The sequence below is a fragment of the Simochromis diagramma genome, unplaced genomic scaffold (assembly GCF_900408965.1).
Source record: "Simochromis diagramma unplaced genomic scaffold, fSimDia1.1 OVJJ01000079.1, whole genome shotgun sequence".
Classification (NCBI taxonomy): domain Eukaryota; kingdom Metazoa; phylum Chordata; class Actinopteri; order Cichliformes; family Cichlidae; genus Simochromis; species Simochromis diagramma.
In genome coordinates, this window is record NW_024387075.1 from 5,629,548 (window position 1) to 5,733,576 (window position 104,029).

Sequence of the window (104,029 nt, forward strand, 5' to 3'; positions counted from 1 at the left end):
CAGAGGTCAAACGTTTACTATAGGTCTTTACCAGGTTTGCACACACAGTAGCTGGTATTTTGGCCCATTCCTCCATGCAGATCTTCTCGAGAGCAGTGATGTTTTGGGGCTGTCGCCGAGCAACACGGACTTTCAACTCCCGCCACAGATTTTCTATGGGGTTGAGGTCTGGAGACTGGCTAGGCCACTCCAGGACTTTCAAATGCTTCTTACGGAGCCACTCCTTTGTTGCCCGGGCGGTGTGTTTTGGATCATTGTCATGTTGGAAGACCCAGCCTCGTTTCATCTTCAAAGTTCTCACTGATGGAAGGAGGTTTTGGCTCAAAATCTCACGATACATGGCCCCATTCATTCTGTCCTTAACACGGATCAGTCGTCCTGTCCCCTTGGCAGAAAAACAGCCCCATAGCATGATGTTTCCACCCCCATGCTTCACAGTAGGTATGGTGTTCTTGGGATGCAACTCAGTATTCTTCTTCCTCCAAACACGACGAGTTGAGTTTATACCAAAAAGTTCTACTTTGGTTTCATCTGACCACATGACATTCTCCCAATCCTCTGCTGTATCATCCATGTGCTCTCTGGCAAACTTCAGATGGGCCTGGACATGCACTGGCTTCAGCAGCGGAACACGTCTGGCACTGCGGGATTTGATTCCCTGCCGTTGTAGTGTGTTACTGATGGTGACCTTTGTTACTTTGGTCCCAGCTCTCTGCAGGTCATTCACCAGGTCCCCCCGTGTGGTTCTGGGATCTTTGCTCACCGTTCTCATGATCATTTTGACCCCACGGGATGAGATCTTGCGTGGAGCCCCAGATCGAGGGAGATTATCAGTGGTCTTGTATGTCTTCCATTTTCTGATGATTGCTCCCACAGTTGATTTTTTCACACCAAGCTGCTTGCCTATTGTAGATTCACTCTTCCCAGTCTGGTGCAGGTCTACAATACTTTTCCTGGTGTCCTTCGAAAGCTCTTTGGTCTTGGCCATGGCGGAGTTTGGAGTCTGACTGTTTGAGGCTGTGGACAGGTGTCTTTTATACAGATGATGAGTTCAAACAGGTGCCATTCATACAGGTAACGAGTGGGGGACAGAAAAGCTTCTTACAGAAGACGTTACAGGTCTGTGAGAGCCAGAGATTTTCCTTGTTTGAGGTGACCAAATACTTATTTTCCACCCTAATTTACGAATAAATTCTTTACAAATCCTACCATGTGAGTTCATGGATTTTTTTTTTCACATTCTGTCTCTCACAGTTGAAGTGTACCTCTGGTGCAAATTACTGACCTCTGTCATCATTTTAAGTGGGGGAACTTGCACAATCGGTGGCTGACTAAATACTTTTTTGCCCCACTGTAGTAGCCAAGGAAGACCGGAAATTAACCGCTGTAGCCTTGTTTCCACAGCGCGATTAAACTCCCTCCCCTTATGTTCAAGCCACAGTTGAAGGAGTAGATAATGTCCTGGCGAAGATCTTCTGACGGGTTGAGTGCCACTGGGTCCATGTCTGGTCATGTCGTTCTGTCAAGAATCGCTGTGTGGCAGGCAGGAGTTGGACCCAAAATGCAAGCTCTCAGATACGAGGTATGAACTCAAAATACAGCTTTATTTGCTGACTCAAGGAAAATATACAAAACGAAACTGGGAAAATATAAACTAAACTTCACAGTGAGGCACACAAGGGAACACACAGCATGAGGGACAACACGACACTGACACAAAGAAACACAGGGCTTAAATACACTGGGGAATAACGAGGAAATGAGACACAGAAGGAGAGCACAGCTGGGGGAAATCAGAACTGAAGACAAGGAAGCAAAGCAGAATACACTCACATGAGACACAGACCTTCAAAGTAAAACAGGAAGTATAACACTGAGACGCAGACTAGACACGGTGGAGACAGAGCAACTAAGAACACAGAGACATAAACCATAAGGCATAGAGCTCTAAGAACCAAAAGGCTAAAGATGACAAATAATACACAGAGGGAAATACTAGGCACTAGAAACTAGACTCAAGGAGGTAACTAAAGACCAACAATGGGAACATAATTCACAATACAAAGTGACAAAAAACACAGGAAACTCAAAACACTGAGTCAAAAACCCAGGACCCTGACATCTCGCCCTATGATAGCTGGGATAGGCCCCAGCATCCCCACAGTTGTTTGAATGCGATGGAGTATTGTTGCCTCACAGCAAGAAGGCATATTGAATTTCTTGAATTTCAAAATGTGAAACAACCACTTTGCGCGCAATACTTGAGTGAAGGTAGGCCTACTTTTACTCACCACAGATGGCAGATGGCTGCAGCAGAAGCCTGGTGATGGCTAATGCCAAGAGTTTTTTTGGTGTTGAAGCCAGTGAGCTGCCTCTGACTCCCTTTAACTCACCCACAAACCACTTGGAATCAAATACTTAGAATTCAAAATCTAGTACTCAGAATTTCACCCTCATCTCAGCTTCTATCCAGGTCACACTTCTCTTGCAGAGGGTAATCACAGTTAGGTTCAGCAAGAGAGTTAAGGGTCCAAGATAACCAGGGAGAGGCAGTTTTACTATAAACCACTCCAGCCCCGTTTGCCAGTAACCAGTCTGTTATCTTGGTGCAATATGAAGTTCAGCTTTAGATGTCGTTCACTTTTACCAAGCATACTCAACAGTACTTCCAGTATTATTCCTATTATAATGGAGCACATAAATGTGGGTCCAAATAATATTTAAGTGCAAAGATAATGTTTGAGAACAGAAAAGCTCACATGGATTTTTTTTTTCAGAGAACTCAGGGAAAACAGCAGAGAGGAGAAATGTTGAGTGAAAAGTTGGGGGAATGGTATGGGTGATCCAGTTATTTATGTTTGAATACCATTAAAATAAGCCTGCCTAAAACTTCAATACGTTCTGTTACTACCTTTGTAAGAAGTGGCTCATGACGGCATGACTACATGATAGAAGAGACTGATTTAAAGCTTAAAAGATGATTGCCCACAAATATGTGTAATGACTGAAGGGAAAAACTTTTTGCTTCAGTAATACATTGTTAAATGTACAGTTTCAAACGTTTTTATAAAAGTTGGACATAGCCAACAAAACATCATCCATTAGTTCTTTTTTATTTGCTAAGGTGTCAACTCACACCAGCAACCTGCAGACTGTATGAATGCATAAACACAGATACCTGCTAATTAGTGCTAAATACCACACAAATAAAATGCTATAAACACTGACAAGGAGCAGGGTGCAAATCAGCAACCGAAATGAGTGAAGTTGAAGTCTGGCAGATAGCTAACAGCCACAGACACCTCAATGAACTTTTATCCAATTATATACAGTTTTATAAAATTACAACATGTGTGTGTGGAGGATTTAGCTACTTTTGGAGCCAGCCTCAAGTGGCCACTCAAGGAACTGTAATTTTTGGCACCTCATAGTTTGTTTTTGGTTTGGTTTTCACATAAATCCCTAATTAACTTTGTATATCATTTGTATATTTTATCTACCCATACTTTCTCCACAGTAAAACATAGAAACATATGTTCAAACTGAGAAAATGTAAATGTTAAAGGTAGAGATGGACCGATCCGATATTACATATCGGTATCGGTCCGATATTGACCTAAATTACTGGATCGGATATCGGAGAGAAATAAAAAATGTAATCCGATCCATTAAATATCACGAAAGCACCTCACAAAACTTGTGACACGCTGTAACTCGCCTCATAACCTTAGCAGTAGGAGCAGTGTGCATCATGTGATAGAGCGGCTGTGCCAGACCTGTCCACGGTCTGGTTGAGCATTTGGAGCTTCGCTACCAACCAGGCATTTCATCTCCGACAAAGTGATCCCAGACAGAAGTAAAGCAAGTGTGTAAGTCCATCTCTGAATGTTTGTAAAGCGACTGGCTCTCTCTCTCTCTCCCTCTCCTGCTGCTACTTCAATCATGAAACTGCTTAATGATCAGCTGATCAGCTTTTCTGTCGCCAGTCCGTCTCTCTTGTTTGTTTTTGGCCCACTTTGCACCAGAAAGAGGAAACCAGTGCCTGAGCAACAGCAGCACGTTTAAGCTTGATAAGCTGTTGTTAGAATTTATTTAATATTAGTTTTTACACCAGGATCCTTTTCTACGTAGCTGACGGCTGGTAACTGTGCAGGGGCGGATCTAGCAAAGTTTAGCCAGGGGGGCCAATAGGGCATTAACAGGGAAAAGGGGGCACAAAGACATACTTTTCTTTCTTATTCTCATTTAAAATGTCTAGCTTTTATTAAATAATTATCTGACACCCAAAATTTTAATTTGATGTTAAAATGAATAGAAGTCCATTACTGTATATAGTAACTGTTAAGTCTAATATACCCTAGTAAGCTATAGTACTTTTTCCTTTGGGAAGGCACCATCTGTGCAGTCTGCTGTTCTGTTAAAGAAAGATGTTGAATCTATTTAATTATTCTTGAAAAATAATTTATTTCTGTGCATTTTTTTCCACACTGCATCAAATTAAGGTTGATTACGTTGATTAAGCATCATGAGGTGGAGCGTGAGGGGTGGTTCCCTATTTTTTATTTTTGTTGTTGCTGGGAGTTGGAACCCTATTAGTTAGGTTGCTTAATATTTACGCTAAGTACTCTTTCAAATACCAGAATAGGGAGGATGGTGCAGGTTTAAGTTTATTAGATTGATCAGTATTTGTACTGTTGCACCCAATGTGACCCAGTGTCCTATATTGAGATTCACAGCCAGCTAAACTCTCTCTTGCATCACTTCCTCCAAGGAACAGGCACATGTTGTATTTGGACAGGATTTAATGCAAAAAAGTGTGAAACTGAAATGATACAGAATACAGAAATGTCACATAAACATTAGCTTGGGTTGAACTTAAGTGGACATATAAAACACATCAAATGTTTCCAAATCGCTTCAATAATGTCATATACCCTGTCTGAAAGGTAAACACAACTAAGAAACTTACTCATATTGCTACTCAAAGAGATTTAACGGAGTGGATGGCTTTGGATCGGAAGAAACACACCATGTCTTGCTTCACTCATGACCAAACACTTCCTATCACACTTCTTTTAGTGACTAATTGGCTCAACATAGCAAACTGTGCAAACCTGCGCCCCCTATAGGCCTGGAGAAATAACATACAAACAGTTCCAGTACACTCCCCGCCTGGCATTATTTTAAGATTGCCACTAGACCCTATTTACACATGAGACCAATCTCTCAGAAGGATACAGTCCGAAATGGGTCTACAGAATGTCTTCGCAATCTTGTCACGTGTCACCTTCACTTCCATCTTTCTGACAGCTCCATCTCTGCTTGGAAGTGTCTTCACGATGACACCCATAGGCCACTCATTTCTTTTTAGTTGCTTGTCCTTCAGAAGAACAACGTCTCCTTCCTTCAAGTTTGGTTTGCTGCGCTGCCATTTCTGACGACCTTGGAGCATGTGGAGGTACTCCCTCTGCCACCTGGCCCAGAATGTGTCAGCAAGGGCTTGAACTCTCTTCCACTGCCGTGTATATATGTCGGCCTTGGTGAAATCCCCAGGTGGAGTTGGGATCGGATCGAACTTCTGGGTGAGCAGAGCTGAGGGGGTCAGGATTAAGGGAGCGTCTGGATCCGAGGAAACGGGTACCAGGGGCCTTGCATTGATGATAGCCGTGACTTCCGCCATTAACGTTGTCAGGACCTCGTGAGTTAGAGTAGGGTTTCCTGCTTGTAGGAGCACTGAGTCTAGGATGCGTCATGAGATGCCTATCATACGCTCCCAGGCGCCACCCATGTGAGATGAGTGAGGAGCATTAAACACTCAGGAACACCTCTGCTTGCGTAGGTAGTCATCCACACTTGTTTCACCAGGTTTTGGGGAATGCAACTTTAGGTCCTTGGAGGCACCAATGAAATTGGTTCCGCAATCTGACCTCAACTGTTTGGCAGGGCCTCTGATCGCAAAGAACCTGCGAAGAGCATTGATGAAACTTGAAGAGCTGAGAGTTTCAATCACTTCAATATGAACAGCCCGTGTAGACATGCAAGTGAACAAGACAGCCCATCTCTTACTGTTTGCATGACCACCTTTGGTGCGGCGTGTTGAAACCTCCCACGGTCCAAATACATCGAGGCCAACATAAGAGAATGGGGGGTCCGTCTGAAGGCGTTCGGCAGGTAAGTCAGACATGATTTGCTGCTCTGTTCTACCTCGAAGCTTTCTGCAGGTGACACATTTGTGGATTACACTGCTGATAGACCTCTTAGAACCAACTACCCATAAGCCACTTGCTCTCACAGCCCCCTCAGTGAAGTGTCTTCCTTGGTGCTGGGTGGCTTCATGGCGATGTCGAATGAGCAGTGTTGCAATGTGATGCTTCCCTGGTATCAGAAGAGGGTTAGCTTGATGACTCGGCAAGCCAGACTCTGCAAGTCGACCTCCTACTCGCAATAAGTTTTTGCCATCGACGATGGGATGAAGTTTGTGAAGAGCACTGTTGCGAGGTAAGTCTCGTTTTGCCATGATGCATTTTATTTCTTCTGCGTAGACTTCACGCTGGACACACCTGATGATCGTGTGCTCTGCTTCAGATAACGCTTCATCTGTGAGACTAGCCTTACAAAGATGTCAGCCGCTACAGGCACCACCATCTTTAGATTTGAAACTGTGGGAGATGTGGCGAAGGTAGGCCACCGCTTGGACAAGGGAAGTCCATTTTGAGAATCTTTCAAAGCGTGATGAACCCAAGGCACCTGGAGCAGTTGTGGTCACAAGCACATTGACATTATGTCGAATTTCAATGTCCGACTCTGGATCGACAAGTTCAAATGGACCCTTTTCTGGGGAGAGAGTCTCCTGATTGAGAAGAAATGCTGGGCCGTACAACCATGAAGTACCAGAGAGTTTGTCTGCTGGTACAGACTGAGAGCCATGATCGGCAGGATTGTGCTCTGATGGGACGTATCTCCACTGATCTGGTAGGGAAGACTGCTTGATTCTCTGTACACGATTGTTCACATATACATGGAATCTTCTGCTTTGATTGTTAATGCATCCTAACACCACTTTACTGTCAGTGTAGAATGTTGTCTTGTCAATCTTTACGTTTAGTTCTACTGTGAGAAGCTCTGACATCTCCACAGCAAGCACTGCAGCGCACAGCTCTAATCGAGGAATGGTCGGTTCTGATACAGGAGCTAGTTTGGCCTTACCCATAACGAATCCGACCTCACTGTGCCTATCTTCATGTGTGACCTTCAGGTAAGCTACCGCAGCGATGGCTTTCACTGAAGCGTCTGAGAAAACACAAAGTTCGATGAATGTGGCTTGTGAGATGGAGAACGTGACGTAGGGGCGAGGAATGTGCAGGTTTGTGAGACTTCGTAGCGAGTCATGCCACCTTCTCCAGCCATCGTACATGTCTTGGGGTAAGGAACTGTCCCACTCAAGGTTGCCGCTGGAGAGCTCTCTGAGAAGAAGTCTGCCTTTGATGGTTACAGGTGCAAGCAAACCAAGAGGGTCGAACAAGCTGTTCACTGTTGAGAGTACGCCCCGGCGAGTGAAGGGTTTTTGCTCTTGTGGAACGTGGAATGTGAACGTGTCTGTTGTGGGGTTCCAACTTACCCCCAAGCTGCGCTGGACTGGAAGCTCATCTGTTGTTAAATCGAGATCTTTGATATCTTTGGCCCTATCCTCAGGGGGGAATGCACTCACCACTTCCACTTTATTGGAAGCAATCTTGTGGAGACGTAGATTTGAGAGGGCAAGCATTTTCTGAGTTCTCTGTAGGACATCAACAGCCTCCACTGCAGTTGGGAAAGACTTCAATGCGTCATCGACACAGAAGTTGTGCTCTACGAAGTCTCGGGCATCAGTTCCATACTCACTTTCTGCTTCCCTTGCTGCCAGTCTCAGCCCATAAATTGCCACTGCCGGGGAAGGACTGTTACCAAAGACATGCACCCTCATTCTGTAGTCTACTATGTCTTTGCTAAGGTCGTTGTCTTTGTACCAAAGAAAGCGAAGGTAGTCTCTGTGGTCTTCTTGGACCACAAAGCAGTAGAACATTTGTTCAATGTCAGCTGTGACTGCGACTGGTTCTTTCCTGAAGCGAAGCAGCACACCCAAAAGTGTGTTGTTCTGGTCTGGGCCAGAAAGCAGCACCTCATTGAGGCACACTCCATCAAACTGTGCACTCGAATCAAACACAACGCGTATCTTCCCCGGCTTTTGGGGATGGTACACACCAAAAATCGGGAGATACCAGTTCTCTTTGTCTCTATTGGGAGGTGGTGCAAGCTCTGCGTGTTGGTTATCAAGCATTTTCTGCATGAATTCCATAAAATGTGTTTTCATTTCTGGTTTCTTGTCGAGCGTACGTCGTAACGACATCAGCCGTTGGTAGGTGTAGGACCGGTTATCCGGGAGTTTGCGTCTGGGGGTTCGGAATGGGAGTGGTGCAACCCAGCTGTTTGTATTGTCCTTGAAGAAGCCTGCCATCTTTTTCAAAAAGATTACATCTTCAGCTGAATAAGCAAGGTGGTTGTCGTTACTGGTGTGACAAAACACAGAGTCTCCCAAATTCTCAGCTGTGGGCCTTTGGTGTGAGTGAGCAGATGGCAGTTGACTGGAGATGGCTTTGGTTTGGCTCAGACTGAAGTCCTCCTTTACACTAAGGTGACTGTCGCAGGGAGTGAGATAGCTTGGGCGTCCATTGTCCAATACATAGGTTTTCAGAACATTCACTTTACTTGGCTTGTGGGCATTACCAAGACACACATCGCCAATGATAACCCAGCCCAGGTCAAGCTTCTGTGCAAATGGGTCATTATCTCTGCCGTTGATTTGCTCCCTCACTTTGTGAACTCTCAGAAGGTTGCGTCCTATCAGCAACAGAATGTCTGCACTTGGGTCGAGAGGTGGTATTTGAGCAGCTATTGCTTTCAGGTGCGGGTGGTGTAAAGCAGCTTCTGCAGTTGGCACCTCTTCCCTGTTGTTGGGGATGGCATTGCACTCAATGAGCATGGGGAGAGGGAAACTCATTTTTCCATCTAATGACTCAACCATGTAGCCACATGCTCTTCTACCAGTCGTATGTGTTACACCACTACAAGTTTTCAGCATGTATGGTTCAGGTGTGGTTTGTATGTTAAATATGTCAAAAAACTCTGTCTTTGCAAGTGACTGGTTACTTTGATCGTCAATTATTGCATACATCCTTCTGGCGTTGTCTCGCTGACCCTTGGGATAGACTTGCACTAAGCAAACCTTAGAACAGGATCTCCCTGTGATTTTGTTTCCACATACCTCTGTGCATGTGGCAGTAACATCCGGGTCTTGTGGATTTGCTTGCTCCCCGCCGTGCACTTCAGGAGATGAAGGAGGCCTGGGCATTTGCAGTGTTGGGGCAGGATGAAGAGCTGCCAGGTGTTTCTCACTATTGCACTCTTCACACTTAATCATGACTGTACAGTCTTTGGCTTGGTGGCCGGTGGAAGCAAGGCAGCGGTAGCAAATGCTATTGTCTCTGAGGAACCTCTTCCTCTGTTCAAGCAGCATAGCTCTAAAGGCCCTGCATCTTTTGGGTGGGTGGGGTTTGTGATGTATGGGGCACTGTCTTTCAATGTCTTCGTCTGCTTTTTTTTACCTTTGATCCCTCTGATGATATGTCCATCTTGTGCACTGTAACCGATGACCTTTGGTTGTGGTTACTTAACGGTTTTTCTTTTCTGTAGCTGGACATGTGGTTGGCATAGGAAAGAGTCGTGTTGAAAGGTGTGGTAAAGCTTGGATCATTCCTTGCTTTTGCTTGACGTTTCACAAATTCGACAAAGAATGAGAACGGTGGGAAGCTAACATTGTGGTCTTCTTTAAACTTTGACCCTACCATTGTCCACTTCTCTTGAAGATGGAAGGGCAGCTTCTCCACAATTGGATGTACTCCCCTAGCTGTGTCGAGGTAACTTAAACCAGGCAAATAACCATCTAGCTTTGCAGCTTGGAGTTCACACAGCAGATCTGATAGGTCGCGAAGCTTGTGTGGTTCTTTACTGGAGAGCTTTGGAAAGTCTCGTATTCGGGCAAACAGGGAGTTTTCTATTGCTTCTGGTGAGCCGTAACATTCCTCTAGTCTCAACCATATCATGTTCAGACCGGCAGGTGAATGCTTTATGTTGACTGCTTTTAATCTCTTGGCGTGTTCAGAAGACTCTGGGCCTAACCACTTAATGAGTAGGTTGATTTCTTCAGTGGCTGTTAGACCAAGGTCCCTAACAGTGCTCTGGAATGTGGCTTTCCAACTAAGGTAATTTTCTGGCTTGTCATCAAATTTAGACAGCCCTCCAGTTATTAGCTGACTCTTAGCTAAAAATCTGGCGAGGTCACTTGCTATGGTGTCTGCATTATTATTTGAGCTTAATCCATGCTGCAGTTGTAATGCATCGTGGAGAGTCTGTGGACTTACATCTCTTTGTAGTCGTCTCTCTGCCCCATCTTGTGGCATGAATGAGTACTGCACTGGCTCTTGTTTGGGACAAAGAGGTGTGTACATTACTGGTTGTTTGGATTGTTCATTCTGATATTTACTGTCGTCATGGTGAGATGTAATGTCTGGAGCCAGGTCAGTGTGGCTGTGTTTATTTATGTATTCACTCACTTTTTGCTCTGGGGTTACTTGTAGGGGTGACAATGGCCACTCTTCCCCTGATTCAGCTTTGTCAAATTGAGCTGCTGCTGACTCCATTACCTCTGCTTTAGCCAAGGCTGCATCTGCTTCCTTTTGGAGGTTGATTACATCCAGAGTTGCTTCTAGGCGGGCCTTTTCTACTTTAATGTTCATCTCCTTCTCAGCGTAAGCTAATCTGGCTTTTGCTGCTTGAGCTTCTGCTTGTGCCCGCGCTGCTGCCATACTGGCTCGGGTTGATGCTGATGACCTGCTTGAACATGCTGCAGATGATCTAACAGTCAGTTTTCCTGAAGACTTTGAGGACCTTCTTGAGCGAGTGGACCTTGTTTCCTCGTCGTTTTGACCTTCAGCCTGTGATTTCTCCATGTTAGAGTAGAACTGTCAGTCGACATCCCTCGCAGAGTGCTATGATTTCACTGTACTGTTGCACCCAATGTGACCCAGTGTCCTATATTGAGATTCACAGCCAGCTAAACTCTCTCTTGCATCACTTCCTCCAAGGAACAGGCACATGTTGTATTTGGACAGGATTTAATGCAAAAAAGTGTGAAACTGAAATGATACAGAATACAGAAATGTCACATAAACATTAGCTTGGGTTGAACTTAATTGGACATATAAAACACATCAAATGTTTCCAAATCGCTTCAATAATGTCATATACCCTGTCTGAAAGGTAAACACAACTAAGAAACTTACTCATATTGCCACTCAAAGAGATTTAACGGAGTGGATGGCTTTGGATCGGAAGAAACACACCATGTCTTGCTTCACTCATGAGCAAACACTTCCTATCACACTTCTTTTAGTGACTAATTGGCTCAACATAGCAAACTGTGCAAACCTGCGCCCCCTATAGGCCCGGAGAAATAACATACAAACAGTTCCAGTACAGTATTGCTGAACTATGAAATATTTTTTTTTGCATACAGGTATAACAGAATAGCTTTAGTGTTGTTGTTTTTTAAACTTGAGTATGAACTTATACAAAATGCAGTAAGATATTAAAAAAACAGTTTTGTTGATTAAAATCACTTTATCGGATTCATATCGGTATCGGCAGATATCCAAATTTATGATATCGGTATCGGTATCGCACATAAAAAAGTGGTATCGTGCCATCTCTAATTAAAGGTACAGTCAGCTGTTTTTTGAGTTTATTTAAAAGAAAAGAAATGCTGTACTCATAAATATACCTCGGTCAGTGTGTAATTATGTTTTCTCGGTTTGTGGAAGTCCCCATGTTGGTCGCCACCTTGAAAACAGTGGCTTAGATGAACTGTTCTGCCTATTCCCTTTTTATGTGTTTGTCTAGAGACTGACCACATATGGAGTACACCAAAGGTGAAGGAAAAGAGAAGCCGTAGGCATTTGCATGCTGTGGAGACAAATGTTACTGAAAAAATAAAAAGAATTTATTTATTTTTGTTCTTGTCCTATGCGCACAGAGATTTCTCCAAATCCTCTGAATCTTTTCATGATATTATGTACTATGACAAAAAAAAGTGTTTTTTATACCCAGTTATGTTACTGACTTACTGCCAGTTAACTGTTTCTTTTGGTACCACTTAGTTTCCCTGCCTTTTGTTGCCCCAGTCCTACGATCAAATTCATGAAATATTAAACATATGTTTGTTTTAAGCTTTTGTAAAGGAAGGAGTCTTATATCAATAATTAACAATTTGCATTTGGGTATTATTAACATATTATTAACATAATCCTGTGTCAAGAATATAAAAAAAAAAGTTAAAAATCTGCAATCAAAGCCAAAGGAATCAAATTTGGGCTATGAATTTGTGAAGCACATTTTTCAAAACCTGTATACAAAAGAGAGCACTGGCTGGTGGAAAATGTGAGTTTCCATATGAATTAAAATAGTGAAAATTACACTTAAGATAGATCCGCCTGCAATATTTTGGTGATCTGCTTTGAGGTTCACAGTTTTTATAGAGCGAGCTGCAATAGCCCAAAACGGACAGTGAAAGCAGATGCCTTTTAAGATGCTTTTCAAAGACACTGATTAGAAAAAGTTGGACTGGATGAAGCTATTCAAGACCAAACCTGCTCTCGGGGAGCTGCCTCACAGTTGGTCGTCTTGAGGCAGACGAAGATTCTTGGCAGTCCGCTCAGGAGCAAACGTGGTCTTGTACGCAGTGATGAAGAGGCCTTGCAGAGGGCAGGACTTTCCAGAGTAAAGAAAAAGCAGCACAGCATTGTTGAGACTAAGTTTGAGTTGGTGGGCAGACATCCAACTGGAGGTGTCAGCAGGCCTAATGGAGATGCGTGCCTCAACCTGAGTGTCAAAGAAAAGAATAGCTGTGGAAGCTGATATAAACTGTAATGCAGATCAACTCCACATAAGGTGGGACACCTGTTGGAGCAGCTGAAGCAAGTTGTCATCAACGTCTTTACAGAGGGAGGTGAAAAATGGACAAAGGGTTACATAAAACATGGAGAATTTAGTGTGTTGTCTCAACCTGGCAACGGCAACTTTCTGTGGTGATTTCATGAGGCTTCGTTCAAGCTATAAAATCTAAAATGCAAAACTAATGTGTAAGACTGGGCTGTGCTCAGACTCGTGTGAAAGGAGAATGCGCATAATAGAAGGAAAAAAAGACAGTGATGAAAGCCAATGCAATGGAACACATAGCCTATACAGTGTCAAAAACCTTTTTTGTTCTTCTTGGTTTTAGAGGGATAGCAGACTGGAGCGAGGAGCAAGTTTGACTCTATATTTGCTGGGTGTGGCTGCAGACATGAAGCAATGCGTGTGAAAACTATCACTGGACTGGACAAAATTCCTCAAATATGGACAGTGTAAATATCCACCGGACATATATCAAGAGGAATAACAGTGACTTAATTTTTTATTTTTTGAGGGGATGAGCGAAAGAAATTACATTTCTTTAATATTTATAACTACTGGAGAGAATGGTTCGTCTGATTATCGTTTGGAACTGTTCTGTGTCACCACGTTTAAACAAAGGAGGAGCAGGTGTACTGGTTTCAAAGATGAAAAAAAAGATATGTTATTTATATTATTCAGACTTTAAACAAACATATAAACGTCTTCATCCTCCCGGTTTTTTCTGGGCTGACTCTGTCGTTATAGTGTCGCTGCATGCTGAAGGTCCGCGGCTTAAAGTGCATTTTTAAACTCAAGATTTTTATTGTATCGCGAGAGCAGGGCACGGAAGGGGGGAGTTTGGGGAAAGTTGAGCTGAGCAGGGATGAGGAAAGACCTCAGCTGGAAAGGAGAGACGCAGTGAGTTTTACCATTCTCATCCTCTGGAATGCATCAGCTAACTTATCTGTGCACAATTCACGCACAATTGGATGCGCTCGGGCAGACTTCAAAAGTTGCATCTATTTATAGCCTAGGAGCCTAAGCGACGGTTTTCAGTGGCTTTTTTTCTTTTCCACAGTTTGCTCCTACACGTTTTTTTGTTTTTTTGATTGTTTTTGTTTTGTTTTGTTTTTACCTGCAAGTCAAAGTGCAGACAGTCCTCTGTCGAGTCCCAAGCGAATCTCCTATTCGGGAGACAAGGTAAGGAATTGGTGATGATTTTTTATTTTTTTTTGCATGCTTTTGCAAACCTATCACCACCAACCCAGTGACAACAGCAGAGTGTTTTTTATTTGGTTTTTTGCCCACGATTTCTTGCAGTCTCCACTGTCTCCTTTCAAAATGTTTTTTCCCCTCCTGCATTTATTGTTGTGCAGCTTTGACTCCAGACAGGAGAGGTCGACGGGGCTGGGAAACTACATAAGGTGATTTTTCTTCACTGAAGTCGTACACTTGAGAGTGGAAATGACAGAAATTAAGCGTGGAGGACGGCTGCTGCAGTTGGCCGTGACTGTGGCTTTACTGTCGCTCTGTGCCGAGGCTAAAGACGCAGCAGAGGTGGCAGATACCGAAATCACTGAGTTGGCGACGAAGCAGACCGACACCAGAGCCAGTAGGGCCAAGAGGAGGGGAGGGACGGACGTCCTCAGAGGGTAATGTGGTTCTAATAATCCGGCAAAGTCAGTTTTGGAAATCTTTTCTTTTCTTTTCTTTTCTTTTAAACTTGGAGCAGGTGTCTGTCCTCACATGTTAATTGGTGTGTGTGTGTGTGTGTGTGTGTGTGTGTGTGTGTGTGTGTGTGTGTGTGATTTTGTGTATTTTTAAAAAGGCAGACTGGGACCCATGAGTGACATTGTCTGTGATGGGAAGTTTGGAGAAAAGGTTTAGTAATTAAATACTGGCAAGAATATCACATTCCTGCTGACTGCAATAATAAATTACATCCAAACAAAGGAGGCCATTGGTCGTGTGGCTGTGGCAGAGAGAGAGAGAGAGAGAGGGGGAGAGAGAAAGAAAGAGAGTAACAGCCTAATCCTCTTTCTAGCCAAAAACACCACACCCCAGTTGTGGATAAATCACATCTGCAGCTGTACACAGTGGGTCACTGCTGGAGAGGTTTTGTGTGTGTGTGTGTGAGAAAGAGAGAGCGACAGAAAGGAAAGACAGACAGGAGGAAACCAATACAGAAAAGAAAGAACGTTTGTGTTCAGTGATGACAGCAAACAGCTGATGAAGGTCACACAACTCAATGAGCATTCTCCACAGGCATTTTTATTTGACATGCTTTAAGTTAATCTATCTGAACATCTGGGTTCAGTGCAGGAAGTGCATACAGGCTGCATACTGTGTCATGCAGACTTACCACTGTTTCCAACATCCAAATGGCTTCATTTGTCTGGTTTGAGTTACAGTGTACATTATGTATATACTGACCCCTTGGTCAATGTATGCAAAGTGATTATAAGTTCACATATGTCGACCTGCTCAACATCTGTAGGTGGGAGGACGGACTAGGTGTTCACTTTCATGTCAGATAAAACATTTTTGTGTACAGGTGCAGTAAATTTCTTATAGTGGCTGTGCTCACATCATAGCATATTCCAGTGGTTCCCTACATTGTTTTACACACGAACACCAGACAGCTTTATTCGATACTTAAAAAGTTAAGAAATGAAAGAATTAGTTCTGTCATTTGTGCAAGGGAACATCAGATCCATGTGAAAAAAGCTTGGGAACCACAGGCACACACAAGAACTTTCTAAGTAAAAGCAATGGACAGCTTGTGTTTTTTTTTTTTTTGAGGACTGTTAGGATATGATTCAGGCAGTTCCTTTGTACATACAAAAGATTGTGATTAAGATTGTCATTTACTTCTACAGTAATACATGGCTTATTACTGGCACATGGTGACAAAAAATTTGGTATTAAGTGAGAAATGGGGTGACAATGAGAAGTCGAGATGAAGGTGGGTTGCAAAGCAGCTTGCAGCTTGCAGATGTGCAGCTACTGTTTCTGGGCTAAAGAAGCATAAATAGTTCACTCTGTGTGGTTTTTACCAAGTGAAGTTCTACAAAGTATGTTGAGCCTTGTGTACAGGTGCAGTGGACTTGGTTTCAGATCAGCTCATCAGGTGATCAGCAGGGATTACAGGTTATCTTTACTTTGTGGCTCACCTGATCTATCACTATGCCTGATTGTTAGTATTTTTGGGAGGGTCTCAGTGTTTGTGTATTTAACAAAATATGGATGCTGTGCTTGGACAACACAGACAGATCCCAACTACCATTTTATTAAAGTGTCCATGAGCAGTGTGCCATTATTCCTGCCACCTGTTTTAAAAGCTTCAAGAAACAGACCATCAGTTTCAATAATATGTAGACAATAGAGCAGGGCGATATGGCCAAAAATATTTATCACGATATATATTTGAAAATTTGCGATAACGATATAACCGACGATATAATTGATGCGAGACAAAATACAACTCCACAACATGACTAGCGCAAAAAGACAACCTTCCATTTATTTTCACTTAAACAAGAAGCTGGTTTTTATGTAATTAAAAGCTTTATAAAAATGTAACAGTGCAAATGCAAATTCCTTGCTGAAAATTTAACCAAAAGGCATTTCCAGTAGAAATGGGCTGATATATCCTGAGCATAACCATGTATAATATCCACTGAAGTTAAAAAGAGGTGCTTTGCAACATTAAACTGCAGTGTGCAGTACGTATTTTTCGGACCATGAGGTGCACGGGATTCTAAGGCACATTAAGCGAAACAAAGCAGTCAGATAAATCAAACTTTATTCAACTCATTCTTCTTGCTTCCTCCACTTCTGTACCATTGATTCATTAATGTTGAATTCTCTGGCAGCTGCTCTATTCCCATGTTGTTGCAGTATATGAATGACTAACCTCGTATTGTGGATGGATTATCTCAGTTGTTCTCCTGACTGAAGTTTGGTCCGTTTACAGCATCCTGCCATGCGATTGCATTTGTCTCTAACTATCAGGAACTTTAACGTTAACTTTTATAAGTGGAAAAGTGTTAGTGTTCGTCCTCCAGCTTCACTGTTTATGTTATGCTAACATAGCTGTGTCGCTAGCGATCAGGTAGCACATCATTATATACCAGCTAGCCCAACTTCAGTAACCCTACAAACGTCACTGCTTTTTAGTTTCCTGTCTTCATTTATGTTGGACGTGATAGCAGAGCTGTACGTTTGAATTTTTCCAGAAATCTCTGTCAGAACATGCAATATCATGCTTAGGTAACTACCGAAACTAGCGAGCTAACTTCCGCTAGCTTCCTGCTAACTTCTAACTCCGTTAAATGTAATAAATTTTGTTTTCATGGATGCCTGGAAGTTAAACTTCATAGTTTCACCTGGTTAAGCAGCAATGGTGATCGTTTTATTAAAGATGAAAGAATTGAGACAGTTTTTAACTCTCAGTGATGCTGCAGTGTTCGTTTGACCTGAAGCATACGGAGTTTAGGACCCAGATTACTCCCAGATTTAAGAGCATCTTAGTCCGACAAATACGACAATAACAACGGCCGCTTGCATGTTCTGCAAAAAAATGTGCTTTGTCGTGTATCTGACGGACAAACACCAAACCAGTTCCACATCACTGAAGTTGCACCATTTTTACAAACCAATTCTGGTTCATCTGTTTCACTCAACAATCGGCCATGTGCGTATGAAAACAAAGGCACTGCGCATGCGCGTTTTACTCATTCTATCGCGATATTTCATTTTCCTATCGTTGCCTAACATTATACCGGTATTACCGTGAACGGTATAATATGGCCCAGCCCTAGTAGACAAGTAAGTAATATAGAGTAATTAGTGTTTGGTGTGCCAAATTTCAAGCCCACTTGGACAGATCTTCGATATATATCTTAATTAAAGGACTTGTCTTGAAAATACTTGAGTTTTTTTGACATGGATCATCACTTTTTGATCGTCTGCAGCCCAAATGTGTGCGGCTCAAGAAACAACGCCTACTGCTGCCCAGGTTGGAAGACTCTGACTGGAGGAAATCAGTGCATTGTTCGTGAGTATCACCTCTATTAGTCTACTTGCACTTTTCATTGTCAATTTTAAATCAATTTTTGCCATAAATTTCAGTTATTATTTATTTTATCCAAAATTTATTTGGTCTATTTCTCTGGCTGTGGTTACTTTTTCAGGTATATTTTGTCATTAATTGTATTGACTCCACATTTTGCTCTGTCAAACTTCACCTGCCTTCACTCACTTAGTAGACAAGAGAGTCTGAGAAGCTGTGTGATTGCAGCGCTGGCTGGATGCCGGTCGCAGCTCTAATGACATTGTTTAGCAGTGGGGTTCATGGAGTAGGATTCAGTGGCTGGACTCTACCTGATGGGAGCTGGGGGGGAAGTGGACCATGCCAACAAAAGTCTGTGGGAAAGAGAACAACAGAGCAACACAGACGACACCAACTGAAAACACATAACATTTATGGTAACAAAACTCACAGAAGAAAATAGCGCAGCAACGTTGCCAAGTCAGCTTCTACAAGTAAAGCACGATCAGGGCAAAAAGAAAGATTTGGCCTTCTTTGGACTGTGGTCTGTGTTTGAAATATTACAGAAGAGAGTTTAGCATGAGGTTAAGATGAGCGCTTTAGCTGCAACAACTGAAATTCTAACCTGAAATTCAAAACCGGCAGCGGACAGGCTGACAAGCAGCAGACCCACAACATCAGAATTTCTCGAACGCAAAATAAAGTCAAGTCCTGGCGCCGTGACGTGAGCGTTGCTTTGTTATTTGGCCTTGTTTTTTCTTTGACCGAGTATCATTTTCTCATTTGCAGCCATCTGCCGGAGTTCATGTGGAGATGGTTTCTGCTCCAGACCCAATATGTGCACCTGCCCCAATGGTCAGATCGCACCATCCTGTGGATCCAAGTCAGGTCATTCATTCACCTCCATTTTCATATACTTTCTTCTGAATCAGCTCCATTGAAGTGTTATTAGTTTTGTAATATATAATGTGGGTGGCTGGAATGGGGGGGGGGCAATAGACAAAGATAATTATGATTTATGCAAATAGGAGTAATGGATGACAGAAAATATGCCATCTTATATAAATTTTCTTTTATTACAGAAATTGCAATCGAATTGATTTTTTGGCACTTAAAAAAAATCACAGTTGTTTTTCTCTCCTTATCATGAGTAATTGGCACCAGCTTACGTGTACTAGCATATGAGATAGCAGGGCAAAGAACCTGAACGCATCCCTTTTAACTGCCTAAGACTGAAGCAACTGATATATGTTGCAATCACATCCTTGATACTAGCGGCCGGTCCTGTGGGTTTTGTGAACGGGTGTGTGTAAGTGTCGACTGGGAGTGTGTATGCTTTGGAAGATGTCCACCATCAACATCTTCTCTATGTCGCTCCCTTGCAGCTCACCGCACTTCAACCTGGTGTGCTCATCTGTTTACACACCATAAATTTTTTTAGGAAATATCTAGAAGCATAACGTTTAAGAAACATGGTTCAGTGTCAGTTTTGTTGATGTCGTAAATATAATCTGCAGCATGTGTTTGGATACACTGAACTGAACCCTAACGCTGGTCTGTGTTCATGTGTGTGTATCTTTGTCTTGTTCTTCCCACAGTCCAGCACTGTAACATTCGGTGTATGAATGGGGGATCATGTGCAGAGGACCAGTGCTTGTGTCAGAAGGGCTATGTGGGAAACCACTGTGGACAACGTAAGGCTCATAATAAAACACATTACTCTGAATAACTTCATCATTATCTGCCTCCTTTTTAATTCTATTTCTTAGAGTTTCTTTTTTACCCTCAAGCTTGTAATAGTGCTATTTAGTAAAACTTAGCATCAATAACATTGAGGCCCTCTAGAAGCAAGTCTGGCAACTCTTATTTGGGTGGAAAAAAGAGCTAATGAATGCAAGAACAGAATTTATTGTCTAATTAAAACACTGTGTATAGTCATGTGAAAAAGCCTTACTGCTTTCAAGGGAAATCAGAGAATAAGTAGCACTCAGGTGCTGCTAATCAAATGAACCTGATTAACTGATCATCAGCAAGTGTGAGCACTGTGGAAGCAGAGGTTTTGGCAGATTTCTGTTCTGAGCATTGAGATGTGTGTTAACACAGCGCCACAATCGTCCCAAGACTGGACAGACAAGCTAATCACAAGGTCAGAGAACAGCACAGATTAAGGTTGAAAATTTGCATCTTAACAAATCAAAGGAATTCTGGAATAATGTTTTTTGTGCAAGTGCGACCAGAATGGAGAGGTTTGGCCGTAATTTACAGCACCACATTTGGTGAAAACCAAACACTTAACACCAACTGCGAAGCATGGTAGAGGAGAGGTGATGATTTGGGCTTGTGTTGTGACCTGGGTGCCTTGCAGCCATTAAGCTGACCATGAACTCTGAATATCAAAGTATTCTAGAGTCAAATGAGAGGCCATCTCTCTGACAGCTAAAGCATCATTATTCTGACAGTATACAGCATTGAATCTGCAATAAAATGGCTTAAAAAGAAAACACTTGAGGTGCTGCAGTGACCCAGTTAGAGTCTGGACCAGCGGTCCCCAACCTTTTTTGCGCCACGGACCGGTTTATGTCCGGCAATATTTTCACGGACTGGCCTTGAAGGTTTCGCAGATAAATACAACAAAATAAACCAGTAGCGGTACCAAAAAAAAGAAGATTTATTCATAACACATGGGAAAAGACCCAGGGAAACCGAGTTAACGATAAAAACGATTAAAAAGTAATGATTTTAAAACGATAAAAACCATGAATTTCACAGCCGAGCCTCAACTCTCGTGGCTCGGTACCAAACGACTCATGGACTGGTACCGGTCAGTGGCCCGGGGGTTGGGGACCGCTGGTCTAGATATCAGCCTCCTTAAAATATTGCTGCAGGACCTTAAGAGAGCAAAGTATAATCAGATGCCTGGAAACCTCAATGAACTGAAGCAAACACTGTAAAGAAGAGTGGGTCAGAAATTCTACACAACAATGTGAGAAACTAATAATATCATACAGCTTATTTGGTATTAAATCATGAGTTATGAGTCCCGTGAAAATATTCTTTTTCACATGACTGTGCTTACTAAATTTCACTATAGAAAAGGATCACTGTGTGTAGGTTGGGTGTCTTTTTCCCATGGTTTTAAAGCTAAGAGTATGTGCCTAAACTTTTGATGCTCATTTCTTGCTCCACCTAACCACAACTAGTGACATCATTGTGTTACTGAATTCCTTCACTTTGCATCAGTTATATTTGGTGACACTCTACAAAAACAAAATCCTGGCCCCGTCTACACAGCGGTGTCCTCCTGTTGTGACATTGTCGATTTCTCTCTCTTCTCCAGCGGTATGTGAAAATGGCTGTCTCAATGGAGGAAGGTGCGTGGCTCCCAACAGATGTGTATGCACGTACGGCTTCACCGGAGCTCAGTGCGAGCGAGGTAATGAGCGCCACACCGCATTACTCTGGATTTTCCTCCTTCACTTTACATGAAACTGTTCCTGTGCTCTACATTCACTTCTCACTGCTGCTGAAGTAGTTTTTAAAGGCGCACGTGCTGCTTCTTTAAAAACGTGACTTGATGTTGAGTGGTGGTTGTGTTTTTTTGTTTTTTTTGACTGAAGGCAATTCCTGCTTAGTCATGCCATCGGCTCCAGGAATGTGGTTTGTTGTGGAACATTTGCATTTTAAGCTCAAGCTCAGAAATTACCATTATTTTCCACATCTGCTCTGAAACAACGCTTTGGGGAATGTAATGTCTTTCTAAATGTGAGCTGTTTGTTAACTGAAGACCTCCCAACCTCCTGTGGTTGCTCTCTGGCACATGTGAGCAAAGTCTCCAAAGTATACAAGCACACGCAAACCAAGGGCAGCCTGCAATGTGTTTGAACAAAAATGTGAGCATTTTTTCAGTGTACGTGTTTTGTGCTTGTGCTGACGACCTTTAGAGGTCAAAATGGTGACCTACTAAAACTAATATTTGGATTAGAAGCCGAGATCCTAATTATGCTTGGGAGGCCTGTCAATTAAGTCCAACTGAAGATGTGCCTATTGGTTTACTTTAGTATGTTCATTAGCCTGTATCTAATAACAACTTATCTGGCTGCTCAACACTTGTCTGCTGGGTTTCTACTCTTTGCTGCGGAGTCTTTGGAGTGTTTGTGAGATTTTGCAGGAATGTAAATTAAGCCTTTTTTTCAACAAATTAACTTGTCAATAGTCATATTTTTCAAGAAACACAAAAAAGCACAAGGAAAAAACATGTTTTGTCTTATATAATTATTTCTGACAAAATAATTATGCACTGGGAGGGAAGGGGGCCATAACTTTTTTAACTGTTTGATTCGCCATGTAAGGTGATGAGAATTCAAGGAGATGATGCATTTTTAAATGAGTGAAACAGGTATACTTGCGTATTTCAGGCAGCTACTTAGAGACCACCTTCCAATTTCAGTCAGGTTCTTAACATAGTGTAATATACTGTATGGAGTTATCCATTTATGCCATTGCCAGTTCATGTTTAGCCAAAATCTAAGATGATGAAAGCCAGAACAAATCAATAAAAGTGATGATTTTGTAGTGATGAGTATAAATAGTGGAAAAATAAAAAATAATTCATCTCTACATCTTTTCTTTGATAATATGCATCTTTTTCTGTGTGTTATTGTTAGCTTCAACTGTTGTCAGCACTTTGAAGATGTCCGTTTAGGATATGAATGAAACAGCTCAGAATTACAAGCTAGCTAACTGTATTTCACTGAATTAAAATGTATTTTCAACTTTTAAGGGTAATGTGGGATGATATTTTTCCTCTATTTGATTGACTTTTTAGTGAGAAATAGTGGATAGAAAATAAATAGAAATCCATAAATTTTCTTTTTGGCTATTCTTCTGGTATTTTGTTGGGCCCAGTCTGGGAACTGATAGGCTATCATCTGATGATAGAGCCTTAAATAGTATTTCTGGGCTTGTGGTCTAGCCAGGCAGATATCTGACCCGAAACCTTCTTCAGGTAACTTTTTTTACACTCACTAGCTACTTTGTTTGGTACACCTATTCAGCTGCACAATTATGCTATCTAGTATGCCAATCACATGGCAGGAACTTAATGTATTTAAGCATGTAGACATGGTCAAGATGACCTGCTGAAGTTCAAACTGAGCATCAGAATGGGGAAGAAATGTGATTTAAGTGGCTTTGTCATGTGGCATGCATCAGAAACTACTGATCTACTGCGATTTTCCTGCAAAACCATCTCTAGTGTTTACAGAGAATGGTCCAAAAAAAAAAAAAGGTCCAGTGACTGGCAGTTCTCTGGGTAAAATGTCTTGTTGATATCAGAGGTCAAAGGAGAATGGCCAGACTGCTTTGAGCTGACAGGAAGGCAACAGTTTGGGTATGCAGAAGAGCATTTTTGAATGCACAACATGTTGAACCTTGAAGCAAATGGACTACAGTAGCAGACGGCCACACCAGGTATCATTCATGTCAGCTAAGAACAAGAAACTGAGGTTTCACACTCAAGCTCACCAAAATTGGCCCACAAGAAGCTTGGAAAAGTGTTTCCTAGCTTAATGCCAATTGAGCATTGTTTAAAACTTTGCACTAAAAATCCAGGTAGTTATGAAGGCAAACGAGGCTCCGGTCCAATACTAGCAAGGTGTACCTAATGAAGTGGCCAGTGAATGTATATTTATAGAGATTAGGTCATAATTAAGTGAAGCAGAGAAAGTTGGCTGATGCATTCAGTGGCATTTTTGGTTAAGCTACTTTCCCTGGAATTTCCTTGGCTATAATCCATTACCTCCCAAGAGAAAGACATTGTGCTCTCACATAAATACAAACAGATGCATAAAGTACATGTATACATACACCCCACAGGGTTTTCTTAATGTAGTTTACAGAACGGTGTCCCGTTATGGCTCTGTCTTATCGCATTAGCAAGAACACAAGCTTTCCACACACGTCATGTGACCAGAAGTCACTAAATTCAGGAGGTCGAGGTTTTCACGGCTGTAGCGTTATCATGACGTTGTCATGGCTCAGCATGAACATACTGAGCTGTGTGTGCTAAACTGGCTGGCGATCTGCTGACCAGTCGTCCCACCACCAGGCACAGCTGACTGCAGTGGAAATGCAGTCTGGTACATGAACGTGTTCTTTGTTCGTTGCAAATATGATTAAGGTTGGAATGTGGAATTGGTGATTGCATGCAGGGCTCCGTGCTCCGGCTGTAGAGTCATTTAACTGTGGAGCAATAAAGTCGAGCTTTCAGTATGACACCATTGAGACGGTGGGGAAAGACTGGCCTGAAATGGTGCTACACGTGAGTTACACAGTCAACAAGTCAGCAGCCAGAGCACAACAGGGAAGTGGGTCAATCAGCTGAGGGGCTCTCTTAGCATCTCACTGACACCCCCAAGTGTGTATGTCTGTGTGTGTTTGAGTTCAATTTGTTAGTCCGGGGAGGATGAAGAAATCTGCTGACATGCCATTAGGGAAGGCCCCACCCAAATATTAAGACCCATAACACGTGCAATGAAACACACACATGCACAAATCTCACAAACATATGCAAATTACACACACATAAAAGCATGTAAGGTGGTGTTCATAATGAACACCATCTGCAAGGGAAAAACTTAGGAAGGGTGGATATGGAGAAGGTGTGCAGATATCTTTGTGTATGTGTTCCTGGAGTTAATCCAGGAAACTCTTTTACCCACTTCCCGTCGTGCTTTCCCTCGTTTCTTTTCTCGATGATGCTGTTATTGTGCATAAACTCGCCGGGCACTGAGGGAGCATTTCTATTGTGTTCTAAAAGTAACCAAACCTCAAAACAAACACCAAAGAGCTAACGAATCAGAGTCAACGCAAAGTCTTGAATCTAAGATACTTTTTTACTGAAGGAGCTAAAGCAGCTACTCCAAAATGTTCCCACCACATTTTTCCAAACTAGGGCAAAAACAAGAGTAACATTTTGCAAGTTTTGCTGTGTTTTTGAGATCATCGCTGGCTGGAGTGGGGATGAGGAGTTGGGACATGGGCAGAATTTTTAAGTGTGTGCATGTGTGCGTGAGCGTGTTTGTGTGTGAGCACGTGCGATTACTCCCAGATGTACAGGACATGGGTGGATCCCCCAGCTGTATGCAGTTCACAGAGAGACAGTAAGATGACGGATGAAATGACACCATTTTCACCCTACAGCTGTCTGCCTCTCCCTGTTTACCTCAGCTGACTGTTTAAGTGCAGTGCTTGGATCTATTTTATCTTGTGCTCAGATCTTTCGCCTTAACACTCACTCACTCTCCTCAGCTAAGAGCTGTAATAAGCAGATATCAAGTTAGATTGTGTACTTAGAGCATTGTGAATAAGACATAACAACCTTTTTTTTTTTTATGAAAAGAGAAACCTGAGTTCTCTTTATACAGCCTGTTGCACTCACTCAGCCTGGGCTCCATGTGAAAACTTTCCATAGCTCCTCAAACTGCTTTGCCTACATAGAGATTTTCGCTTTGTTATTTTAGATGAGGCACACAGTGTTAGATAGAAAATAAGGCTCACAGTTAGTTAAAACAGAACATTCTTGATTAGTAGATCTCTTAAGTAACGTAGGCAAAATTTCTGTGTTAAGAAAATAGAGTGAAAGCAGGAAATACTGGAGAAAATTCCCCCCTGAATATATCTTTTTTAAAGCAATCTTTGGCTTTCTAGTCTAGATTTTCACAAAAAAAAAAATCATTCCACTCCTGTCAGCACTGGCTCTTTGATCACTTGCAAAATTATAACCATTTCCTTCTGTTGGAGATTTCATAGTTCATGCTTTTTCCCCTCTCACCTCGATTATTGCAGTTCTTTTTGTGTAGTCAAGCCTTATCTCTCCTGCAGTTTGGAGACCATATCACCCCTGTGCTGGGCTCTCGTCACTGGCTACCAGTGAAGTATAAAAATTGGTTTTATGATTTCTTCTTTTGTTTTTAAAGCAGTGGCACCTATTGATACACCGGGATTTAATTGATATCAATAGTGATCCTGTTTATCAATACTGATACTTATGAATACTTGTATTGATAACATGCAACATAGGCAACATAGCTGTGATTTTAATAACATCATATGGCTGGTTTTGCAACTCTTGATACAAACCGAGTTAAGCACAACTTTGCCAACTTTCAAGGTGACTAGAGAAGATGATAACATTTGAAGACATTGAAGCGTCAGCAATTTTTGAAGTGTGATAAACAACTTTATTGCTTGACGAGCACACTTCGGCTAGTGGTCTTCATCGAGGTCATCATGTTCTCACTCTTGATGAGTTAGCAAGCTAATGTCAAGCAGGTATTGAGGTTTCTTGCATGGCGCAATGCACACATTGCTTGAGAGTTGTGTGTTTGAGTATTTGTGTTTGTAGACATATCCGTCAATTCTGATCAAGCTACAACAGCAGCAGTATACTAGCAACCAAAGTAACGAAAAATAGCTTTTTGCCAACTGGTGCAGAAATACTGATTTTCCCCTCACGACCATTGATTGCCAGATGGTTGCAGACTGGTCTCTAGATCAGTGTGACCAGGGCCTTATTCAACTGATTCTACATTGTTACCATGATTGTCCATTTTATAGCAATTCACAGTTGTTGTTAGCTTTTGGCTCGTGACCATACAATACTTTCACAATGCAAAAGAATCTAACTTGACTAGTTGTGTTTTTTCCTGCTTGGTATTGTTTACCAGTTGTGGACAGGTTGGTCTTGATTAAGCTAAAGCTTTAGAAGTGAAGCCTGATTAATTATTACTGCCTTTGTTACTTATTGAAGTTCAAGCTCTGGCTGCCGGGCTGAAGTCTGCATACCTTTAGCTCTACCATCACTCTGGGTTCTTTGCTAGCTTTGTGTTAGCATGCTGTCTTTGCAGATGCTTGCAAAGAGCTGATGTTGAGTTAGCAGCAGTGGAGTTGTTTTTGTCCTGGACTTTTCTACTTTACCATCACATTCTTGTCCTTCTGTGCAATAAAAAAAATAAAGGTTATGTACACATCTCCACTCCTCAGAAGTTACAGTCTGCTCAACCATTTTCCTCCTCCCAACATATTTTAACAATGACTGCAAATGCTGAAATTTTTTAGTTTCACAAATCCGATCCACATTAGAACTGGCGAGCTCTGCTAGAGCAAGCAAGCTGCACAGCTTCGCATTTACAGAATCTCATATTTGCAAGTGTCTTGTTAGGTCTTGTTAGGTTGCTGGTGTTTTCCACTGCTATCTATCTGCAGTCTAGCTGCTTTTTTCAATAAAAATGTTATGAAGAGACATTTATTCAAATCAGATGTGATCGCTCGACTGGCAGCTTCATTATTAGAGGATAACTTGTAAAACATGAATTATGTTAGAAGGGTAGAATATTATAGATGAATTGATTGGCTTTAATACTGACAAGCTTTTCTGCTACCTACTTATTTCGATATTTCGTTATTTCTGCTGTGCCTAGCCAATCAACTGCTGGAAGTGCTTTAATTTACTACTCACATGGGTGAGTTTAGACCCGTTTTTTATCAGAGCACCCCTAAAAAAAATATTAATAGTATTAATAACTTTTTCCCCCTAACTTTTCCATTGATGACAGTACAGGATAGGATGAAAACAGGTTTTATGTCCAGTATTGTTGATGTCATGATGTTACAGTGCACTCACACAGAGGTGTTGCTGCTTCAACAGCCTGGCTTGTCATTAATTGCTTAATAAGACTTTCATTGCTGCGGCAGAAAGAAGACGAAGAGGTAATCTAATGACACAAATCAATGATGCAGATTTAAAACACACTTTAACTGGAATATAGCAAAAAGTTCAAACTCTTCTCATAATTGCATTGTTATGCATATAAAGTGCCTATTTTGTTTAAATTGTTCTCTAAATAGTGTTAATATTAGCTAACGTAGAGTAAAACATATTTGGAGTTGCCAGCCAAGGAGCTGATATACTTTATTACTTTTGTTTGCTAAAAAATGTTCATTCCTGTTCTGATCAAATTGGGCTTCAGTTTTTGTTTACAGTACAACTCCAGATCCAGGTGACAGCAAGTTAAAATGATCTTACCTGTTTATGTCCAGCAAAAGCCTGTATTCAGTTTTAATATTGCTATAAACTGATACTGATCCGTTTATGTCTTTTATTCACTGTCATGTTTAGTTTTTGGGTGATAGTACAAAGAGTGACAGAGGAGTATAGAGAGGGAAAAAAGGGAGAGAGCAAAATGAAAACAGCAAAGAGAGAGAGCAAAAAGAAACAAGAGTAAACGTAGACAAACTCACCCAAAATTATAAAGCTGTAGCTTCTGTTTGCCTAGCTAGTTGAGTGAAGAGGATGGACAGGAAGAACGAGGGAGCAAATCGTGAAGTTAGCTGGGAAAAAAAAAGTTATTTTTCACAAAGTAGTTTTTCATGTACTTCATGGATGCTTTGCATGTTTTGCAGTAGGACACTTAAAAAACGCCACTGGACATTGTAAACAGAGCGTATTGATATGAATGGTAGCATTTTACAGGATTCATACCACTGTAAACATGGCATGAACAGGATGATTGCCACTACACTGATGAGACGGACTATAACACTATTCTCCTGTGCTGATTTGGCATAATAAAGGAAGGGTTTTTGTGAATTGGTAAAAGAACTTTGTTACCAATTTGCTTCATGTGCAGGTCTGGGGTGATTTCCAGTGTCTGTACTGAATATTGCTACTTTATGTGACTGATGATTTGGTGGGCTGCTTCTATGTGATTAAAACACTGCATGTTTTGTGCATGTTTCTCATCTTGTCTCCTTTGGCACAAATGGTTCCTTATCTTCTTTAACTAAAGGCTCCACCCTAAAATAGTTTGCATTTGAAGGTAACACTGTAATGTGTATCTAAGTAAATTTAGGTTTGTAAATGTGAAAAGGGTTGATTACATTTGTAAACAGCATGTTCCATTAATAATAATTACTAGGAACTGCTGACATTATGATTGGGAGCTGAGCCCCCCTAAACTTTTGAACCTAGAATCACCCCTGCTGTACAACATATGTAAGTTATTTCTTTTTCATTATATAGTATTTTTTGCAAAAAGGTGAAGTCGTGTTACAATGTGTGCTTGGATTTGTTTTGCTAAAGGTCCCATGAATGTACTACAGCATGAAAAATTAAACCAATGAAGAGGTAGAGCCCTCGTTTGCCTTTCAGATTGCATCTAAGGTGTGGGCTGCCTCTCATATCCTATGAGCAATCAGGGAGCAACATTCAGCACAAATTTAAATTAATTAAACTGGGAATTAACACAAAAATGGCAAAACATGGGAGTGTCGCACTGAGTTGTGTTTAGCCTGCAGTCTGATTGTTGACTTTTTGGTAACTTTCAGGTTATTATTGTTCAAGAAAGAGACATTATCCTGGAGTGTCTCATGGAGGTTTTCCAAAATAGAAATACTCAAGTAAAGTACAAGTATCTTCAAACTGGGCTTGAGTAAATGCACTGCGCTACTTTCAGCTGCTTGTTGGAGGGAGAAGTAGACAAAGAATCAAAAGCATTTGGTCTCCAATTGAGCCTGAGCAGGAGGGGAGTGAGAAAGAGAGATGACCCAGTTCTGTTTCACACAGTACTGGTGCCAGAGGCAGAGAGACGGTGGAGGCTGGGGTGCACGTGACGGGACTGGGCTGGGCCCCGGTCCACATGGGAAACTCACAATGTCTCGTTTGTTTTAAACGACTGCGCTGTTGGAACTGCTCTCCCTTTTTCCTTACTGTCTGTTGTCTGCTGTGAAATGTGGAAATGATTTTTGTCTTTGGCTCATGTCCAGATTCTTTTGGGAAAGATGTATCCCCCTCCTACCCTTTTTTTTCTGTGCCCCTATCTCTGTTCCATCTTCATCTTCCAGGCCTTCACCTGATAAGAGTAAATGATTGTGTAAACTCCTTGGGACTTGTAAGGAGAGAGTGGAAAAAAGAGGGGTTAGATAAAGCAAGGAGTCGGCTCTAGGGAATCTGATTTGAAGGGAAGGAGAGATGAATAGTCTTGATGGAGGGACTTTCTTTACACTCTGTTATTTATTATTAGCCTTTTAGTTTTAATTCTAGGCTGTAGTAGCTAGTGTGGAAATCACCTACTGTGTTCCACAGACACACCCTTGCCAGCCAGCCAGCCTCCGGTGGCTTTAGGGATGATGATCTATACCCTAGATTGTGGATTATTAAGAAAATCGCAAAAGGTAGCAAACTGCTGATGGTAAATGTGACATTTTACAGAATAGCAGTAGCATCGGTAACTAATGAGCCGGTGATCATATAATAGAAGCAACAGACTGATTTTTCTTGTCCTTACTTGTGTCCGTTGCTCTCCATAGCCGCCCACACAACTTTAAAAGGTTTTCCAGACCTCTTCCCTATCTCTTGTTTTTTTCTTTCACTCACTCACATACACACACACACTCACACAGACACGCGCACACATACACACACTCACAGAGACACGCGCACACATACACACACTCACGAACAGTGCACCTGAGAGCCAGACCAATTAAAATGCCAGGAAAATACAATGCATGCTTTATGCAGTGCGTTACCGTCTGCTCTGCAGGCCCTTTATCACTTATAATCTAAGTGTGTTGTAGATGTCATGTGAGATTACATTGAGTTTGAGCGTTTGTGTATGCCAGACAGCCATTCGCTCACTCACTCAGGATAATGTTCATATGCTGTGATTTTAAGCTCCAGCTTCAACCGTTTTTTTTTGGCCTAATCTTACAACCTGTCTTTTTGCTTTGGGTTTAACAAAATCACCCTTTTACCTCTGCAGACTATCGCACCGGGCCGTGCTTTGCCTCAGTAAATAACCAGATGTGTCAAGGACAGCTCACGGGCATTGTGTGCACAAAGACTCTGTGCTGCGCCACAGTGGGACGGGCGTGGGGTCACCCCTGTGAGATGTGCCCAGCCCAGCCTCACCCCTGTCGAAGAGGGTTCATACCAAACCACCGCACCGGGGCATGCCAAGGTAAAGTCTATTCCTCTGTGTCTCTGCCTCCCAGTCTGTTTTCCTATCTTTCTTTTTCTCTGTTACACTCCCTCTACCCTCTGCGTTCTTTGAGTAGTGTGCTGCTGCTGCTGCCATCTTTTCCTTTAACTCCTTCTCCCTCCTTGTCTGCCTTCACCCCCCTCCCTCTGTCACCCCCTGAGCTCTGCCCACCATCCCTTTTCCAGAGGATTAGCTCTAATTGGGTTAAATTGGGGTGGGTGGCAGTGCCTCCCACATGTGTATGGAATGCCCGCAGACGCCCGCTGCGGCGGGACTGTCAGAGTCAGTAACACGGGTCAGTGGCGGTGCCACGTGGGAGAGCTCATTTCTGGTAAGACGGCCCTGTGTCTGCCTGCTCCAGACCCAACAACATCAGAACCTCCGCAGGGGAGGCGGACCTGAGCCAGGACCCAGAGGAACATGGAGTACTCTGAGACAGCATCAGGTCACAGCCTCCTGTAGGTTTCCAGCCTGAGACCTTCGTTTTAGTCTGTCACATTCATTAAATGAATTTCATTTAATCATCAGCATCACTGACAAAGTAACAGATTAGAAAGCTGCACAAACCTGATGGTTCAGGTCACCTCACAAATGGCGTCATCACGGCCCTCCTTTCAAGCAATATCTTTATGTACATTAGTCTTCATGTGCGTGTGATCATAAATGTATCGAACCTGATGCTTTACTGTCAGCCTTTTTTTTCTATATTCACTCCATTCCTGTGTTTTTTTACCAGTTTGGTTGCAGTTTTTGTTCATTCTGCTGGAGAAATTCCTCTCCCCCTGTTTCTTTTCGTTTTTCATACTGTTGATCTCAGGAAAGTCAGAGAGAGACTGTAAAAACAGACCCATGTACATCCAAGGCTGTTCACATTTGTGCGTTAAACTCAGTCAGCATGTGTATTGACTTCCTGCTCCTCTTCTAAGTTTATTTTACCACAATAATGTCTGTGTCCTTTTGCTGTTTCACCGTTAGAGTATTAATTCTGTGATATGCATGTACAGATGTGGATGAGTGCCAGGCCATCCCTGGCATCTGTCAAGGCGGAAATTGTATCAACACTGTTGGATCGTTTGAATGTAAATGCCCCGCTGGGCACAAGTTCAACGAGATCTCGCAGAAATGTGAAGGTAAGCAACAGTGAAGCCATGAACTGTCTGGTTTTCGGTGTCAGCTTGAATGACAGAGTAGACTTTCGGATATTTTTCAAATCCGTAAAAGTTGAGACAGTTAAAAGCCACATCCGCCAAGATGTGGTTAACTTCACCTCAGTCGTGGTAGTCTGATTATTACTTTGTAAGGAAAGACCACACGTAAGCCGCATTTTTGCCCTTCCCTTGAAAAAAACCTAATTAACGCAAAGCAGCGCTCTGGTTTCTCTCAGTAACCCCATGTAACACTCAATTTTGATGTTTGAAAGAAATGCTGATGAATTTTGAAAAGAATTTTCCCCCTTCTATACAAATGTTAAAGCTAGACTATGTAAGTTGCTGCTCCAGACTAACTCAGTCTGGTATGAACATTAGATTTGGGAGGCTAATATTGTGTTTGTTTTATTGAAATACTCATCTTTAACTTACGTCTCTTCTTTACAATACTTCTGTTTTATTGCTTTGAATGTTTCACCTTATTAAAATTCATTATTAGCATTAATTATTGCTGTCAGTTGTAATCAACATGGTTGATCTGCACCATGAATCCTAATTAGACTCAGTTTCAGGATTACTTGATAAAAACACGTTTTTCTCCCTCTGCTGTGGGACTCACATGGATTTTAATGCTTTTGCTGGAAAATTTTTACTACTCGTCCACAAATATAGGCCTAAATCGATCCTGTGAAATGTATTGTCCGTTAGACGTGTATATAACAATTTCAAGGCCTAAGCTCAGAGAAAGGTAATCGGGCACTTCTTTACTTTATGTGTGCTATTTTAATGCCCAGAAATAATTACTGGAAAACTTCTGCACTTTGTAAGAAATATTTCAAATGTGTCGAAGTCACAGCGCTATTCCTGCAGACTTTTGTGCTCCATGGTGTGCGCTTGGTGTTTAATGGTGCTAACAGAAGAGGTGCGGAGGTCCCTGGATTTGATATCCTGTGACAATGCCTCATTTCCATTGTTCCTGCCAACGCACGCTCTAGTTTTGGAGAAATTCACGTTTCAAGATAGTTTTCACTTTCCTCTCCTCTCCTCTTTCGCAGATCTGGACGAGTGCTCAAACATTCCAGGTATTTGTGGTGTGGGTGAATGCTCTAATACTGTCGGCAGCTACTTCTGCAAATGTCCCCAGGGCTTTTATACCTCAGTGGATGGATCCAGGTGTATAGGTGAGTCCCCCTGTCCCCTTTCCCACTCCAAAGAGCTGCAAGTTTCATTGTGTGTGATTTGCTTTGGTTCATAGTTGCAGTCATTATTAGGCATGACAAAAAAGGAGACAAAGCAAAAGATGCTGCTTCATTCTCTTTCCTTTTTCCACTCTATTTTGATTCTTCTTGGCACTGAAAGCAGAGAAAGGAAACTCTCCAAAGTTCCAGCTGGTAGAATTTAGGTCAATAGTCACTTGTTGAGTTAAACTCTCTTCAAGCTGTGGCGAGCACGTGATGAGAGAAGTAAAATGAAGTCTTAATTCCAGGTGACTTTCTACACAGCTGGAAAACGCTAAATCTATGTGCGTCTTCGTAAAGAAAACTCCTGTATGCTTCCTAGTTAAGCTCACTTTCGCCCTAAAACCAGAGCAGGAAAAAAATTAGGTCAGAGCAGCCACTTACACATACACGTGCATACAGCACACACGCACAAACATATGCAACCATGCAGTCACATTACTCCCCCCCAGGAGAGCGTGTTCCTGAGGAAGGAATGTCTGTGTGTTTCGTTTCCAGAAAACTTTTGCCCAAAACATTTTCGTCTGTTTCGCATGCAGTCACACTTCTCGCCCGACCCTCTTAAGACCTCGTGGTTGCTTGCGAGCAGTTCTGTGCCTGACACCTTGTCGAACTGGAGCAAGCGATCTGTAGTTTAGGCTGTCATTTTCTCCACATGAAATCTGCCCCGGATGGTCTGGGTGTGAAACAAAACATGATATATTATTTATGTTAATGCGCAACTTGAGTGTGAGTCATGCTGGCACACAGTGCCAAAAACTGCAGGATGAAGGAAGGGTTCATATAAATAGGAAATGAGGACTATTGGAAGTGGCTTCCACCTTCCAAATGATGGAAAATCTGAAGCAAAAACAACAATTTTTTTCTGATTGTACTCTTGCCAATTTGCTCAACACGCAGACAGCACATGCCATATTCCATGCGGCGCGGTTAGTTTAACCGACTTCCTGCTGTGTCGTTTCCCACAGATGCTCGTGGTGGGTATTGCTACGCCAGCCTGCTGAACGGGCGCTGCGCCAACCAAAATTCACAGCTGTTGACCAAAATGCAGTGTTGCTGTGATAGTGGACGCTGCTGGTCTGATGGGTCCACCCCTGAAATGTGCCCCATTCGTGGAACAGGTGCAGTCATTCACATGGCTTAAGTATTGTGATCTTTGTGGCATTGTTATTTAATTATACTCAAAATCAGTGCTCTTAATAAAAATGTAATAAATCTGTAAGAATCTATGGAGATTTACAATGAAAACAACAAAAACAAACTTTACAAAGAATAAAATGCAAGTTAACATACAAACTCACTTGTACACACATATTCGCACACACACTAGACAATTCAGAGCTAACCTCTATCTGTTTTTCAAATATGCTTGTTATAGAAGAGCACCAGAAACTGTGCATTCAGATACCCAGTGCACCGATACCTGATCGTGTCCCAGTGAGCCCTGACATACCCAGCATCTACCCGGTTCCATATCCTGGACCTGACATTCCTCAAATTCCAATCAAGGTCCCTGTCCAACCTGTGCAGCCTGATTATCCTAGACCACCCGTAGAACCTATACCTATACCTAGGCCAGGTATGTCCCAGCTTTTTGCCCGTGATTGCTTCATGTTTGCATGTTCAACCTGCAATTGATCTTGGATTGCCATCAACGTCCAACTTTTGATATACAAACAACCGGTACCGTTGAACTAAAAAATGAATGGCAATGAGTGTCCTTTCTCAAAGAAACCATCCTTACACAACTGCATAGTAGTATTTAGAGTTATATTAAACATGTCCAAAATCTTTGGCTTTAAAAATTCCGACATACTGTTTTGCACAACCATTATACTAATGCAGTGTTCAGATTTATCTGGCAATGTAAAACTACATATGTGCAATATGCCAGAAGCAGGTGTGTTGGCTACACTTCCTGTAAATTAAGATGTTGAACTAAACAAAAATACGATTTTTCGTTATGTTACCTCATGTTTTATTGACGAAACGCTCGCGTGATTTTGTTCTATCAGGTCCCGTAATTATCCAAACCCAGAATATCACCAACATGTGCCAGGCCTTTCGTAACCTCTGCCTGAACGGCAGATGTATCCCCACGCCAGGCGTTGGATATCGCTGTGAGTGCAACATGGGCTTCAGGCTGGACAGAAGGGGAGAGTGCATCGGTGAGTTCTGACGAGTTTTCTTAACACAAAACTCAAGGTGCATGCGTTTGGCTGTTAAATTTCATGCTTGCTTTCCAGATGATAACGAATGCGAGAAGAACCCATGCGCGCACGGAGAATGTGTGAACACAGACGGCTCTTACATCTGTCAGTGTCCTGCTGGATTCCAGTCGACCTCAACCAGAACCGAGTGCCGAGGTTACACATTTACATACATGCAACATATGCGCACTTTAAGAGTGTGTATGTTTATTCTGCTATCTGTTTCTTTTTTCCCTGCCAGATCTGGACGAGTGTGTGGCCAATGGTCGTATTTGCAACAATGGCCGCTGTGTGAACACTGAAGGCAGCTTCCACTGTGTCTGCAATGCTGGATTTGAAATTTCTCAAGATGGCAAAAACTGTCAAGGTCTGTTAACTTCTCATGTTGGTCACTTACTACTCTATGGGGTAAAGATTCCTTTAGTATTTATGACAAATGGACCATGGATATGTTAGAGGTGGTGGAAGCATGAACCATAATGGGTGAAATCATGCACAATCACTGAAAATAATTATTACTAGAGTAAACCTCTAGTGTTACTAGAGTAAACTAGGGTAAATCATTTAGTTTCCCTTTGTCCACAGACCTGGATGAGTGTCTGATCAGGAACATGTGCCTCAATGGACTGTGCATCAATGAAGATGGGAGCTTCAGATGCATCTGTAAACCTGGGTTCTATCTCGACACCAGCGGACGCATGTGTGTAGGTACGTTTGTCCAAAAGCCCACAAAGTGAAGCATCAGCAGAATGTATTTTGAGTAAGATATTCTCTTGACTGCATTTTCGCCTAGCTTGGAGGATGACTACCTCTCTGGCATGTTAATAGCTCTGTTATATGACTCTTAACACACAGGGCAAAAAATCCCCCTAAAAAGCCTTGGAAAAATCCCTTTGCTTCCTTGCACGCCAGTTGGACATAGTTGGATAGTTGGGACCCGCCTGTTTTGAGATTTCAGCAGACAGACCGCCCTAAACTTGTTGAGTGCAAAGAAGAAAAAACGATTTGGCTTTTTCTTGTTACGTGCTTTAATATGCTGTAATAGCCAACAACTATTGTATATGCCAACATCAGAAGCTATATCAAACGTTAGATGGCAACTAGAGTTTCATGGTCTCAGACACAGACGTTTGATTTCAGAGACACTGACCTGGTTAAGTCATTACAGAATAAATAAACAGGAGAGTAGAGTGTGGCTGAAATGTGCTGATGTATGCAGCCATTAATGAAATGTGTAGTCTGAAGGGGCCCTGGGGCCTCATTGTCTCTCTCCGCAGTCTGTCTGTCCTCCAAGACACCCAAACAGAACAAACACATACACATCATACACATACGTACATAAACACAGACTTCAGCATGCATGCTTTATCGTGGTGTATGCTCGTTATCGTAATTATTGTAACACAGTGAGAAAACAAAGAGAACACAGAACGTTTTCTTAGCTGAAGTCAAAGCTGAAATTTTAGGAGTTGTGGCTGCATTTTTTTAATCAGTTATTTATTTCAATCTGTTTTATCTTCTTACCTCGTAATATTGTGAAGAGAAAGGTATATAGTTTGATATAGATATATACAGAAGTGTTTTTTCTTGTCTCTATTTGTAGACATCGATGAATGTGAGACTCCGGGCATGTGCATGAACGGCCACTGTGTCAACACTGAGGGATCCTTCCGCTGTGAGTGTATGGCCGGGATGGCAGTGGGCCTGGATGGACGGGTCTGTGTTGGTGAGTACATGGAACTAGAGTGGATTGCGTGATCAAGAGTCAAGAATAATCCCACCTTTTTTTCTTCTTTTTTTAAAAATAAAGCAAAAAGTTGAGTTTGTACAATTCTAATAAGTCAATATTTGGTGTGACCATCTTTATTCTTCAACACAGCCTGAACTCTCTTATTTAGCTTTCTTGTAATCTCTTTGAGTAATCTCCAGGAATAGTTCTCTGGGCTTCTTGAAGGACATTCAAAGCTCTTCTTTCAAAGTTCTTCTACCTTTTGGACTGTACTCTGTCAAGATGATCCCACACTGTTTCAACAGCGTTGCGGTCCGGGCACTTGGGAGGCCAATCCATGACTGTTGTACCTCTTGACGTTTGTACTTACCGATGAACCAAAAAACCTAAAGTTTCAGATTTGTACTCATCACTCCCAAATACCTGTTGGTCCAGATTTTTGGTCCAGTTCTTGTGTAATTTGGCATACCTGTACCCCTTCCTCAATAATGACTTCTTGACAGCCACCTTTTCACTGAAGTTGTTTCTGAGGAAAGTTCATTCACTTCCTCAAGTTTCTAAGAACATCTGCACAGCATACCAAGATATGAAAAGTGCTTGGCTATATATGGAAATCACCTTGTTGGTGAAGAATAACAGTTTTATACCCATTAAACTTTACCATCTTTCACTTTTTTTGTAGATTGTATATTTGATAGACTGCTAGTAACACAGTGCATAAAGATACAGTTTAAAATTGTCTCTTTGCTAAGTTGTCTGTTATGTGTAGACTCAACACTGGTTCAACCCTTGAGTTGCATTTTTTTATTTCGTATGTGCCTTTTCACTCGCTGGGCCCACGTCCTGGAGCTGCGGTTTGTTTCGAAGGGGACTGGCGGCGGCTCCCGGGCCTGGCTGATCCCCATGTACTACGTAGAGGTGAAGAAGTGAAAGAATCGAAAAGGGGAGGGAGGCTGGGGCACGAAAACCTTGTCGAACTGGGGGATCATATATAGATAAGAATCGGAAGGAGCGTGTTTGGAGGTCCCGCTCCTGAAATTCAGATACTTTATCTCCAAACCAAACAAAAAAAGAAAACAACACATAAACAGGAATGTAGAGTGAAAAAGAAGCCAATGTTCAAAGAAATCTCTGTAAGACCTCCATTAACACTGGACAACTACTGCTCAAGAACACTTTAAAAAAATACAAGAAAACTGGCTCTTTGTAAGAAAAATATGAAAAATGATGGTTGGCTCCAGACTTTGTACTGCACAAGTCCAAGAACAGAAAACATTGTCTGAAACTGTTTAGAGCAGACTGAAAATTTGCTTTTGATTACTTGTACATACCATGATGTCAATATTTGAAAATTTGTTCATATTTAATAGGAACAACCAGCACATTAAGAAAAAAATAAGTAAAAGAACTTAAAGTGCTTTGGCGAAGACTTCAGTACATGTGACTGTTTTAACCAACAAAGGACAAGCCGGTGATGAAAGCGTTTGTTCCACTTTTCGAAGGACCTGAAAGCACAGACTGAACATACTTGTAAGATGGGTTAATCCCACAACTGTCTACAGATGTTTACCAGCAAGCGTACATATTTTTTCCCATTCTGTGCCAAAATTCAGCAAAGATGAACGTGATAAAGCAGAGAGTATTCACGTCATATTAACCTTTACCATCAACCTGTGCTGTTCCTGCACATTTACTGCAGTTACTGAGCACATGTTGATCAGTACTCAAAGAACTTTCTGTCCCTCCTTCTGCTCCGGTCCCACGGAGGAGCCCTTTGAAAGATTTGTTTTGCATTTTCATAAATGATATCTCTTTGTGTGAGAAATGTCGAAACGCTGTTGTTTGATCTATGTGAACATTTGTCAGAATGATATCAGTGCAAGAGAATTCCTGAAATCCCTGGATATTGTGAAAAGAGAACAACCATTTGTTTTGCCAGTGTTGTTGTTTATTGGAGCTGCGGCCTCTTTCCTCCTTTTCTCTCGCTCTCTCTCTTTTGCTTGGTCTTCGGTCTCTTTCGAGATCTCTTTCCTCATCTCGGTTTCTCACACACATGCTGTCTGTCTTATTTTTGTTTCAAACAGACACGCACATGCGCAGTACGTGTTACGGCGGCTACAAGCGAGGGCAGTGTGTTAAGCCTCTCTTTGGGGCTGTGACCAAGTCCGAGTGCTGCTGTGCCAGCACAGAATACGCCTACGGAGAGCCCTGCCAACCGTGCCCACCACAAAGCTCTGGTACGGCTATTCAAATTGCCCCAACCTTTACACATATAGAACCACCTCCTGCTGCTTGACAGATGCAAACGCAGACAGACACAGTTTGCGCATAATTCGAAACACACCCGTTGATGTGAGGATGACCAAACGAAACACTGCATTTCCTCTGCATGCCAGCTTAGATTTCACAAAAATATGAAGTTAAGTTGTTTGACGGTGATTCCCGCAGTTTGGAAACACTGACAGCCACCAAACACACACACAAACCCATGTCCACAACCACACACACACACACACATAATCCAGTCACTTCTCATTAGTTGTGCCAATTAAGGTTTCGGTATCAAAAGATGCCAGAGCTGCACCACATTAAGAGCCTGTTTTGTACACATCTAGGCTAAATGAGAAAGCGTGTAAATGGATAATGACATGGTATTAAATGGCTTTTGGCAAATGTGATATTACTTCTGTTGCTGTTGTTGCTGCTTTTTTCAAGCAAACTGTGGTGTGTGTGTTTGTAGCTGAGTTCCTGGCTCTGTGCCCCACTGGCATCGGAACGACCGGTGATGGACGAGGTAATGTAATACATAAGCTCAAACCACTGACAACCTTGAAACCAAGTGGTGCTGCGCATATTTAAGGGTTTTTTTTTAGTCTGTTGGTTTTTTTTCCTGCAGATATGTTCAGCGGTTTATTGTTTTTGCAGATATTAATGAGTGTGCCCTCGACCCTGACATCTGTCAGAACGGAGTATGTGAGAACATGCTGAGGACGTACAAATGCACCTGCAATGAAGGTTTTGAAGTAGACCTGACAGGGAAAAGCTGTGTTGGTGGGTGGACTGTTCTGTAATGTCCTTGTCTACAGCTTTGATCTCAAAAGCCAGTGTCGTCACGCGTCCCTGTCTGTGATTTCAGATATCGATGAGTGTCTGATGAACCGGCTGCTCTGTGAAAATGGTCAGTGTCGGAACACGCCGGGGAGTTTCTCCTGCCAGTGTTCGACGGGATTTCGCTTTGATCCCGAGACAGACGTCTGCGAGGGTCAGAGACCCCTTCATTCCCTTGTGCGGCGCAGTGTAGCTGCATCTGCCGTGTCTCAGATTTGTTGTCTCATTTTTGTGTCCCACAGATGTCAATGAGTGTGAGTCTAGCCCTTGTATAAATGGGGACTGTGTGAACAGCCAAGGGTCCTTTGTGTGCTTGTGTTCAGCGGGTAGCTCCCTGGACAGCACCGGGCTGGAGTGCATAGGTAAGTATTATACCAATACATTACCAATAGATTTTTTTGTGTATTTGAAAAAAAGTTTAAAAAAAGGTATACTGTAGTATGGATTGATTCAGTCCTACCAATTATAATTAGATCATTATAGATGAAAAATGAAAATTTGCTTCACTTTTGCTGAACCTTAACCCAATGCATCGCCCCTAAATTAGTGCTACGCCACCGCTTGCAAGCCAATCAGCACATTCCTTTTTTTCCAACGATCAAAGGAGATTAATTGAATGTAAACGATATCATGCACTGTGTCATACTGTATATAAAGCCAAATCCAAGTTACTTCATGTAAACTGATTGTCTAGTAACTCTGAGGTCTGTTTGATAAACCAGAGACTATTAAGAGCACTTGCTGGCTGAAGATGATCAATGATCGGTGTGAGGTCAACATCAACGGGGCCACACTGAAATCCCACTGCTGTGCCACACTGGGAGAAGCCTGGAACAGCCCCTGTGCCAAATGTGAAAAAGGTGGACAATCGCTGATTTTTTTAGATATGAGTTTATGTTATATAGTTTTTATTTTAACCGATGACTTCATTGATTTGGAACGTGTTATGTGCCCTTCTTTGTTTAGATCCAATCTGCAGTAGAGGCTTTGCTAGAGTCAAAGGAAACGTCTGTGAGGGTAAGTGCTGCTTTGATGCTGGGTTCTGGAAAATCAGACTTCCACTCTTATTCCTGTAATGTTCAGATTGATGATGCTTTTTTTCTCTGCTTACCTTCAGATGTGGATGAGTGTCAGGTATTTCCTGGAGTGTGCATCAATGGCAAATGCGTCAACACACCGGGCTCCTTTTACTGCCAGTGTCCTCCAGGAATGACTGTTGACATGAGTGGCAGGATGTGCATCGGTAGTAGCTGTCCTTTATACTTGTGCAATCTATAGCGCGTCATAGTCTTATATCAAATACATGTTAAATGTGTGTTTGTGACATCCAGACCTGCGCACGGAGCAGTGCTACCTCACTCATGAGGATGAGCGCTGCGGGACTCCTATCCCGGGGCGGCACCGTGTAGATGCCTGCTGCTGCTCAGTGGGTGTGGCCTGGGGCCCTGAATGCGATGAATGCCCGGAAAAAGGCACTCCGGAATTTAACCAGCTCTGTCCTCGGGGCCGAGGCTTCTCGCACAGGGGTGACTTCATTAACGGCAGGCCCTTCCTTAAAGGTGTGGCACTGTTCACAAATAGCAAAGACTGCTATTGGTTGTTGCATCAACTACCTCTCACCTGTGTCTTTAATCTCTCTGTTCTGCACCTCAGATATAAACGAATGCAGGATGATAAGCACGCTGTGCTCCAATGGGAGGTGCAGAAACACTATTGGTAGCTTTCGTTGTCGCTGTGATAACGGCTATGCTCTGGACTCTGATGAGAGGAATTGTACTGGTGAGTAGAACTGAAGCTTGTTGGTCATATCATTTGGTTAAGACATGAAAGCAAATATTTTTTGATTCTTAATTTATTGTTATTGTAGTTTATACAGGGTGGGCCATTTATTGTTTTTCTTGTGACATTACCAATAAGTCTGATGTGTCACATGGCCCTCTTCCTATTGAGAAAACAAAAGTTGTATCCAAGATGGCCGACTTCTAAATGGCCACCATGGTCACCACCCATCTTGAGGAGTTTGCCCCCTCACATATACTAATGTGCCACAAACAGGACTTTAATATCACCAACCATTCCCATGTTATTACGGTGTATCCATATAAATGGCCCACCCTGTAGTTTAGGTCCATTAAAGCAGCTTATTTATGTGATATTCAACCTCTGATTCAACCTCTATATTTAAACAGCGAGCGTCTGTAGGGCATTTGCTTATTTAAGCGTTCTGCTTTCTTCTGATTGGCTGCCCCTCAGCTGGCTTCCACAAACAATACCCATTACTTAAGAGCAACATCTCCTCCTCATTGTAAAATAAACTCTTAGATAGTTTCTTAATGGATTACTTGATGGGCTCTGGTCACACACTGATCAGCATGTTTCAGTATTTCTCACATATATGAAAGAATGATTTACTGAACATTTTGACAGCTAATCTGTAATGAAAATAATCTTTAGCTACAATTAAAATTCTATTTTTGACTGGAGTATGTCAGCTGCTCCATTATGTCTCTGCAAGTCTAACCATCCTTCATCAGTTCCGCTCTCTCTGAATCCCTCTGCCAGCACTAATTACAACAAAGTGTTGCAAAGACATTGCCTCCATTCATCTCATTCAGTCTAATGGGAGTCTGGCTAGCTTTGGGGACTTGTTGGAGCCGGTCCTTGCAGTCTGGTTAGCTACATTGCAACACTGTTAAAATGTGCACACATCACTTTAGGTTTAAATGCCTTTAAGTTCTATTTCGTTATTCTGAAATAATTTATAGGCCCAGACTGAGTAAATGATATCTGGGACCCTTTAACCCCATATGAGGGAAATCCCAGCCCAAATGGTTTGAGTTAAGTGTTTCAAAATGTGGATTCAAGTCAAAAGGGATCAGAACTTTAGCTTTCATTGGCCCTTCAATCTTATTGTATACTTTGACTTTCATGTAGTCGACTATTTTTAAGCGTTCTGTGCTTTGATATGTTAATTTGCCCTCCGCTTAAAATAAATTCTCTATTTTATTTATTTTTTACTTATGTTACAATAAATAAATACATTAAATATGCTCTCTTTACTCGTGAATGTTAGTGCAGTTTTATGGATAATATCTAACTTGCTGCATTGTTCTGTTCCTTTCTTATAGACATCGATGAGTGCCGCATCTCACCGGACCTGTGCGGACCGGGCACCTGCATGAACACGCCTGGAGATTTTGAGTGCGAGTGCTTTGAAGGATACGAGAGTGGCTTCATGATGATGAAAAACTGCATGGGTGAGCACTGAATCCCCACACAGCAGTACCTGAGGATTCAGACTATGCATACCCCCTCATCTTCATATGATCTGGTTCAGTAATATGCAGAGACGACAGCATGCTTTCATGTGAAATCATTTCATCTGTCAGGACATAACTGAGTAATTTGATGTCCTTAACAGCTCTCTCATATACCCTGTTAAAGGGACAATGTCTGAGTGCAGCACAGCCAGGTTGAAAAGTATAGTGACGGCCTGCCACCTCCTTCACGTTCCCCCCATGGGTCATAATCTCTGGATGAGGTGCCTAGGCTTGTATGCCAGACCAGGACCTCACTGTTGAAGAAGATGATGTAATCGAAATGAAATGAAAGTTTAGTTCACTTAATTTCAGCCCCCGCGGGGTGTTGAAAGCATCTAGTCTGGGCAGCCCAATGTGGTCACAACTGCTTGACAAAGCTGGTCCATAAAATCTTAAAAATAATAGCTCTTTATTACATGCTATACTTGACCTGCACGCGAAGGACCCGCACACAATCAGCTGCCCAACCAAAATGAATTTTATTTGAAGCTTCAAGTTCTAATACTCTAGTGAAAAAATGGTCTATTTCTGTTCTGGTCTGCCTTTTGATGCCGTTTGATTAAATATCTTGGAAAAGTCATACAAACAAAATGGTGAGACTCAATAATTTTGTCGGTGAAGAGCCGTAATTAGCCAGAAATTGGCAAAGCAAAATTTACTGCTGTGGCAAAAAAGCAGCTGGAAGTGGAAATAATGTGGGCAGAACTACAATCATAAACTGGTGGTACTGAATGGGTTTGCAGGCTGACTGAAATAACGTAATCATGCCGTTATATTGACTGAGATATAACAAGTACTTTGTGACTGCCAGTCCCACGGTCTTTGTTAAAATGGAAACAGAACTTCTGAAGTTGTCAGTCCGGTGGGTTTCTATGGTGAAGCAAACATGTGCACAGACTAATGTTGCCTCGATTGCCGATGGCTAGCGCTGAATGGCTGTACTTGCATCATTGTGTCTACTGTGTGTTCTGCCATCCCCAGACATCGATGAGTGTGAGAGAAACCCTCTGTTGTGTCGAGGAGGTGAGTGCATGAACACAGAGGGCAGCTTCCAGTGCGCGTGTCCGGAGGGACACGAGGTCGCCCCCGATGGATCGGCCTGTTTAGGTGAGTGTTGAGAGAGAAGAGAGTCTCTTCCTCTTTCCTGTTTTTCTCCCTTCATTGATTACTGCACATTAGGCCCTTTCTACTGTATTTTCTTTGGATCCTTGGATTGACTTGGATCATGCTGTGTGTGGGCTCATTAGAGAGCGTTTGTGTCCTTAGATAGACGGGCAGACATGAACTCTGGGCCAATGTGCTCTCCTATATGCTGACATTCTTGCAGTCGTTGAGAAATGAACTAATATGATGTTTTTTTGTCTTTACAGACATCAATGAATGTGAGTTGAGCGACAGGCTGTGCAAGCATGGTCAGTGCGTGAATATGATCGGCCGGTACCAGTGTTCCTGCGACACAGGATACAAATCTACTGAGAACAGACTGGAGTGCGTCGGTATGTTCTGACTGTCACGTGACTGTGTTTTAAAGAATAGATTTTATTTCGATTTTTGCCAACAGTATGTGTGTTTTGTCTGCCGCTTAGACATTGACGAGTGTACCATTGAGAACGGTGGCTGTGAGACCTTCTGCACCAACTCAGAGGGGAGCTATGAATGTAGCTGCCAATCTGGGTACGCCCTGATGCCTGATCTAAGAAGCTGTACTGGTGAGTAGCTGCGTTACCTGTCTGTCGTTGTCTTACAGTTGGCATTTTTTGTACACTGCATGGAAAATGTAAAGAAAATACCCTTAATTTTTGTGTTTACATCAAAAAGCCTGCATGTACAATACAAAGACGTGGCTGTGACTTGGCTGGCACATGTTTAAAGAAAGCTCACACTGAGCCGGGTTATGGTGCCAGAATTTTTTTTGGAGAATGAGTGCAGGTTTCAGGCGCTGCTTATAGACTCACTCCTGTGATGCTTATTCCTTTAATTAACAGAGACGGGTTTACAGACAGAGATCCAGGCAATAGAGGGGTTAATTGGAGAGAACTGTTCAGTTTCTTGCAGAAGTGCTGTCCTGAATTGAACTTGCTTATTTATGAGAGACAAAGTAAATTCAGTCCTGACTTCCTCTTTGAAGCTGATGTGTGCTTTTCCCTCATTGTTTGCATACCTAGCTTTAAAATATGTTTTTTTTTCTTTCCCTCTTGTCCCTCTCTTTTCTATTCCTATTTCCTTTCTGCTTTCTCCAATCTGCAGATATCGATGAGTGTGAAGAAAGCCCAGACATCTGTGACGGGGGCCAGTGTACAAACACACCAGGGACTTATCAGTGTCTGTGCTTTGATGGCTTCATGTCATCCGAGGATATGAAGACCTGCCTGGGTAACGGACGTTCTTTTTATAGCCCAAATAAAACACTGCAGCCACACCAATTGTAGCTCTGCGCTTATTAGATCCAGGGGATTCTCGCATTTACTGAAACTGCATAATGAGCATCTTCAGGGTTATCCAAGATATGAGTCATGAGAATAAGTCTTAAATGACTCAGATCAATGAGTCTGTGTATGAGAGAACGGGGCAAGTGCTGTTGTTGATTTATAAAATAGTGAACATTGTGTTAGCCGGAGGAATGTGTGACATTTAGACGTCTGGTTCCACTGAGTGAGAAAACAAAGAACCGACTTCTAAATGGATCTGCACAAGCTGACTGTTATTGCTGTATTTATTTAAAGTAAATGTTTTAAAGCCTCAGTGTAGCTCATGATGTAATTTTTGTGCTTTCCTAGCACCCATGTTATAGCTTATTTAAAACCATTTTTTTTGGCTGGCTGAACATACAAAAGCGAATTCATCTCTATTAACTGCCATTAACCTTTCCTTTATTGTATTCATTTTAAGCAAGTTCTTGATTTTTATTTTTTAAAATGGCATCGCTCTGTTCTTACCTCACCTCATAGATGTGGATGAGTGCGAGTTAAACCCGAACATCTGTCTGAGTGGGAACTGCGAGAACACCAAGGGATCCTTCATTTGTCACTGCGACCTGGGCTACTCTGTACGCAAGGGAACCACAGGCTGCACAGGTGAGTGAAACAAGCACACACAAGCATACAAACCCACCAAACCAAAATGCTCTAACTGTGGGGGAAAATGAACAGAAGTGAAAGAACGGTGAGTCAGTCGGAGCCGGCTACTAATTAATCAGTGTGGAAAGAGTGTGAGTGTGTGTGTGTGTGTGTGTGTGTGTGTGAGAGACGTTGTTTAACAGCAGCAGTGAAAACAAGTTGAAGAAAGGTCAGAAATGAGAAGACCCGAGGAGAATGCCTGTCTAACCCGAAGCAGCTCTAACATTACTCATCACCATTCGAAAGCTGCTGTCTGAGTTGATAAGAAACACGCTCACACATACACACACACACGCTCACGTGTGCAGACAAACATGCAGCATCGTTAACAGCAGCAGGAGCAGTGAGGTCACCGTCTTCCATCTAATGCATGCATCATTTTGCACCTTTGTTTATTCTTTTGTTGCTCTTTCATTAGGGTCAGTTAAACATTACGTGATGGTTGGAAGAGTTCGGCAGCGCGTAATCACCTGTAACGTCTCCAGAACACATAAATACAATGTCTGTCCGTCCGCTAGAGTCTTTTGCTAGTTTGGACTCGCCTCTCGTCTAGAAAAAATTAAGTCTTGATTTATGAGGCTACTTAAAAAGTGTGCGGTCGAAGGCTAGTTGTGACTTTGGCCGGTGATTTCTTTTAATCTAACACACTCAGCAGCAGCAGCAGCAGTGCATTTTCTTCAGACGCAAATAAACAGGTTTTTCTGAACTGTTACACCTCCACCTTCTCCACACACACACACACACACACACACACACACACTTGCAAACACATAACTCCTGCTCATTCTAATCCCATTTAAATGTTCATACAGTATTTTCCTTGTTTTCCCCGAGGCTGCAGCAAAAGCAGCCGGTTCTGATTCACAGCTTTGGAATTTCAGCCCCAGACCAGGGAATCGAGATGCTAATTCCTCTCGGACAGACATGATGTCTTCTTATACACAAGAAACAAAACCTGCTACTCTTTCTTTTGGAAAAAGGTCTCCACCAAATAAAAAAATTCGGACAATGAAATTCACAAAAAATTGGTTGCTATTGTTCAGCTGCCTCATGCGACCTTGTTGGCATGCAGGGACTAAACCTTCTTGTGCGTGTGTGTGTCTGTGTGTGCGAGTGTTAATGAGTGAGCGGTGCTCTTAAGCCCAGATATGATCCAGCTGTTTATGTGGCTCCCACAAGAATTATTTTTGTTTTTATTCCACAACATTGAGAACTCAGGGGCAGGGTGTGAGTATCTTGAGCGTACACTCAAGCACTTTTGCATCTCTACATGTGTATTGGAAAGTTGGGGCCTGGGTGGAGATGTATTGGTAGAGTTTACAAGCATGGAAGCATCTTAAAGGGGTGATCATTATCAGAATTTATGGTCTGTTGTCTTTATCGTCTCTCAGCTAAATGACAAAACAATGAAACAATTCTTGCTTTAACAATGTGTTGAAGCAAGACCATGCAACTTTGACAATAACAAGTTACACTATCTGTCATTTGAAAGTGAGAACTTAGATTCCAAAGAGTCAGTTGGTCAGTTTTTACTACTGCAGCCGAAAGGTCAGATTGGCTATATTTTAATTCCCAATCTAATCGTGTTATTAACCATATATGGTATGACCAGCAGCTTTCGCTGGCTAGTGCTTATTGTTATCAAACTTAACATGAATATGACTTTAAACATGGGCTGCATGCTAGCAAGATGGATGCAGCCACAATTTCAGTTTGTGCTGTTTTCAGTTTGAGTGATAAAGGTTAGATTGGTACTTAGTGCTTTTGTTATTTAACTGAGCACTCAAAATGCTTTTTACTACAAGCCTCATTCACTCAGTCACACACTATTCAATTCAATTTTATTTATACAGCGCCAAATCAGAACAACAGTCGCCTCAAGGAGCTTTATATTGTAAGGTAGACCCTACAATAATAGATACAGAGAAAAATCCAACAATCATACGGCCTCCTATGAACAAGCACTTTGGCGACAGTGGGAAGGAAAAACTCCCTTTTAACAGGAAGGAAGCTCTGGGAGAACCAGGCTCAGGGAGGGGCGGGGCCAACTAATTCAACCAGTTGGGTTGAGAGAAGGAAGACAGGAAAAAAGACATGCTGTGGAAGAGAGACAGAGATTAATAACACATATTCATAAAAACACTTTTTTCTATATAATCACCTTCTCTTAACAGTCACACACACTCATGCTCATGGATGAGGCAAATCGAGATTCAGTAACTTGCTCAAGGAAACTTCAGCACACAGCCTGGAGTAGGCGCAACTAGTCTTCCAGTTGGTACCTCCTGAACCACAGCCACCCCAGGAGCTCCTATGGTTTATGGTTCAAATAGATTTAGAAATTGGGTATAAAATAAATAAGGTGTATCAACTTGAAAAGATGAGAGTATCTCATAGACAGTATCAAAGATGGATTTAACTCCTGTGATTTCATTTATTGGTTTCTGAAGTCATGTTCTGAAGCCTTGAGAGAAGTATTTCTGCTGTCACTATCTTGGTGAGCAGTAATAAAAAAAAAAACTAAAAAAATAAAAGGAAGTTATTGAGAAGTTATTAGGAGTTTCTTTCCACGGGTAATCCTACATTTTAGGAAAATAATCTTTTATTCATTTTTTTAGTCAAAATCAGTGAGTCCATAATCTCAAGTCTTTAAAGAGGTCAAGATGGAACATTGTTTTCCCTTTAGGACTGGAAATGTTTCTTTTTTCCCCTCAACCACAGGTATCATCGTCTCCTTCAGATAGAGTGCAGGTTTAAGGCACTTCCACATTGGCTTCATTTTCCAACCTGGGAGCTATTTCCATGTTTTGTACTATGACGAAAACTCTGGTTTCGCTTTATGTTTTGGCTTCTTCTGCTCCTGTGCCAGTGTTGATGTGGAGGTTTTTACCCTTCAGCTGTAAAAGGCTCATGGGGAGTTGTCGTCACCCTGCTGGGCGACTGGCCAACATGAACACCCAAGTTTGTGAATGCGGTACCTTGAGAACGAATGTTACCGCTGGGGTTTCTTTAGATTTATGTGCTTTTGAATGTATAAATGATGGGTTTGGGGTCTAAAAAAGGGAAAATAAGAGTAGAGCTGCATTATTTTTAATGACCAGCAGGGGCAGACTCTCCTAGTTGCAAAAAAGCTTCTGATTGCATAGAAATCTATGAGAAAACACACCCCCCCGATCATGTGCTCTTTGACTTGGGTAAACACTTTCCCAAAGACTTTATGGGCTCATAACCAATACGATGTAACAGTGGCTCTGTCTTTTGTACTGTGTATGGTCTGACGCAGCTTCAAACAGCCGATGATGGATGGCACTTTTGGCACTGGCACTTCCAGTGTGTGAATGTGTGTGTGAATGGATGAATGACTGGTTGTGTAAAGCGCTTTGGGGTCCTTAGGGACTAGTAAAGTGCTATACAAATACAGGCCATTTACCATTTACCATTCTGCTTTGGCATCATTATTCCACGCTGGCTTTAGTTTAGTTTTAGTTTTTCACGACTCTTATTTTTTAACATGATAATATTTGTCTTTGTAAATGATTCCCTTGTACTCTTGCTTTGATTATTTGACTAGTAGATCATGGTGATTAAAACAGTAAAAAGGCTTCAAAAACATGTTAGTGGTGGTACATAAAGTAGAGGCAGATCCTTCAAATACAGTATTAAGTATTAAGAGAATGCGGCACGTTAATATGGCAAATACATAAATGGTAAATGCTTGACAGTTGTCAAAACATGTTGGAATAAAACGAGACAAGAGGACACTCAGATAAACTGGCAGTCAGGCATGCAAACACACTAACAGCCAGCTAAGCAGCCATGTATAGGCAAATGTGTAATTCGCAACTTTTTTTCATCTGTCAAACACTGTCCTAGTTCATTCAGCCCTCTTTTTTGACCGATGACACGCTTCTCACATGCAGCAATCTTTGTTTGCATTGTGTGTGTGTGTGTGTGTGTTTGTGTTCTTTCTTTCATCAAAGGCTTGGAGGAGCTGATCATTAGTTTTGCCTGTAATCCAGGGAGATTCGTTTGCCGCAAGCCCTCATATTAACCTTGTAATCAAATGTAATGAAAATATGCCATACCCTGTCCTTAGGAAGACTGTAAACCAGCAGCGCTAATCTCTAATTGACTGTGTCTTGAATTACTACCCTCACAAAGACAGACACACGCAGAGAGGAGTGTGTCTCATTCCCTGATAGGTCGTAAAAAATTGAGTTCTCAGCATGGTTTCCCTTGAAGTACATGAAGGGAACGTGAACTAACTAACTTGCACGCTCTTGCTATTAAAGCTCCACCTCTAGCTCAGGCCTCAGTCTTTGAGTGAGGCTACAGCCACACTCAAAGAGATCCTTATTGGTTCCACCCCACAGGATTTAATCAACTTTTTGGGAAGGGCAGATATTAAAAATATTCACTAATTGCTCCCATTAATTTTTATTGCTCATTTATTAGAATCTTGAGTGACAAACAGTAGGTCTGTACATTCAGAGAATAGATTAACCCGAATATTTCATTGGTTGGGAGATATTATTGTCATGGTTTTGCTGTGAAGGAATGTTTATTTGTAGAGTTGGCACATCACACTTTTACCACATCACATTTAAAGAAATTATGTTTTGGAAAGATTAAATTTCCACACTTGACATCTGGGGCGGTGAGAAACCCAAACATGAACATTAAAGGGGGGGCGGGGGTCGTAATGTGCTGTTCCAGAAGCTTCACATTAGAGGTGCAAAGTCTGTGGGTAAAAGGAGGTATCTTTGCCTAAAATAACCTGCGAGGACTAGTTCAGACGGTGCAGACAGATCAAGGCCTCAGCGTTAGGCCTTCGTTCCACCTCTTAGCCGTTTTACAGCTCTCAGGACACACTTGAATGACGAAAATCCAGAGACCTGCTGCGCTCATTAAACCTTTGTAGCAAGGCCATTAGTATCAGAGATCATGAGAATGCCTCGTTGCCTTGTGCTCTGAAATACAGAGACAGTGAGCCAGAAAGACTTAGCCCTGTCTTCTCCTGCTGCTATCTTTATACAAATCAAACCAAGCATCAACTCACTCTACAGCGCCAAGAACCCCACTGGAATGAGAAAGCAGACCTTAATCATTGGACCATCAGACCTGTGTCTATTTTTCTTTATGTTGTTTCCCATTCTCTCTTTGTCAGATATCAATGAGTGTGAAATCGGAGCCCATAATTGCGATAGACATGCAACCTGCACCAACACGGCCGGCAGTTTCAAGTGTAGTTGTGCTCCGGGGTGGATTGGCAGTGGTCTCAAATGTACAGGTAAGGCTGATGGCCTGGAATGCGCAAGTAAATGGTAAAAATACATGAACCATCTGAAATGAATGAGCTTGTGTATGAGATGCGCAATTGCGAAAAGCGAACCTGTGCTTTTGGCTATCGTCGTTACTTTGATATTGATTTAATACTGCAAGGCTTATCCTCAATATTTGGATGAATTCGTTTACGTTTGCAGGAATGTAATCGTTTGTTGTGTTTCAGACCTGGATGAATGCTCAAATGGGACACATATGTGCAGCAACAATGCTGACTGTCTCAACACCATGGGCTCTTATCGATGCGCGTGCAAGGATGGATTCTCTGGAGATGGATTCTCTTGCTCAGGTCACACATACAAAATCAGTTTGTTAATCCACACTTCAGCCCTTTAAAAGATCCACGGATGTATTTTGTGCTTACTGACTCTGTGTGGGTGTGTGACTGCAGATAGCGATGAGTGCGCAGAGAACGGCAACCTGTGTGAAAACGGCCACTGTCTGAATCTGCCAGGAGGCTTCCGCTGTGAATGTGACATGGGCTTCATCACCACTGCTGACGGCAAGGCCTGTGAGGGTAAGGCAATACAACACAGACTATCATAGTTCCCAGGATTTGAATGGGTGCCCGCATCCTAAATTATGTTGACAGTTTCAAAAAACAAAACCCAAAAATTGCCCGGTGCTATTTGTTTGTTTTGTTTTCCTGTTTATGGAAATAGCAGATCCAAACAGATGCTGCCTACTAATTATATGGATTTTTGGACATCAAAGAGCACAATATGCTGAGCATTAATGTGATTTAGGCTGTGAGAACATTTCGAAGGACTGACAATAACAGTGGAACTCGCCTTGATTTTCTGTTCACGTTTGCTCGATAATTTAGTGTTTCAACATCACGCTTCTGAAACTTGAAGCACACATCACAGAGTGCGAGCTCGTAACTACGAGATGTTTATCTGACTCAGGAGTGTATAACAGTTGTGCAACTGCTACAATTTGGTTAAAGGTTGTATCTAAGCTTTGTGATGGAGAATAAAATGAACTGTGTGAAAGGAATTCTTTGAAAAAACCGGTCCAAACATTATTTCCTGCTTACAGTGTAATTCCTTGTAGCATAAAAAGGCTACATATTAGAATTGTAATGAAAGGCTGCTCTAAAAACAGTCTTATTCTTAAAATTAGTGCTTGAGATGCACAAGCTGCTTACACAACATACAGCTGTGGACAGAATTTTACTCATCGTAGGCATAAATTGTAATTTTGAGCTTTTGGCGATTTCTTTGAACGGTTCTTTTGCCAGGGTGGAATGATTGTACAGCGTACACCTTTAATGACCCAAGCAAGAATTAGGTGCACAATTTTCAATTTACTTTTTTGTTTTTCCAATACACACAGGGCCAAACTTATACATACAGACCCTAGACCTTATACATAGACCCCCACTAATATCTTGTTAAATGTCTCTTAGCAAGTTGCAACTTGACCAGATGCTTGTCAAAAATTGGAAGAGTTCATTTAAATTGGTTGGCACATTCTTGACTTTTAAGTGTAGTCCATATATTTCCGATAAAGAGGAGGTCAGGGCTTTGGGAAAGACATTCCAGAAGCCTAATGTCAGCCTGCTTTAGTCATTCCAAAACCAGTTTGGATTTATGTTCAAGATCATTGTTGTGTTGAAGGCTACCATCGTGTCCAACTTTCAACGGTCTAGCTGTTGTAGTCCAGCTTCTTCATTATTCCACCACTTTGTGCAGCATACCAGTACCATTGCTGGCAAAACATCTCCAGAGTATGAGCATTACGCTACCACCACCATGCTTATCAGCTGTTTTCTTAGGTTTGAAAGCCTTTACTCTTCCAAACATACCTCTTACCATTACAGCCAAAAAGCTTAAAGATTTTTCTCCAGAAGGCAGTGACGCTGGTGTTCCAACAGTTTCCAGTTCATGACACACTTGAGCCTGGAAGGTTCCCAGGTTGTTCTTGAAATACTAACCGATTTACAAGTTACAGAAGTGGTGACAAATCAGAATAACTTGCATACAGTTGTTTGAACTGATAATCTTAGAGTCTGCACTTGTTTAGAAATGGCTTCAAGAGACCTTCGCAACTTGTGTAAATCTGCAGTTCTCCCTTTTACATCTTCACTGAATTCGTTGCACTTTCCCATTTTTCTCAGTTTTAAATGAGCAGTGTCAAACAAATGCTTTTTATGCTGGCAACTACCGGAAACGACCGGTTGTATTAAATTACAATCGCTAAACAGAAGATAATATGTCAATTTAAAAGACATGGTAGAACCTTCAGCACCACTCATATTTTTTTAAAACCCCTCTGTGGATTAGAGTAAATCCCAAAACAATTTAAACCAGTGAAACCAGTTATTGGTTTTTAAAGCCATTAAAGATGTGTGTACAGTCATTTCATACTGGAAGAACAAGTTCCATGAAATCATTAAAAGTCCAAAATTACCATGACACTCATGCCAATGATGAATATAAGTCAGCTTCTGACCACAACTGTATAAATTCTGGATTCCTAACCTTCATAATATACTGACATATGATTCAGATTTGCCATATGTGGGAATCTCAACTGCAGGCTCTTTTTTTAGGATGTTTTGATTGGGATGTATTCCGCTCATTTACTCAAAGTCTGAATAAAATATTAACTTGTTTTTAAGATTTCTTGTAAGCTGCATATGAACACATTTATAACTTGTTGCAGATGAATGCTGAGTCCAGTGATAATGCACTGCAGGATTCAATTGAAAGAGCAGACTGATCTCATTGCACTGATGTGTCAAACATCCTGAAATAACCTGTCCAGTCCTCCCTCCATCAGCTCAGTCGGAGCTGGACAGTAATGACTTGTGCAGAGTGTAATGATGTGGAAGAGCACAATTTCATAACCTTGGCTACAGTTCTGATAGTGTATGTGTGCGTATGTCTGTCTGAGTATGTCTAGAGCTGTCATTCTGTAGCAGAGGTGAGTGGCCTTCACTTCCTAAAGCCCACTGCCAGTTTTCCACCGTGATCTCATGATCCACTAATCACTCACAGCTGGCTCGCTCTTTATCTCTCTTTTTCACAGACATAGACGAATGTACCTTTGCTGACATCTGTGTCAACGGACAGTGCCAGAATATCCCGGGACTTTTCAGATGTAAATGTAGCATTGGTTATGAACTGGACAGAAGTGGAGGCAACTGCACAGGTAAGACTAGTCCAGCTCCCCTCCATGTTCCTCTGTTTAGGCCTCAGCAAACAGGGGAAATATATACAAGTGCAAAAGAAACGCAGCACACGTGTAAAGATAAGCGCTTTCATATTCTGTGATCCATCCAGTTGCTTTTGTATTGGCCAAAAAATTGAAAGCGATCATTTATATATAAAAAAATGTACTTTTTCTTTCTCAGATATCAATGAATGTGCAGACCCGACCATCTGCATTAATGGAGTGTGCGTTAATATCCCTGGAAGCTACCATTGTAACTGCCCACCAGACTTTGAACTCAATCCCACTCGAGTGGGCTGTGTAGGTGAGACTGCAACACTAAACATATTTAAAACTGTTCTTAGCTTGTTCTTTAACTAATTGCAAAGAAAAGGCTTAACCAACATAGCTGAAAATCTGTGTCTGTTTATGTGTGCGTTTGTGTGTAGACACTCGCTCTGGTAGTTGCTTTCGAGATGTTCGTTTGCGAGGAGACGCATCTGAAAATTTGGACTGCTCCAATGAGATTGGAGTTGGCGTCTCCAAAGCGTCCTGTTGCTGCTCCATGGGCAAGGGCTGGGGAAATCCATGTGAATTATGCCCGCCTGTAAACTCAAGTGAGTCATCACATTTCCCTTGTAACCACACATTATGTACTTTTTGTTTTCAGTTCAACTGCGAGGAATGTCTACTCTAGCAAGAAATACTCATGCGTGACGCACCTCCAGGAAGCCACAGCGTCTATAGCCCAAATACAGTGCATAGTTAGCTAACCTTAGCGTCTCTTTTTGGAGCTGATATACTCAGTGGCTTGTGATAGTACATGAGAAGGTAATCTATTGCTAGCATTACTTACTTTGATAAAAGTTTCCACGATTCAACATTTTTGTTCATTTCAGCTGTAGGAAGGCAACACAAACATCTGATGAATGATGGCATGATAAAATTGGAACCATGCAGTGGGTTGCATGGGTGCATCACTCAGATATAGTACCTGCTAATTAATATATACAAATAAAATGCTAGGATTTAGGAAGACTTTATCAAGTAGGCTACAGTTGTGCATAAACCAATACATGTCATTTGTCAGATAAATTGATTAAAAAGTGTTCCATGAGTCTCCAAATCCATAAGCAGAGCAAGGTGAAACACACCTCACAGTCAAACTACAGTTATGGGAAAAGGCATAAGGGATAGATGGATTGCAACACCATTCTTTGTACCAGGATCTTCTTCTTTCAGCTTGCCCCCTTTAGGGGTCACTACAGCAGCTCATCTGCCTCCATCTCACCCTATCCCTAGCATCCTCCTTTGTTATACCAACCCTACATCCATGAAACGTCTCTGTGGTCTTCCTCTTTTCATCCTCCCTGGCAGCTTCATACTCAGCATCCTTTGTCCAGTATCTCCACTATGCCTTACTGACTTTGTCTGAAAACTGCTCAACCTGAGCTGGTCCCTCTGATTTACCATCTTATAAAGCTTCCCTTTCATTCTTGCTGCTATCCTTCTGTCACAAATCATCCCTGACATGGTTTCCACCCTGCGTGCACTCCCTTCTTCACCTCTCTTGTGTACACATTTGTTTGGATGCCTGATCCCAGGTATTAAACTCACCTACCTTCACTACCTCTACTCTACTGCATGTTCACCTTTCCACCTTGCTTCTACTGACTCCTCTTCTCTCTTGTGCATACCTCCACCTCTCCAGGATGTAAACATTTTTATATATGCTCTTACGCTCTTAAGCTTTTGCACCCTGGCTGAAGTGGTCACTCCTGGAAATGCAATTTTTGACAGTTCCTTGCCGGCTTGACTTTTCACCCTGTATTCTTGTTGGTGGGATGGGTTGGCTTGTTAGCTGTTGGCTGTTTTGAATTGTGGTTTAAAAATTAGATTTGAATGTAGAGAAAAGAAAAAGATTTGGTGTTTATGTTTAATCAATAACCCTGTCAAATCCATCTATTTGCGGCAGGGTAAACAAAACAGACCTTAATTTCCTTAAACCAAACCTTAATTTCCTCAAATTAAGGGCATCTGTAAACTAATATGAAAAATCATATCCAAGATCAAAATATATTAATATACCAGAGTACATCAGGAGTCTTAAGGTGCAAACTAGCTGCTCTGCTTACATGCAGACTCACATGCTGGCTTCTCTTGCCATGCGATTAGTGTGTTTGCTGTAATTGCTGTTGCTGGTAAAAATGAGACAGCTTTGTGCAACTTATTTGGAAATTGCCAACAGATGTTTCAAAACATTACAGGGAATGACTCATCCTTTTCAGCTCAGGGAACTGTTTGCTTCTGTGACAAGAACAAAACCTTTTTCTTTTCGCTTTGTAATTCTGAGTAGTTGCAGTCATGTCCGGTCCTCTGGGCTCTGTGGCTAACGCTGAGATCACAAAAAGCACGACAGAAAACGAAAGGAAACAAGTGCATGACTAAAAATGGCTTTTTCAAGCACCACGATTCATCGCAATTACTGGCAAATTCTGCTATAACGCACACCCTTGATGCAGGCTTGTAATTCGTTTCTGTGTTTTGTGTTACAGCTCAGTACAAGACTCTGTGTCCTGGAGGGGAAGGCTTCAGACCAAACCCCATCACTGTCATCTTGGAAGGTTGTAGCAACATGCTATTATGCCTTTTTTTGTTTTTGAGGTCGCCCCTGGGTATACTTACAGAAACACCAGCCCACAGTGGTGCTGAGTTTTCCCTTTCTCTCTCCCACAGACATCGATGAGTGTCAGGAATTGCCCGGCTTATGCCAGGGAGGACGGTGCATCAACACGTTTGGTAGTTTCCACTGTGAATGTTCAAGAGGCTTTGCCCTCAACCTGGACACCAGAGTTTGTGAAGGTATTAAGCACACACATGCACAAATGAACAAACAGGTGACCCATCCGTCTCCAGCTCTGGCCCTGGGACATTTCACTGGGGAGGAAATTGAGTCCAGCCGTGGAGATGTTCTTTCAGTGACACATGGAGAGAGAAAGAGAGAGAAAGAAGCACTGGGAGCAAAAAGGCAAAGAAAATATTGGACCCTGTTGTCCCATAGACAACACTGCAGCTCAATAAGTGTCTGCTCTAGTTCCCGTTTGTTGCTAACCCAGCAAAGCTCAGCCAGAATGATGAGACAGCTGAGAGCGCTAACTGTGTCCAGAAGAGCGAGGCTCTGATGTGGTCAACTCTTTCCTTGGGGAAGTACGCAGTGTCCCCTGTAGGCACGCCAGTGATGACGGAAAGAGGAACGAAAGGCGATAAAATAGAAGGCTGTTTAAAAAAGAGAAAAGGGAACAGAGAAAGGAGGAGAGCAGGAGGCTTAATGGGTTGACAGTGATATTTTAACTCAGCCGAAAGCGTGTAATAGACATTTCACGCTTTGCCCCCCCCCCCCAAAACGTGAAATGCACACACATGCAGTAAGTTGCAGTAACAGCAGAGGGGGATATTTTATTTCAAGCCAACATGAAAATAATCATGGGAAAGTGTTTAAACAGACATTATTAACACGTTTGTGTGTATATAGATACTAGCCCCCTAGCTTAATTGATTCTGACGATTAAGGACCCTGGAATGTACTTGATATGTTTTTTGCTCACTGCCGGTAATGCATTACCTGCATGTGTTTCCTTTTCACGTTTTGGATAGGCAAAGTGCGAAATGGACACGGTGGACCGGCCTGTCTATTACATGTTTTGCCGTCACACTGGGTTGTTTAATTAGTGTGTTCTTGTTGACCAGAAGTACAAAAGCAGCTGCTCTGTAAAGTCTAGCACTGCAAGTCCTCATTGTTTGTGGTCAATGAACTGTTCAGCTATGAGCTGGGCTCATAGGCATGTTCATGGCTTTTTAGGAGTAATGCTGATAAAGAATTTAATATATTTAAAGGCGTGGACCAAAATATGTTTCATAGAAGTAGCTGGCACCTTTACTGAAGGAATGTTTTTTCCCCCGTGCTGCTCTCTCTGTGTACAGATGTCAATGAGTGTGAACGGCCAGGCATCTGTGGCCCCGGCCAGTGCTACAACACCATCGGGAACTACACCTGCATCTGCCCTGTGGATTACATGCAGGTCAACGGAGGGAACAACTGCATGGGTAGGTAGGCTTGCTGGGTTTTCACGATTGTCGCTGTCGTATTTAGGGTTACCTGCAACTCTGCATTTCTCATAAACGCACCACACACAGACATGAGGAAGAGCTACTGCTACAGGAACTTTTACTCTGACAACGGAACGTGCGACGGCGAGCTGAACTTCAACATGACCAAAAAGATGTGCTGCTGCTCCTACAACATCGGCCGTGCGTGGAATAAACCCTGCGAACAGTGCCCCGTGCCCAGCAGCGGTGAGGTCTAGAACAGTAGAGTAAATACGTAGTATATACCAGCACGCGGAAGTGGCGATGAACTCGTATAAACTCGTGCCTCCTGTCCATTCAGATGAGTTTGCGATCCTGTGTGGCAGCGAGAGACCGGGATATTACATCGACATCACCACTGGACAGATTATTGGTAAAGATTTTCACACTGAAACGCTTACGCGATGAGGAGGAACGCTTCTCTTTTCTCACGCCGCCGTTGGTCTCTCGTTCATTTGACAGACATCGACGAGTGCAGGGAAATTCCGGGAATCTGTGAGAATGGAGTGTGCATCAACATGATCGGCAGCTTCAGGTGCGAGTGCCCCATTGGCTTCATCTACAACGACAAGCTGCTGATTTGTGAAGGTGACGTTTGCAGTCTGCTGTAGAATCCCTGTGTTTTACTTTGGTCTTTTTATATTTATGCCTGCTGTATGAACATCTCTGTCCCTCTTGTTGTCAGATATTGATGAGTGTCAGAATGGACCGGTGTGCCAGCAAAATGCAGACTGTCTGAACTTGCCAGGAAGCTACCGATGCGAGTGTAAAGCTGGGTACCGCTTCACTCCCACTGGGCAATGTCTTGGTAAGGATGTGCTGGTTATTAGCTAAAAATGTTTGCGGTATCAGCGGCACTCGAATTACACTGCAGTTGTATAATCAGCCTCCAGTTTAGTCGTCTCCTACAATGGCATAAAATGGAGACAAAATTAGTGGACAGATGGAATAGAATGATAGAAAACATTAGCCAAAAAAGAGCAGCCAGAAATCCCTCTGTCATTCCCTTGGGAAAGATGCTAACTTCACAGGGTCTTTCTGTGGCCTCACGCTAACGCTGTCTCACTTCTTCCAGCTTTATCAAATGCGGTTATGCGAAACTCTTTGAAGTGCACATTCTTGCCAGTTATTTGCCAGAGATAAAGCACACAAAGAGGCAGCACAGTTACAGTCAGCCTGAGACTGAATTCTTCATGGTGGGCTTGTTATTAAGGAGGAGAGAATGTGAAGCAGGTGTTGAGCTGCTGAACATGTGCTACAGCATATCTAAATCATGTTGCTGTCAGTCTGGAGAGTCCTAAACGATAAGTGAATGTTATGCCGGCATCCTGTTTTGCTTCCTGCTTTTCATGCAAGTCCTAACACCCAGACACGCTCAGGCTGTACTTGATGATGTTACACTGGCCTCATGCAGTCTAATTATTGAGTTATAGTGCAAAAGAAGTTTTGGTCAGTTTCATGTATTATGAAGAAATATATGAATTTTAGTAACTGTTTGAGGATAAAATATCTAAATACTATTTGAATATGGATTCAAAGTGTGACATTTGTTTTTCTCTTTTGTCTCAGACCGTAACGAGTGCGACGAGAACCCCGGTATATGCAATCCAGGCCATTGCATTGACACACTGGGGAGCTATCGCTGCGTCTGCCCCAATGGCTTCAAAGCAACTCGGGACCTGTCGATGTGTGTCGGTAAGCTGTGCTACTTCCCATCAGTCTCACCGGTGTTCCTCTGCCAGGTGATAAAACTGTGACGCTGCTCTCTGGTTTCAGACGTGGACGAGTGTGAGAGACAGCCCTGTGGAAACGGGACCTGCAAGAACACCGTAGGCTCCTACAACTGTCTCTGCTATCCTGGCTTTCAAAACTCGCACAACAGCGACTGCATAGGTGCGTGTGTGGACGTGAGTAAAGAAAAAGTGAAAAAGAAGAAGAGCCATAGCATCTGTGTTAACTATTGTGTTGCCTGTGTGCCGAGCAGATGTCGATGAGTGTGCGACGCAGAGGGGCTTGTGTCGAAACGGGCAGTGTGTCAACACAGTGGGCACATTCCTCTGTGTGTGCAATGATGGCTATGAGCTCACTTTAGACGGCAGACTGTGTGGAGGTAAGGAAATGCTGTTTGTCCTTATTTATATTGATCTAATTATGATATTGATATGTTCTATAATATGTACATTTATATCATCCCTTTTCTTCAGATATTAATGAATGTGCAGTGAATCCAGGCACATGTGGTGCAGGAACTTGCCTGAATTTGGATGGTTCTTACAGGTGTATCTGCCCACCTGGCTACCACCTTCATGAGGAAACCTGTGAAGGTAGAGCGTCATAAATCCCATTCATTCTGTGTTGTGGTTTAAAAAAAACTGAGAGGTGAAAAACAAGAATTACTGAAGCAATAAAATGCACATAGAGGTGAATTTCTGCTAACATCTAACTTAGACTAGCTTAGATCAGCTCTACTGGAGTGCACCAGAGGAGGGGAAGCTTCGTCAGACCCCCTTTTTCTTCCTTTCACATGTGAGAATAAGGCTGAGCCAAAAAACATGGGTTGTTTGTATAGTGGGGCTGATGAGGAGATATTCCGGAGACTTCAATACATTCCTGCTTTGTGCTGAGTTCCTAGAAGAAGGGAGGAACAGCTATGAATTCTCAGCATCAGAAGCAGCCACAGCAGCTGGTTATTGTGATAAGTGAACATGTAACAGTGAGGCAACTGCCTTCGTGCAATTATTCACGTGCGAGATTACACTGACATTTAGATGTGCAGTGACATACTGGAAACTGGAATGCTTCTAATGGTTTAAACAACTGGAAATGTCATTTAATGAGGTTCACAATGTTGTTTCTCTCTTTTATGTCAGACACCGATGAGTGCGCCCAGTCACCTGAGATCTGTCAGTATGGAACCTGCTCTAACACTCAAGGAAGCTTCACCTGCTTGTGCCCTGAAGGCTTCCAGCTCTCTGCGTCTGGACGGAGATGTATAGGTAACTGTGTGTGCACGTGTGGGAGTGAGAAGGATGGGAAAAGAAGCTATAAAATTATAGCATGCGTTTGCTTTTACAGTGAAAAGTGAGCACTAGTGGAGACTAAGCAGCAGCCAGTGGTGTCCGGCTTTTCCTGCTCTTTCATGATAGCACACTGTGTTCCAGCTGGTTCTGCTGCTGCTGCCTCAACAAGGCCAAGGGTGGCTCTGAACAGATCACTTTTCCATTTCCTCACTTGTGTGTGTATGTTTATACAGTATATGTGTGTATTTTGGATTGGGTGGGGGTGCGCTGAGTCCTCTGCTAGGGAGTTCCCTCTCCAAACGCTGAAGTGATGACATCACCAGAAGCGTTCGACTGAAGGTTAGGGGATAAACAGGAGGAGTTTGGTGGAAAGTGAGTAACACTGGCAGTAAATTAGTTTGTGGTTTGTGTGTATTACTGAGAAAACCCTGATGATGGTGAGATTTCCAAAATGCATGTATAGTTTCTATAGCTGCATAACCTAAAACAGCCCTTTAACATATTGAGGAATAACATTGTTTTATTTTAGATTATACTCTTCATAATTTAGCAGACTGGAATAGATGTACATATTTAGATTTGACCGCAAAGCCTAAATTTATTTGTGCTAACCGCTCTCCTCCGTGACATCTGTATTTTACATGAATCCTACAATAATGAATGAAGACGTAGTTCTCGGCCACAAAAGGGATTATGGCATTATGCAATATAGTGTTAAAGCAGCACAAGTTAAGAAGAGTTATGTAGCCTGCGTATGCAATAGCAGAGAGAGTACTGACGGGGACAAGAACGAGTAGAAAGTTAAATCTAAAAACAAGTTTAAAATCCTTCTACTCACATCCAAAAACTTTCCTTTTTGATAAAGCTTTTAGGGTCAGGTGACCCTGAACTAGCTCCCTTTGATAGGCTGCAGTCGGCCTAGGTTGCTGGGGGCTTCCCGTGATGCACCGAGTGTTTCTTTTTCACTCACTATTTGTTTTCAAACTCCGCTTTGACTTTAATAATTATTTGTTATTAATCTCTAGCTCTCTTCCACACTGTGTCTTTTTCCTGGCTCCCTCCCCTCACCCTAACCCATCGTGGCAGATGGCTGCCCCTCCCTGATCCTGGTTCTGTCGGGAGGTTTCTTCCTGTCAAAAGGAGTTTCTCTTTCCCACTGTTGCCAAGGGGGTCGTCTGATTGTTTGGGTTTTCTCTGTATTATTTTAGCGATTATCTTGCAGCATAGAGCGACTCGAGGTGACTGTTGTTGTGATTTTGTGCATCGCTGATGGTCACTGAGGTTCTTTGACATCAATGATTTATTAGTGATCACTGTCACTGTGCTCTGTGCAGTTCTAAATTGAATCTGTATGTATAATCATTTGTGACAGATATTGTGACAGCATAGGTGCCACAGTGATGCTTTTGATGTCATTCCCATTGACGTCTATTGATTGCCTGGAAACAGGGAAAGAAAATGAGGCCACCCATCAAAACAAACTCAGCTTCAGCACTGCAGTTAGTAACATTCCCAGAAATGAGCCTCACAAGTTTAAAGTGGCTTGAAAGAACAAATGTCGAGATAGTGTGAAGGATATCAGTAGTTTCTCTATTAGCAGGATGTTTGTTTAACATTCTTTGGTAACAGAATCATTCACCAAATGCAGATATGTGGTGAAGAAAGAGGCTGTGAATTTCATGTTTTTTCTGGCATCGCAATAATTGATACTGGTAGGAAAACAGAAAGAGAGAATAGGAGGGTGATGACACGCATGATTAGTCCTTGGATGGAACCATTTCAGTGATTAGGGGAGTTGCATTTGCAGTATTTGGTATGTGTCTTAACCACTTGGCCACCAGCGCTCGCCAATTAATGATATGTTTTAAATTATAATGCTTCAGTGGTTTTGCAAATGAACATAATTATAACTATTAAATATCTGTCACCACACTTCAGATCGTTGTCCCTGCTGTCATTGTTAGCCAAGAGTTGATTTATTTAAAAGCTTTTTTTTTTTTTTTATCAGGCGACTCTCTTGTTTATTTAGAAAATTTCTTTATTTCACAATTTTCCTTTTATAAAATACAAAATATGAAGGAGATATGCACTTGGAGATTCCAATGCACCCGTGCATATGTGTACATATACTTGCAAGGGGCTGTGCACAGAGCTCCATCAATCTCTTTCGCAGAGAGGCTGACAAATCCGTTTCATGGAGGAAAGTAATGTGACACTCTTTGACATTCTCCTCACAGCACCAGGTGTTCATGTATGTGATCTTTGCTCCTGAGCCAGGTGTGTGAGTGATCTATGGTGGTCAGAAAGCTTATTTGTGTTGAGTTCACTGAAGGCCATTGTTAGCAGGAGAGCGAAACCATATGCTTCCTATTACAAGTAAGGGGCTGCTTAGTCCTGGAGTAACCAGACACACACAGATTGGTGAGTGGAAATAATTATGCAACTTCAGTCTGTACAATTAAAAAATGGTTGAAAACAAGAACACTTTTTCTCATATCGAGGTCCTGTTTTGTACACTGATGTAATAATCAAGTCGCAGGTACAAGCACTACGTAAGACTTTACAGCTTTTACATTGTGGCCGATGAAAACACATAATACTTCAGCTGTTTCTAATTCTGAACTTTTAACATGGTTGTTGTTTAGGGGCCCGAAATGAAGCTTCCTTCTTTTTCATTTTCTTCTTCATATTTTTCATGTAAAAACGTAGGATTCTGCCACACTGATTAGGAATAGTTTCTTCATTCTTTTGTGTTAGTTTCATGTCTTGCCCTTGAGCACTCTGGCACCACCAATTGCTCAAGCTCAGACCATTTATGCGCGTAACTTTTGAACCTCATGACTGATTGTTTTCCAAACTTTTCCCGAATTGTCACGGATGATTTTCGGACTAAGCCTGCTCATTATTCATTCATGTGGATTTTTGATTCTCAGGCTCTTTTGTCTGTTACAGCCAATTGTTTGTGGCAAAGCTTCCAGAAAATGAAAGGAGACTGAAACCAACAACAGAAACAAACAATCAGGAAGATGGTGATCACAGTGATTAACTTGCCATAACGACTCAAGACCCCAGTTTGAGAAAGCATGAAAAAATTTGAGTTGTTTGAAAAAACAGAGTTTTGTCATATTTGCCTTAATCAAATAATCTTTGTGCCTGGGAATCTTCTTCTTCAGGCTGAGGCTATAGTGAACCAACCAGCTATGGATTTACTGATTTATTGAATTATTCAGAGGCAACAAACTTTTCTTACAATCTTTACGGTTGTCAAATAGTTTCTCGAGTTATCTGAACGGTTTTAGATTTTCAGAACCAGCTGTCCTCTGCCAAAACAAGCCAGACAGGATCCTGACTTGATATAGATTATCTTGACGACATTGCGCTTCTAGATATTTCATCCATCTGTTTATCACCATTCACTGTTCTTGCCTTCTCTATGTGTGTTATCCCATAGATGTCCGTGTGAACTACTGCTATACCAAGTTTGAAAATGGGCGCTGTCAGGCTCCAAAACCTCAAAACACTACCAAGGAAGTGTGCTGTTGCATCGGCATGCCAGGTCAAGGCTGGGGAGACCCCTGTGAAATCTGCCCCATCAAAGGACAGGGTGTGTATTCTACACATAAAACAGACACTGCTGCGCAAAACACATAGATGTGAGAAACCGCTCATATTCATGTAAGCTCATGATCAAAACGTTTGATGACTTTTGACATCTGACGGTTCCAGAGGGGTATCGCGATCTCTGCCCTAACGAGGGATATCAACGTGGGCCAGATGAACATCCAAAAGGTAAATAGGCTGATAATAAATCTGCATTTTTCAATATCCCTGTTATGGTTGTGGCATTTAATTTCAATCTGTGTTGACATTCCTGATTGTAGATATTGATGAATGCATCAATAGTCCTTGTGTTAATGGCCAGTGCATTAACACGGACGGCTCTTTCCGCTGTGAATGTCCCATGGGATACCGCCTTGACATTAGTGGAGTCAGATGTGAAGGTCAGTCAGGTCATTTTCTTTTTTCTTATCCTCCTGATTGCTCTTTTAGTCATTCTGAGTCGCTTTTTTCGTTTTTTTTCTTCAATACAGACACTAATGAGTGCGACATTGGAAATCCCTGTGGAAACGGCACATGCACTAATGTTATTGGGGGATTTGAGTGCGCGTGTGATGACGGCTTTGAGCCTGGGCCAATGATGACCTGCGAAGGTATCCGAAGCTGTATCTGAGCCCCCGTTTAGGTCATGGGTGTCTTTATGCGTAACTTGTGGTTTTTCTGTTTCCGGTCCAGACATCAACGAGTGCGCCCAGAATCCTCTGCTGTGCGCCTTCCGCTGTGTTAATGTAGTGGGTTCGTACGAGTGTAAATGCCCAACAGGCTACGTGCTGCGGGAGGACAGGAGGATGTGTAAAGGTATAACAGTAAAATGACTCACCCGTGTAGTCAGAGTTCGCAGGTCCATTAACGGGAAAGCTCTGGTAGAAATTCTCACAAAAAGCCATGCCAGCACCTTCCATAAAGTTACATAACGCACTCTCGCACTATTTCTGTGAGATCCTCAAGGGTTCTCTGTCTGGGATGAACTTAAATCACTCTGACAACTGTAACCCACCGAGTCTCTGTTTACACCTCTGATCTCTCATATACCTCGCACGCCATAGCAACAGTTGTATTTGGAGGGAAGCGGTGAGTCAGGAGGAACATGTCAGTGTCTATAACGTCACTGTTTACATTACAGCTCCAAACAGACCACCAACTACCCCACTACAACCCTGTTATCAATCCAGAGCTCAGTGTTGGATTTAGTGGTTAGATTAAACTCTGGCGTACTTTGTCTGAGTGTCTGTGTTACGTTACCTGTTGCACAGGCATGAATGCACGTGGGCTTCTTGAGGCGTTTGCATCCACTTACTCTTACTATGGTGTTTGTCTTCCAGACCAAGATGAGTGTGCAGATGGTATAGATGACTGTGACAGCAGAGGCATGACCTGCAAGAACCTGATTGGTACATATATATGTATCTGTGCACCTGGATACACACGGCTGCCCAGTGGAGAGGGCTGCATGGGTAATTATCATGGTGTCGTAGGTGGTTTTACCTTGAGTACATTTAATATAGTATGCCTCTTTACACTGTGTGTCTGTCTGCTTTAGATCTGAATGAGTGCACGGCCAAACCGGGTATCTGTAAGAACGGCCGTTGTGAGAACACTGTCGGAAGTTACCGATGCAGATGTGACCAAGGATTCATTCCCAACCCCACTCAGACAGAATGTATTGGTATGTACACTGTCATCAATTTAAAAAGGCTGTAAGGTTATTATCAGAAGAGAACCCCTTTATCTTTAATTTGCTGCCAGATAGATGAGATTAGGAGTACATAATTAAAACAAGTGTTTGCAGTGTCTAGCCACAGAGACAGTAATGGATTAAAAATCATCCATGCTACTTAATAGTTTAACAATATAAATAATTTAGACATTAATGTGCTGTATGTGTTTTGGAAGAACAGATGCTGAAACTGAATTTAATGCTTCCATGGGAATTGAACTTTACCATGATGGTGTCCAAATCTTCCTAAAATAAACAAGGGTCTGTTACTATCAGCAGAGGAGGAAGCAAGGAAGTCTAAATATATAGTATAGCTCTGGATAGCTGTTATGTGTTGAGCATGGTGAGAAAACCTCCAGTGGGACTTTGTAACTGTATGGCTATCTTCCTCCTTACAGACAGTAGTGATATAGCAGTGTGGCTTATCTATTTATGTCTGCTGTGTGAGGCCAGGCCCTGTCTGGGTGGTTTGGTCTGCTTGCTGTTATTGTCTCGCTCTCACGATCCTTTCTGTGTGTGTGTGTCTCTCTCACCCTGCAGATAACCGTGAAGGCGTCTGCTTCACTGAGGTTCTGACCACTCTGTGTCAGATGACTTCTACTAACAGGGTCCCAGTGACCAAGTCAGAGTGTTGCTGTGATGGGGGCAGAGGATGGGGTAACAACTGTGAGCTCTGTCCCCTGCCAGGGACGACCCAGTACAAGAAGATGTGTCCTCTGGGTCCTGGGTACACCACTGATGGAAGAGGTAGCTTAATGAGTATTTAGTAATCCACATTTACTTTCTGCAATTCAGAAGCGTTGAGCTGGAAGTCACCGGATTTGGATGACACTGTGAAGTTATTAGCTAGTTCTAACTAGCTTTTCTAGCAAGGTTCATCGACTGTAAACAGACACCTTCTAATTAGCGCTTAAAATGCTAGATTTTCACTCACCAAAGCTGAAGCACTAACTTCTAGGACACTTTGTGCAGTTAGCCAAACAATAAACAATCATCATTTGAAAGATAGTTGAATAAAAAAAAAAAAACATCCAAAAGGTAAAACATCAACACAGCTGTATAGCCCATCTGTTCCTCGTGCTATACAGTTATCACTTTACTGCCACCAAATATCTGTATTTTTATTAAAATATGAAGACACTGATTTGATGTCCTGCTGAAAATGAACCAATTTTTGCGGTGAAGAAGATCAAGGGAATGTAATCAGAGATATTTAACTACACAACACACACTGCGGTGAATAAACACACTATTGTGCCATTTTTTCCTTCAGTTACCAAGGAGATTGGTAATTTTTTTTGAAATATTACTCTGTGGTTTATAGTTACTCTGTGATTTCCACATTGAAAACCACAAACATGGTTCGGCGCTTAAGTGGCTATAATTAGCTGAGGTGAAGCCTAGCAGAAAGCTTCCGCTTACAGCAGTTTATGTTGGCATCCACCTATCAGTCACAATGGACATGGGCTTAATAAAGCTTAACTTTGAGTCTTAATACAATTTAAACAAGTAGATTATCACTAAATTCACACCCCATTCAGTGAGCACAGAGTAGAAAATTAGCTATGACAGATTCTTTTTTTGTACCATGGGGCTAAATGTGTGTGTGTGTGTGTTTTCCCCCAATTCTAATTTTAGGCATTTTAACACGAGACAAAGGGGACTGACTCCATTTTGCAGCCTCAAATGGTCTAACAGAGGAACTTTTTGACACTTTGACTCAGTTTTTCAGTCCAGAGAAAATAGTAATCAAACATCAATCGATGAAAATAAATACTATGTATCTTTTTATCTGCTTTTGCATTAAGTATCCCTGTTGGTGTGAGTATATGCCAGCAGGCAGTTCCTCCCTCGCTGAACTCCCTTGATATTACAAGGCACAAAAGCAGCATTATTTTAATCATTCCCTATATGTCTGTATTTGGTCAATACAGATAACAATGACAAGGTCAGTGATCATTGTTTCTAAGTTATAAGGCTTTCTGTCAATTTTCAACCAGTAAATTGTGAACTTGGCCTTGACGACCTTGGTGGTTGTAAGCCAAATTTTAATGGACTGTTAACATGATCCCATTCTACACTCCTATACAGGACACATTACGATGAGTTGAGGCCCTAAAAATGGGGCCAGTGATTAATTTTTCTAAAACTGCCATTGCGTGTATGTAAACCAGAAACCAGAAAATTATGAGTAGTGAAGGTTAAATAATATAAGATGGTTGTTGTTATCTGTGTTGACATCACTTGCAAAGCATTAACTTTTTTTCTGGTTAACAAAATTTGTAAGATCAGTGATTTTATACCCGAAATACATTTTTTAATTGATGGTGCATAAAAGAACGCATAACAGATATTTCCTCCAACTTTTGTGGAACTATTTGGTCTTTTGATATGTAATTATTGTCAAAATCTGAAAGAAACCAAATCTTGAACTAACTTGAAGTAAGCTGGCGTTTCTCATTTCTGTCCAGATATCGATGAGTGCCGTGTGATGGGGAACTTGTGCAGGAATGGTCAGTGTATCAACAGTCTGGGCTCCTACAGTTGCATCTGCAAACCTGGCTACACTGCTGACATCACTGGCACGCAGTGTGTGGGTAAGGCTTAAATTCACCTCCAGTGTTTACACGGAATTGAAACCTCTCGTTCTCATTCCTGCTGTCTAGTAAAGAACCCAAACTATGTGGGTGGACTGCCCACACCACTCCTATGAAAAATGCAGCTCGGGTCTGTCTTTCTCATGATCTCTGTTTATGGAATTTCTGGCTACAGGATCTGTTTCTTTATTTTGAATCATTCTGCCTCTCCCTCTAGATGTGGATGAGTGCATACAGGCACCAAAGCCTTGTAACTTTATCTGTAAGAACACGGAGGGAGGGTACCTCTGTTCCTGCCCCCGAGGATACATCCTTCAGGAGGATGGAAAGAGCTGCAGAGGTAACTTGCACAAGCACCAAAAGAAGCCCGCAATTAAGCCCAATGGTTGTCACATCACTTGAGTTCAGCGATTTTCATGCTTGATTTAGTTTCCAGGTTGGAGCTGCTACATTCTGCGTTCTGCTTGCTGTCCTAAGATGCTCAATTTTAAATGCTCACTGCAAGTGTGCCCTTTGCCTTTGACACAGTGCATCTGTCTGTATCTGTGTTTATCAGGCGTGTTTATACGCCTAAACAAATAGTGCTCATAGTGTTCTTTATTTACCATAGTTTTAGCTTCCCCCTCTACAGTACCCCTCTATGTTTCCGGTGTCTAGTTCATTTGTAGGTCAGTGACTGTAGAAGGACTGGAATTTGCTTGAAAAAGAGCAGTCCACATACAGTAGAGCAAGTAGTAGTCTTAGATGACTGCGACCCCTGTATCTTAACTATGAAGTATGAAATAGGTTCAGTTGGGAAATTCATTCTTTATGTTGTTCTTGTTTACAGATCTGGATGAGTGTTCGACCAAACAGCACAACTGTCAGTTCTTATGCGTCAACACCATCGGTGGCTTCACCTGCAAATGTCCTGCTGGCTTCACCCAGCATCACACTGCCTGCATTGGTAAAAACACATATACAGTCTACACAGTCGTATACAACATCCGGTGATTTTTTTCCCCTTTAAATTCTGAATTGTCTTTAATCAAACTGCCTGTGTAGTCTGAATAGGATTTCACACAGACTGTTGGTCTTTTCAAAGAAGAATTTTTTAAAGTGTCATCCTGCCCAGCTCATAATAGACACGGGAAGCACTGTTTTGTCTATTTCTTTATATACCCATTAAATGTTAATGGACTCTGGCGGATATCACACTGATCTTATTAGGCCGGTCTGGTTTGTAGTCATGGCAGCTTAACAATGCTTGTTATGGAACATTGCAGTAGATCGCCATGACAACTCCAAGCCTTTTTTCCAGACCATAAAACGGCACCCGAGACCTCACATCAAATCAGTGTCAGGGAATCCTCGGGTCTGGCTTTTTTTAGAGTGTAACCCAAATGGCACACAGCAGGTGTGGATGTGCTGTTAGTCTACGAGCAATGAGCTGGGAAAAACATGACTGTGACGTAAAACTGTTGTTCCAGTCATACTATGATCGCTGTTTGCCAATATTTAAGAGAAAGTGGCACAAAATGAACCTCTGAGTCATAGGAGGATAGTGTAATTTGGCTGTAGATTCCAAATATGCTTCAAAGTTGACCTAAATTGTTTTTCCTTATTTCAGTCATATGTGTGATTCACTAAGGTGGATGCTCATCAAACAAGCTGTTCAGTGGGGAAAAGCAGTGGCCGTTTCCAGACATATTATAGATGCTACTCTTCTTCTCTCCCCAGCACATCTATTTTGCGCATGTCCAGCACCATCATTTTTTTTGTTCTTCAACTCTGCTAGACTAGCTTGTGTCATTTCACGTGTCGACACAATCTTTGTTTTAAATGACCCCTCTTTCAATCAAGCCATTTTGATCCTTTCCCTTTAAGCCATCTTTCCTGTAATTGGCTGCCCCTCATAAACAGTGGGTGGGTGTGTCTGCTATAATCACCGACCAAATTAAGAATATCCAATGTCCTTGACATCTTACAGAAACAAGAGTAAATAAAACAGTTTGAGCATTTACTAACATGCGGTTTGCTTGTACATGCACAGATTTTATTATGTGAATCTCTACCCATGTTTAGCATGAATCCACAACTGTAATACTTTACATCCACTGACACCAGTAAGGAAAATCATAACGTGTCCACTTTAAATCAGCTTTGAAACCCATAGTTGGGTTGCCTGGGGACAAAGTAGACTATCCTGCTATGCTTTAGCATTATGTCCCACGCACTGATTGTTTCTTCAAATGGAAAGCTAAACTGCAAACGTGTTAGCAGTCTTTCTAAATCTCAACCAACTGTGAAAAATAACAACACATTTAAAAGCTGAGATTTAGAGATTACTCTGTTTCCCAGCCTGAACTTCAACGTTGTGTTCAGATTTACACAGATTCCAATCACAACAATCAAACCTGTTTCTCAAACACCCACTTCTACATTTTTCCCCCCGAAAACTCTTGTTAATGAGCGCTGGCTTTTCTTTTATTCCCAAGGTCAGGAATTCAAATTTAAATATTTGTTTTTGCCACTTCTGATCTGATCTTCGTTCAGCTGATTAGGGATTTTATTCTTGAACCCCTTTCAGACATCAAGACAGTTTGTACCAAGAGTTTACAGTAACCTGACCTATTTTTAGAGGCCGGTGCCAACTGTGAATGAATTTTTATTGACTCAGCAAGTCCAAATCAGGGTAATGAGCCTTTATGCCATGTTTCCAGTTTTACCCTTGTCTGAACCTTCCCTTTTTGTCCATGCAGACAACAATGAATGCGCAACAGACCCCAATCTGTGCGGCTCCAGTGGCGTCTGCCAGAACACGCCAGGCAGCTTCAATTGCGATTGCCAGCGGGGATTCTCATTAGATCCTAGCGGACAAACCTGCGAAGGTCTAAAAACAATTTGTTCCAACCCAGCATCAGCTGATTAATCACAGGAAAAGACTCTGAGTAATTTTGTGTTGTGTGTGTGTGTGCGTTTGACAGATATGGATGAGTGTGACGGCAATCACAGATGCCAGCATGGCTGTCAGAACTTAGTAGGTGGATACAGGTGCAGCTGTCCCCAAGGCTACCTGCAGCACTATCAGTGGAATCAGTGTGTTGGTAAGTTATACCGCTGTCCTCTTTGACAGCAAATATAACAATTCTTTCATTTTGGAACATCCTCATGAATTGGTTGCTAAAATATCAACCATATAGCCTTGAAGTTCTCCAATAGAGTCTATTTTATTAGAAAATCTTCTCAATTTATTGTGTTAGTGCTAATGAACGATTGAAGTAGGTAAAAAATCAAATAAAAGGTAGGGTAACATCAAAAATGCATTTGGTATGTAAAATAAGTAGGAATAGCTAAGTTATCGAGAAAGCAATTATATGTACTGTGTGTGTCCTGATGTGTGCACCGCCGAATAAACAAGTGGTGGTTAGTTAAATCTCTAATTTTAGTTTGAATGTCTGCACATATTTACGACATTCATTGCAGGCTTTCCCAGTATTGTTTGTCTCTTTTAACTGGAATGACCCCGTGTTTGTTTACTTCCCATCAACTTCCTGTGACCCAGATGAGAACGAGTGCCTGAACAGCCAGATCTGCGGGGGAGCGTCGTGCCACAACACCCTGGGGAGTTTCCGTTGCCTTTGCCCCACCGGCTTTAACTACGAGCAGACCAGCGGAGGCTGCACGGACATCAACGAGTGCTCCACGAGCCAGAACCCATGCAAGTTTGGCTGTTCAAACACGGATGGAGGCTACTTATGTGGATGTCCACCTGGGTACTTCCGTGCAGGACAAGGGTAAGTAAACGAGCGACTGCGGTGGTAACGTTTCCTCTGTGTTTATAGGTTACTGATGGCTTTACTTTTGCTTTCAGACACTGCGTCACAGGTTTGGGCTTCACAAGTCCTGGACAGGGAAGTGAAATGGAGGATAATTCCCTCTCACCCGAGGCCTGCTACGAATGTAAAATCAATGGCTATCCCAAGAAGGGACGCAAACGTCGCAGCATTAACTCAACACAGGAAAATCCTCTGGAAGACATGCAGGTATGTATGAAGCCCACTGTCCCCTGTATTTTTTTTAAGAGAAATTGAAGGTTTTGAAAAGTTGATGGATTCTGTAAGAGACACTACGTTTATATTTCACTACTTTAAGTCTTAATAAAATAAATAAATGAAGGTCCCTGATTTCTTCCAAAGAGTTTTCCCCTCTATAGCAGGGAAAGGCCTTGTAACAGAAATGGGACCAAAACCTTCATGTAAAAAAAGGAACAACTTTGTGAAAATCAGTATTAAATGACAGATCTACCAACCGATTACAAGTCATTTTTTTTTTCATAATGTCTCCAGCGTCTAGTCAGACTTTAATTAACACTGATTCACAGATTCACTCTGCTGTGTTTGCACACGACTTTACTATTGGACATCTTTAGCCTCTAAACTCAGCCAGACCACATTTTCTCTTTGCAGCTAACTGAGACAGAGGCGGTCAGCCTGGCCAGTGTGGACATCGAAGATACTCTCCAGTTCCACCTGAACATCAGTGACCTGAGTAACCGCGACCACATCCTCGAGTTTACCCCGGCCTTAAGCACACTGAGCGACCATGTGCGTTACAGCATCGACTATGGGAATGAGGAAGGCTACTTCAAAATCAACCAGAGGGAGGGTGTCAGCTACCTGCACTTGAGCAAGAAGAAGGGCCTCGTGCCAGGCGCATACTACCTTCAGATCAGCAGTATGCCCCTCTACAGGAAGAAGGAGCTGGCTGAGCTGGAGGACCAACATGATAAAGACTACCTCACAGGACAGCTGGGAGACATACTGAAGATGAGGGTGCAGATCATGCTCCATTAACCATCACAAGACTGAGAGAGGCGGATGTTGCCAGCAGCTGCTAATCCAGTGTCAAGCTCACAGTCCCTCCTGAAAAAGGCCAAACATTTCTGACTCTGGTTCAGCAGCTAAGGGTTAACGTCTACTCACTCGAAGGGCTCGCCACCAAAGAGACAAGACGGGGGTGGGGGTGGGGGGGGATGGACTGTTCTGTGTCATTTGATCACCAAAGATGATTCTGCATATCATAGGTACAATTTCTGTGGAAAGTATCCACCGAAGGTGTGAAAGATTCCAGTCGAAATAAAAAGCATATCACCCCGACACACCACTCCAGCTGCGTTTAAAGCACTATTGAGGGTGTGGATAGGGTTTGTAATTGTATGGTTTAATCTTGTATAATGATATGTGGAATCGGATGCCACATTGAAGGGCTTGTGGACTGCAGAAAGCTCTAAGGGCCAAGTTTGTTTGTTTTCTTAGAACTCAGCTTAAGTGGCGGGGGGATAAAAAGAAAGAGGCGAGTCCCAATAGTCTGAAATAAATTCATTTCCTCCCCTCAGGTAAATGACTATCAAACCTGGATACACACATTTCTTTGTTTCCCCAAATAAGGCTTAGGAGAGGAGAGGAACCCATTGTGGACTATTGAGATGTAGCTATGTCGGAGGTTGAACAACTCCTACCGCGTATTTTTGAACTATGCTTTTCCATTTTCCTACTGACTAGAATAATTCATATTTACTGGTGCTAGCAACACATCCACATAGACTTTTGAATGCACTCAGTAGTGAACAAGGCACAATCCCATTGGCCTTTCTGAAGGTTTCGTGTCTTTGCAACAGTAACAGCTAGCTTCATAGCCTGCCTGCTCTCCTCTATACTACATGTAAATTGTGTTTATACTGTAATAATCAATGCCACTTTTAATCTATGAAGCTTTTGTAAACTAGAGGAAGCCCCTGGAATAGAGGGGAAGGGGTTGTAATGGTGCTTATAATGACCAACTACTTCCTTTGTAAACTGTGTATACATACAGACACACACACACACACACACAAACGCACACACAAAACACATTGATGATGCCAAACCTGGGCCTTCATGATTATGCACTGAGGTCTTCATGGCCACATATTCTCTCACAAGTCAAAATCAGTGCTGCATTGCAATGGACCAGCCTGACACCAGTCTGTGTTCCATGTTCACATCAGTGAGGGTTTAGATGTAAATTCACAATAAAAACATTTTTGGAGTACATGTACTCACTGCTGTGTTTCCCCCCTTTATCTGAATTGTATTACCATTGTAACCAAGTTGAGCAGGCACCTATATGTCCTCTTTCTGCACACGTCTGTATTAAGTAAAGGGAAGTTACCAAGTCTCTGGCGGATGAAATAGTTTGAGCAGATTACATTCTTGTGTATGACTGCCCCCATGTGGCCATATGGAAGAATAGCTTTGTTGAGAATTTATAACTTTAGTGAACTTTTACTAGGAACGCATGGTTTGAAGTCCCAGCAAAACTCTAGACTCAAATATAAAACAAAACTTTATTTCTTATTTTATCAAAGTTAAGACTAACATATTTTAAAAACACATGAGGGTTTCAGTTGGTTCCAGTTGATCCAAAACCTCCAGCGCCACGGTCTGTTTCATCGAGTGTCTAAAACAGAAAAGATAAATAAATAAAGGCAAACACTTGGATTTAAAGACTAAAACTAATCTGAAGAAATACACAAGAAAACAAATGCATTATTAAACCTTTATTATTTCTATATAGTTTTCTTTTTCCTACTCTGAACACTCAAAGCGACTTCTTTAAGCAACCTTAAAGAAGACTAATTTTCTGGTTCTGAAACTCAGAGGATGAGATTCAGCTTTATGACAATTTCTGTGTCACTTGTAGTGCTGTTCACGTTCATTTTGTTTCACAGACATAAGCCTAGACATCTTTAAGTAGAATAGCCTATAATAATTCAAGAGCAACCAAAAAAATGGCAGCTTCTAATAGCCACACAGCTGAAGCTTCGCATCTTTTCATGACCATCTATGTTGCACCGTTTTTAATTAGATCTACCCAATAAACTCAACTTTGAATTTACCTCTTGCTCCACCAGATCTGGGTAGCAGATCTTCTCACACACCAGCTGAGCAACTCTGTTGCCCTTTTTCACTGTAAGGTTAAAAGGAAGCAGATGAGATAACCTTTAAATCTGACTGATCGATAAAAGTCTTCATATCAAGCGTTTATGTGTATACTTTCATTATTAAGCTCCAATGAGCTCCAATAGGCTGAAAAGTGTCAACAGTAAAAATATTATTTATTTTTTGGCTTAAATGAAATATAAGCAATATATGTGAAGCTCAATTTATCATTCTCAGATCACTTTTAGACCTTTTTTTGGTCTTCAAAGTGAAGCCAATAGCTTAAATAGTCTTTCACACAAATACCAATTCTTTTTTTTTTTTTTTTTAAATCACAAATTTTACTGATAAATAAAAGCTGATAATTGCATCAATCTTTTAAAGTATCCAAGTCTACTTTTGTACCATACTGCATCTATATTAAGTGGAGCGCATGGATATCATCCCCTAATCTGATTACTTTCATTGGTTACTGTGGTTATGAAAGACTGACAATATACATTATTGTCACCATAACTCACCTTCAAACGTCTCTTTGCCAAAGTTGAACAGCACAACACCAACATTTCCTCTGTAGTCCTCATCTACAACTCCAGCTGAGGAGAACATGCGACACATAACACAAATTAAAATGTCATGTCTGTACACTACTGGGGTTAACTTGCAATGATTAGGTCAGATAGCTAGCTAGCTCACCACCAACATCAATGAAGTGTTTTGCTGCCAGTCCAGATCTTGGTGCTGGGGAGGGAAAAACCACAAAAAGACAGTTACAGACGACCTGGTGTTTTACAACTGGTGCACAAACAGGAAAGACTAACACGAGTTCACACAACAGATAACTCAAATAAAATAAAATAAAAAACAACCCAAAAACAAATAAAAATTGAATAGCAGAGAGACACTCACCAACTCTCCCATAGTAGCCATGTGGAACTGCTATCTGAATGTCTGTCTTTACAATGGCCTTATCCATAGGAGGAATGGAGTAATTATACGCACTGTTAAGTAAAGACAGTAAAGGTAAGCGTATCTGCATTTTTTAAAATAATACTTTAAGTTAAAGGTACAGACTTAAATATACATGCACACACATCAACAGTCACAAATTAGGCATCTAGTGAACCTAACCTAACAATTTCAGTTTAAAGAGTTACTAACCTGTAGAGGTCATAACCTGCTGCTTTAGCTGAGCCTCTGGTCGGGGTCGTAGCATGTTCAGAAAGTTTTGCAAATTTGAGGACAGGTCTTTCCTCTGCAGGGTTTGTTTCTGTCTTTGTTCTCTTTGATGGAGAAACTGCAGAAGCATCTGTGACTTCTAGGACGGGCATGTTGGTAAAGTATGCACAATTAAAAACCTACAGTACAATAAAAAATTAAAACCTACTAAAAACTAAGTAATTGATAATTAAAGGACGACACTACAAACTTCCACCAACAATCTGCTTCAGTGTGTTCCCGGGTCTGCGAGATTATTTGTATGAGATTCCCGCGTTCAGTCAAAGTAACGTGAGTTCTCGCGAGAGTTACTAATATATTTCGAACTTCCGGTGGGAAAATATATCAGCCTACAAAAACAAAAAGGAAATCGTTGACATAAGCCTTATACATTATATATCCGAACAAAGCAGAATGACTGTTTCGCTTACGTGGTTCGAACACGACAAACAAGAAAGAAAAGAACATGACCAAACCAAAGCAGACAGTTACAAAACGCTAGGCAGGCTAGCAAAGCTAATGCCACTAAGCACTTCCTGGCGTGTCGGTCATAGTGGTGTTATCGCTCGTAATTTCTTGCTTGCCTTTATTTTTAGTTGTCATTTGAAAGTGCAGTTCTTCCCCCAAGAAACGCGGAGCAGCGTTAAAAACCCGCGAGCATAGTTGAAAGTCCTTTAGCAGTATTCGGGCCATACTGTTAATAATTTCGTTTTGCAGGTTTCGCAGGTTTCTCAGGTTCACGAACGCCGCACTCCCCCCCCGTGTCTCGGAGCAGCTCTAAGCTTCAGCAGCGTATAAAGTACGCAAACGATTTGATAGGCTAGAACCAAGAAACGAAACACGATTTATATACTCTTCGTCGTATCGACTCGCAACCCAGTTCTGGTTGATAGGGTATGTTTTTAAATATAAATTTAATTTGCTGTCACAGCAGCTGAGCTAGTTCAAATCGTGGCATCAGCACCGAGATTTGGCATTATCCCCAAACGCTGCTGCATCATACCCAAAATGCTGTGCGGTCATCTCCTACTCCATATGCCACAGCATGCCCCTACATGCCGTCATAGCATCTGAACGTGCTGGTATCACGATTTAAATCAGAATCAAAATATTTTATTAATCGCCAAGGAAATAATGTGGTTACAGTTGCTGTAAGACAATAACAGTAACAAACTGAACTAAATTTAATAATGTAAAAAGAGCATGTGCAAAAGAGTCTAACTATTGCACTGTGTAGTGTGCATTAGATGGGCAGGATTACTGTGGCCCCTAGAGAGTTTGTACATGCTTTGTCTCTAGGGGCCACCGTACAGGATTGATTTCTTGCATCGTTCTTTGGTGCATTTGGGTAATTTCAGTCTTTCACTGAATATTCTCCTGTGACTGGCCAGCATGTCATGGCGAAGGTGGGAGGTATTATCCACCATTGTCCTTATCGTGGACAACACCCGCCTCTCTGACACCACCTTAAGGGAGTCCCAGCTCCATCCTTACAACACTACTGGCGTTTCGGATCAGTTTTATTGAGTCGATTGGCATCTGCGACTGACCACAATAGCAGGGTGGTATTGACCACAATAGCATAGAGGATGGTACTGACCACAACAGACTCGTAAAAAATCCTGAGCATTGTCTGACAGATTTTAAATGATATGGTATGATCACCTTAATTCGTCAACACAGCCTGAATTCTTCAGGCATTTTGAAGCTGTTTTTTGGAAACAGCTTCGCTCTGTTCTCTGGCAAGATGATTCCGTGCTACTTAAGTAAAGTTAAGGTCCAGGATCTGGTGAGGCCAATCCATGACTAGTGGTGCTGTTTTTCTATCTAGGTATGCTTTTACTGGATTGGCCATGTGTTTGGGATCTATTGGCAATCAGATGCTTTCCAGATGGTACTACATAGTGGCTCAAAATCTGATTTTTCTTGGTTCTTGAGTGTATTGATTTTGACAGGATCCCATATATCACAGGCTGAAATGCAGTCTTAAACCACAGCCTACGAATGTCTATAGACACTCATTGTTGGACTCCTTGCCTTCTCTGTATACAGTGATGATTTGAACCAAAAGTGTCAAATTTGTTTCTTCAGTCCATAAGACCTGGTACTACTGATTTGCTCTTGTGTCATTTGGCATACCTCCACCTGTTCTCAACTGAAAGGCCAGATGCATCTCTCATATTCTGGATCAGCTTTTTAGGAATTAAGTTGTCTGTTACAGTCTTTTTTATGCTTGAATGATTCATAGATCACTGTTAAACAACTTAAACAAACAAACAAAAACATGGTCAGGTACAAGGACTGGCCTGAAAATGACTGAAAAAACAGCCGATGTTCAAAGATCATACTCAGAGTATCTATATCCCTTTATCTGAGAACAGAGTTGAAGTTTAAGATTTTCTCCTTTGAATATCACCATCAGTTGAAAAGTTTGTGTTGGATCACAAATTTTAGCTCTTTCTGTGGGTTAAAAGTGGTTAAAAGGGGATTCACATTCAGTGTAATATATTCATAGACACATAATATGATCAGGGAGTTGTGGCCCAATACCGACCAGTTATGCCTGTATAGGTGTGTTTTTTTTCTTGTTTCTTTAAACTGCAAAATTTCAACTACAGCAATTAAAATAATAGTTTTAAAGTGCGCTAAATTATGTTTGAACTCTGTATTGTTGATGTGACACAGCAGATTATGGCTACTGCCAATGGTAAAGGTCATCTTATTTGCTGATAGGGAAGGCTGATCTTGATTTGGCTGATATGTAGGTGGCATGTGCAGCTTTACTTTTAACTCAAAAGATCTTTTATGGTTTGCAATGAATAAATATGTCTGATGAAGGGTAAACATCATTATTGTTAAACCTTAGGTTCTGTTGACTACTTTCAAAGTGTGCATACTTTTTATTCCCAGTGTGCCAAACTGTATAGAATAATCATCATAAAATGAGAAAATACCCAAATGATGTCTGTAAGGTACCAAGTAAGATACTATACATTTAAAATAATAGACATCTAATTTATATACTGCAGTATATACCCCATTTCCCCCTCCACTGACACATTTCTCTGGACAAAGAACATCTGACACTATAAATAAATATAATATATTCACATAAGGAGACATCACAAATGTTTTTAATCTTTATTTCAGCTGATTAACATTGTGTGCTTAAATAGATAGACTAAAATAGGAAGGGTAAAATTTACAGAATAATCTGATTTATAATGTTCTACCTTATTCCATTGCCCTTAAAAAGTGTACTATGAAAGTAACATGAAAAATATTGAAAAAATGTCACGTGAAAGGTAAACATCTGTATAATGGCAGCAGTGTATTTTACACAGTGAATATAACAAGTGTTTAAAAAAGAACTGATAATAAAGTTGCCAATAACAAGATGTTGATCATTTCTAGAATACACACATCTACTATATACAATTATTTTACAGTCTGACCATTGCACAGCCGTGGTTGTGTCTCTGCCTTTGTTTATGAACTGATTTGAATTGATTTGACTATGTGTTCTTCTAAGCAGCTACATTCATATTTGGACACATTTCACATTTGCAAATTCAATTTCGGAAATACAGACTTGTTGTGTGTGTGTCCTTTCTTAGAGGGCATATATATATATCTATATATATCTCTCTATATATATGCTTATATGCTGGAGTTATCCACAAATGCTTGATTGTGTTACACTTTTCTGCTGGCCTGGAAGACTAAATATTCTTGTACATTTTATTTAAACATGGCTTGTCATTATGGCAACACCATTCCTTTTCCTTTGTAGCTATATCACACTCGGATTGTTGGCAGGGAAAGTGCTCAAGAGTAGAAAGTTAGCACGCTCTTGTGGTTGCCTCTAATGAGCAGGGTGGGTGGAAGGTCCTTTGTCAGGATGTCCAGCCAGGCCATGTAGAGGAAATCAGAGATCGTTTCTTTACGAGCTATGGGCATGCTCCTACAGGGGGTCAACAGTGTAAACAAATATGTTAGACATTGTTCTTTCAACACTGGATTAAGCTTGGTAGTGTTATTCAGACAATATATACTTACACAATGATTAAATTGGCTGATCTGGAGTGTTCCTTGAGGAGCTCATTCAGTCGTACCTGGAGGTGTGTCTGTAACCAAGCGACAGTTATTTCTTTTTAACAATAAATTTTTTATTTTGTTTATATTGATATGAAGATAATACATGATATCTTCACTGTAGCCTGTGTAAGGTTATTACTTAGTGTCAGTGGTTTTTACCTTCTCCTCAAACTCGCTTAGCTCTTTGTCGGTGACTTTCCAGGGCTGCTCTTTCTGCAAGGCTCTAATCTGATCAGCGTCTTTGGACCCTTCATGCAGACGGAAAGGCTCAATCATCTCCTGTAACTCCTTCAAGCTGGAGAAATGCAAATAAGAACACGAGCTTTCTCTATAAATGTTCTTTTTCTCCCCTAAACTTGTAGCATGCTGATATTACAATGTGATTCAATTTTACTATTACTACTTCAGCATCTGGTTCGCTGTTACTTGTGCATGTGAAAAGAAATGGCAGTTACCTTTCAGACCTGGGCTTGATATGTAGGTCATCAAAGACATTAATGTCACTGCAGTTGATTCTAAACTTCTTCAGCAAGCCCTTCATCCTGCAAGTCAAATCACCCCGCACTGATTAGCTTTCCTATACATGTACTTCCTCATTTTGGTGTTAATGCTAAATAGCATCCCAGTAACGTTAGCAGCACATGAATTTTCATATCTTGCCAATTAATGTATCCAGTCTAACTTCCACATATTAAACTGTAATTGATATTGAAATATTAATTCGTTTACTCACTCCTCCTTATCCAGATCACTGCGTCCAGGCTGTCCTGCGATGAAGATCCTCATTTTGCAGTCTTTCCACTTCTTCCTGGTAGTGAGGATGTAGGGGAGGAGCAGTGTAAGACCTGAGAGAAGAGAAGCACATTTTTTATTTATTGGTCTGTGTTGCATCTTTCAGAGACTACTACTTTTTAAAGATTTGGCTTGTTTCATATATTTTTGTCTCCAGTGATATCGAGGAGAATGTTATGGCTTTGTGTGCGCCTATCTGTTACGAACTTCAGGCAGTGTTCATAAAAATGATCCAAGAATTACCTCCATCATCAAACAGCCACCACACATCAATGGTGCCTTTGGGCTGTTTCTTCTTGAACTGAAGACTGGCTTCCACCAGCTTCTCATTCATTTTGGCAACCTGTGGCGGTGGAGAGCCACACACCGACACTGGGAGAGAGAAAGAAAGGGAGAAAGAAATGAGAGCAACAGCAGGAGGGAATATAATTCACTGTAAAGTCGGATATGAAAACTATCACAAACCAACATTAAGAGATGACTCTACATCACCAGAAATGGCCGTCTCTCAAGTTTAATGCTCCAATGAGTAGGGTGCATTTTGTATACTAATGACTGCCTTGTCTCGCTGTCTTGCCAAGATGCAGCTCAGGGATGAGTGTGTGTTGGCGTGTGCGTGTGAAACAGAGAAAGATTGAGCTACAGGCTGCAAGCACCCTCTGCTGTCTGGGTTAAAGGAACATTCTTAAAAGATGCTCTTCAAAGTGGACGAAAAGGAGTGTATTATTGGATTACAGCCTCAGGGGCCTCTTTAGTGGGAATGGCGGATTCAATTATGTCTCAATGTGAGCACCCCCCCCCCCCCCCCCCCCCCAAAAAAAAAAAAAGAGAGTCATTGGTTTCATTTATTAAATGTAAGCTATTTGAGTCTGTGTGTGGAGGAGACTGAAAAAGAGAAACGTGCTTCCACATATTAAGAGATCACATTCATCTTTTGATGCAACTTTTTCTTTAACCCTTTCAGGCATAGTGGTCGCTACAGTGGACGGCTATTCAAAGGCTGTTTTCTTGTATTTGTGTCAGTGTTGATGGTTTACCTGCACATAAACCACTACATTGGACACTAATGTGTCACTCCATCCCCCGCCACCCACTGGTCGTTTAACGTTACTGGAGATATATGACGTGTTTCATTGTAATTATTGTTATTTAACCCTGTTATGCATGAATTATGACAATCTCAATCTGGATTTTTTCATTAAGTATTTTTATTCATCTTTTCATACCTAAAGATGAATGTAAATGTGAGGCTGTCATAATTCGTGCATGAAAGGGTTAACCCTCTCAGGCTCAAATTAAGTTTTTTTGTTGCTAATGCACAACCAAGTCCGGCAGTGGTACTTCTGAGTAAAAAAAACTCATAAGATATGTATGTGGGGTAATCAGGTTGTTAGTTTTTAACTGTTGCAAATCGGCAACGTCTGCCTTGAGAGGGTTAAATAGGAGTTAGAGACAGTTGTAAGATGGGTACCTCTGGTCGTGAGCACTTGCTGAGATGACTTCCTGGATTTCCTGAATAGTCCTTTTCCCTTCCCTCCATTTGGCATCATCTCATTCTCCAGAGCCTCTTGCTCCTTTGCTGCCCTTAGCATCTCCTCTGAAAAACAGAATGGGAAACATGACTGTGAATATGTGTTACACAAGGTAGGATCCCTTTTCTTATTGGAAAACAAATCTGCAGAGACACAGCTATAAATGGCATTTTTTTTAATATCTTATCTGTGAACTACCTGACCGTTGTAAACCTTTATTAAAAGCTTCTAATCTACAGAACAAAGTATCTCGGTTTATCAGTGTTTTTATTATTATAAAGGGTTATTGTGAGTTGTTGTGACAGATGTACAGCAGTTTCTTACAACAGTTTTTCTTAATTTCTTGGTGGTTTGTTTTCTCTACCATGGGTATGTTGATGCTGGAGCTCTTGTGGGTTAAATAATTTAAAGCCTAAAGACAATATCATACAGACCTTCTGCCTCGACAATGTGAGACACATCCAGTCCCTGGTTCACCCTCAGCATTGCGGTCCCGTATTCAAAGTCAAATGCATCGCTGTCAACAAGAGAATAAGGATGCTGGTTCAAACACAGATCTCCTGTTTATGCTTAATTACCTTTATGCTTAATTACGGAGGTTGTGCTTTCGGTAGTCTGTGGTGTACATGTGTGTCATATACAAATACAATAGCTCAAAAACTTTTGAATGAATTCTAATGAAAAAATAAAAATTCTGGCTTACATCCACTAAGAACTTCAAGGTCAACTTCATGATTAATTCGCTGAAAATTGACAAAAACCCTTATAACCCTAGAAACTATGACACTTACATTTGGTGTGTACAGTTGGTGTGTGTGAAATGCATAATTTAAAATATGTCACATTTGACCTATGACCTCCCTTTTAAGGTCATTAGATTGATCTGAAGGTCAAAGTGAGAATAATGCTATATAGAGTTATTAAATGCTAAGTTTCTAATTGCCATTTGCATTAACAATGTGTAAGCATATGGGGAAGGATATATGGGCATTTGAAATATCACATTATTATGGCTTTGTAATGTACATTATAGGAGCAGGTTATAAATGTTTAAGTACATAACAATGTGAATACATCCACAATGTTTATTTGTATGTTCCTAAAGTTTTAAATGGAATTTACTGTGAAATAAATGCTACACATGTATTATAATGACATATTAAAATAGATTTCAAATGATCAAATAAAAGAAGCCTACACTTTGCACTGGTTTTTTACTGCACTGCAAACTTCATAAAGTACATTTAAAAAGCACAGAGAAAACAAAATAAATGAAATGATAACTCTCAATGTGCTTCTCATTACTGAGTGTGTTATTGTTATAAAAATCTATGTGTGTGTGTTTATTCGGCACTTACTGAAGTATTCCCACGTAACTCTGAACTGCTTCTGCCCCGGCAGTCCTCCAGTTTTTCTTGAAGCCTATCATTAATGTGTTAGGCTTCATACGGCCAAGACCAGAAGCCTATGAGGAAGATATAAAATCCCAAATCACAACGAGCTGTTAAGTGAAGCAATACAGACACCATGTTACCCTGGGGTTATAAAACCGAGTGTAAAACCTTGATTAAGAGAGGGAGGGGGGAATGATTTCTAGAAAGCTTAAAAATTTCCAAGCGAAATAGACTGTAAGGCTGTTTTACTGTCAGATCACTCAGCAGACCTCACTTTATCTTTGCCGGAGCTCATCCAAATGCAGTGTTAATCAGTTATAGCTTTTAATCTGCCGTGTTGTTTGAAGTAAGCTATCCGGACAATCATAAGAGGCCTTATCTCGACGGTGCAATAGTCTGAGCCATACCACTGTTTTTCCGCTCCGAACTTTTCTACCGCACATATGTCCTGGCCAGATTTTTTAGACAGCTCTAGATCAACAGATGTAGGGTGTTGTTTGGAAGACATGGGTCAATAAAACCTGCTTCTGTGAATCTGCTATCATATTCTCATCAAAACTCACGTTACACATTAATACGCTGGATTATTGTGGGTTAACTAGATTTTTTTATTTACCTCTTAAATAAATTATGACCATACTGACCTGCAGCAGACTCTCAGCCCCTTCTCTGAAGTTGTCACAGGCCACGGCAGCGTAAAATGCCCTGCGTTTTTTCTTCTTAAGCCACAACTGGTTCTTCTCCATTGCATTGTTCATCTCGTCAACGGTCTCTGATCTGGGGCCCTGAGGAGATCACACCATACGGCTGAATGTAAGCGTTTTTGTGAAAGGGAAAAGCGGTCCATCTTTTTTTATATTCAGAAAGTGCACCTGACCCTAAACTTTAGTCTCAGGCGCCCAGACAGTTGGCATTTCCCTCATTCCTACTTCACATTCTTTTGAACATCCACTGCATGCTAAGTCTGCACTCTGATGAATTACATTTGCTTGATTTTGCAAATCTTAATATAAATGTGAGGTTGATTTTTTAAATCAAGATTTTAAGACTGTCTGAGATTGCAATATTACATACCACAAACACTTCGCAGGTGATGCATAGTCCATAGTTCTTAGAGAAGGAGTGAGCCAGGTCAAGGAGAGCCGGCCTGCTTCGTGTCGAACCCGTCAGAGCTAAGATCTGAGGCCTGAAGACGGGAAATAAGAACATTATCTCCTTTTTTTTTAGGTTTCTGAAAATCCCCTTGATTGAAAAGTTTTACCTAACGTAAATTATCTTTGAAACTATTATGATAATAATGTTTCTCATATGTGCTTGCAGGAATTGAGTGCAGGATTTTACCTGAAGTTCTTGACGTGATCCTCCACGCCTGACAGAGATAGAGCATTGCTGACTGCACTCACAAACGTCACCGCTTGCGTGGACGAACCCCAGTTCACATCTGAAGATAAAATCAGTCCGGACAGGTTAGCTCTACTTCTCCTGTTGCACAGCAAAAATCCTTCCAAGCAATCAAATAAGCTCACCGGGCTTCTTCACTGTGACATATATGTAGAGGAGGAATTCAATGCCATATGTGAGCAGAGCAGCCCACCAGTTGATAACAAACATAACAACGCAACAGAGCAATGCTCCCATCAGGGACAGCCACATGTTATAGTATTTATAAGCCGGTCTCCAACCTGCATTAAAACAAAGAGCAATGTGAGAAAAGTGATGGAAAACAGACTATATATAACAAACTCCATTAAACATAATCCACTGCTGAAACAGCTCGGTTTGTCAGGTAGTGCTTTATTTCCTAAATATTTGAAGTCACTTATACAAAGTAATGGATTAAAACACTAACAGGAACAAAAAAAAGGTAAATGAGGATAGGGACAAGCAGAACTACCTGATTTTACTAACAGAATTTTTCCTTTATAAGCTACTTTTTAGACACCCACCTGGAGATTTGGCATAAGATGCATGGAAGCAGGAGAAATTGATGAGGGCATAAGATGCGAGGAAGAAGTTTGAGATGATAGGAGCGATTGTGTTGAGGTCACCTGCACAGACAGAAAATCTCTGTCACTTTAAATTCTTTCACAGAGCGGGAATATCAAACTTAAACATGAACCAATATGTCTCTGAAACAGGTTTGTGAATATACACAATAAGCAGATTGCTAAGAAGGAGTTTTAACTGTATCACTTTGCATGGACGCCACTTGTCAGATGAAATCTTCCTTTCGTTGTTTGGCTTGTTTAGTTTATGTCAGTGATCTGTTGATGTGTGAACGTGTTTTCTGATTCATTCAAATTGGAAGACTTTGTTAGCTATGTGGTTTGAGACAAAGCATGAAATGTTGGTTTAAGGTTGTTCGGGTGGTATGGTACAGCAGCAGCGAGCTCACCGATGAGAATGAAAGCAACAGAAATGATGAATGTGAGGACATAACCACGGATTGGCTCGTTGTTTTTGCCGTGTCCTTTGGCAAAGAAGTGCAGGGCCCTGTAGATGTTGTCTTTACACAGTGCCTGAGGAGAAAAGAAATGATGTGAAGGAAAATATTTTCAGAGGTTAAGAGCAACAGATTTGCTTCTCTATGACTTTGCATTTTATTGTAGTACATTAAAAAAAACAGTGGCGATCTACTGACCTGGAAGACTTTAGGCGCACTGACAAGGGAAGCCAGGGCTGATGACAGGGTGGCTGAAAATGTTCCAGCAATAATGAGAGGACCAAACCCAGACACCAAGGTCATGACCTGAATCAGAGGTGATGAGAAGATGAGAGCATTACAGATGAAGAAATTGAATTCTTCTTAAAAGTTTCTTTATTTAGAAAGTTGTGTACCTGGAAGTTATTCATCAAGCCAAACTTGCATTTCTCTACTTCACAGGAAGAAAAATCGTAGCCGAGTTCACAAGCAACCGCTGTTGAACCGTTGCAAATTACTGGTGTTGTGTGATTTATGATGCTGGATGAGTTGCCTGTGGCATCACGGACAACAGTAGCAGCTGACCAGTCGAAGAAAAGAGCAGATGGATTAATTAGCATTTTTTAGATAAAATTTGTGCTTTCAGGACACATTTATATTCAGGGACATAAGTGATACTGATTGTATGATCCACGTAAAACTGTATCTGCCCAAGGTAATGCTATACACAGTTTTACTCATTCCAGTGAAGATTTTTTTTCACTGGAGCTGCATTTAATCAAACATGTCACTTACCGACACAAAGAGCCATAGCCAGATAGGTGAGGCCAGTGATCAGGATGGCTAACAAGGTACCTTTGGGTAGTGCAGCTTGGGCATCCTGTGAAATAATAAAAATTTGTGTTAAATTATGCAGATCTGTGCTTGACAGTTAAATACAATGACTTTAAAGAAATGTATTTATGTAAAACAAATAAGTTTGAATTAAAAAAATAAAAACTCTTTATTCAAGCCTATGTTACGTAGCAGTTAATGACCCCCCATGTATTACTCTTCTCTGTATGAAAAAGTTACCCGCAAGTCTCCAGAGATGTTAGCTCCAGCCAGGATCCCAGTTGCCGCGGGGAAAAAGATGGCAAATACTGAAAAAAATGTCTCACCGTCCCTAAATGCTGGAGTAAAATTCTCTAAGAAGATTTTGGCTGTGAAAAGAGAGAGTGAGGAGAAACGGCAGGGGTTAGCAGCACTTTGTGAGTGAGTGGGATTATTTGTAATGAAAAATGTGTATCGGTTTGGAGCGGATGTCTCACATCTGTAATTGAAAAACCCTTGGGCTTTCTTTTCGTTGGTTGCAGGAATGACTGTTCCTACAAAAACATTCACTATGGCCACCAGCAGGATAACCAGAAGAATAATTTGCGCCTGTGGTGAGAAACAAATGCAAACAGTTTAAGCTTTTGTACAAGTAAATGAGACTAGTGAACAAACAGCACCGTTTTTTGCTCTAACCTTTGCCTCCCATTCCATCCCAGCAACTGATATACCCAAGAGCAGCACAATAGTAATACAGCCAATGATCCTGATGTCGTTCATTTCATCCACCATGATAGCAGAGTTCTCCTGTGTATGACAAAAAAACCCCCAAAAAACAATATATCTATATATCTATATATATCCTTCTACAACAGCCTAATCAATATAACATGTCTCACCTTGAGCAAGTCGACCACTGTCTCAGCAAATCCCACCACATACATGGATACGCCCACTGCATTGGCAAATGCGAAAATAAGACCAATAGAACCACCGAACTCTGGTCCCAAACTGCGAGATATCATGTAGTAGGCACCTCCTGAAATGGCAATGTAACGCACACAGACACATACAGTAGTGAATGATTAATAGAAAATTCAGTGACTGGTTGATTTAATGTCAGGATAAGTTAAATACAGCTTTAAAAAAAAAAAAACAACACAAATAAAAAGTGCTTCAGGAGCTCATATTCAGGTGTTGTTTGGAACTTTGTGCCTTTATCTTTATCTTGAAATTTCGCTGCCTTACCTCCTCTCACCACACCATTAGTACAAATAGCGGACATGGAAATCCCGGTGATGGTGGTGACCACACAGCTGAGCGCGATGATCACAATTCCCAGACCTGAAATGCAAATATGCAAATAATCACTTTTGTAAAGTCCAGCTACAGCACTGCTTAGTTAGGTGTAAAACACTCTGTGTGTGACATGAAAGCTTCCTCCCCACAGTTAGCTTTAAAAGTGCTAAACTTTAACGTCTCATGGGAACCCCATGGGTTACCCCAGCTGATCTATAGGTTCTGAAGCAATGAACAAATTAATGAAGTCATACTCAAAGCCCCACTCCTATTTTTTATTTCTCTCACTTTCTCTCTCATCCACACACACAAACACCACTATCTACCTCTACCTCTCCCAACAGACCTTGAGCAGGTATAGATCATTAAGGGAGCTCATTAATTATCCTTTAATTATCTCCAATCCCTGCAATTACATGGAACAGCATCGGGACTGGCCTTGACAACACAGACCTCTGGGATCGGTCTGTTTTTGCCCCAGATTATACATTTTCACCAGGTAAATGGATTATTTTTTATTGCGTTCACTGTTTGATAAGGGCTGGAGTTACAGGCGGACTCATTTTCAGCAAAAGTGCTCACACACACAAAAAAAAACATTACTGTGGGCTTAGTGGCTATTTATGTGTGCGTATGTGTGTATCGTTGCCCCACTCACCCCACCCTGCTTGACCAAAAACCCAGGACAGACGGATGAACAACATGACACCCCAGATGTTGAGCATGCATCTCACCTGTGGAAGAGAGCAGTGTAAGTCTATTTTTCTCACTGTGTTTCATAATTTATTGTTATTTCAATTTATGGAGTAAATGTCACTGAGCATAATTTGGCTTTTAATTACAAAAAAATCCAATAAAAAATATGTTGGGGGCCTTTTCTGACCTTTGTGCCCTTGAAACACAAAAGCAAGATCAAAATCATGTCCTGAGCAAATGCAAATCATTCCCAGATTCTGATCTCGAAAGCGCCACTGGGCCTCGTTGTGTTATCGAGACCCACAGAGCTTCATCTTTGGTTGAGTGACCATGGTTAAATAAAAAAGAAGTAGCTTACCATGACCTAAAATAACTTACCAGGACTCCTCTTATCCAGCCAAACTTTACCATGCCCTTCATATCGTCAGTGGGAGCAGCAGACTCTAAATCGTCAGAGGGGGTTCCACTGCTCCTCTCGCCATCGTCCTCCAATGTGTCTGGGACAGAGATCGCCCCGTTCTGCAGGAAGAATGAAAACACAGAAGGAAACATACATTTTCACAGTAACTAGATGGCATTTTTGGTGTTTATATGCATAATCCGCTGCAAGAAAAGGGGCGGCATTATAAAAAGTTGTGGTTTTTGTTTTCTCATGGCAATAAATAGGTGGTTGTGTTTTTTCATTTTTTGCTGGCAAGGGTACTAAAATATCTTTTTTTTAAACCATCCAGTGGTGCAAACCTAAATAATCTTACCCATTTCTTTGACAATGTAGCCTTATAATAATTAAAAAAACCAATAAAACTTAAGTGTGTCAAGAGTGCTGGTTGTCATTCAGTTGTAAGAATAACTTTTGTTGTCCTTTTTAGTTTCACAAGTTTTAAGATAAGGCTCTAATAATTGGACTGTGGCTACTGCACGGCTGTTTGAAAGAATAAACATCTGTAAAATATATCACTTCACTTTCTAATGAAGTGTGCAGCAGAGGAGGAAAAAAAAAACCCTGCAGTTAAAACGTCACTGACTTGAATTTGGAGAAAAATGGGTGCAAGCTATTTTCTGCAGAATGGCAGGTTGTGGACAAAACAGGCTTAACAGAGGAGGAGATTGGGTGCCGACCATAGAGGAAAAACAGAGAGATCTTATACATCTCACACATCTACATTCACTCACCTTCTGAAACACATCATGGAGCTCCTGCAGGGAGGGTCGCACAGCTCTGTGGCCACTCATGCTGCCTGCATTGCGGTAGAAGTCAATGTGGGGCACGCGGTCCAGAGTGTCATGACCGAAGGCGCTGATCACGGAGGGTCGCACTGTCCTGTGGTCATCGTTGGTCTCCTCATAAACTGGAGGTTCATCCAGGTTGGAATCATAGGCAGAGTTGATGTGCCCCCCCTTGTTAGAATTGAATCTCTCCATCAAGAATGCTGAGGGAGACTCTCAGATTTAAACCGTCAAGGATAAAAGAACAGTCTAGTCTTCAGACATCCAAAAGTTTCAAAAGCGCAGAGAGCTGGATCAGCTTGGTGTGGTTGTCCTTGTTTACTGATGACTAGGCTATGATCTATGATCAGACTTGCAGAGAACTCTTCTGATACTCTCAGCTCCTTGCAAATGAGCTGGGTTTCTTTCAGATGGCTTACCTTTATACCATGTATCCCAGGGTCATACACTGGCTGTCAGCTATTGGCTAACTTACTGGATCAACCCTCAGAAATCCGAACAAGGGGTGTCAGATATGTCCTTGCTCCATCGTAAGGGACACAAAGACATTGCTTAACTATTAACCAAGTCATAAACACCAAACGAGAGATAAAGGTGCTCATTGCCTGAGTGCTGGAGAATTGATTACTAATATTATTGTCTGAAGAGCAGGGTAACAGCACATGCTGTTCTGTGGTTGCAGTTTAAGTATAGTATTTCCTCAGACCTATGGATGAATCATTTGGAAACATCCACATGGAAGTTCTCACTAAACAGGTTTCAGACCCATTATGATGTGTATATTGTAAAGAGTCTGAAAAAGATAAGGCTAATGTAGGCCAATAGAAAAATATACATTTCATAACATATGTTTGCAATAAGATATAATCCTGAGGAACGGTGTGATAACGGGAGAATCTACGTGTGACTAGTATACTGGGCCCAGAGTTATATAGCGGATTAAATAAATGTCTCTAATGATTCTCTTTGCTGCAAATTGTTATGGGGGAATGTTAGTGAATTGGCGAGCTCAGAAGAAATGGCCATATTAATGGGGAAAATGGGAGTTAATATAAGACCATGAATAACAGGAACATGCCGGAGGCCTTTCACCAGAGCCACATGACTTCTGAAGTGCCTTTAAAAGACCTTTTAACAGGTAAACTTCCTTATTACTGATACACCACAGTGATTTATGCACCCAGTGAAAGGGTGGCTAACGACTTGAGATCTGACCTTGGCTGTATTGCGGGCTGACAAAGATACTCCAGCATGTGTTTCTATGTCTAAGTTGAAAGGAGACAATCAATTGTTCATTGCCTATCAAATCAGTGTTTCAAAGTTTTTATGGTTTAACACATGAATGATACTGACTGAGTCATGCTGAAGAAAAATTTCCACGTGGAGTGTAAAAATCTGCACACTAGATCTCTCCTCTTCCCTTCTGCCTCCCCATCTCGTTTTTTTTCTTAATCAGACTCCAAAACGCTTGTACACCTAATAAATAATAATAATAATAATAATAATAATAATAATAATACATTTTATTTAAGAAAGCGCCTTTCAAAACACTCAAGGACACTGTACACAAGCAATAACAACAACAAACGTTATAATTTACAAAATAGTAAAGATAAAACGTAGAGCAAATAAATAAAATAAACTAAAGTAGCAGGATGGAAAAGTTTATGTGGATTAGGCTATTGTGAACAGGTGAGTTTTGAGTCTGGACTTAAAAAGAGGGAGGGAAGTGAGGTTTCTTATCTCAGGAGGAAGGGAGTTCCGAAGACGGGGGGAGAGCAGCAGAAAGCCCTGGACACTTTGAAGCTTATGGATAGATTTTTGACTAAGACCAAAAAGAAGGGAGTTGCAGTAATCGATCCAGCTAATACAGATATTAGTCTTAAGCTTTGAGACACATGTTCATTCCCAGGTTTACAGTGTTTTTGGTGGTAACAGACCCAGGCCTTGTCTCATTTTACACTGCGACTTTCTTATTAGAGTCAGTGATCCTCAGGCCTTGCTGACTCTCCCGCAGCCGGGACATGAAATTGCTGCGATTCTTTTTTATTATCCAGGCTGCTTGACTTTTGCCAGATCTGCTTTAATAAATTCACAGTATACAGCTTTCCTCAGAGAGCTGTTGAGCGGACACTGTGAGCCTGTGGTAGCAGGTGCATATGCACCAATTTGTACAGAGAACAAGGGAGTCTGCACTCTCGTTAACATCCAAATCACTTGAAAAAGGCAGAAAACCCCTTTGCATAATCTATCAAGCCTGCAATGTGAAAATATTAGCAGACAAGATTCTCGGCATTACATCTTAAACAGGAAGCAATAGACTGCAAATTAAAGAGTGGTCAAACCTTTTAGCTCCACTCATCTATTGCACTAATTGTACTGCATTATGGCATTCAGAAACAAAATAAGTGACCTGGACTCAAATATGGTCTATTTAAAAAAAAAAAAAGACAAGAAAATTTTAAGTGCTGGATAAATGGTCTCTCTTTTCTATAATCTAGCAAAGACCAAACGTGATCCTTAAAATGAAAAGGAGAAAAAGTCAAACGCGAAATAACTCGCAACTTCTGGCTTTGATGGCTGTAATGTAGCCTTTGATCCAAGAGTAGCAGCACTTCTCTGAAAATTTAGCTTTTTTACATAACTACTACACATAGAAGTGTTTTCTTGCAATATTAAACTCAGGTAATATATACCATTTCATTATCATTAATAATAATGATAAATATTCAGGTAAAAGAAACTTTCTGTATATATATTATCTTGTATGCCTATTGAATCAAATCAATTCAAACCACCCTGGTTTGAATTGATTTCAGTGTTAGCATTAACATTAACTTGCAAATAACTAAGAAAAGGGTATCCAAGAATCAGTTTTTTTTAATCATTTAAAAGTAAATTATTAAAGAACCTTTTAATCATTAATAACCATTATCAAACAATGATATATATCGAGGTAGGTAATCATTGATATGTTCATTCAGACAGGCTTCCACAGTTGTTCAAAGCGCTTATTTCAAGCCTGTCCACATTAAGATTATACATGCAAAAGCAACCCAGCAAACCCAGCGTGAACTGTGAAAAAATAAATAAACACCTTGAAAACTTTTATGATTTTGAGTTTTCTATACAACGTGCCAGTTTTAGGACCACTGCTCTTTATCAGAAGCAAATGCAATTATGGGGAGGCTTGTCAAATTATGTAACTCAAGTCACGAGTCTAAAATTAAATAGTCTTAGATAAAGCATTAGATCTGACCCCACGGCACTGACAATAACCAGTGCCGTGTTAAAATGAGGCATTTAAACTACAGTATTCACCTCACTAAAATGATTTCCTAAAGCTCTTGTACTAAAAGCAGCAGATTGTGTTAAATTGCTTTTGGTTTAAACAAAAATGTAACTTTTTGGATCTTCTGGCCTTATTGCGACATCAAGGTCATAGCTGTGAAGTCTGAAGATCGCAAGTTATAAAACTAATGATCGATAATCAGCAATGCTAAGGTACATTATTCAGCCATGCCATCAACACATGATCTGTGTCAATAATAATTTTGTAATCACTCATCAGCTCCTATTTCCATCAAACCCAGGAGCCAAAGATCCAAAGAGCTTCCTCCTTGTTTTATTCCAGTCAATGAAGGGATAGCGATTTACGGTGTTTAAACGAATAACGGACACCGTCCGAGCTGACAGCAGAGTGACATATTACAAGACAGTGCGACGCAGAAACGTTTCGAAACACTTCCTGGGTAACCTTTGTTACAATGTTGGGTTCATTTTTCTTTTAAGTGGTCTTGTAGGCTTGAGGGCAAATTGGGCCTTTTCCTGCTAAGAATAGATTTAAGATAAGGATGTCACGTAGGTGACAGAGATAATGGCGCAATAATGATTGCATTCCTGACAAATGATGCGTGTCAGAGGGGATGAACAGGGTGGCCTTTCATTGTAAACTGCATGTGGGTTCTGCAGATCTGCTTGCGTCTGCTGTTGCATTAGCCCCCATTTCTCTTTAGGCCTATTTGTAAGAGAGGACCTATTTGTAAATGTTTTATTTAAAAAAACATAAAAGTCTAACTGCTTCTAAATCTCTGTGATGGCATCAGCCACACAGGGGCGTGGCTGAGGACTCTGGGAACAAAATGCCTGCTCAGCAGGACCAACCATGGGCTTACCAGGAGCAGGGGTGTTTTAGGTTTACTTAGGTTATTCTGTGCTATTAGTGTGTGTTTTTGTTTTCCCCTTATTGTGTGTAAATGGTTTGGCCAAATCATTATAAAAACTACCCTCATGTGTCTTTGTAATTAGGTCAGTTTGTGAGTTAAGTTGTGTCTCACTTTGTTTTATTTAAGTTTCTGGAAATTACTTTTCGTAGAGTTATATTTAGTTGACCTCTTTTATGGGCCTGTTAAGTATGCTTTTGAATTTTGGTAATTTTGGACTTTTTGAGGGTTAAAATAAAGAAAACCCTTTTTGAAGATACTTTTTTTTTGCCTGTGTCCTCTTTGCTTTGGCTGCTTGGTCCCTCACAATCTCCAATATTAACCTGTGGCGCTCTCTTGCTCCCCTTCCCTCTGTTGCTGCAGCAATGTTGCAAAACTGGTCTCCTAGCTTACGAGCGGGCCATGTAAAAAGGCTTGAAATTTTGTAGCGTGTAGCGTGCTCACATGTAAAACAGATCTCCCCGCATAAGAAGCAAGAGGCACAAAACACAGAGACTTTGCAAGCAATATTTTAAAGTGAAGAAAATTCTATTTATTTTTACATCATTGGATCCAATGAAAATCAATGAGAAACCTCCACCACCAGCTGAGCAAGCGACAGGCCTGTCGTCATGATATGACACTCAAGCACACACACACACACGCATGCGTACGCGGGCACGCACGCACAAACAGGTGCTCTAATGTTTTCTAGATGAAGGCACATAAACCCATTGAAGGTCACAGTAAGGCAGAGTCACAGCGCTAAGGAGAAACCGTAGACCATAGAAATTAGCAAAGGAACACTCCAGACTTTGAGCAGTGGGCCGAATTACAGAATCTCTGCTTAGGACTGTTCTCTCTTCCTCTGTCTGGAAGAAAGACTGGAGGTGAGACCAAAACTACAGGAAAAAGATGTTCAGGTGTAGCGGGACGCACATCCCACACCTGTTTTCCATGTGACCTTTTCCTATGCAGGCAGGCGAGCAGTGAGAGTTTCTCCTTGTCGTCAGAAAACTAGCAGTGCTGAGAATGAGGAAGTCCTTCCAATTTTTTTTCGTCCTCATTTCGCTTGAAAGCTAAACAATGGAAGTAATGCTTGACAAGTCATAGAGCAACACTGCCACATGTATCAAAGTAAACAGTTGGGGTTGTTTTTTGTTCCTTTCACTCTGACACATGATTGTGGCAGGATACAGTATACCATCATTCAAAAAAAAAGCAGCAGTACAAACTCTTGAGAGTTGATTTTGCATCGTTTAGAAACAGTAACACCATAATGTAAATCACAGTTTGTCGTGTTGCCTTTCATTGCATGACTTCAGAGAACAAGACACCACAGAAAGGGACCGAAGTGCACACACACAGCAGCAGCAGCAGCATCCATTTGGATCATCCACAGATTGGATTTGATTAGTCTACAAAGCACTAGTTAGACATATTACCCTGTATCCACTCGTATACATTCCTGTGCAGAACAATTTAGCTGTGCAGAGTTTCAAACACTCTCTCTCTTCCATTCTAAGTTCACATGAGGAATCTTGTCCCTGAGTCTTCAAACTATATCGTAAAAGATCCATTGCATCCTAATCTCCCACCCACTTCCATGAACATCCATCTCTTATTATCTACAGACATTCATTCATCTCGCAGGTATGGGTTAAAGGGAGCTTCAGCCAAGTTCTGTGTAAATCGATGATTTGAAATACACAACCCCTGGCAGAAGGGCGGACAATATGACCACCTCGCACACTCACACGCATACAACAAACATGTAGTCGCACACGGACACTGAACAATTCACACACATTAAACAACACACGTGGCTTTGCTGTTGGAGTTTGGTATGCCACAGTAATGTCTTAATGGCGTTTCAGCGTGCAATGGTTGTGCGGAGCTTGTGTGCGTTCATGTTTGCAAGTGTGTGTGTGAATATGCATATGGATTTCCATGGACACTTCTTGTTTGCCAGGACATCTACTGATGCGTGTGTCCCTGTGTTAAGTAAGGGCGTACTCAAACGTCCCTTTCTCCAGCCCCTCAATGCCATCAGCCCAGTTGGAGGAGGGCATACTGCTGTAGGGGTCCAGCAGGATCCTGAAACACCTTACTATTAGCAGCCCCAAAAACACCAGTAGCATCCCCACAAAGGCAAAGGCTGTCTTCTGCTCCAGAGTCAGAGAGTGCGCCATCATGTCGTTTCCGCTCATGGCAGCAAGGGAGTGGTTGTAGTGGACGCTGCTCATGGTAAACCAACATCTAGGTGCCTCATCTCTCCTCTGATAGGGTCAGGCGTTTAGAAGCCTGCATGTTACCTGGACAGAGTTTAAATGATGGTGTCAGCTATCGGCCATCATGTCTTGTGAGCAGATCCATTTCAATCAGTCTGTTTAAGTGCAACAGTTAATGCATAGACTGTAGAGAAATTCATTCAAGGTTTCCTGTATCTACATAAATTCCTCTTTTGAACGTTCGAAGATTGATCTCTCTCATTCTACAGATCACCCCCCCCCCCTGTAAATTTTGCAAAGAAATTAAAAAAATAACAACCCCAAAACCCAAAGAGCATACGTGAACCGAGGAGAGAGACAGGCTCGACTCACTGAAAGCGAGGCATCACTACATGTCTTTAAGTCAGGTTAGAATTACAGTGTGTCGCAGTGCATAGCCAGCCGTTACACATAAGCAAAGCAGTGAGGAATGAATGACTACATCGCATCTTGTGAAGATGTGACGCTATATATGTTCCGCTCACAGGAATGGAATCTCTACCTGTTGCATGTAAGCAGATGCCTGCGCGACAGTGCAATTCCATTAGACGGTGAGAGGGAAACCGTAAATGACCAAACATAATCAAAAAACTGGTGTGGTCACCCAAGTGGAAGTCTGCACTTTCCCAATCCCCCAACCCCAACGCCAAAATCTTTCACATGAACACAAGCAGCAGGTGGCCAGAGTGAGAGGACAGGAAGGGGGTGAGGGGGTAAAAGAGAAGGGGGATACATACAGATAGGAAAAAGAAACAGGGAGGACAGGGAAAGACAGACGAGGAGGAAGGAAGCAGAATGATGAGGAGGACACTGCACAAGTGTGGATGGTGAGAGAGAGTGAGAGAAGAGAGAGCGAGGCAGTGAGGTAAGGTAAAAGAGAGAGGGACTGCATTGACAGATTCTCTAGTGAGGATGTCTTAGGGAGAAAAAACAGGCGTCTCACCATCATTATCGTGCCATCCTTACAGACCTGTTGCTGCTGTCTCTTCCGAACAACTCCTCCTTCTTGAAACCTTCAGATGTATATCCATTAATTCATCCATTGCTGGCATTCTGGATGTGCTAGGCTAACTGCTCATCTGACCAAAAAGCCAGAGGTGAAGAGATTAAAACAGAGGAAGGGAAGCGGAAGGCTGGATCTAGCTATTATATGTCTATTCTGAGAGATAGAGCTCCTGTCCTCATGCTCCTTTACTTGCCGCCCGCTGCTCATTATCATTCTGTTTCTCTAGCTCTCTCTCCAGAAGCACGCGCGCTTGCTCCTGCTGCATGGCAACCACTTGTTAGTCTCACTCAGCTGCTCTGCTGCCTCAGTCATTCACAACATTCCCTCCCACCCCAACCTCAGCAGCACCAGGATGAATGCAGCAGCATAAACAAGCAATCTGCCTCATCTGCTTCTTCTCTCTTCACTGTTCCTTCTCGGGGCTTATTTGGGGGCTTTCTCCAAAAAACAAAACGTCTCCAGCAAAAATCAAACAGGGATCTCCTGCTTTAGCAGGCAGGGGGAGTGCTCCCTCTGACTGCCTCTGGGCTGTAAATGCTGCTGCAAAGGTATTTTTGGTACAGCACAGCACTATCCTTCAAGCCGAGTTTGATGATGTGTCTTTAATTGGTGCAGTTGGCTGTGGCCAAATCGAATTAGCCCCCTCTCCTTAAAGGCTTATCCGAATGCAAGCTGCCCTGACACGGCGAAGGAGAAAAGCCAGTCATTTTAAGAGATATTAATGTAGTGAATGAAAAGCAGTATTGCACAGAAAACAAAAAACAGATCAAACAGCAAGTACTTGATTATTAACTATAAAGGAATGCAGCAGTGAAGCATCTGGCCATCTGTTTCATTGTTATTCAGTAGACATTCAGATGAACAATGTTGTTTGTTGTCACAGTGGTGCAGTGGCTCGCATCTAAGGATAAGGCATGTCATGAGGGAGATTATCATCACCGATGCAACCTTAGATGGGAATAGTTTCTTCATATTGGATTCGTGCCTCTGCAGTGTAAATTTTAGTATTGCTTTTCTTGGATCAGCAGCTATTTTTTAGACTTATTGTTATTACTTTGCTGTATTCAGGTAGAAATAGGCAGCCTGTTTCAGTATTTCAGACAGTGTTTCCAATTTAGATGCCACACTGCACGGGCAGTTTCATCATTAGTCTTTTTACCTTGTTATTCTTATCAACTTAAAGCCCAAAGGTTAAAATGAAAGTCTCTTAAGAGGTGCTATTGTGAAGATACAGTGGAGTAGTGTGTGGCTATCAGTGATGAAACGCATGTAAACTGCATGTTATTATCAATCCATTGATTGATAACAAATTTGCAGAGAGGATTTCACAAGTCCATTCATGTCAAAATTATCAGAAGTTCAATTACTTGCCTTTATCATATCATTAAATGCACCTTTACTTGTGTATCAAGGTGAAAGAGGAACTGCTGAGGCATTAACTTGTTGCATAAAGCATATTAGAATATTATCCAAGCGATCAGGAGAAAGGCTGATACTGAGAACTGTAAAACAATTATTCTAAACTGCTCTAAGAGAAACTTTAATGAATGTCCTTTTGGGGGGTTATACAGTCTCAGTACAAAGACTGATTGCAAAGATTGTAATTACTCCAGTTGGCTTTCCCGTCAAACAAAACTGCTGCAAATACTACTTCTCCAAGGAGCTGCAAGTTAATCAAATCAAATTTTATTTTCATTAAAAAAAGAAAAGGTCTGGTACATTTTTGCACAAATACACAGGGCGATCGTGGCTCAAGAATTGGCAGTTCGTCTTGTAATCGGAGGGTTGCCGGTTCAGTCTCGGTTGTTGTGTCCTTGGGCAAGACACTTTACCGACTGCGTACTGGTGTTGGCCAGAGGGGCCGATGGCACGATATGGCAGCCTCGCTTCTGTCAGTCTGCCCCAGGGCAGCTGTGGCTACGACTGTAGCTTGCCTCCACCAGTGTGTGAATGTGAGAGTGACTGAATAGTGGAATTATAAAGCGCTTTGAGGGTCTCAAAAAGCGCTATATAAATGCAATCCATTATTATTATAAATAATATATCTGTTGTGTTGAGGTGGTTCGGTCATCTGACTAGGCTGCCTTCTAGGTCTATCTGAGAGGGCACTGCTACCGAGAAGAGGCCCTGCAGCAGACCCAGGACGCACTGGAGAGACTGTGTCTCTTAGATCATAGGTCTTTCATTTTAGGATGTGCAGATGTGACTTTTAGCTGCTTCCTTATTCACAAGGGGTCACTTCACATGTTTGATTTGGCAAAACTGAACCAGAGATCTTTTGCTTGTTAGCGTAAACCATTACACATGAAATACTTTGTCGTCATTGTTACTTTCATTCGGTACTCACACTCCAGCTTTAATTTATAGGTCTTGCTCCAATAATAGTAAAAGTAAATGTGATACTTTATCGATTAGTGATTGTTCAGCAGGCATGGTATGAATTGTGCACCAATCATTTGTGAAATGGATGTTATGCCATCAAGGAAATGAAGGATCAGTTTACTGATCTGATTTTTCATTTACAGAGTGATGCATGCAATTCACTGTATGTTAAATTTTAACCTATGCTCAGTTACAGGTCAACCAGACGTACGGTTGTTTGCAACTTGTACTCTGTCACTCCTACGTGTAGCTCTTCCTGAATGAAGTGAAAGTGGTTTTTTTTTTACAAGTCAGTTTTTGAGTTAGTGGTTAGTATGCCAAAACCAAAGCAGTGAGGTATATATATATATATATATTTCTATTTGTAGCTGCTGAACCAAAATGCAGAAGCAGTGTGTGAAAAACAAAGTACAACCCATGATTGAGTAGCTTGTAGAACCACCTATAACAGCAATAACTAACTTGTGTGTCTCTTCAATTCATTGCGGTTAGCAAGGATTTCAATTATGCACAGCTCTCTTAAGTTCCTGCCACAGCATTTTAATCAGGTTGAGGTCTGGGCTCTAACTGGGCCATTGCAGCACCGTGATTCTTTTCTTTTTTGGTCATGCTCTTGTAGATTTACTGTTTTGCTTGGAATCATTGCCCAATTTCAGCTTCATCTGTCAGACAGACAGCCTCACATTTGACTCTAAAATAGTTTGTCTTATAGAGGAGTTCAAACTTAATTACTGTGAGGTGCAGGTTATGTTGCTGCAAAATAGGCCAGATCACCACCCCTCCACCACAGTGCTGTGGTGATTTGCTGCGCTTGGTTTTCACCAAAAATTGTGCTCTACATTATGTTCAGACATCTCCACTGTCTGGTTTGGACATGACAAAAGACATGTAGACTCTTAGATGCTATTACTGTGTATTGCATCGTCTGACTTTGGGGTGAATTTACTGGGTCATTCACTCCTGGGAAGATTGTCACATATCTGACAGTTACACATAAGCAAAAAGTGAAAATGTTTGCTTTTACGCAGGTGCTCACACTTACTGATGATCAGTTAATCAAGTGCATTCGATTAACAGCACCTTACTGTTTCTATAGGACTACAGACCTGCTGGGCAACGAGTTCTGTA

At 41.6% G+C, this 104,029-nt stretch overlaps 4 protein-coding genes across 6 annotated transcripts; 1 reads left to right on the plus strand and 3 right to left on the minus strand.

The window, feature by feature from the left end:
* Positions 1–13,901: 13,901 nt before the first annotated feature.
* On the plus strand, positions 13,902–76,671 carry fbn1 (fibrillin 1). Its single transcript, XM_040045376.1, has 66 exons — positions 13,902–14,226; positions 14,403–14,678; positions 18,003–18,085; positions 18,869–18,967; positions 19,678–19,773; positions 21,417–21,512; positions 30,901–31,098; positions 32,124–32,249; positions 33,323–33,448; positions 34,474–34,626; positions 34,884–35,084; positions 35,521–35,673; positions 35,752–35,871; positions 35,957–36,082; positions 36,301–36,423; positions 37,319–37,441; positions 39,529–39,681; positions 40,185–40,238; positions 40,370–40,495; positions 40,581–40,706; positions 40,795–40,914; positions 41,275–41,412; positions 41,519–41,569; positions 41,670–41,795; positions 41,884–42,111; positions 42,206–42,331; positions 43,681–43,809; positions 44,854–44,979; positions 45,243–45,368; positions 45,459–45,581; positions 46,120–46,245; positions 46,821–46,946; positions 52,156–52,278; positions 52,498–52,620; positions 52,723–52,848; positions 55,368–55,490; positions 55,693–55,815; positions 55,940–56,107; positions 58,046–58,114; positions 58,227–58,352; positions 59,472–59,594; positions 59,685–59,843; positions 59,938–60,009; positions 60,099–60,224; positions 60,322–60,444; positions 61,206–61,331; positions 61,413–61,529; positions 61,621–61,746; positions 61,841–61,960; positions 62,507–62,632; positions 66,108–66,260; positions 66,383–66,445; positions 66,538–66,657; positions 66,748–66,867; positions 66,950–67,072; positions 67,597–67,728; positions 67,815–67,940; positions 68,532–68,738; positions 70,463–70,588; positions 70,806–70,928; positions 71,418–71,534; positions 73,330–73,458; positions 73,555–73,674; positions 74,133–74,364; positions 74,442–74,613; positions 75,037–76,671. Exons 2-66 carry the CDS (start codon positions 14,491–14,493, stop codon positions 75,421–75,423), a joined length of 8,664 nt encoding a protein of 2,887 aa, XP_039901310.1. The 5' UTR covers positions 13,902–14,226; positions 14,403–14,490; the 3' UTR covers positions 75,424–76,671.
* A 265-nt stretch (positions 76,672–76,936) lies between these two features.
* Positions 76,937–79,725, minus strand: dut (deoxyuridine triphosphatase). 2 transcript variants are annotated; one of them, XM_040045379.1, is made up of 7 exons: positions 79,353–79,725; positions 78,712–78,868; positions 78,460–78,551; positions 78,247–78,291; positions 78,072–78,146; positions 77,508–77,578; positions 76,937–77,068 (listed from the first exon to the last, which is right to left on the minus strand). In XM_040045379.1, the coding sequence occupies exons 1-7, from the start codon at positions 79,459–79,461 to the stop codon at positions 77,012–77,014; spliced, it is 606 nt and encodes a 201-aa protein (XP_039901313.1). In that variant the 5' UTR covers positions 79,462–79,725; the 3' UTR covers positions 76,937–77,011. The 2 variants fall into 2 exon arrangements, with proteins under 2 accessions (XP_039901313.1, XP_039901314.1); XM_040045380.1 differs by lacking the exon at positions 79,353–79,725 and having other exon boundaries at positions 78,712–79,339.
* A 2,787-nt stretch (positions 79,726–82,512) lies between these two features.
* Positions 82,513–97,252, minus strand: slc12a1 (solute carrier family 12 member 1). Its single transcript, XM_040045377.1, has 26 exons — positions 92,988–97,252; positions 92,193–92,333; positions 91,777–91,852; positions 91,068–91,163; positions 90,719–90,858; positions 90,516–90,626; positions 90,317–90,428; positions 90,081–90,208; positions 89,802–89,886; positions 89,423–89,586; positions 89,226–89,333; positions 88,980–89,103; positions 88,531–88,632; positions 88,111–88,266; positions 87,926–88,025; positions 87,659–87,770; positions 87,229–87,369; positions 86,549–86,655; positions 85,625–85,707; positions 85,130–85,255; positions 83,902–84,030; positions 83,600–83,711; positions 83,322–83,408; positions 83,026–83,161; positions 82,828–82,895; positions 82,513–82,732 (listed from the first exon to the last, which is right to left on the minus strand). Exons 1-26 carry the CDS (start codon positions 93,234–93,236, stop codon positions 82,597–82,599), a joined length of 3,129 nt encoding a protein of 1,042 aa, XP_039901311.1. The 5' UTR covers positions 93,237–97,252; the 3' UTR covers positions 82,513–82,596.
* Positions 97,253–97,651: 399 nt separating this feature from the next.
* ctxn2 (cortexin 2) lies at positions 97,652–101,206 on the minus strand. Of its 2 annotated transcripts, none has more exons than XM_040045687.1 (2): positions 100,484–101,206; positions 97,652–99,558 (listed from the first exon to the last, which is right to left on the minus strand). In XM_040045687.1, exon 2 carries the CDS (start codon positions 99,487–99,489, stop codon positions 99,244–99,246), a length of 246 nt encoding a protein of 81 aa, XP_039901621.1. In that variant the 5' UTR covers positions 99,490–99,558; positions 100,484–101,206; the 3' UTR covers positions 97,652–99,243. The 2 variants fall into 2 exon arrangements, with proteins under 2 accessions (XP_039901621.1, XP_039901619.1); XM_040045685.1 differs by having other exon boundaries at positions 100,457–101,201.
* Positions 101,207–104,029: the final 2,823 nt, after the last annotated feature.

Bases quoted from the DNA above. Each gene is read 5' to 3' on its own strand.
- fbn1 (XM_040045376.1), top strand. From the start codon at position 14,491: ATGACAGAAATTAAGCGTGGAGGACGGCTGCTGCAGTTGGCCGTGACT. The intron at 52,621-52,722 runs GTCACACATACA...GTGTGACTGCAG, and splicing joins AGATGGATTCTCTTGCTCAG to ATAGCGATGAGTGCGCAGAG. The intron at 70,589-70,805 runs GTAAGGCTTAAA...CTCTCCCTCTAG, and splicing joins CACTGGCACGCAGTGTGTGG to ATGTGGATGAGTGCATACAG.
- dut (XM_040045379.1), bottom strand. From the start codon at position 79,461: ATGGCCCGAATACTGCTAAAGGACTTTCAACTATGCTCGCGGGTTTTT. The intron at 78,552-78,711 runs GTTAGTAACTCT...TTTACTTAACAG, and splicing joins GCAGGTTATGACCTCTACAG to TGCGTATAATTACTCCATTC. The intron at 78,292-78,459 runs GTGAGTGTCTCT...TTCCCTCCCCAG, and splicing joins TGGCTACTATGGGAGAGTTG to CACCAAGATCTGGACTGGCA.
- slc12a1 (XM_040045377.1), bottom strand. From the start codon at position 93,236: ATGGAGAGATTCAATTCTAACAAGGGGGGGCACATCAACTCTGCCTAT. The intron at 92,334-92,987 runs GTGAGTGAATGT...TTCTTCCTGCAG, and splicing joins TCCATGATGTGTTTCAGAAG to AACGGGGCGATCTCTGTCCC. The intron at 84,031-85,129 runs GTACCCATCTTA...TCTCTCTCCCAG, and splicing joins GCAAGTGCTCACGACCAGAG to TGTCGGTGTGTGGCTCTCCA.
- ctxn2 (XM_040045687.1), bottom strand. From the start codon at position 99,489: ATGAGCAGCGTCCACTACAACCACTCCCTTGCTGCCATGAGCGGAAAC.